General features: G+C 45.1%; 1 protein-coding gene and 3 long non-coding RNA genes across 6 annotated transcripts in view; 1 reads left to right on the top strand and 3 right to left on the bottom strand.

The window, feature by feature from the left end:
- The window catches only part of LOC131378529 (uncharacterized), a 14,966-nt gene extending 13,957 nt beyond the window's left edge, over positions 1 to 1,009 (bottom strand). The window contains exon 1 of the long non-coding RNA XR_009207732.1: positions 780 to 1,009. This is a non-coding gene — a long non-coding RNA (uncharacterized LOC131378529). The remainder of the gene's footprint in view (positions 1 to 779) is intronic.
- Positions 1,010 to 21,431: 20,422 nt separating this feature from the next.
- Positions 21,432 to 34,765, bottom strand: LOC120750958 (uncharacterized). Its single transcript, XR_005700217.2, has 2 exons — positions 34,509 to 34,765; positions 21,432 to 21,648 (listed from the first exon to the last, which is right to left on the bottom strand). It is a non-coding gene; the product is annotated as an uncharacterized LOC120750958 (long non-coding RNA).
- A 36,455-nt stretch (positions 34,766 to 71,220) lies between these two features.
- LOC120750627 (uncharacterized) lies at positions 71,221 to 74,029 on the bottom strand. The gene is made up of 2 exons (XR_005700076.1): positions 73,720 to 74,029; positions 71,221 to 72,691 (listed from the first exon to the last, which is right to left on the bottom strand). It is a non-coding gene; the product is annotated as an uncharacterized LOC120750627 (long non-coding RNA).
- A 781-nt stretch (positions 74,030 to 74,810) lies between these two features.
- SPRED2 (sprouty related EVH1 domain containing 2) lies at positions 74,811 to 132,955 on the top strand. 3 transcript variants are annotated; one of them, XM_058419894.1, is made up of 8 exons: positions 74,811 to 74,941; positions 106,945 to 107,122; positions 108,495 to 108,663; positions 111,407 to 111,471; positions 128,408 to 128,557; positions 128,952 to 129,516; positions 132,619 to 132,693; positions 132,933 to 132,955. In XM_058419894.1, the coding sequence occupies exons 1-8, from the start codon at positions 74,895 to 74,897 to the stop codon at positions 132,938 to 132,940; spliced, it is 1,257 nt and encodes a 418-aa protein (XP_058275877.1). In that variant the 5' UTR covers positions 74,811 to 74,894; the 3' UTR covers positions 132,941 to 132,955. The 3 variants fall into 3 exon arrangements, with proteins under 3 accessions (XP_058275877.1, XP_039915462.1, XP_039915463.1); XM_040059529.1 differs by lacking the exons at positions 132,619 to 132,693; positions 132,933 to 132,955 and adding an exon at positions 76,414 to 76,563 and having other exon boundaries at positions 74,869 to 74,941; positions 128,952 to 132,490; XM_040059528.1 differs by lacking the exons at positions 132,619 to 132,693; positions 132,933 to 132,955 and having other exon boundaries at positions 128,952 to 132,490.
- The last annotated feature ends 10,187 nt before the right edge of the window (positions 132,956 to 143,142 follow it).

Below are 143,142 nucleotides of genomic sequence, written 5' to 3'. Positions count from 1 at the left end.
AAGGGAACTCAGCAACAAAGTGATTTAGTGATAATGACTCTTGCCATTTCTTTAGCTGTGTGGTCACTGTTAGCCACTATTTGAATTTACCAGCATAAATAAAGCCCTTCAGTGACTAAACAAAGTTAAAGGAGCAATAAATTAAGCTTGCCATGTACACTCGGTTAAACCTTCAGCCAACATAAATACAAGCAGCCTTTCGCTGTGATTTGCTCGGTACAATGACATCATGCATTTCCAAACAGAACGTGAAGAACACAGCCAAAAAAGCTAACACAATTCCCTTACGTGAATCAAATTACAACAATCTAGAGCTTGTTGCACGGCCTGCTCAGTTTCTGGCTTCTACGCCATGTGCTCTCATGTGACCACATTATAAAATAATCTACACGGTGATCTCAATTTTGCATTTTCTGCATGATTACATTTTGGCAAGGGGACTCCCCGTGTCAGCGCTCTCGGCAGGAATGCTTTGAAAGTTACTGAAAAGTCAGAATTTGCCAGCACAGGGTCAAATCAAGTCTTCTCCTCCTCAGCTAGATCCTAAAAAGAATAAAAGCTACAAAGGGCTGCATCCAGGAAGAGACAGAAAGGCAAAAGTCAGGAGTGGAGCTAACCTGAGCCAAACCTAGCTAGGCCTGGTAAAAAGGGGCTCTGCCCCTTCAGATGACAAAGTTTGTAGGTGGTGAAGTGATCAATAAGTGGATACAAGAGAGCAAAATTGTCACCTTATCTTAGACTGTCTCAGAGCAGGCCATCGACCATAGAATTCTGCTCACCTTCTGATCCATTAGAGTCTCTCCCAGGGAATGCGTCTGCAGGACAACCCGGAGCTCTGAGGCAGCTGAACTACACTTTCTTTAAAATAAAAACTAAAAAAAAAGCAGCTGCACTGTTGAGTACAGGCCCAGAACAGCGCAGCAATCCCAGCGAGGGCTCCCCCAGCCCATCAGCACCACAGCGAGCCCGGCTCGGAGGCACAAACCTCCACAAACCACGGGGTAGGACCCAAAACCTTCCTCCCAAAATCAAGGTGCTCCTCCTGAGGGTTTTTATGGCCAGCAGGGTGGGAACAGCCAGCTGGGACCGGCCAGGTGCAGCCAATGAGGAGCAAAACTCCTGTTTGCATGAGGAAAGGGAGATCCTCGGCTCCCACGGGCGGCGCTGATCATCCTGCGCGCCGCAGAGCGAGCGGCGCTTTTGGTGAACGCCAAAAAGCACCTGCAAACAGCCCTTCCAAAAGCACAGCAGGCGGCTTAGCTGGACTGCAGCAAAGGTAATTTCGTATTTCTGCTGCTTAAAAAATAAAATAAATTAAAATAAAAGCCAGAAGTGTTGGTGGACGCTGACTGGGTTCGACCCGGAATTACGGTTTACTTGTGAAGGATCGTGCTCTTGTGTTTGTTCTTTGTTACAACTTCTTCACTAAAACAATTAAACTTCTTAGTGCATGAAAGAATCAAGTAAAATACAGCACCGCAGATGTATTATTGCGCCACAAATTAACAAAGTGTGAGAGGGAAAACCTCTCTGAGCAAGTGTGCATGGCAAAGGATTAAAAATGGAGAAAACTTAATAACTAATTGGTTATAACTTTACGGTGTAAAACACCACGTGAAAATGGCAATAAGAAGATTTTGCCTCAACCAGTCTTGTGCTGAGCTGTATGATTTTATGTCACTTTTTATTTATGTTTTCATCATGAAAATCTTGTCGAAAGACTGGGTGAGCCCAGTCTTCACAACAGAGAATACTTTTACAGTGCTTTAAAAATTAAGAGATAGGGCAAAGTCACCCATATATCAACTTTTCTCTACTCCTTCTTTATTCTCCCAAGCCTAGGTTGAGCAATAATTCTTGCCTACTAAATCATGACATATTAAGGATGAAAAAGATTTCACATTGGTTTTCTCCCCTCCCTTTCTTTTTATTATTCCTTTTGAAAGATCTGCAAAGGGTTGAAATATCATCCAGGCCTCTATGAAGCCAATCAGCACAATGCTTATTAGGCACAAAAGAGAAGATGTGATCTATTTTTAATTAAGCCATCTTTGAACAATGCAACATAAAGAACCTGGCTTTTGAATCGAAAGGCAATCAGTGAATGGATGGTGGGTGAAGTAAAAGTAAAAAGGAGGAAGAATTCCTGATACAGGGAAGGCTCACAGAAGATTTAAAGAAAAAAAAAAAAAAAAAAAAAAAGAAACACAACTTTTCTCAAGGAAAGAAAGAAATGAAGATTTCCTTATTATAATTTTGAGGGTATATTTCATTCCCTATTTTGACCCACTTTTCAAAGCCACATCACGTTGTTTGTGGAAACAATTTGTTAGCAAATACACGGTTTGCCTCTGCCCGGAACATTAGAAACAGCAACATATATACAACACTTACTGATGTTTAAGTATCAATCAGATTGTGTATTATTTGAGCAGAGTACACGTTCAAGTCCACTTTACACCATTATGGAATAGACTAAACAAACCTGACCTCAGGGGTGACCTCCACAGGATCCCTAAAGATTGCAAATGTATGGTAGGCAGTCACCACGAGACTTTTACAGCCTGGTAATGGCATGCAAATGACACTCTGTCTCTGTAAGGCAGCCAAATTCTGGGCTTGTATATGAGACCAATTTCCTGAAGAATTTGGGGAAAATGTGATACTTTTCCTTTTATGTATGAAATTCACATCTCTTCCTTTTACTAGAGGGCTTCAGGGAAAGCGCTCACAAAGTTATCGCTGAGCCGTGCCGCTCCCTGTAGCAGCACCTCTCTGCAGGCAAGGTGGCCATGTGGACAAAGAGACCCTGGTGTTCCAAGCCCCATTCCCATACCCAAGGACACCTGCTGAGCACCTCACCGAGCTCTCTGTGCGAAGCATTCTCCTCCAGAGCCCAGCTTCAGGCAGGAGAACAAGGAGAGATGCTCCGAATCGCCGAGCGGATTCTCCCTCTCCTTTATACAGGATGCATGGAAACCAGATATGGTTGGCTCCTTAAAAATCAGTAAATAGGAATCCTACTCACAGCCTTCAGAGCTGACTTTTTTTTTTTATTATTTTTTTTTTTTTCCTAATTGAATGTACAGAATGGAATATCTTGAGTTGGAAGGTGGCTTTAGAGGTCACCTAGTCCAAACTCCCTGCCACCTTTTCACTGAATCAGGTTGCAGGTGGCCCAGCTGAAATGAAGTTGTCTAGTGGGTCTCATGCCAGTGCAATGGGTGAAGGCTTCGCTGGGGTTGCAGCACCACTGGGGGTTAAGCCAGTTTTCACAACAGCAGCCACACCTGCACGTCACAGATGTAAGCTCCTTGTCCACACAGCCCAAACCTTTCTTGGCACTTCCAGCACTGTGGCACAGTTTTGCTCCAAGGCTTCCACTGCAGCTGTGCGTACGCTTGCCATAAAGCAGCTTATCTGTTCCCACTGAAGCTCTTAGCAGAGGAAAAAAGACAAGAGGGGAAAGGTAAATGTGTCTTCCATGAGCCTTTGTATTTCTGTGTACACTGGCTAGTAAAGAACCGGGATCATCCTAGCAAAACACAGAGGAAGGCAATTGTGGTTCCAGCCTGGGCTTTGAAGGAACAATCCACTCTTGTCATGCTCAGGAGCAGCTCCCAAAGGACAGCCTGCCATGGCCACACTCCCCCATCCTGTTTTTATGAGAGCTCACAGATGGACATCTGTTTTAAGACATTCTTGTGACCACAGGGACTCAGGAGGGCTTTTTTTCCTCCCTGCCTGGCCATAAGACGTCTGCTGTCCTCAGGGGGTCGTCCCCCTAATATTACCTCTGCTTTCACCAGCTTTCTGGTGTGTTGCCACCGTGCACTCCACGCACAGACACACCACGGATTGCTAAAAGCAAAATCTGGACCACCGAAGCACAGAATAAGCCGAGTTGCAAGGGACCCAAACAGGAGTGCAGCAGCCCCACTTTTTCACACACATTTTCGAGGAGTGTATTTGTACTCATATAATTGCCTTCTCCCCTGTCATGAGAGCCAGGTTACCACCTGGAGACAGGGCTGTACGAAGGACTCACACCAATTCCTTATTTGGCCCAACAGGTGAGGATTCCTCCGTTTGCAGTGACGGCATTAAACGGGGACGCTCGGGAACACAGCCGAACGTAGCAAAGCAGAGCTGATTTAACATATCTGCTCTGTGGGGCACTTAGGCAGACACAGAGCTTCATTTGGAATGTGCAACAATCTCCTTCAACGTGCTGCTGCTTGAAGTCAGCCTCACATGAGGGCTACACAAGGGCTGCAGGGAGGAAATGTGTTGGGCTCCGATGCTTTTTAACAAAATAGATCGAGGGAGATTTCATCACTTTCAAGACCCACTCTAGCCATTTCTTCCTTTTCCCGGTGCCCCTCTTTCTTTGCTCTCCCCAGAATCACGCCCTTAGTAAACGCTTTTCTTCCAATATATAACATTACAAATCCATGTGTATTTTCCTTTCCTCCGCAGTTCCGGCCTCTTCTTGGGGAATTAAGTTATGCATACTGCATGAAAATAGGACCACAGGCTGGGCCCCTACAAGCTGCTAATTGAAAACCTTGTCAGAAGTAGGAGGAAGTGGCAAGAAACTTGGCAGGCCCTCCTGCTTTTCATGCTGCACTTAGCTCTTGGTACTTATGAATGGCAGCTCTGCAGCACTTTGCAGAGGTTTACAAGTTGTGCCAGTGCTGTCTCTGCAATTACAGAACAACACGTTCCCCTCTACGAGCTGAGAAAGAGAAGAGAGCATTTATACTCAGAAAGCCACATCCTGTGGTTTTTTTTTCATCCAGGTAATACTGCTGGTGAAATGGAAGTGAAGGAGGCAGCAGACAAGACTTCACATCAAACTTATTAAACATGCGTGGCTACCAGCTACAGGAAAAGCTGATGAGGCAATATTATGTTTTGAATTAAAAAAAAAAAAAAAAAAAAAAAAAAAAAAAAAAAAAAAATAGGTGTGTTAGATTCCTGGCAAAGATGATCTTATTGTGGAGAAGGGTAAGAAAGTGCAAGAAGGCACAGGAAAGATGTGTGGAACTGATCTTCCAGTTCTCAGCTGAATCTCGACTCAGAACACCAACTCACTTGGGAGCTGAAGAGTTCAGCCCCATTAAAAAAAAAAATTACTACAAATTACCTGATATGAAACGCTTGCATTATGAAAACAGGGATGATTTTGCATCCTGTTAATGAGGATAATGACTAATATATTCAGGCACTAGACGTGACAGCTGTCTGTATGTCTTAGGGGCATGTATTTTTAGATGCCATTATCCCCAAACATATTAACTACTACATTCTTCCCAAGTGCTCCAAATCTCCAAAGCTTAAGAATGCAGGTTCAATTTCTTTCTGCTTCTGTATCACTTGGTTACATCACTGTCTCATTATTTAAAAGCTCTCACAAATCTGCTACTCAAGATCCTCAGCTAAGTGCCATGGTAAAGGGAAATGGCTAATGCCAATGTGAAACAAAACAAATTTTAAATCACAGTCCACTGAAACGCTGCTTAAATGCAACTGCACTGCCTGCTGCTCCATTTTAACTAGTTTAATCGCCTGCTGACCAAGCAGGGCTTATAAATGCTAAGAAATATATGCTCCTACTTTTCTCCTGTTTTTCAACACCAAAGATTTGCAACACAAACTCCGATTTTAAGACAAAAGTCACCCCATTAAATCTTAACAGATGTTTCTCAAGTTTAGAAGATTAAGAAAGATTTCAGCATCAAAAATCAAAGAAAATATTCTATGACCTTAAAAAAGGATAAATCTCAAAGCTCTAAACAAACCAAAAGTCCACTTTGACAGCTGCATCTGACTGAATTGATGAGATGCTATTGATGTTTGGATTAAACTATGCCTCTGTGATCAAGTACTCAAACATGGGATAAAAGAGGAATATATTCTTTAATCCCACCAACTCATTTTGTGTAGGCAGCAATCGCAGAAAGCAATGGTTACAGAACAAACGTTGGAAGTGGCTTCACTTTTGCTTATTGACAAAGCTATTTTTATTTCATTAATTCACCAAGTATACTACCAGCATTTAAACTAACACGGGGAAATCTATACCAAGCACAGTATTCTCCACAAACAAATCACTGAAAATTTCAAAGTCATTAAAGGTAGAATCAATAGGATATGATTCTGAAGGGCTAGGAAGATGCAGTGCCGAAGGATAATAGAAAAATTAGATATTGATTTTTTAATATAATCTTGATAAACAAAGTAAACAACACAGGAGACCCCAGTTCTGTTTTTATAGCATGTCTTCTCCAAAAAGAGGAAGGGTTAGAGTACACTGAAGTAATTTGTTAATTACTGCCTTTATCTGTCACTCTGTAACCCTAGATCTCTAGAGGAAGACTACCTGGTGTGCGCTTTCCAAAACTCCTAGCAAGAGGAAGTGAAGCAGAGCTATGCTCCAGATGCTACATTGCTAGGAATCCAGATGGGAGAAACTCCAGCCACCTGGATCCCTGGATCCTCATCCGACTACAACTGGGAAAGAGCTTTGGGGTAAACAAGAATCTGACCTGTATTGTATAAACAGTGGCATTCAATCCACTGCTGTGCTCTGGGATGCTTCCAGGGGTGCCCCCTCATTGTGAGAAGGATCATATGTGAAGGAATAGGAATGATTTTGGCTACTTGCAGAAAGCCCAGTCCCACTGTGACACCAGATTGCACCGTGAGCCATCAACATACTGAGCCCTGCTAACTGAGGAAACAGCTGGGTACGTCATTTTCTGGAGTGGAAAGGCCAGTGTCGGCCAGAATAGACTCCCAGGACACAGGGATCCCAGATCTGCAGAAGGCAGCCACAGAAGGAGGGGAAATTCAGGGGCAGTAAATCTGTGCTCCAAATAAAGCTTCCCTGCTTGTGCCCACAAAACGGTATCTGAACGAGTTTTTTCGCTCGAGGCACTCAAGAATGTGATTCAGAAGTAATTTACCAGAGAATTATGTCATTTTAGGGGAATTCTCATCAGCACATCCTTACTGCGAGAACACTTTCACTGAAGTAAAGGGCAGAAACACACCCTGACCAAAGGGATACAGCAGAGGTAGACAGCTATTCCCACACTCTGCGGTGGGTGCTACTGAAGTGAGCGACAAACTTCCCATTGGTTTCAAAAAGGATCAGACATCACCTCTAATTCTTTACTCTTCTGCCTCCTTTTTGCCACTCCTGTTTCTCTTAGCAGCTTCTCCTTCCATACATGCAAGGAACACCCACTTTCAGATCCAGATTTGCATGCACTGTTATTTTATTGGGCATGCATGAGAGGAAGTAATGCTATCGTTCTGAGAACTGTTTCTGAGAAGAGCCAAGCACCCTCAAGCTGTACCAAGCTAAACCATACCTTCGGCAGGAATTGGCCCAGATTAACCAACAGCAGCTGCCTTGCACTCAAGAGATGTGGCAAAAGTGACAAATGATAACATGAACCACAAAAGCGAAGAATGAAAATAACAGATGGTCTCTTTGCCTGACTTAGAAACCTAAAAAAACGTGCATTCTCAGCTTTGGGGTAGTCTAGAGTCTCTACCATTTCTTCAAGCACAGTTAGATGCACATTTGCAGGAAGAGGTTGGATGTAAACAAAACTTTCTATTGCTGTCAGTTTAGCCTGCCTTTCCAGTCACGTGATCCTAAAGGATGCAAAACCACACAATAATACGACTGGAAAACACCAGATGAAAAAAAAAAAAAAAATTAACGCGGCAATACGCTATTTATATAAAAGTATTATGTTTCTATGTTGTAGAAAAATGCATAGGGTATTGGCAAAAAGTTTGAGCCCATTTCTGGTTTGGGATTTTTTTTTAAATTATTTTCATTTGGGTAAAAAAATATTTGCAATTTTTCTTCAAAGCCTTTTTAACTCACAGATAGATCTGCTTATGCTTATGCTTCCAGAATCATAAATATGAAACCAAGCAACACCACTGGTTATGATTTATATAGCTGGCCTGTGACTATTATGCAAAGACAGGTTTTGCCACGACAATTATGCTTAGGTAATTCTGACAGTTTTCTTTGTGTTGCTAAGGAATTCCGTAAACAAACCCAACAAAACCACAGAGTACTTCAATAGCAGTGACAAAATTTTGTAGCCACAATACTGCGAATATGGTCTAATTATTCTATAAACACACTTTGATTTGTTTACTTCAGTGTCAAATTAACTTCAAATATGTACCAACAGTCACTGATTTGATACGGTATACAATGCTGCCAGTGACTGCTTTCATTGTGGCGTGTGTAAATCTATCTCTTTTTAAAATGAGTTCATTTCTGAAAGCCTCTCCGCTGTACATTGTGAATACTAAACAGGGAAACACATATGCAACTTATTTAAAAGAAAATTATTTCCAATTAATTTTTGCTCTGATCCAGCACATTTTGGCTCCGTTTTATTTTTCCTTTTGAACGGTAGAAGGAATATATATATTTTTTTAGAAAGATTAATAAGTCATGGCGTGGAGAAACAAATTATAATCTTACTGGGGAAAAATGAGCTGAACTAACATCATCTCTATCCATGCAGTTGTCCCGAACAAGTAGATTGTGCTGCTTTAAAAGAAAGACAGAACTTTCACTGTTATAACCAACCTATAAAACTGGGACAAGATCAAGTTTTTTGAGCAGTTGCACAGAACACAGATCCTGAAGAGATGCACTAAAAAGCCAATTATTGCACTGTGGTTTTCTTTCTTTTTTTTTTTTTTTTTTTTTTTTTTTTTTTTTTTTTTTTTTTTTAACGGTACTTACCTAAACTATGCTCCAAAGAAAACATCAATGGCTTCCAAAATTACTCTGATGTGGGATTTTTTTTTTTTTTTTTTTTTTGTCCTTTTTAGGAAGCTCTTTCCAGGGTTTGCTGCATGCCATGACTGTCAGTGGGGGCAAGTAAAAAATTCAGTAATGGCAGCTGCTGCTCTGCACAAATAAATGACTTTGTGCACACCACATCTTAGAAAACCCTGGTTTGTATCATAAAGTTCCTTCCACAGGGAAGGATCTCCAAATGGTTTATAAGCTCTGCACCACACAGAGAGGTCAGAAGCCCTCCCACTGAAACGAGGCCAGCCCAGGAGAGAATGAGGCTGCCAAATGGGCATCTGCAAAAGTAAATAAGATAATTGAGCAGGGAAAAGAAAGCTTGTTAGTGCCACATTCTGCCCACGTCAGAATGTAAGTGGGCAGCTGTTCCTGTCCATTCACCCAGGCAGTGTGGGAGGTGGGACATTATCCAGTGGACCAACACTGCCGAGGTTGCTTCAGCCCTCTCTACCAACACCTGCTGAGTTGTCTTGCTCCTGTTGTGCCACGAAACACTTAAGGACCTCACAAAGATCCCAGTGGCTGGATACTGTGGGAAGGATTTGGTCCCAGGGTGCCGATGCGCGTGCAGAATAATCACCAAGACTCCCCAGCGGGCTCCGGTGCTCCCAGCAGCGCACCTCAAATGGCACTGAGCAGGGACACAAGGACTCACACTTTTGAAAGGACTAAAGCCATCAGGAAGAAAGTACCGGATTTCCTGTCATTAAGCTGCAGCAGTCAAAGGGCTTGTGGAGAACTTGGAGTTTTAATACTTGCGAAGTAGCAAATGTGGAAATTAACAATGAAGTTGTGGAAATTAGAGGTTATTATTACAAAGCCTCTATTTAAGGGATAATGTTCTTGGCAGTGAAATATACAAGGCAATAAATTGCATTAGTAGGTGATTATATTCCCAAAGCAAAAACTTCAGTAGTGGCTGAATAAGTAACCACAAACACCATTATACAACAAGGGAAAGGATAAAAGCCACAGCACTGTGCCTTCTAAAAATATTTTATACACACACATTATTTCCATCCATTACCAGTGCATTTAAGAGTATTGCGTTTCACTGCTCTCAGGCTTTCCATATTTACCTGAGTAGAACAGACAATGTCTAAAGGAATTCGGTTCATAGGTGAGCCTTGGACACCTGACCCATCGGATGTGCATTGGTAAGGAAAGATATCATTGGTATAGATCAAGTTCATGGCCAGGGAAACATTTTCAGCTTCTCCACAAGCACAAGTGTACAATAAGAAATCAAGGGGAAAGAAGCATCTTCTAGAAATCTGCGCGACCCTCTGTGGGTTCCTCTTCCTACTACTCTAATCCCTACTCTAGGACTGAGCCCTAGAGAGAGCAAACCCTTCCTCCTCACCCTTAGCTCTCATTTCTCAAAAAAAACCCTCTCCTTCCTCCCACTTATTCAGGGTGCATTTCATCCAAGAGAAAGAACTCTCCCAGCACGCAGCCCACGTGGTTAGCTGAAGCTAACTAAGAAAATACAGCAAGAGCTGTAGCTTCATCTTTCCTGTACTTCACACACTGCAGCTTGAGGCTCTGATGGCTCCTCAGCTATTCCAAGACTGCTAAGACAGATTCTCTTTTCTCCCTCGCTACGTTTGGCTGGAAATTTGCTAAGAGCTTCACCAGCCATTATTCCTGCCAGGTCACTACAAGCCTGCTTTGCGTGTATTGAGCACACACAAACCCCGGGCTACGCTTCAGCTCGCTCGGAAATCGGGAGAGGGATGCAACACGCCATGGCTCTGTGTCAGTTCAGGAGAAAATTCCTCCTCTCCTGCAATTTGCACTGCCTGCCAGGAGGTTTCCACGGGGGGCAGGTGTAACAGGGCTGGGTTTGCCCTATAAATCTCTGCTCAGCTTGTAGCTTGTCTACCTGGCAGTCCATCTACCTACGCTGTTTCCCGAAAAAGGGGAGGCAGGAGTGTGCTGGAGCCTCTGCAAAGATCAGCTTCACGTTCAGGAAGACCAAAGTCTCTGGCCAGCTTCTCTAGCCAGTACAGGGACACTGATTCCTCCAAGGAACTGAAGGCTGTTTCGTTCTGGTGTGCCTGGAACGAGGATCTGTCCCTGTTTCCAGAGTTTGAACTCCCTACAGCACGGTTATCCTCTGTGAACAGGCATCTGAAAACAGTGACAAAGTTGTGTGCATAAAAAATTCCCAGGCTCCACCTCCACCATTAACTTCTCTCAGGCTGATTTCACAACTACGGGACAATGCTCCAAAGTGTCTTCTGGCAGGGTTTTATGGATGCAAAAAAGTGAAGGGCAGAGGTGCAGGGGGTCTGGCACATTTTACCTCAGCTGGCTTGGCTGAGGGGAGACATGAAAGATCTACTAGAACGAAACCTTCAGACTGAGCCTATCAAAGCAGAGCTGGTCCCCAGCTTCAGTCAGTGGCAGCTGCAAGACTTCCTGCAGGAACAGCAGAAATACACTGCACCGGGTGATGTGGTCACCTGTACCGAGTAAGGACAGGATTTGAGAGCTCAGACTTTCCTCTTCATACTCTTGAGGGGGGATTCTCAGATTTGTCAGGTTTGTAGGCGATCTGAAATGTGTGTTGGAGGGCAATTTAGTTAGAGTGCAACGGATTTTAAAGAGCCTAATTCTTCAGATTTCTATTGACTCCGCTGTAAACATTCTGGTACTTGTTTGAGTGTTTCCAGGGTTGGGGCATCTATGACCTCCCTTGACAAGCTGCTTCAGTGATTCACTGCCCTCACCGTAAAAAATTTCCTCCTTATATCTAGTCCAAATCCACCCTCTTTAAAACCATTACCACTGTCCTACCGTAACGGGCCCTGCTGAGAAGTTTGTCTCCATCCTTCTCACAAGCCCCACTCTAAATATTGAAAGGCCACAATAAGGTGTCCCCAGAGAATCCTTCTCTTCCCAGCCCCAAATCTCTCATCCTGTCCTCAAGGGAGAGGTGTCCAACCCTTTAATTAATGCTGATACACACCCCTTACTTCTGCAAACAAGCCCATCCAAAGCCCAATTTTTCATCTTTTTTTTTTACGTGGCTGATTTCTTATTTCTCAAGGTGAAACAGAAACAACTCTCTTCTTCCCTTAGCAGACCAAAAGGTTTCTTTGTAGCCAGGCTCCTCACAGTAACTGCTGCACAAGAACAACAGGCTCTGCTAGTTTGGGCTTTACAACTTCTAGCAGTACCTTCAAAACCTCTGCACCAAAACAACAAAGCTATTGCTGCCAGAGTAAATCGAAACTTTATGATCTGTTCCTCTAGGAGCCTTTCTGAGATGTCTGGTTGATTTTCAACGACTATTTGCTAACCCAATAAACTGGTCATTGGTTGATGAACTCATCTGGCTTTACCTTTAGCGGTTTAGGGACAATGTACATGATCCTTCTGCAGGCAGGGTTCTAACACGGAAAGAAAAACAGCATCTGGATTGTTTTCAGCTCTCCCAGCTGCTTGCAAAGCCTTGGATGCAGCAGCAGCAGCAGTATTAAGCGTGCAACAGCCACTGCAAGGGCTGGAGTTGGTCCCTTGTCAATAAGGATGCATTTTTACCTACGAATGGGTTTCCAGGCTTTAAAATCCGAATCAGATGTGCCTCCGTTACCTGAGAACTGGAGAGAAGCAAAGCCAAATCCAGAGAAAACCTGTTTGGAGGAAGATCAACAGAAGGACCTGAAAGTAATGTGTTTAGGATGGTTTTAACATAATTTTATTTCTCTTTTTTACTTAGCATAAAAGCCTACAAAAAGGAATATGCCCTTCTGAGTGAGTCTAACTCAAGACATTTCTGCCTTTTTTAATATCTATCTCAAGGATAATTGTAACTTTTTTTCCCAAAGCTAAGGGCCTACAAGCGTAAGACAAATACCAGCAGCACCGACAGCTGTCCTGCCAGGATTGTGTGCACGAACAAAAGGCTGGGAATTTCTAGCACACGCATTTGGTGTGTCAGACACTGCACGGAGTGCTGTAAACCCCCAGTGCAAGCTTTGAATTTGTGTGTATGGGCCATAAGCAAACACTTGGTGGGCTCCTCTGCTCACAGGGGCCTTGTGGCACTCGTGTCCCCATGCAGGCTGACCAAAATGGCTTTATGCATATGCTGCATCAGGTCATATCTCTGCTGAAAGTCACGCCAGGGAAAAAGAAATAAGTTGCTATCATTGTTCTTTTATCCTTAGACCAGATACAGTCGGGACAGAGAATATGCACCAAAAAAAAACAAAGAAAAAAAATTGAGTGAAAACCCGTTTTAAATAAGAACCCCTTTACAACAATAATGAAGCTTCTGTGCCTTTCTCCTCACTTCACTCTGATGTCTTCCGCTTTAAAGAGCACATTCCATTGCTATCTATGCACTAGGCAGTAGCACACCTTCCAAATAAGCTGATGGCAGCTGATGGTGCAGATAAAAGACCTAAAAAACACCCAGTATGTCAAATTGCACTGGGAGTTGTTGGGAGAATTGCCGCAGATTATTGTCCTGAGATTCAGAAAGGGGAAAGAAAGAAAAAAAAAAAAAAGCCACCACCACAAGTAACAGGTAAGGATTTCTATTTCTGCACCTTCAGTAGAGCAATTTGTAGCTGACAGGATCTGACAAGCATCCCACTAGAAAAAATTACTTCCACAGATGAGCTTCAGACCCATGGGATCATCAAGGCAGGGGATGAGGAGAAGCGTGTGGGGGCAGGGGGACAGCAGGAAGTTCTCTGCTCATTGAAGTGCAGTCAGATGCAATAAATATCAGCAACTGTGCATTGACAAACCATCCTACCAAGGTCTGCAGCTAAGATGAAACCAGGAATAATGCTCATAATTCAGCATATTCTTAATTCCTGAAAGAGTACTGTGGACTGTCCTGTTCCTGTTCTCTCCTGCTGATGTACTCTGGGCACACATCAGTGCCACCAGATCCTTCCATCTGTGCAAACTGAGATCTGGTGTAAAACTGATTCCTGGTCTCCCTCTAACAGAAGGGGAAAAGTCTTCCTGAAATCAAGAATATCCTGACTCAGTTCTGGACAGATGACTTCCTAGGATTTCCCCAAGATCTTTTTCTTCTCTGCTTGCTCCTGTGTGTGAAACAAAGCTTGGGAGGGTGAGGTGTGAATAGCCAAGGGCTAGGAAAACAGCCATTCAATGGGAAGGAAGGCAAAACATAAAGGATAATTGAGAAAATACAGTGGGTATATAGTAATGAAAAACCCCCAAGATGGTTACTGACGTCTGATACAAGGCTCACACTACTTTCCTTAAAAATACAAAACTATCCCAAATCCATCTTGGATCACAGCATGAGACAGACTTCCACGTTCAGTTCAGGAGCAATTCTTTAGAGGTAGACCATTTGTGGGATGAGCTCTCCCTGAGAAGATGCTGAGATACAAAGCCAAGCACAAAGAACAGGAGAAGCAGAACCTGGTCTTCCCAGAAAATCCTGTTACGTGATGTTGTTAGCAGAGGCTGCAGACAACAAGCTGACATTCTGGGTAACCTAGGTCAGCGCTCAGGCTCAGTGGATCACTCAGTCACTACTAAATCTCACTACACCCAGTTCAACAGCTGACCACCAAAACAATGCACAGCACATCCCAATCAAATACCCTCAAACTACCACAGAGAGGGGCAACAGCAAAGAAAAAAAAAAAAATGTTCTTTAATTCCAGTGTCCTGAGTTCATGGGGAACCCTTCTTTCTCCTATTCCCTCCAACTGGCTGCATGTGATGCATGAACTCAGTCTTTCAGACCAGAGGCTGAAGGAAAGGTCTTATGGAATCATCTCTGCAAGAGGCTTGGTGGGAAACAAAAATCACCAAGTATAACAGCAGAGAAGAGGGAGAGAAACAGGCATAAGCAAAATAGGGGGTAAGGACTGGGGAGAAAATGCACAGAAGAACCTTTTTGCTCTTCAGATCCAAGGAAGAAGAAGCTCAATTTCAGTGCTCCTATGTCAATGCTCCTCTACAGTAATGTGTACATAGACACCCTCAAGGGAGATATGGAAATATCAACAAAAATGTAGCTCAGAGGTGTGGTGCCTCTTTTCAAACTGTGCCTTAATAGACAGTGGATGTGTAAGATAGGAGCTGGCTCCGCTGCCTGCGCTAGAGACACTGATGGTTTGGGAACACAGTAAAACACGAACGGAGATTAAAGTGAATTGAAAGACAGAAATGAAATTCGGGGTCAGAAAACCAAAGGGCCTCTGTACCTGGGAGGAAGAAGGGTGCATTGAACCTGGAGCACTGAACCTTGACTCCAAGAGCCCGGAGTCACCACGAGATCCCACGCTGGGAAGAGGCCGCTTGGCCGGTGAAATCCTCTCAGTTGTGAGTCTACCTGCCCACTCCACAAACGCATTAATAAAAGCAGACCGAGACAATTTAATAAGCTCACTCCTGCTGCCAGTTCCTTTTCCTCCATTAAAAGAAATAACCCATCCCTCTGGTTCCAGTCTGCTAACCAGCTGGCAGAAAGCCCAAGCGGGGCTCGGCTCTCCAGCCCTGAAAGGCGAGAGGTGAAATCCAGTCCTTGCTTAATACCAACAGTGTAAAGCCAATTTAAAAGCCTTTAAAAAACCTATCTTTGATCGAAAAGAAGATGTTGTTTAATTGAAAAGTCTCCTTTTCTGGAACAGATGGATTTTCCTCAAGCTGCAGGCACTTCAAACGGATTCCCAGTAATGTCAGAGCTTCTTAGGTTTAAACTGTCAGCATCGGAAGGGCTGCTACAGGCTTTCGTCTCCTGCAGGTTCCTAAAGACCTCTGGTGTATAAAGATCCATTTTAAGTAATATAAATGCTTTAAAAATACAGCAGGGAGGGAAAACACTAAGAAAAAAATTCCATCCAAATAAAAAGTTATCACGCTTTCTGCTGGGGACTAATTTCCACAGCAGTTAGGTATTTTTGTAATATCAATACTTTTTGCTCCTTGTTCTTTCATTTGCATATTGTAAACAGTAATGAGGTACCCATTGCTGTAGACACACAAACCCATGCTTTGGAATTGCTGCTTTACTTCAAATGCACTGCATTTAAATGAAGACGGAAAATGCACTTAGGCAGGCATTATTATTCAATAAAGTGTGCCCTGTCATGTCTCATCATGCTTGACTAAAACTTTGTAACTCTGGCATAGCTGGCATAAAAAATAGGGATATGCCAGTATCTGGATGGAGACGTAACATTCTCCTCCAGAGAGTGCAGACAGCAGTTCTACTGAATTGATGCCAAACCCAAACTCCGCTGAGCCCTCAAAATAAGATAGACTGGGGTTTTTTTAAATTTCGGAACTGCCCTCTGCACCTTAACTTTCATGACCCATGTGAGGATTTACCTTTTCTGCATGTATAGCTTTGAATTCCTGGCACACACTTTCCTTAGAGATCAGCAAAAAACACACACACAATTTGCTTTAACAACAATTCCTCCACACAGACAATGGCAAGGTCTGTTCAGAATTAAAGCAGATGAACAGACACACCTGATTCTCAAATCCACAGGCTGAGCAGGTTTAAAGACAACAGATCTGAGAACATTTTAGTGTTGGACTGGAGAGAGATGTGCTTTAGAGTCTGACAAGCACCAGGCAAGCTCAGTCCCCCTGCTCCCTCAGCTCTCTGCCAGGACACACACAAACCACATTCAGCTGACATGGATTCTACCACATCTCCATATGGATTCTACCACATCTCCATATGGATCCTACCACATCTCCGTGCCCTGCTTTTCCTGCACATGGGCTCTCAGAGACTTTCTGTTCAGCAGCTCATGTAAGCTTTGGGACTTTCACTCCCTGGACTTAGTATCCTTAGGGACCTCATCTTCATGTTTTACCATGCTTAAATTTCCTCGCTTGCTCGATAAGAGCCACAGGACTTTAAGGGGTTATTTGTGAGGGAAAACAGGGCTGTGCAGGGGCTGGAGGAATGGAAGTGGGACACCACAAAACATATGATGGCAAAAGCTTCTGAAACAAGTGCACATATACAACTGATTTTTGGGCTCCCTGTGCATCAAGATCCATAAGGAATCCTCTGTCATGTCACATCATATTAGACATAATATGTGTTTCCCCTCCACAGCAACAGGGCTGGCTGGTTTTCTGAACACTCCTGTTTGCTATCAGTAAATTTCGGGGTGAGGGGCAAGGGTTTAGGGTTAGATTAGAGAAATTAAAAGCTTATTTTGTTACAGATTACTTCTATTGCTGTTGTTCTCCTGTGCTATCCCTGGTGTAATTCTATTAAGCTTTTGGAGTGGCAACAGGGACAAATTTGGCTCAGTGTACTTAATTTTTTTTTTTTTTTTTTTTTTTTTTGTATTTGATACTCGTGGCTGTATTTATATCCAAAGCAATATGTCTCTTATTACAAACATAAGTCTTTGTAATGGCATAAGCACCGAATGCATAGGACATTTAGCCCATAAAAATAACGAAGGTCTGATTCAGTTTTCGTTGAAATCATCTACAAAACTCTCATAATTTCTAACGGAAGCAGAATCAGGCCCCAGCTTTTCTGCCCTTTAGAGGGGAAGAGTTGCATTAAGAGTTAGTGGTAATATCCCCATATTGATGAGTCACTCATTTTGCAGTACATAACGTTTTATGAAGTGGAGAATCATTTTCCCTAAGCAATTACAATTTTGAGACAGGATCTCGGGCACTGGCAAGTTCCTTTGTTTCACAGCCCACTCCTGTGTGATGCTACAGTCATTCTTAACATGCCTGCCTGGCTGTTTGCTAAGGTAAATAACTTGTAAAATGTGGTTTCTGTGATAAGAAGAGATCCCAGCTGGGTATTAAAGTGTGGGTTAAGATCTCAGTGAGTGATGGTTTCCCTTAAACTTCTCACCCCATTTCTTCAGCTTCTCAGTCGGGGGCCTGTCAGTAAGAACAAGAACATCCACCTCTGAAAGGAGTCCCCTTTAACCCTTGTCCAGCGTTGAGTGTGAACAAAAAATAGCTTATCACATATGTAATAACACGAGCAAATGCGAGTACTACAGAAATCTTAAAATAAAACTTCTGCATGTTACCTCACACTGGCAGAAATAGAGACATTCCTTCCACCACATTTTGGGGAAAATTGCAGACCGCTAGCAAAATCCTCACATCTCTGCAGCAAGACCGCTAAGGGCTGCTGTGATCTCTGCCCACAGGAACAATGGACTGCCCTAAGAGCATTGCAACAACCGAAATTTATGGCTCCAACAGCGGGGGAAAAGTATGTATTGATACCAATAGCTTAACTTTAGTCAGTGAAATGGGAAGATTTAGTTACTCGGGATGAAGGCTCCAAGCCACACCTCTGTATTTGGGAAAAGATGTAAAAATGGACAGGCCATCTAAGGGTGCTCGACAGGCAACGCAGAAATATTTAGCAGTACCTCAGCAGAGCATTGCCTTGGCCACTCGCTCTCTCTAGTGGCCACGGTGGAGAACAGCCTGAGCCGCCTGCACAAGGCTTCAAATTGTAAAAAAAAAAATGAGAATCACTTCCCGAAAAGAAAGGCGAACTACTTGGCTTTAAACGGAGAGCGTGAAACACTTGATCTGCCACTCAAACCTCTGTCATCTCACCATCACGCTGGAAACAGGGCTGATTTTCTTCTAACAAAGCTCCTTGAGCTGCTCGCTGAACCACCTGCTGCAGGTTTCTGACACGGTCAAGGTGTCCTTGAGACGCACCGTTGATGCACAGGCAGGGAATGACTTCCCATGGGAGAGAGGTGTGATGCACACAGGGGAGATCCCAGCTCCGCTGAGCTTCTACGTGGTTTCTGAGACTACGGAATGGAATCTGCTCCAAGTCCAAGAGCAGCAAAAAAAAAAAATGCTCCTATTAATTAAATTAAATTTATTTTTTTTAAGGTGAAGGCAATAATTATTATAACCCAACACAGTCTTTTAAGCCAGGCTCCTGCTCTTACAAGTTTCAGATTGCCCGGCAGCATCGTAAATCCGCTTCTAACCTTTCCCAAGGAAGGGCTGTGTTGGCCTTTCCATTATATTCCTCCAAAACTGGAGAAGAAGTCTTTTTAAATGTAAAGAAAAAAATAGAATTTATAGATTAGTAGTTAAAACAAGTGGGAAATAGATGCAAATTAAATTGCTTACTGCATAACAGTTACGGAAAAGACGGTGCCAAGGCTTTGGTTTTAAATAGAATACTTTTATTCCATGTAATTTTTCTTAATCCAGAGATTGAAATTACAAGGCGCTACCTCAGTCTATTGTTTAACGACATTTATAACTCTATAATAGTATTTTTGCGAAAATAACTGCTCAGGCTTAACATTTCTGACTATGGAATAGACAATACAGTGATGTCATGAATGCAAAGTTAGTAAATTATAATCTGTCACTTGGCTTTAAATAAGTGTATTTCTTCAGACAATAGGTATGATGAATATAAGTGCAAATGAACCATGAATCTCTTCAATTATTCTTATTTAGATTCACTTTCCTATGAGTTTTCATTTAATTCCTATCACAATCTCTTTTCCATAAATCAAAGGCAGCCCGGTCTTGTGGCAACATGCCTACTTAATATAACGAAGAAACACCTACAGTCATTAAAAATAGCATTTCCATGATCCAAGGTTCTTTTATAGCAGTAGAGTCTTGTGTTTGAGGCCATATTCTGGAGTTTGCAATATTGTCCCTTCTTCCCTACCATCAGATTGCTGCTATCAACCACAGAAACTACATTTAAAGCCTTTTACCCTTACATTTTAAGCCTTAAACCCAGGTGACCTGGAGCAATAAGGATCTGATTCTCCCAGTGCTAGAGCCTCAGCTGATCTAGCTATCAGCACCTGCCTCTTGCCCTGACAGCATGGAAATGAGCTGGTGTTATCAAAAGAGCCTGTTCTGACTCTTGGGATCAATCCTAAGGCCTGTGAGATTCCAGATCCAGGTTTTCAGTTCAGGCACATCCTCAGGGGACAACTTGAGCCCTTTACTGCATCTGTACTAATAAAGATACTTAGTTTTTAGCTGTCCCACTCGAGTCCACAGTCCCCTTGAACCCAACAAGCAGCTGGTCCAAAGTTTCCCAACCAGAATCCCTGTGCTCCATCTGACCCATCCTGTCCTTTGAGTCATGAACTGCACGTCTGCAGCAGGATTCCCATGCTGCCCACGACACCCTAAAACCCTGCTTCAGGATGTCATGGTCTCAGCTGAGTTCGTGACCCCTTGAGAAAGCAAGTAAATGCACCCAAAAAACTCCTGTCATGCCTTCCCTTGGGAACCACTGATTTAAATGCCCACACAAAGCCCCAGGGTCACGGGGTGCAAAAACTGTGCCACACTTCCTTTACGTTGCTTCTCCCTCACCTGTTTGCCTCCCAACACTGCATCAGGTTGTAATCTTCTGTCTTCCTAACCTTTGTGACACACTGTTGATCAACTCCAACCCACTTCCCAAGGTGATCCTGTCGATCCGTGGAGCCTCCTGTGTCCCTCTGCTGACACCCTCCTCCTGGAAACCAGCAGAATGGGCAGAGGCAAGGAGATAATCAGGCAGCCGATGTGGTCTGAATATGAGCCTCGTTATCTCTTTATGCATTCCCTCCTCAGACTGTATGACCTGCATTTCAGGCACCCTTGGGCTTGGGATTTACATTTTTAATATCAGGGGCTTGTGACGCTGTCCTCTTGTTGGTTAATTGGTATCAGAGAGCAAGTGTTTTCCCTTCCGCTGAAATAAATCTCCCCTAAAGCTGCAATTGCTCATTCTTTTGTTCCATCCTCATTTGAAATGGGTTCTGCAAAGCCTCCACACCATGCTAAATAATCTTCAACTCTCACTTTTTAAAATCTGTTGGTTTATGCCTTAATGGCTTTGATGGGCTTTGCTATTCAATCTTGTTACTTAAACCACTTTCCTCATATTCCTAAACTCTGTGTTTTCATTCATCCTTACCACAGTGGACTCTTTGAAGCTGAAAGGATTTATTTATCAACCAGAATACTTTTCTCCCCTGATTTTGGAAACATACCTTTTTAAAAGACAATGTGACACAGTTCAGAGTATTTCCTTGGTCTAGAATATCGAGTCTAAAACAAATGCATTTTGTGTTCTGATTTGCTGAAAAATCCATCTGTACCTCTCAGGGAATAACTTCTCCACTGGATCTGTGTCAGCTCCAAACAATAGAAATGTTGCACTCATCATCAGTTTAATGTGATCTGAAATAACATTCTGTCTGAATCCAGTAGTTAGTGGTGTTAATAAAAGCTAATCAGCAGCAATGGTGAATTTCTGGAAGATTACTGCACATGAGCTGTAATTCTCTGTCTTCAATATGCATTGCAATTTTAAATTAAACTAATTTGGACACACATAGGAGATGTCAGTCTGGGTAACACTGTGTAAACAGACTGAAGTATCGCAGACGAGGATCAGGAAAAAATAAAATCGTCTGTGTGACTTTGTTCTTAAATCAATGTTGACACTTTTGCTGCTCCTACAATGATAATGTAACTTTCAGCTCTTTCTTCATGTGCCGTCCTTATTGTGCAACCATGGAAGTACTGAAAAGAGTAATCATCATTTTGTCAGCCATTTATTTTGATATTGCTCTCCAAATATTTGAAAATATCTAAAAACAAGGGCAGAATTTCCGAAGCTCATCCATCAGGCGGAGGCAGTCTGCTCTCCTTCCAACCCACACACAGCTTCTTCGAAAACTGGAAAGACGTCCGTGTGTTTGAAAACCCGCCAGCTGCTTCCAGGCCAGACAGCTGATGTGCCCAGATTCCTCCATTCTCTGAGGGGGAAAAAAAATTAATCAGGAGCCAAAGTTGCTTTGTTTTCTCTTATATTTTACACGGATTACAGAAAGAAATGGTGTCACCGAAAAAAATTCCGTCAAAAAGGGTTTTTCTAATGACCGAAATCGTGATTCAGCCCCAAAAGACATAGACATTGAGCCAACCCGAAACCAGAGATGCCACTTCTTCTGGCTTCTATGGGAAAAGAACTGAATCCACCCTGAGCCCAAATTTCTGGGCTGATATGTAATAGCATTTGCCTAATTAGAGTCCAGCTGGAGGCTTATTGTATAGCAGGATACAGTAGGCTTTTGCTTCTTCAAATCAGTCATGGATACCTCAGGCTTGGCTGAAGAACTTGGCTTCCTGTGATCTAAGCAGGACGTGATGGCATTTAATGGGACTGTGACTGCTTTTTTTATTACAAACTGGCCCCTGCAGAACTTTGCCTTTCCCTGCAGCCACGGTCTCTCACCTGCAGCCCTGACACGCTTCAAGCTGCAGGCTGAAATACCAGTTTTAAGGGCGTGGTTAAACACAGAAGCAAGAACCAAGATTTGTCATCTGCGTTGTGTGGCCTGGAGTTAACCCACTTAACTACATGAAGGTCATCTTCCTACTTTTACGTGTGGAATTATACCACCTGCTTTAGCATCTCACAGCAGGAGGGAACGCTTCCAGGTTTAGTCGACGCTTGCAAAGTGCCCTTGAGGCTGTGAAGAATTTTAAGTGCTGTTTTGTAAAGCTGTGGGCAAAACATGACAGCACGGGCCACTCCTTACTTGGTCAAGGTGGATTTCTCCAGCATCATGCTTCCAAGTGATAAAGTTCCCTACTCATACTGTGGCTGAGGTTTCATCAGTGAAGAATTTGGAGGGATTCTGCTCTTGGTCAAAGAGGAAATTTGAAATCCCACGAGAGGAACTCTTCCACCAGTCCTTCCAGATTAGAAACAGGTTTCTGCACTATTGGATGGGCTGGGGGAGAGCTGTCACCAGGACTTGTCTCCTTGCATGGTGAAGTGTTCCACAAGGATCAGAAATATATCATTCTGCAAACTGCACCAGGGACTAGATGGTTTTGATGGCCATGGTTCTCCATGCTTTCAGGAGAACAGTAACCGGAATTCCTAAGTGCTGTCTCCATGCTCCAATGATATCCATCAGAATCCATCAGGACTGAGGATTTAATATTTGCTATTAAGTACAGCAAAAAGGCAGCTTGCCTGCCACAGATTTTTCCCAATTTTTGTTTGATGAGGGAGTCTCAGACATCAGACACACTTTCCAGACCTTGAGCATCAGCTTGGCTGTGGTAATTACCCAGGAACAGATATGGAGTCTGAGGCAGGAATCCAACATCTTCAATTATATTCACCAATCACAACAGAAATTAGCTATGTTCCAAGTACAATGCAGGGACTAGGTGCTTGTACATGCATATTTACCACAGATCAGACAATAGGATTTAATGTATTATTCCCAAACCTGGTTGACACCCCTTGTCTTAGTTTCTTAAAATGTGGGCTTTATTTCATAGTAAAATCAGCAGACACACACCCTTAATGCCAACACTTTCACAGAGGAGAAATGGTTATAACTGCTACTCCTTTCCTATACCCTCTTCTGATTACAGGAGACCAACCTCAGTTACTGCTCACCCTTCTACCTCTCAGAGAAGTCAGTAAGAGTGAGCAGGTGGTGCCACAATTAAGTTCTATTCTAAACAAGTCAGGCTAAATAATCCAACAGCAAACCCTAGTAAAAAATGACCCAAGTTAGAGGGATGAGCCTCGTTAACAGTGAAGACTAAATCTAAGTGGGCTTGCTTGGACTTCACACCAGTTCAGGCAGTGACCACACACACTTCAGGCAGCAGATGAAAGGAAAAGGAAAAGGAAAAGGAAAAGGAGCCCTATCACTGTATCAAACTGATAAATTTGATATCAAACAGATACCACACAGGTATGAAACAGATGGGAAACTGAGAGGGGAGACTCCTTCAGGCAGCACAGTACCTTGCAAAGAGACACCTGGGATAACACATTTCTTAACCAGGAACCGCAGCAGCTCTACCTGGAATTGGCACAGGTCACACACTCCTGCAGCCACGTCCTCCTGCTGTTTAGAAGGCAGGTACAGGGAGCTGACTCCTGACTATGATACTTCCACTGCTGATTCTATTTCCTTGCACACCTCTTTTGTCTCAGCACTATAAGCCCAGAATTCAATTCAGGAAGTCTGAATTCAGAAAGAAAGCAAGCCTATATCACCTAAGAGAGACAACATCTCTCTCCCTTTGCTCACTGATTAGTACTTTTTAGCTCATTCTATTCCCCCTAAAACTTGTGATTCAAGGAGCGGAGAAAATAAGTCTTCTCATTAGCAACAACAGTCATGTGAAAAGAAAAAAACAACTTGTCTCCCTAATTATGGGCATTGTGTTCGCAGACCATTTGCTCTTGATCATTTCTTTTCAGTTACTCCTTGTGCTCTGCTTCATCTTGCTTGATAAGGCAGCAGCACAAGGGGAATATAGTACCTCTTACTGCTCAACTTCTTCATTTTTGCAAACCTCAGGGAGGCCTTTTCATCTCTCTCTCTCAGAGGATAATTCATTAATTAATGCCAGAAGTCCAGCAGCAGCAAGTCCTGTATAATATTATTCTTTACAGACATAGCATCATAAACAGGTGAGACTTTTACTAGCACTGCAGTCCACTCCACTTCCCATGGAGTTTTCTCTGTCCCAAACTAAAAAGAAAGGAATAAGCTAAGTCTAAGAAGCACCTTAAACAGATATTACTCCTCTGGTCATCCAGTGAAGTGAGTGAAGACAAGATACCTCTATGCTTAAGAAATTAAGTTAGAATAAGAGACAAGCTCAGCATGCCAAACTGGAAAGACAACTTAAAAAAAATAAAAAAAATTAAAAAAAAAAAAATTAAAAAAAAAAAAAAAAAAAGACAATTCCAAATTGCTTTGTGTTCTTGTTGGTGCAGCCAGACAAACCTCATTAGAGCTGAATTTCTGCAGAGCATCATAGTGACATTCAATGGACCACTTGCAAAGTATACATTTCCTTCAAGTGTCCAGAACAAACTATCTGGGCCTGGAGCTGGGGCCAGATGTTCGTTAAAAAGCCAAGCTCTGGGCAAAACAACCATCCAAGCTTCCACGCTTACTCCAATTTGCCAATTTAACATACAAAACAATGCAAAAGGGGAGGAAGGAGGAGCAGCACCCTTCTGTGCTTTGCCAGAAGACGTCAAAATAAGCCAGAGGTAGGAGCCAGTAGAGCTACTTACACCACATTATAACACGCAGAGGGTTGCCTGCCTCCCGATCCCGACAGTAATTTGTCATTGTACTGAAGCCTCATTGTGTTTGTTTCCTTTAATGGAGACAGAAGTCTCCTATGCCATCTTTGAGGGAGTGTGGTCGGGCTGCCCAGCAGGACATTTCAAGGGAAGGCCATTATCCCCACCTTGGAAAGCCCATGGTTCCTCTGTGTGTGCAAAAACCTAACCCACACCCCATAACGTGGAGCAGACTGCCCCAGCAAAGGGCTCAGCTACCAATCCTCTCTGGTACTCACTCCAAGCAGCAAATGCTCCTGCTCTGGAAGCACAGCAACGAGCGGCTCTCAGCCAGCTCCCACAGGCAGTAAAGAATGTAAAGGATGACTTGGGATGCCTCTCCTAGTTTCAATACCTGCCTTCCTCCTGCACCCACAGGCAGGCAGCTTCACACCAGGCAGAACTTCTATATTACACTCCTCTTGAGCTCCAGTGTCACTTGTGCACCAAGAACAAGTGAATGATGCAACTGGACACCACCTACAAAAGAGCAACGCTGAAATCTTCTCATTTTGTCCGTCTTTCTGGAACTCTTTTAGATGTTTTTGGTTGGGAACTGTCTCCTGTACAGAGTCACTGCACACAAAGAGAAAAGGAGATAATTGTCATTGGGTCTGTGGAACCTGACGAGATATGCTCCAGAATTCCTGAAGGAATTGACTGGTATAGTTGCCAAGCCACTCTCCATGATACTTGAAAAGCCATGGCAGACAGGTGAAATCCCTGGTGACTGGAAAAGGGGAAAATTGTACCTATCTCGAAAAAGGGTAGACTCTAAATCAGAGGGAGGTGGATTTGGTGAGCGGCCTGTTGGATGGATAAGAAAGGGGTTGGATGTTTGCATACAGAGGTCAATGTCTCGGAGTCCTGATGAACATCAGTGACAAGTGGTGTCTCTCAGGGGTCCACACTGGGACCAAGGTCTTCATTAATGATGATGTGTGTAGCTCTGAGCTCTGCAGTACACTGTAACTCTGCAGTACAGACATACATATTCACTCATCAACAAGAGATGACAAGAAAAACTATCAGTGACTGTGATTCATCCGTAATTTCTCCCTCTAGCTCCAAATGCACCCTAAGAAACAGTTTTTCTTGGAGTTTTTCTTGGCATGAATTAAGAATTGCACATACTTTGCTTCATTCATATATTTCTTTAATTATCAGGTGCCCACCTTGTTCTTAGAAAGCTTCTGACTGTCCTCAAAATATAGCTCATATCCATCCTTTATTATAAGAAAAGCTGCAATCCTTACAAAAGACAAATTATTCCAACCCACCATCCTGTCATTGAAAAAATGTCATTGGTAAATTTGGACTGCTGCTGAATTTGCCAATTGGTTCATTTTGTACTCCAAAAGGGAAAACAGATAATTGCTTTGGCAAGACTGCACGTTGCTTATTGCACATGGTTACTGCACAACCTTCAGCAAAAATGTATTTTAAAAAATGAGTTTTCAGAGACTCTTACGATTATCCTTTTGCCACCAGCACCCTCCTTTTCCCACTCCAAAATCTCACAGCTGTACTTTATCCTTGAATGCAAAATCAGCACGAAAAGTGAAACTTGACAAGAATTAGGGGAGCAGATTTTAAGTAAAGATGAAACAAATCTTAAAAGTATTTTGGTCGGTTTTAAATATTTAAAGACCGCAACCACAAAATCAAAGTTTTGTGTTTCAGATGCTTTTATGTACTGGTCTAACCAAAGCCAGCTTCATGTAAAAATACAGTTTTGCAAGTCAGCTCACTTCCATAATGAGAACTATCCCCTTAAACCACTTCTGTGAGGTCATTTGGCCTGCAGAGTCTTGCCCCCTTTCCACTCCTGTGTGCAGAATGGGAATGACCCAGCATCCCATAAAGCATCCCTCTAAGCCCCTGAAATACCAGAGGCACCCAAGTCAAAGCATAAGAAAAGCCATTAATTTGGAATTATTCCTATCCCTTTTTAGGTGCTTGGTGTAAGTGGCTCCTGGACCTGGATCCTGAAGAGGCTCAAACACAGGTTTAAACTTAGGCACAGCGTGGGGTTCCATTTACTACAAAAATTGCAGACACTGGGAGGCTTAGGGACTCACAAACTGAAAACTGGGCTCTTCAAAAAGGATCTCATTTGTGGGTGGAGGGGGGCATGGGGAGAGGGGTGAGTGTTGGGGTTGTTAACTTTTTACAGTTACATTACACTGTGATTAGTCCACTGAAAGAAAACAGCAGGAATAATTCAAAAAAAAATAATAATAATAACAGCTCCTACTTCCTCTCCACTCCCAAGTTAGTTTGTTATGAGTATTTGATGGCCCTTCATGAAGAAGCAGCAAAACCCTGAACCTGCAGTGACCCCTGTTTCCACACAAAACATATGGACTTCAGTACAGGGGTTTGCCTGGACAGGGCTCATTGTCAACTGAGACTCAAACATCCCTGAGCGAGCAGAAAAGCTAAAGCATATTTTAATATTCCCCTTAAAAAAAAAAAAAAAAGGGGAAAAAAAAAAAAAGTCCAGCCAGTTTTTACTCTTCTGCATCGATGAGACACTTCCCATCGTGTTGTTTTACACGCGAACACATCCCTGTAGGTGTCGGATGCTCAGCAGGGACTGCACTATTTATATGTAAGGCACCATTCTGCAGCACCTTGAGCTGCGTTATTCAGCACCTTCAACTCTTTCTGAACTCTGCTTGAGCCGGGGGCACTCAGCCCCTCTCTGGATGGCACACAAAACTAGTTCACTTTGATCTTAAGTGCTGGAATTGTTTGTGTTTAAATCTAATTTGATTAAATCCTCGAATTTACCCATTCCCCTAATATTTGCAGCTTCACTGAAAACAATACATGTACAAATCACTCGCATCACACTTCCTAGTGAAGATGAAGTTAATTTACAGGATCCAGCCTTTAAAACACAAGGATTTCACAACAAATCTGTTGCTATAGCAACAGAGTAAGCTTATGTGAACTTCAGGCATTCATATTCATAGAAACTCCTGAAGCAAGACTGACTGTTGGCCATAACATCCCTACTCTTGCCAAGTTTCAAATAGTGCATGAATTATGCCAAAAATAAATGGGTGTGACTAATACAAGCGCACAGAACACCAAGGGAAAAAGAAACACCCAAGCTTTTGCCTCTAAGGCAACATTTGTTGCTAGAAAAGATGGGCATTTGGAGAGTGTGCCTTTTCCTTCCCTCTATCTTTTTGCTTTACTTGCACATCATAAAAGCCCCACACGCACATTTGCCTGCCATAAATTGTAGGACTGCTAGTAATCACGCATCTTTGCAGTCTATAGAACAAATCTTTTTTTAAAGACTTGCTCCCTTTGTACTCCCCTGGTATTTAAGGAGCACGTGCGTGCTGGAGGAGGAAAGTCAATCTGTTTTAACTCATTCTAACCCTTTCTCTTCGTCACATAGCTGCCAGCAATTCCTTTTGCAGCCTCGGAAAAAAAGCATGTCCAGCCCCAGCCCGTGACAAGCTCTGCGACATTAAATTCATCTCTCTCACATCGTCTCCTGCCCATCTCATCTCCGCACCCCAACCCAGCCTGCCCACTCTCATTTAGCAAGGTCAGATTCTTCCAAGGGCCAGACTGCATTTAATGTGCTGCATCCAGATCCAGAGGCTTCCTGCTAATTACTGTGGTCACACTTCCTAATCCAACAAGCATCAAACTGCACAGCAGCCTCTCAAGTGGAATAGGTCACCTGGCAATGTGCTGCAGGTCGTTCAGCTGGCAGATTTCTCTTGATGAAAGACAGTTGTGTAAGGTAGCTGTCCCAACACGAACAGCAATGCAGACTAATTACGTGTGATACACCCACCCTGACTCACAAGATAGCACAGAAGCAAGGGATGGAGGAAGGGGAAGAAGATTAGGAGAAAAAGGAAGGGTAAGCACAGTAAGCCCCTAACTCACCTAAGGAACAAATGGAAGTTTCACGCTTTCCACTCCTCCCTATGGAACAGAAAAGTTCCGTAAATTTTGGATTCCAAGAATTTGTTCTAATCAAGAACCATCTTCTCTTTTTCTGTCCCAGATCCTCTGCTGTACAGCAGCTCCATTTCCCAATGCAATTCAGCCCAAATCAACACTTCCCTCTCAGAGCTCAGTAGCTTCTTCTATAAAGGCTGAGCACATTAAAAACGAACAAGAAAGAAGCAGAAACATCTCTCTGGCTGTCATTTCCATGTTCCAAAGATGACTTTACAGTCTCTCACTTTGCCCAAATCCTGTTTTTTGCTTAATGATGGAATTAGCCCAAACACATGTTGAGAGAAGAACGTGAAGACTTTGGAAGGCTCAGGAGACCAAGGCAGACCACCACGGACCAGGGGTTTTGCAGTAGGAAAACATAAATCCCTCTAAAAGCTGATCTTGAAATTCAGTGTGGGGGGATACAGAATTAGGGTTTCTTCCTTGCATGTGTCACCTTAACAGTGTCTACCTTTTCAGATCAAGTGTTAGGCCCTGAACCCACGATCTTTCCCTTTGTGAATTTGACAGAATGGTGGCCTCCAATCCATTTTGACAGTCCACCTGTGCATGATCAAGAAGGCTGCTTTCAGTTTCCAGGATTTAGGCCTGGAAGCTGGGAGATCTTGTACGAACACGACAGAAAAACAGGGGGAGGGGAAGAAGGTGAGAAATCACAAAAGCTACTCATGGTCTGTGGATTGTTTAGGAACACCTGTGTTACCTGAACACTTGACCTTGCTTTGCCCTGGATTATTCATAATGCTGGCATCGAGTCTCCACTTGCCAGGAAAATCATAGTGGGTTACTCACCATCACATGAGACAGGACTGCCTCCAAACAGAGCAGATTAAACCAATGTTAAAAATTGCACGTATTCATAGCCCTCTGCCAGTTGACAGCCTAATTCCCAGCCATAAGGGTTTTGGTAGTTTGGCCTCCAGCCCTGTTGCTAACAGCACTCAAATGAACAAAACAACATCTCTTTTGCATGCTGGGGCACTAGCAGACACCACAAAGCCAAGTATGCCCCTGAGGACTTGCTCAGAGCTCTCAAAAAGTCTTACCTTGGCTAAAATACGCCTTGGGACAAACTCGTATCAGGATGCAACAGCCAGGTGAGGAACCAAGAAGTGGAATCCACCCACTAGATTTTACACCACCAGCCCCCACTGACTTATCCTAAATTTGTGTTGGAGGTCACTCAGATCTATCTCAGCCCTCCCTGTCATCTCTTTCTGAAATGCTGGCTGTGGACTTGGTCTTCTTGTTTCATAAGTACATTCTGGACTCATTTGATGGCTTCTTGAACTCTCATGCAGCACTTTGACTCTGCCTTGGTCACAGCATAGTACTGTATCACATGAACATATTTTCCTCTTGGGAGTTTTTAGTAAAAGACTTCTGGAGGATGAAAGCCTGCTCTCCCTCAAGCTTTAAACCATCCATTCTTTCAGGACTATAATGCCAGCACCCTGGGGCAGTAAGGACAGTCCCTGGAAAAGACTAGCAAGAAGATCTGAAACTTGCTTTCAGTTCTACCCATTACACACTTTTGGACCCCAATTCCCTTTGGGAGAAACACTAACCACTGGAAAGCAGAAGCAAATTCCTATAGCTTCATTCTAACAGCAGCCTAGGCTGTGTTGGCAGGCCAAGTAGTGGCCACTGCCTCTAAATGTATTAATTCTGCTTTTTAGAGAAACATGTGAGTCCTGGCAGAGCAGGTGGTAAGATTTCAGAGTGGTTGTGTTGCAATTCTATAAGCTAAGCTTATAGAATTACAGCTGCTCCAGATGTGGGTCATCATGTTCTAACTGGTATTTTTACTACCAGTTCCCAGAACCGCTCAGGACTTGGAGCTTAATTTTCTTTAAGAGTTGTGGTCGGTTGACTCCAGTGGAAACCTTCGTTTCTGTCCCAGTCAAGCTCTCATTTCCATTTTGGTCCTCTAGAACAGCTAAGTTTATCTCAACCTGCTTGAACCTATTTCACTTCTTACTTCTTACTTTTTCCTTCCTGAAAAATGTTTGTTTATAGCCTTCAGTTTTTTGGAGGAAAAGAGGTTTCAGGCCCCAAAAAAAAAAAAAGAGCATATGAGTGAGACGGTGGCAGTTATAGCCAGGAAGACATTGTTCTGTGAACAATGAAAGGGCAGCTTCTGCAAAAGTTCAGGATGTTCTGGGCATCCCTACCAAACTGCCCACAGCCATGTCAGAGACTGCCTATCTAAACCAGCCAGGAGCACCAGCAGGCCTAACTACCCCTAAAAGAGACAGGTTTGCTCTTAAGTGTTTCAAAGCTGTCCTTTCCTTGCCATAAAGGCCATATTCAAAGGTCCTTTGATACTGTGCTCCCAGGTAAATGCCCAAATTCTTCTGGGAACCGAGACGTCCTCTGCAAACACGCAGTGTCAGAAGTTTGAGTGACACAGGTCATGCTATGTTCTTAGGGCTTCTAATCTTCCTGCTCAGAGGATTGAAAAGGCCATGTACTAAAATTTAGTAAAGATTTCAAGATGAGCTATTAAAGTGTCAATGGAAAAGACTGCTACAAACAGTCCTGGATGTGAAACGGAGCCATTGATAAGGTTTTGTTGATGAGTGCTATTACTTGCCATAAAGGACCTTAACTACATCTAGAAGATGGGAAAGCAACTGCATTCCTAAGAGCTATTTTTAAAAACTCCAATGCTTTAAGTGAGAACACTAAATATCTACTTGAAGTTTCAAATTCAGAATGACTCTGCTCTTGGTAAATGAAGGCTTCAGTTTTCCTGGTAACAAGATGGAGATCTGGTGCATAGAGATGAGAAACATTTCCCTCATTAATCTCTACAGGTCTGCCTGGAGACCCAAATCTTAAGCACATGCTTATGTACTTGATTGAACACAGAAAAAACTTAAGCACACGTTTAAGTGTTTTGATGAGTGTTGCCATATGAATTTCAACATGGATTTACAGATCTATGGCTTGACTGACAGACTCAGCCCTTTCAAACATATATTATCTAATTAGTGCCTGAAGGGAAAGGCCTAGATATAGAACATTTGTCTTTTAGCACACAACTCACACAGCATTTCATGATGTCTTGACACTTATTAATTGCATTCAGTTTGAATATAAACACTGTCACATGATCCTTAATCGAGAATTGGCTGAAATACCATAAACAAAGGATTACAAGCACAGAGCAGGGAGGATATGTCTCGGGGGATGCCACGGGGAATTCTGGTTGAGTCCAGTCTTGTTCTCAAACAATAAGGAAAATAGAATTATAAACAAGCCAGGCTTTATAGAGACGGTAAAAAACAGACATGAGAACAGCCAGAAAAACAGATCCAGAAATGTTTGAAATTTGGTAGAAAGAAAGAAAGACAGAAAGAGAATTGTAATAGAAAGGAAGTAAGAGATTTCTATCTTGTTCTTCTTGGCTGGAACAGAGACAATATTCTCAACACCTTCTGTCCAAAGAGTTAAAAAAACCCTCCAAAGATTATCCAAAGTATGCACAGAACTGTAGCAGAGACAGTATCCCAATACCATACAGATCAGTAAGACTGGGTTATTCTCTCCAGGCAGAAAGGCAGAAGTAGAAAGGTTCTGTAAAACTACCACATTTTCTAAAACAACTCCAGCAGCAGAAATAGTATGAAGCCCCTTCCTGCCTCCCTTCTGTCTGCCAACATTCTTCCCTGAGGCTGTTCCAGATTCCCTGAGCCACCTCCAACTCTATGGACTACAGACTTCAGTCGTCCCAGCTCCTGTTACAGGTTGGGACTTGTTACAAAGGCAAGATTAACTTATTTTCTTGGCTTGGTCATGACATCTGGGAAATTCCCTCCTTGCTCAAGCAATCAGAGCCTGGGACCCCAGGACGTGACTGCCACCAACAGGCAGTGGAAGAAGTGGATTCCAGGAATTTAGAGTCTCCTGCAACTACCTGTGACTTGGAAGGGGTTCACAAGAACATGGGAGATCCTATGGGATTGAAGGACAAGACCCTAAACTTGGAATGAAAACTGAAAGGACCTCAAACTGGCAACGTCCTTCTGCATATAATACACTCTACCCTGCAGCTAAGAGGAAGCTAAGTGCTGGAGCCTGCATTGTGTGTTTCTAGAGCAGCAAGAAGTTAGTCCAAACACATTTTTTCACACTAGTCTGGCATTTGCTAAAAACCACTACAGCTGCATTTGTAGCTGATCATTTTTTTAGATGACCAGAAGACTTATTTTCATCTGCCTGTCAATAAATTCATTTATCATTTCAACCTCTCCTTTAAGTAGAAGGGTTCTCTCATAACTTTCATACCATTGCAAATTTTTACCATGTGGGGGAATCAAATAAAATTCACCAGAGCTTTCAATCAGTATGAGGAGAGAAAGAGACGAAGAAAAGTACAGCAACAGTATATTTGAGAGCAAAATAATTTATTTTCCCTAACAATGAAGCTGCTATCTAGAAACAAGACTGATTATTCGTAAAGCTACCCTCTGCTATTACCAGAACTCTCTACAGCCCCGATCAGTTTTTATCCAGCGTGTTTAACATGTCAAAGTCAATTTGCCTTTTCCACACGTATATTTCATAGCATTACTTCAGTATACAACCAGCCACCCAAGTATCAAATTGAGTGCATGTTTGTTTGTATGTGTTTAATATTACCCTAAGTCTTGACTGCTTTAAAAGAACACACATCTTAGAAATACCTGAGCTTTCTTCAGGAAAACATCTGCCATGCAAAGTTCTTTTTCTGTAAGCAGCTTCATGGTGGAGGGTTACTATTTTAAAGCAGGAAGGCAGACTGTGTAATAGTATATCTTTATAGTTACATATTGCAATAAACGGTATAACTTAGAGCAAGAGTAACAAAGGACAGGGATATCTCCCCAAAGAAAAACCTTGCAATGGCAAACTCCAGATGGCATGAAAAATAAGGGATATGCCAAGGAGGACACAGCAAGCAAACTGACTACTCAGACTCGGCTCAGATCCATCAGGCCTCCTAACCCTTGCAACAACACCCATCCCAAGCCACCTACTGGAATCATTGATAGCTCAAGTAAAGCAACAGTACGTAGACATAGATCAGGTCCAGCACAGTCAGAATCAGGCTTTTCAGCCCCAGTGACACAGGACCAGGCTGTCTCTGCCTGTGGTCCCACTTCTAGAAGCACCAGCTCTTCCAGCTAACTGCTCAAGAGCTGTTTAACAGCAGTGCCACCACTTCTGGCATCGACCTACTCTTGAAAGATACACAACTATTCTCACTCCTACACCTGGGCCAACACACTCCATTTCTCTGCTCGGTTTGCCCCATGTCCATGCAGCCACTCGCACAACTCTGACTACGTCCTGCAAATAGTTTCACCTGCCCAAGAAGCACCACAGCTTCACCTGGAGTACCTGTGAGGGCATGAAATCCACCATGTCCTCCTCAGCCCCACCACTGCCCACCACCAAGCACCTCCCCATCAGCTCCCACACAAGCAGAGGAATTAACAACAGTTCGCTCACCCTTCAGAGAACAGCTTCTGCTGCCTGGTAGTCTCAGGGCTGCCTCTCAAACATGGGAGCCCAATCTCCAGAGCCCTCACTGCTCTCCCACTCCACTCCAACTGAACATCTTTTTATAGCCCAGCCTCCTCACACTGAGAGCCTCTTCATGCTCCTCTGCCTGGCAGAGGGTGGGAATGTCCCTCCCCACACGGCTTTGCAAACACTGAACAACTTCACACAGCCTCTGCAGAGACAGAGGAACCGTCGTGTCCCCAGTCAGGGAAACCGAGGCAGCAGCTTCAGCATCATCCCCTGCTGCCTGCCAGCACCACACCTTTCTCACATTAGCACAGGGAGTGGGGAGCAGCTGTGCAGGCCATAAGCAGATCAGCTCCTCACACACGAAGAGCTTGTCTGAAGTGCCCGGCGCCGCTGAGCTCTGAAGCCGATTTCCACACAGTACTAGCAGGGCTCCCTTTTGGATGAAATCACCTTCACAGCCAAAAAAAAAAAAAAAAAAATGAAAGCCTGAGGAAAGCTTATTATCCATGAAATGCAGACTTGCCGAAAAATACAAAGCTTCCAGCATTTTGAAATTAGCTTACCTTGGAGCATCCTTGCTATTTTAATGGAAAGACACCTAAGCATGCAAACACTGAAGTACAGGTTAAGAAAAGCCAGCTGAAACCTCTGGCCCAATTTTCTTCCTGCTCACAGTTCCAAAACAAGCCCATTTGGGGCCAGGAAGTTCTTCTGCTTTCATATCACCAAAATCAGCACAATCTAAACTATCCCTGGACATTCAGCTTTAAAATACGCTTATCCCTCCTTCACACTGTACACTGCACGTGCCCGATACCAAAAGAGAATAACAGAAATCAATGGGGTTTTGTGCTTAATTGTGTTCTTCTGAATAAATACACAAAATACTGAAGATTTCCCCCTAAGACACTTTGGAAGAGCTCCTGCAGTAATTTTTGTGTCAAAGTGAGCATTTCCTCTAATAAATGCAACACCCAGAAATACTGAGTTTGTGTCACAGAGACACTTCCTTACAGCTGAGAATCATCAGGCTTTGAATCCAGCTAAAAAGAGATGAATTAGCAAATACAGATGACATGTTACCATTTCCTTTAAGACGAGGCCTCACCAGCACACATGATGAATTCTGAGACCCATACATTATATTAATAAATAGCCATTTTTATTATTATTATTTGGGGCATCAGGCAAGCTTTCTCAGTTTGAGATTTGTACAAAAGGTATCACACTTTTTTTCCATTTACAGCATATACCTTGGACAGCGCTGACAACATTTTAAATGAGGTAAAAAAAAAAGCTTCCCAAATACTTTGGCATTGTCTGGATGACCACTGAATTTTAATAACAATTTCAATTAATTAAGACAGGAAAACACCAGAATCATAACAACAGTGCTATTTTATTGGCAGGCTGTTGTGGGAAAGAGCACTCATCTGCTGGCCAGCAATAAAAATCAAAATAACTGCAAGCAGCCTTGGGGCTAGAATCCGCTCTTACTTACACCATCCAGGTAATTCCATTTATTGCAGTGGGACTTCTCCAGGCAGATATTGTGGTTGTGCAGCTGTTTAACACCTCATGCAGAATAGAGCCCTCCAAGGAAAATCTGGCTCTGCGGATTTACGCTTTCTATCAGGCATACACACATAGGGGGCTACAATGAAATGTTAAAAAATAAAGTAAAATAAAATTGGGGACTTCTGAATCAGGTTTTAACTCTGCCCTCCTGCACAAGATTCCAACTGAATTACCAAGTTCGTCCTGTGCCTGGGAGGCACAAGAAAGTACAAGGGGTAAAGAGCTCATTTCTCCATTACTAATTCCTATTATTGTTAACTGGAGTGAAAAATAAGGTGGATAAGAGTGAAGCTGTCAGAAGTAAAAAAAGATCAAATAACTTGAACAGGCAATAACAGTATATGGACTAGCTATAGCAGCTGGATTACAGGTGGTAGTTTTTCCTCCTAAAGAATGGCTGGCATAGGAAACAATTTCTAAGGTGAAACAGAGGACGCTGCTCAGGACAGCAAGAGAATTGCAGTCCTTGAATGAATCCACCACTGCAGCAACACTGAAGTAAGAAATCCTTCTGGAAGGATGAAGGTAGGCTTGGCATTTCACATGCCCTTATCTTTCCTCCTGCTCCCTTGTGTTTCTCAGTAGCTGTGTCAGAAGTCTCAGTTGAGGATGAATGCATCGCTGGAAGAGAGCGAGTGAGATGGCTGGGGCGTCTCTGGGGGTCTGTCCCCAGCAAAGAGCCTTTCTGTAAGGCTGCTCATGAAGATGATGCCTTTGGCTGAGCCCAGTGCACCAGGAAATGATGGCTTGCAAGCTTTCTCACATAGCTGGAATAACACACCTGCTTAAGTTTGAAAGCAGTAACTGTTTTGTACCTGCAGTACCCACTGAAGGCCAGGCAGACAAGTTTGCCTTTTGTGGACACGGAGGGTGCAGAAAAGCCTCAGGTAAACAGCTCAGCAGAGAGAAGACACTGTGTTCATTGCACAATAAAGATGGCATTTTTCTTTAGAAAATACTTCAGATTGATGGCAGCATATTGGCACGGAGAAGTTATCTGTACTTGGTGACTAATTCACCTTCGCAAGATACTGCTTCTACAGCTGATAACAGATCAGACAGGAGTCCTGCCCCCGAAATCATTTCCCATTAATTTCAATCACTCTGAAAGGTTTGGCCACCAGAAGTTTCCAAGTCAGCTGGCACACAAATGTCTAGGCCCTGCCAATATTTTGTGATCCACTTACTGTAAACACATAGCTAATGAATGTTCATTCCCTTGATGATTATTTTGGAAAGTGGAGACATGTCTAAGAGTATTTACAAGGTATGTGATCCTCCAAAAAATTGATAAATATTCTGACACAGAGGCACCAATGCCTTCAGCCAAAGAAATAATGCTAATCATGTACAAAGACATGAGTCATCTCAGTAGCCTCAATGTATTAATTTCATTACCTCTGAACATTGCAGTTGTCAAATATGCTGACCCCATAGCTCGGAAAAGGACAGGAACAAGAATAATGCAGATGAAAATTATCAGCTGCTGTGGAAACCTTTGCATAATTGTGATGTTTTGTATCAGTCTGTGCATTTCCTACTTCAACCACCAGCAATGGCCACTGCTCACTCATAAAGTCCCCTTGGCAGGACTTGAGACTGCAGCTCTTCCAACAAACAGGGTGCTCCAACTCTGGGAGAAAAGCAGACCTGCAAGTGAAAATGAGATGTGCCAGGGTTGGTGTGCCCCTTTCCACCGAGCTGAGCTACAATTTGGCAATGCACTATCAACAGCCGACAAGAAAACTTGAGTCCTTGATGCCCAGAGGGGCTGATCTTCTAAATACCCAGGCACAAGGTAAAAATTGTTTTATAAATGCACTCCTGTGCAAACAGACATCCATAGGCTTAAACAGAAAGTTGAAAATCATGTTTTAACGATATTGTGTTAAGAATCACCAAGAAAAAAAAAAAAAAAAAAAAAAATCACTACCACTCTCTAAAGGCAGATGGACAAGACCCTTCGGAGGCCCTGAGAATTCATCAATATGAAACCACTTGCAGATGCTGCGCCTGGCACAGCACATCTCCTGCGAGGCGGCACTCCCTGCCTGCCATCTTAAAAACCTTTGAGGCGTCGAGGAAGTTGAAGGCGGTCTCCTGGTCCTGTCTTCCAAGGAAGGGAACGCGAAACGTGCCTCTGTGTGTGATCATGTTGCCATCTAGTGACCGCAGCCCAGAGCCCGCTCAAGCCCTGGCGCCGCTCCACAAGCGCAGACGACGCTGCGTGTGGAGCAACAGGGTCTTGTATAACCGAGACCTCGGGGGAAGTCGGAGCCGCTGCCAAGATATACAGGATTAATTCCTCCCAAAGCTGCAAGTCTCCGGGAGAAACGGCGAGTTCCTTGAGTGGCGTGATAAGGAGCTAGAAAAGCTGGTAGAGGTTGTTGGATGGTTTTCGTGCCGCCCTTGAGCTCCAGAGCGAGCCAACGGGGCAGTTCCCTTTCCCGAATTCACACCGGGAGGTTGAATCAAACAATGAATGACAAACAATCAGTCGTGGCCGGCGACTGTGAGAATGGCAGCGACTCTGCCATTCCTGTGAGAGTCACTCAACTTTCCCTGTTAAGGGCAGAGGAGAACTAAACATCCTGGCCTGGGTATTAAGACTGCAAGGCCTCCTCTGCTGCTCTTGCACCTGGATTCAATGGGGGATTTTCCGGGACAGGGGAAAATACAGTTATTTCCTACAGCCCGAAGGATGTAGGTACCCAGCATTCTTTTAAATTATCAAAACGCTCAGGCAAATTAAATCTTGGTATTGCACTCACAGGCACTTCTGAAATCCAACTCTCACATGCTCTTTAGGCACTTTTTACCAATCCTGGCCCAAGGCACTCAATCTCCATCAACTGTGGTGGCAAACTTCTTTCTTGGCAGTTTGAGAACACCAACTTTCTTTCATAAATGTGTCCATTCACATCAGTAAGTGTACAGATGTGTGTGTGCATTTGTGTGTTTTTATATACACATATATATGTATGTATGTATATCTATCTGTGTGTATATATGTATATATATATACACAAACAGAGCACCTTCCCCAGGGCCCAATGCCCAATATTTTTATACTTTTCCCTATACACACATTGCTACAAAATCAGTCGTAAACAAGTGAACAAAGATGTTGAGATTACCTCATATTGGACTTCCTGTAGTATCTTCTGAGAGTTTTTCATCCTGTCTAATCGCTGCACATTACCAGCCCAAAGTCTCTGGATCCTGAAAATTTCTTCTCCCCACAATATCAGGGTTTGTGGAATTTATCCTTGTTTTTCCCCCTGTTGAAAGAAGACCTTCTGTTTCCACCTTAACAGAGTCATGCATCAATATGGATCAGTATCATCTAGATGGTTCTCTCTATAAACACACACAGCCACAAAAATAGCTCAAGTGTCTTCTTCCTATTATTCTCTTTATTATCTCTTTCTTTTTCTTTAGGAGCTGAAAAGCCACCGATTTGTTTTTGCTAAAATATAAATAAATTTTAGGTCTTATTTCCTGGTCAAATACAGACAATGAAAGGCTCATTTCAGCATACTTTTCTCCTTAAATTGTTATAGAAGTTTGAGTGTGGTTTCCCGAGAGATGTGATACACACAAGAATTGCTAGCGGATATTATTTACTGGCTCAAATTTATTAGAGATCAAAGAACAGGGAAAATAAGCCTCATCTTTCTTGTTCTTCTTGGCAGTGGAAATTCTGTATCACTTAGAAAACCAAAAGGCAAGAGGAAAAGAAAAAACATGAGGATATACAATTGCACTGCGGAGAAAAACATGATCACACTGAAATACCTAAGGGATCTAAGGACAGCTTCCAAAAGCTATCATAATAATTAAATGAATAAACCAAGTCAGACTCTGATTACCAAGCACAGTGGCCCTTATCGTCAACAGCCATAAAAGAATCTTGGTGTAGCAACACCAGTGTGAAATAGCTGAAGATCTTCCTGCACTTATGACAGTGCCCTAGGATTTCGCATGGGGTATTTTCTGCAGAAAATGGAGGACAGAATGCAGCCCCATACATCATCCCTCTCTGGGAATTAAGGGAATCACATTTCTTAAAATGCACTTCAGTGATGAAGCTCAGCTCTGCCACTCCTTTTAGATTTGCTCAAGATTTCCTGTTAAGCACTATATATATAAAGTGTGTGTGTGTGTATACATATATATAAAACCCACTATAAGATAGAATGAAGTATAGCCATGTGCAGGATTCCTATTTTTGCTCTATTAGATATAACTAGATATAACTATTCATGTAGTCAATTAATTTTCCCTAAAATAACTCAGTAGCTGAGATTAGAGACCGAAATTTTGCTCTGTTCTATTCTTTCCTGTGGGAACTTGTATTCCTCAGGCAAGTCCTTAAAATCAGGTTTTCTTTTAGTCCTTGGCAGAGTGCTTTCTTTCCAGAGAGACCACCCAGAAGAGAACAGGAAGTCCCATAGCTTCATACTCTTTAAGGAGCAGAATGTTGAGTTCCAGCCCCACACTTACTCAGTCACCAAGGAGTTAATGTGTTGAGCAGCTACTTCGTGTTCTGCTGATATGTATGCACTGATTAGCAGTGGTTGGAATAAAACACTACAGCCCAAGGAAGGCGGAGCATTCTCAGAAACAGCAGTCTGGCAAGAAGCTGTCAAGGGAATAGATCCAGAACCCCCAAGAAGAATGAGACAGACTGACTGGGAGCAATTAAGGAAAATCATTTTATACTCTATAAAGAAGAGAACAGAGCAACTTTCTGAAGCTGTGGAGTCCTTGGAAATTCCCACTAACACAGGATGCAGAAAGGAGTAAAAGCCCAACATACCGCACCACTCATAACCTCTTGGAGGATCCCAGTAACACCTCTCACGAGGAGAGTGGAAAGTCTTGCTTGGCAATTTTCTCCCTATCAAGCATGCTAATGATGGCAGCACTGCTTTTAGAGCAGTTTTCATCCCATGCAGCTGCTGGCTGCTTGTTTTGGGGGTCAGTCACACATTTATTACCTGGCAACATTTCACAGAGCAAAGCAGAATGCTCCAATGCTCACTTGCTCCACTCAAACCTTTATCTGACCAGAAGCTGCACCGTGCTGCTAGAGAAAACCATTCCAAAGGCTAAAGATTCCATCCCCAAGCCCATTAGTCCTTTGATTACTGACAGTGTTAATGATTAGCAGGAACTCTTCAGATGTTTAGGATTGAACTGGCAGAGTGACTGACAATACCAGCTCCTTTTATGCAGACACTAGAACAACCAAACCCCAGTCCTACCTAAGAACTTTATTCCCAAATATTACCTAATTCCAGCTCCTTCTCCAGGAAGAAGACAATAGTGGTCATCTTGGAGAAAGATACAGGATGCTAGAAATAAACAATACTCTGTTCCCCATCCCTGTATTTGGACTTGACCTTCATTCTGTCGTGTTTTGTATCTTATTCAAAGAAACATGTTGTGCACAATCTATTATGAAACTGGTTATCCTAAATAAGCAGAAAATGAGGGCTTCTTCTCTCTGTCTCTTACAAAGTTTTGGTCCCAATGTAGTCTAGCAGCAATGAGTTTCATAGACCAGTTCCACAGTACATGGAAATGCATTCCCATGGGGCAGCTGTGTTCCTTCCTACGAATCAGCAGATTTGATTTTATTTTTTCTTACAGTCAGCATCACCTCTGTGGTCCTCTCTGCTTCTTTCTTTCCTCTGTATAACCTCGGAGGGAATGGGCATGTTCCTGGCTGGACCATGTTCCTGGATTGTTACAGGGCGACAGTCCTGGTACAGAAATAGCCCCCTTGCAAATCTATGGATTAAAACTAATAAATTACCTAGAAGGAACTAGTCTCCTTAAAGATCAGAGACCCAACAGTGTGATGGTTCTGGCTTCTTTTTCTCTCTGCCGAGGCCGGGATTAATACACAGGAAACATAGGTGTTGTGTTTAGACTTGGATGTTTATTATTTCTTATCTATTTACAGACTCACGAGCCGTGAGCTCTAACTAGCAAGTTAGAAAACAAAGGTAAAATGGAGTCTTTCTAATTCTTCCCAAGGTTATTTAAGTGATAATTCCCCAATAACAAGATGACACCTATATTATTTATACTTTTGACCCAATAATGACCACCCAAGGCCTGCAATATGGATTTTTTTTGACCCAGTTACAGAAAACCATCTAAGCCACGAAGAAGAAGGGAGAAGGTGAGGAAGAAGGACCCAGACAATGCCCAAAGTCCTCCATCTTGATTCATGTGTATTACTATATATTAAAATCTTAAATCTAAGTATTTCACCCTGTGAGATCACACAATACTATTCAAACTACACACCCACAACCCCCGTGTTATTACTCAATCTTGGGAGCCGATTCCAAGGCCTCAAGCCAAATGTGGTGCATGCTTGAGGGTCAGCACCTTTTAACACAGAAAGCCTGAAATCTTCAGCCTCCAGGGTTCCAACACAACTTGACCCACATTTCCAGGTGGAATGATGGCAGGTTTACAGATCCATCTGATCAGCACTCTTACAAAACAAGGGTGAACAGGGGGCTGAGTCAAGGGAGAGGCAGAGATGTGAAAGGAGAGTGCAATATGCACAGACTCAAAAGGTATGAGTCCCACTGCTGCTGCAAGGGATGTGCCAGCAGGTTGTATTCCACAGATGATGGAACAAGGAGAAAATTCCTTTGACCGTTCCTACACTATTGCTTCTTTAGGGAACTTTGTCACATGCCTTCTCGTTGACCCTCGTAAGGCAAATTAATCTGTTCTATGGCAGCGACTCCCTTGTGGTCCACGGGGCCTGGACAAGATGAACACCTTACATGACCTCAGCACTTTTATCAAGTCCTTGTCTGCCTCTTTGAGGATGAGACAGGAGCAAAGCTTGCGACTCGCACCCTGTCAGTCACAGGTATTCCCAAATCCCCCTGAGGGTCGCACGCCTGGGGAGAGCACAAAGCCACCTTCTCCCAGAGTAACACTCTCAGTCCCAGAGTGGAACAGGCAAGCAAATCTATGGCCTGTCAGAGGTGTCACGGAATCACACAACGCTTGAGGTGGCAAGGGACCTATGGTGGTTTATGCTGGTGCTGCGCTCATGGTTGGAATTGATCAGAAAACCCCCGCTCAGAGGCGGCGGGCAGCCTCGATGGCGGCCGAGCCCTCAGCCCGACCCGGGGCCGCCCCGACGGCCGCAAGGTGTCGCCCTCCCCTCAGGCAGGGCCGGCCCGGGGCCGCCGGAGACCCCCGCGGGGCCGGGGCTGCCACGGCCCCCGAGGCGAGAACCGAGAGGTCCGAGAGCAGAGACAGGGCGGGGAGCGGCTCTCCGAGGTGGCCCGGGAGCTGCTGGGTCCCGCCTGCCGGCGGCTGATGCGGGAAGGCGCCGCAGGGCCGCGACCGCCATGTCGCGGAGCGGCCCGAGGGCCGCGGCCGGCCGTGGCTGAGGCGAGCTGGCGGCCGCTCCTCCGCCGACCTCCTGGAATCGTAGCGGCGTTTAGGCTGGAAAAGACCTCTAAGGTCATCAAGTCGAACCATTAACAGTGTAAAGTCCACCACTGAAGCATGTCCCCAAGTGTCACATCTATCATACTCCCAGCGATGGTGATTCTGCCACTTCCTTTGGGCAGCCTGTACAAGTGTTTGACAACCTTTTTGGTGAAGAAATTTTTCCTAGTGTCCAGTCTAAACCTCCACTGGCACAACTTGAGTCCCTCTCCTCACCTGTTACTTGTTACCTGGGAGAAGAGACCCACCTCCACCTTGCCTCCTTTCAGGTTGTCAATAAAGATACCAACTCAACAGGACTGGCCCCAGAACGTCACCTCCTCCACAGCCAGATCATTCTGCTCTGTTCCTGTGACACCAGTGTCCCTTTAGCCCAACTTATTTTGCACTGTGTCTTCTGTGCAGTGAAAAACTCCCAAAGCCAGCAGCCTAAGAGGATTCCTGATATTTCCTGTTGCTAGGGGAGTGCAGCAGCCTCTCATGGTGACTCTAGGTAAAATTATTATATCTGCTGAATTCCCCATACGGGCCAAGCAACCCTCCAAAAGTGACTAAATCACAGAAATCACAAAACATTTTGGGTTGGAAAGGACCCAGAAGGATCACCAAGTCCAACTCCTAAGTGAATGGTCCATGTGGACATCAAACCCGTGACCTTGGCATTGTTGGCACCATGCTGTAGCCAACTGAGAATGCGAACATGTCATCCAAAAACAGGTCTCTTGCAAGGCTCAGCAGCCCCTGCTCCTTTTCAGTTGACCCTTGGAGGACAGTTGCAAGCCAGGACTAAAAGACCTGGCTGGGAAGGCAACAGCTGCTCTGCTGGGAGATGTGTCCACCTCCCACTTGGCTCGTCAGCTCCCAGCTGCTAGAAGGTTAGCAGCTTCCCGACTCTGTAGGTGGGATCACCTTTTCTAAGTGCTGTCTACTCCGCTTCAGGCATGATCAGACTGCCTGGCCCAAGAAGTCTGAATTAGTGGGCTGAGCTCAGTCAGTGGATGTTCCTCAAAGCCCTTTGATGGACAATTCCATTAAAGTAACAGCAGTATTTTCTTTCCATAGATCCAACTATGGGTAGGGAAAAGAATGAGTGTCCTTCTAGGCTGTCACTCTCCAGTGGCCTCCCAAACTGAATGACCCTTTCCAAATGTACCATCATTCTCTAGAGATGTTTTGGTGATCCCGGAGGACTTCTCCTGTCCCAGGCACACATAACATCTAGATCCCACCCAGCCCACACACGCTGGTATTCAGTTCTGAGACTGAGAGTTTACACACACATGACCATAAGTGTGCGGGAGATGGGGAGAAAGAGGTCACCCACAGCAGCCTCTGAGCAATCCTGAAATGATGGCATGTATGTAAATGACATAGGAGGGTTCAGAGCAGGAGTCTGCTCTCATGAAAATATTTGCCCTCTGTGACATGAGGAGTCCTGCTGATGTCAATGAAACAGGAGTGGCAGGCCCTGGTCCTCAGTAAGGAGTCAGATTTCCCGATTTTTTTATACTCACAGGGTTATTATGAACATCTGGTAAACAAATTCCTTCTTAATGGTTGACAAAACTTTGACCATTTCCTTTTAGACAGCTGGCTCAGAATAAGAAGACACAGACTCCAGGGTTTAGATTTGCTCTTTTTTTCATAAGTAGCTTCTTCCACACGAGATTCAAGCAAAGATTCTGTTTACACATGACTGTATTCACCAGCAAATCGTAACTGCTGAGGGGGAAAGTTTTCTCTAAGGATCTGTTTAACCGTCATTAGCTTTGTATATTCCAATATTTGTTTGATACCCCTGTAAAATAAGGTTTAACAGTCCTAAATTCTGTGCAGGAAGTTAAAGAGTAGGGTTACATAGTGATTCAATGCACAACAATGAGATAATTAAACCTGGCACACAGGAGAATTCTTTCTAATTGACTTCCTGGATCAGATTTTGCTGGCAAACATTGGAAGTGAAGATTAAAAGAGTTTAACAACTTCCATCTTCAAAAGGTGACTTTTAAGGGGAAAATATCGTACTTCATTAAGAATTTCATTGGAGCTGCCATGAATTATGTTCTAAACAGGACATACTTCAATGCTATCTTTGCTTACATCGGTTCTGTAGGTCCAAGTGCATCCTTAGGCGAGCTTATTTTTTGTTACCATGGTGAAAATTATTTTCACTGTATGTGATCACCGTTGCCCCCTCTGTTTGCTCATAATCTCTTCTACTCCTCGACTTTCCCCTTCCAAATATATAAGTATCAGGGGGTTTTTTCCTTCTTCCTTTCACTCACAGGTAACCAGAAAAAAAAAAAAAAAAAAAAAAAAAAAAAAAAAAAAAAAAAAAAGTAGTGATGACACTTGTTTATTTACTGGTTTGGTTAAAACCATCTCTCTTTGTATTCAAGTATTGAAGACAAATCAAAGACATGTAATAACTAGAAGCTAAACTCTCTCTTTTTTTTTTTCTTTTTTTTTTTAAGCCTGCTGAAATGAGGCTTATGTGATCCTTCTGTCTGTTTTCTTCTCCTTTCCCACCCTCCTCCTCCATTCAAACGCTTTCAAACCTGTTGGCCAATTCCAGCTAAATTTGGCAGAGAGGGAGGAAAATAATATCTTTGCAACCTCCCCAAGCCTAATGAGAATCAGAACTGAGCTGAGACGAGAGACCCAAATGATTGCCCTCGTTTCAGGAAAGACTCTGTGTCTCCAGAGTCACCCATCTGGCTGGTGGGGTGACCCAGCAGCAAGCACACACCAGCCAGCCCCCACACTGGTTACTGGAGCTTTCCCACTGCCAGTGTCTGCTGCCTGGCCAGCTGGCACTGTGGCACAGGAAAGCAGGTGGGACTCATATGATGAGGGAACAGAAGGTGCTGTGGGTCTGTGCAAGTCACCGCGTGAGGCTGTATTTAAAGGGCTGTGTGTACAGAGGCATGGGATAAGGATGCACGGGAAGCAGCTTTCACTGCATCATCTGCTCCCAGAACAGCTACTCACAGTGACTGATACTACCCACTTGATAATAGCCATCTTCAAATAGCACAGCAATCCAAACAGGCACGATTCTTTCCCCGTGATACATCTAGCCGTTCTACATAAGCAATTTGGGTAGGAGACATACCAGAAGCCTTCCCGTATAAAACAGTGATCAGAGTATTCCTTATCATTCATAGCCACTGCCTCCAGACAACCTATATTATGCCCTTTGCATCCTGGGTGGGAGCCAGGACTGCTAGAGTGATGAATCAGTAACATCCATAAGGAAAATGAAATGGAGGAAGCTCTTATTCAGTAGATTTTGCTTTTGTTAATTGTTGCTATATTTCATTCCAGCCCCACATCCTTTCAAATGGCTGGGACTGTGACTCAGCTCCAGCGACTTACATCCTCAGAAGAGAGAGGAGTCACCCTCCTGGGGCTGATTTCACTACTGCTTCATGGCTCCATAGCTCGGCAGGTTTGTCCATCACACAGATCCTTTTGCAGATCTCACACATCCCACATCCCTGCCTTGTCCCAGTCAGGTGACCGCAATGAGCAAGGACAGCTACAGCTGCAGGATCAGACAGCTGCCTAGGGAAATTCTGGCTTTGCTCACTTGGTATCACTGTCCTACCCTCAGCAGATACATCATCTCAATGACAGAGCTTGAACTTGGCCTAAAGACAGAGAGGAGCAAGACCAACTCTCCGAGCCTGCCAGCACCTGATGGACAGGCAATCCAAATTAACAAGGGCAAATCATTTCTTTGGCTGCGGCACTTAAATCCAGTAGATTTGGTTTGTCAGTCATGAGTCAGCTCTGAAGTAAGCTTGTGCCTTCAAGGTATGGTATAGATGCTTCAGAGGTGACACCTCGGAAGTCTGTCTGTATGTATGGAGAGCTTTACATTGCTGTTCCAAGGTAGCAATTACACGAGACAGCAGGTTGGGAGGAGGGGTTCACATAACTGGCAACCAGAAAGAAGGAGTCAAAATAAAGTTAATGAGATTTCTTTTTAAGATAACTGCTGTGTCCTCTTTAAAATAGATCAAGGCCCCTTAGGTGGAAGCTGAGGGAAAAGCAAAATGGAGGCAAACCGAAAAAGCGATGAATAGCAACAGGAAAATAAACTAGAAGCATATGTAAAACAAGGACATGGGCAAAACCAAGAGGCTTTTCCAAGCCTCACCCTTTAAGGCCCAGGTCCTAGAACCAGGAGATTGCATGCGGTCCCCAGTGTCATTAAAGAAAGTTATTTTCTCCTCTTTGCTATCCTCTCCAAAGAAGACTTCAAAAGCCTGACACGGATAATGCTTTAAAGAAAAATCCAGACAAGGCACCCAGATTTGGCCAGCAAGCATGAGGTCTTCAAAACCAGATGAATCTTGTAATTCTTTGAGATTCGCCCCACAAGTTTTAAACAGCAAGAAAGTGTTCAAAATGCTGCTAATACTGCACAGACTGGATTAATTAATAGCTGGGGCCTTGGAAACACTAAACAATTATGCTGCTTTCTAGACATAATTAGACTATTTTAGTTTTGTTTTTGTGTTTTTTGAGTGTTTATAAAAGGTGTTTATGTGCAAACATGTACCTTTCAGGTCAAATTGAAATCCAGTACCGGAAGGTAAACCACAAGGACTGAGATGTGGACAGAGACACCAAAACCTGCAAGCTCTGTATTGCAAGCCCAATGTTTCCCAGTACTTCTGGAGACAGTACATTTCTGTTGCTACAAGACCCAGCTCACATCACAATGACAATGGGACACTATAATGAGATTGGCGGGGCACAATAATGGTATTGGCAGCTGCCTGCAAGTCTTCTACTGTTAATGTTTTAGAATAGGTCAGACACCACAACCCATATTTAGAGCAGGCTTTTCAGAGACATTGGCCACCCACAATTCCTACAGGGCCGGGCACAGACACCAAGCCAGCAGCTGTAAAGTTCTTATTTCAAATGTTGTGTTTCCAGTCAAGACACAAAGCTTAGGTAGGGGAACATATTGTCAGGGATGCTTTCTGGGTTTGTGGGTTTTTGGGGTTTTTTTTCCTTTCTTTCTTTCTTTCTTTCTTTCTTTCTTTCTTTCTTTCTTTCTTTCTTTCTTTCTTTCTTTCTTACTTTCTTTCTTTCTTTCTTTCTTTCTTTCTTTCTTTCTTTATTTCTTTCTTTCTTTCTTTCTTTTTTCAGCCTGTTTCCCACATAGTTTTACTGAGGAACAAGAAAATCAAATGACTTGCATGGAGGTCACAGAGTGAGTCATCAGCTCAGCCCAGTGACGGTCAAATAATGCTTATTTGTAAAACTATAATTTTATAGTGCTCTACTGCATAACTTTAAAAATGAATGTATGGGAAAAATACACCCACGTATGACAAACGTACTTATACTCTCTCTGCTTTGGGTGGACGTTCTGTTAGTCACAGGGAAGCATCTGTGTAAAGCTTTTTTTGTTGCTGCTTTTTTGCTTCTCTAGACATTTCATCAAATGGTCCCTGAGTCAGAAGAAGTGGGTTTTGCTATTAAAGTCTGTGTGGAGGCTGCATTCCAAAGCTGTTGGAGGATTCAAAGATAAATATTCCTACTTTGGGGAAAAAACCCTAAAAAATAAAAAACCTAGCATCTTTGATTTAAAAACAACAACAACAACAACAATCTAAACTGAATGTAATGTTTACAAAGACAGCAAAAAAGCAATGATCCTTCCTGATAGTCTCCGGAACCGAAACCCAAGCGGAGTTTCATTAAAGCACAAGTTCTTTTAAAATTGCTTTCAATTGTATAGCAAATGTGCCTACTGTTCCAAAAAAAAAAAAAAAAAAATTGATTCATATTGAAACTAATTCCAACAGAAACAAAGTATTAGCCAGCAACCTCACACAGCCACTGTGCGATGAACAAGGCTCTTTGGGGCAGGAGCCATCTCTGTTCTGTGATTTGTATTTTGTGTGGTGAGGGTGGAAATGCAAGCCTGTAATAATCTGTCTCAGGAAAATACTTGGGGGTGAGCATATATGCTATGGCTCCTTTGGGTGGCCACTTTGGAACCCTCGTGTATCCTTGCAGATAGACAGATACACATCAAGAAAGCGAGGGAGAGCTGTGCAGTGGTAGACAGCGGAATCACCCCATCCTGTTGAAAGTGTTTCCCACATACATACAAAACCAGCAGCTGCACAACACCCCGGAGGTGTAACAAAAGGAAATCAGACTTCAACTTAAATCTGGGTACGCTGCTGACAGTAGCACCCCTGCCTAAGTGCAGGGCATCTGCTGAGCAGCACCTTCAAACCCACAGACCTCCCTGCTCTGGTCTGCCAGGAAGGGCAGAAACAACAAGGAAAGTCTGTGCTCTCTATACATAGTATCTGTTACCATCCTTTCCAGGTGGCACCTAAGCCTAGACGGGCTTGGAAAGATTTTTCCCTCCCACCTGAACATGTAGAAAGTGTTTCCTCTTTTGCCGGGCGTGGGCTGATGTGCAGGATGGAGAAACGGACTTGTTCAAGGACAGAGAAGCCCACAGCAAAGCCAGGCACAAAGTGCAGGTTTGTCTTCTTACCCCATTCCACTTTGGCCATGTCCAGCAATGCTCCAATATCCACTTCATAGAAAATGAATGTTCTGGATGACAGGAGGGAGTTTAAGGAATTCATCCAGCCTCCTTCACTCTTGTAGCTTTAACTCTTTCTTGCCAGGCTCAGCAGTGACTGACTGCAGAGCTTTGCCTCACTAGCTGCTCGGGGTGGAGATGGACACAAGGGGAAGAGACAAGCCTTTAAAAGTGGAGCTCTGCATAAGGAAAGATATTGAGCGAGACTGCACAGAAAAAGAGGACAATTTTGTTTGAGTGGGCCTGGTTCCAGGTTCACGTTGTCACTGTGATCACAGCCTAGGAAAAACTGTCCTAAAGTCACATTGATCACAAAATCACAGATTCACAGAATATCCTGAGCTGAAAGGGACCCACAAGGATCATCAAATTTCAACTCCTTGCCATACACAGGACAGTCCCAAGAATCACACCACATGCCTGAGAGAATCATCCAAATGCTTCTTGAACTGAGACAGGGTCAGTGCTGTGACCACTTCCCCAGAGAGCCTGTTCCAATGCTCAACCCTTTGGGTGAAGAACCTTTTTCTAATACCCAAACTAAACTTTGCCCAACTCAGTTTCATGCTGTTCCCTGGGGCCCTATCACTGGCACTGTCCCTCTGCTGCCCCTTACAAAGAATTTGTAGATTGCAATTAAATCTTTCAGTCTCTCCTCCAGGCTGAACAGACCAAGTGACCTCCGCCACTCCTCATATGGCTTCCCCTCCAGACCCTTCACTCTTTTTGTAGCTCTCCTTTGCACTCTCTTTCTTATATTGTGGTGCCCAAAACTGCCCCCAGCACCCAGTGAGGCCACCCCAGTGCAGAGCAGAGCAGGACAATCCCCTCCCTTGCCCAGCTGTCCCTGATGCCCCCCAGGACAGGAATGTCCCTCCTGGCTGCCAGGGCACTGCTGGCTCATGTCCAGCTTGCCATCAACCAGGATCCCCAGGTCCCTTTCCATGGCGCTGCTCTCCAGCCTCTCATTCCCCAGTCTGTACATCCAGGGTTGCACCATCCCAGGTGCAGAATCTGGCACCTGCCCTTATTAAAATCCATATGGTTGGTGATTGTCCAGTCCTCTCCTTTGCTGAGGTCTCTCTGCAGTCCCCAGCTCCTCCCAGTTGTGCATTGCGTGTGAAGTTGCTCAGAGTCCCTCCCAGCCCTGCATCCAAGTCCTTTATGGAGATGTTGAAGAGCACAGGGCTGAGGATGGAGCCCTACAGAGCCCCAGCAGTGACAGGACCCCGGTCTGATGTCACCCCGTTCATGTAACCCTTTGTGCCCCAGCCCTGAGCTCACCCATCACAGGATGGGTTTATCCAGCTGGGGGTTGGACATTTTGTCCATGAGAGACAGTATCAAAAGCTTTACTGAAATCCAAAAGCGTAACATCAACTGGCTTCCCTTGGTCAGCAGGGTGGAAATCAGGATTGATAAGCAGGGCTTGAAGCTGTGACCAGTGGCTGTCTTGTCCTTCAGGTGCTTCTCAGTACCTCCCTCAATAATCTTCTCCATAATTTACCAGTCACTGAAGTGAGTCTGACAGGCCTGCAGTTTCCAGGGTCATTTTAATTGTACTTTTTGGAAACTGGGACAACATTAGCCGGCTTCTAGTCAACCAGGACCTCTCTAGCCTGGTGCATCTCTTCTCCAATAGCCAGACCACCAAGGCAATTATAGCTCACATCCAAGAAAAACTAAGAAGATGAATGAACAAAAATGCTGAAATATTAGATCATCAGCAGAACAATGAAAACCCCAAACAGAAACAAACAATGTTATTGCATTTTTTTTTTTTTTTTCCCCAACTTCAAGCTGAAAACCTGTTTGGGCCAGAATTCTTTGGAATCGTGCTTCTGAATGTGCCTATAGTTAGGAGATTTTAAAAAAAGAGGCGTTAAAGCTGTTAGGAGATGTGATCATCACAATGAGGGACTGGTTGCAGCCTGCAGGAACCTGAAAAGAAGCTGGTGAGTGCAGGAGTTAGAAGGCATTGCTATGACAACAAAGCAAACCACCCCTGAAGAGAATAGAAAATATGTACATCCATGCCAAGATCATAAGCAAAGAAAAGTATATTCTAAGAGGAGGCAAATGAAACATTTACTTGGAAAACAAAATTATGCCTTGAGCATGCTATCTTCTTTATGCATGGCACCTCTTCAGGAAAAGCATGCTTTTAGCAGAGGGAAAGAAACTTTCGCTAAAGCACCTTTTTTCTCAGTCCTAATTCGTTGAGGAGGTAGCAGAAAGATCTGTGCTTTATCTTTGCACTCTCACGTTTTGGTCATCTGTGATTGTTTACATTATCCATGAGGAGTCTCTATGCTTTTTTCCAATCAACACTTATTGTACTTTTGAATAAATTTAATTCTAACTTTTCTACCTTCTCCCTCCTAATAAAATTCATCACATTTACCAAAAGACGCTTTTTTTAATTCACATTCAAAGCTCAGGATATTCCATGGAGGGTTAAACCTAGAAATTCCTCTAGCATTCTGGCAGAGAAGGTTTCCATGTTCTTCTACAGCTGCACATAAGTCATTAGCAAGATCGGTCCAAGCAGTTTTCTGGACCATACCTAGCAGAAAGCTCCCCGGTGACACTGATGCTTGATGACAGTCAACTCTTGAAATCAGAGCCAGCCTGGATGTTGACAAAATGGCCCACACTTCGTGTGTTCAGCCAGGAGGGGGAAAATCCTCTGTTTCCCAAAGTGAAGGAGCAAATGAGCAAGCCAGAGGAATTCACTATAGCAAGAGCCTGCTGAAGAGGTGATGAGCAGCATCCAGGGCTTGTGGCAGAGAGCAGAGCTGGGCAGCTTTGTGCACAGGATTCTTCTGCAGAGGGGATGTCCTGCACTGGGGAATTGTACAGATACTGCTTGAAACAGAGCAGTATCAGGCCCCACCTGGACAGTCTTATGGTGACTTTTGAGACTTATCTTCTAATTTGGCTCTGGAGTGATAGGACAGAGGGTGTCTTATACACAGGCTCAAGTGTCTCTACAAGAGCCTCATGATGCAGCCCCCTGCCCCCCTCCTGAGCAGTTCTGCACCACTTTCTGGCATAAACGCTTTCCTGCTTCAGCTTCAGAGACTTCATCCCCTAGCCAGAGCCTGAAACACAGAGCTCTACTGTTAAAAACATGTGCTGTACCCCATAATACATCTAGAACATCAGCGAACCAACGCATGAAAAATGTTGTCTTGGGCTAGGAGGTATCTTGCACCACCACCAACAACTACAAAATAAGTGAAACTGTCCTTGCCTGTACTACTGCTGTGGAGGGGTGTGGGCTGAATCCCCTAACAGAGACACGGCCTGTGCCACCAAAGGGAATTTCAGCCTACAGCAATGCCACCAACGTACCCAGACATGCTAAACTGTCAGAAACACTCATCTGTCAGCACAGCTCTGTCTACACCAGCACCTTGCCAGCAGTGGGGGAGTTCATTTCTTTCCACACCCTAGAATTACATTGGCAAACTCTGTAGGTTACACTAAGCCACAGAGTGCAGGCCACGTGTACATGTACTTTATTGGCCTTCATTTGATCCTCTGCATTAAGGGCAGCTGGACTTCCTCCCTTTCCCACTAAATAGTAATTACACCCATTGTTCCCAGTGGGCAAAGAGACCCTGTTCACACACATCCAGAAAGACAAGACATATAATTAACACCTTGCTGGGATAGAGAGCTTTTGTTCAGATTAGTCATTACATGTCTTGCAGTCTGAAAACAGTGCTTCTTACATTCAACCCATTTCCTCCCTGCCTCAGAGCTTACTCCTTGCTCCTTCCCAGGTCATTGTACATGCATTTGTCATCCCAGCTTCATCCCAGAATCCAGAGCAGGGGGTCCTGAATTGTCACATGCATCCCATGTTCTGGGCATTGGTGGGTGCTGTGGCTGTTGCTGCTGCTAACCAAACCCATTTGCCAAAAAAAAAGGCAAAGGTTTCTGCCAAAGGTACAAGGCAAAGGACAGATCTCCTGCCTTGAGGCTTGGGCTACAGGAAGAAAGTGAGGTTACATGCAATGGATGGGCTTAAATAACAGCTCATTGCTTTCCTCTTCCTCCTTCCTCTGTTCTTTTTTTTTCCCTTATGCCATTTCCACCCTCACTGAACATCCCATTTTCACTCTGCATTCTGTCCCATTCCTTGTACTAGGCTCCACTCTCTTCTGACCAGTGTGGTCCAAAAATCTCCTTTTTGTGTCAGAATTTAGTTTTTTCTTTTCCGCTTTAGGTTTCATTTTTATCAAGGCCTTGGTCCGGTGCTTTCAGCTGAAGGATCGCAAACTGGCTGAAGACTGGCACAAAGGGGGAGCAGAATAGGCACAGTTTAGGGCAGAAAGGGGGTGCACAACAAGAGGGGATATGCTCCCCTCTTGTAGCAGCAATCTGCCATTAGATCAGCTCAAGCTCTGTTCCATAACTTTGCCATTTGTTTTACTAGCACAGTGATTTGGGCGGCAGTGCTATGAGGAGGCAGGGAAGGCTGAACTACAACATTTGGTCAGTAATAATATTGCAGAGGTACAATTACAGCAGCAAAGAATCACTCTGTTTTGGGGCCAAAATTGCACAGCTAAAAAGCCAGAGCAGGGTCTGTCTTTATGACATGAGCTTCTCAGGAAGAGAGCAGGAGCTGAAGCACTGAGGTACAAATTTGTCACAATCAATACAAATTTGGACCACTGAGTGTTGAAGGAGAAGCTGTAGCTGCTGCCTCCCAGCAGCAGAGCTACCAACACCCAGCCCACAGGTATTTGCATGCAACCAGCATTTCATCATTTCACTTCAAGCTTGGTCCAGCTGGTACTACCTGATTTGGCAAGGTCTTTGCAAGCCCAGGGTGATGTTTTGCCCAATGACAGCTTTAACCATAAATACCCAAAGCACCATACCAGTACAACCTGAGTGAGGAAGGAGCACTTATCAGCTTAAAGACACCTAAGCACCACGTTCCTTTCAGGGTGCCAGTGCCTGTTGCCTGTCATCAGCATGAAGCTCGAGGTCAGCTCTGTATCAGAGCACTCTGAAATCAGTTGGATTTTAACCTAAAACCCCTTTGTCAGCTCCATAAACTAACATGGTGCACAGCTGGCTTGGTAGTATATGACATTTTCACTGCCTCAGCATAGATAAAGCAGCGCTGCTTCTTTGAGGAGAAAAAGTCTAAAAGAGATCACTTCACATCTGTACTAACTTAATAAAACCAAAAATAGCCGTGTTTTGTAAATGGAAAGCGTAGCCACACTCATGCAAGCCTGGCAAACTAAAAATTCCCTGTACCACACAGTTCCATCTTCTTTTGCAGCCTCTAAATCCAATGGCATCTGGTTGCCTTGGGGTTTCACCTCTTCCAATTAACTAACGAGTTTTATCTCCCACTGGTGCAACTGAAAGGTGATTCTGTGATCACATGAAACATTAATTGCTCTTTCCCCTCCCGCCCCTTGCCATAATTTAAATAACATCCAGTCCCGCCCTACCAAAGAGTCAGTACAAGGAGCTTTACAGATGTCTGTACTTAGCACAAGGAGATTGCAGCACACAGGTAAGCAATCAGGCAAAATAAGCAGCAAGTTCTTTCTAATACAGCAGCCATGCAAAGGTACTGCTCACTTTATGTGAGCAACTGCTGTATCTAGATGCTGCAGGATGTTTAAATGGATTTGACATTTTGTTAAGGATCCCTGGTTGCAGACCTCAGGCGCTGTGGAGTAGCATGAAGGCCTTTTGTGTACGTACCCCACCAAAACTGGTAGGACCTAGACAAGCATCTAAAACCACCATGACCTCAATATCCCTAAACCACAGAGTGGTATTATTGAAGTATGATTTGAAATGTTATTGTTAGAACTAACAGCTTAAAGCCTGATGTAGCAAAAAACCCAAACCATAACAAACCAGAACAAGCAAACAAACAAAACCCACCCAGCTTCAGTTCTCCTTATTTTCCAGTGCTATGCTCAACAATATTTCAGCAGCTGCCTCTGGAGAGGCTAAAATATCACTGCAGGAGTCAGGCAGTGCCAGGAGAAGGACACAGAGTACTGAAGATGCACACTACTTCCCCCACTTCATGAAGAGATCCAGGGCAGCAGCCAAAGGAGTGTTATTTTGGACCCTTTGGTAGCGCAAGTAAAGAAAGCTCAGCAGTGCCCAATGGGACAAGCAAAGGCAGAAAAGCTTTGTCCCAGCTGCTCTGGACACTCCTTTCCTACTTTCTGAGGAAAGCATGGGAGGTCCCTAATCTCCTCTTTCTGCTAATGGCTGGAGATAACAGTGGCTGTACTGCCTCAGGCATTTTTCTCCAGGATCTCATCTGCTGCCTTGAGTGGGGAGAGTAGAAGCACTTCCCTAGGTTCTCGGTCCCTTCCCTGGTTGAAAAGTTACCACTGTCCTAGTTAACTCAAAAGGCCAGCTTCTGGGAAGTGTGGCTTGACACTGGAAAAAGCCCTGCTGTGAGGAGACAGGGAGAGTAAGATTAAAGACAAAAGCAGCAGCAAAGCTGGACCGCAACATCTGATTTTGAAATCTCAGGTTTTACTCACAGTTTACTGAAACTTTCCCCCACTTCCAAATTTTCTCATGACAGAATGAATTGCTCTATCAACAAGTGTAAAAGGAAATGATTAATTTACCCCTCCCATCCAAACTGATTAGCAAGGCTTCCATATCTTCAGGACATGCGTAATGAATGAGCTTCCTGTGATTATGGCCAGGCACACCGAGAGGACTCTGGTGTTGGCATTCACGCCACTGGATCGAAAGCTGTGAGGGCCACACAGAATATCTGTGCCCATCAGAGACAGCAGCAACTTCTTAGCATGGCGAATGGCAACCCCTGCAGTCCTTGACCTTGTAGACATTGGTAATCTGGACTGAAAAACAATTTTAAAAGTCCCCATTTCACACCACACGATGCACTAGACTAATGGGAAAATGCTGGAGTCCTGGGTTGCCTCATGCACACCAGAGCAAGGAGAGCAATGGTCTTCCTGTACAAAATGTGAGGCACAGCTTGCTGGGAGAAACACAAGAGGAATCAGAAGCTTCTATCTCTCCAGAAGACAAAATGCTGCCAGCAATTAATGGATGGTATCTTGCTCTCTTACACAACAAGCCTCACTCCCAGTGAGACGGGAATTCAGCGCGAGCTGGAAGCTGCAATTTCTGACAGCTTCTTCTCTTGTTGTGGCATGACTCCCAGCTGCTGATCTTACCATGTGCCAGGCAAAAATCCGTCCTCCTGCTATCTTTGGCCTCCATGCTATCAAATGCTGACCTTGATTCAGTGCTGCTCTGGTCTGAGTTAAGCTCCATCCCAGCCAGACAGCGGGGCTTCTCTGCATTCGTGTACTCCCTGTTGCTAACAAGGATGGGAAAACCAGGCTGGAGATCCAAGCAGAGACATGACGGTCACTCTTCCCTGTTCTGTCCTTCAGATCAGATGTTGAGCCAAAGCCTCTTCTCCAGATGTTTTCCAAGGTAGAAAATACAAGCTGTCACTGTCACTTTCAAAAGAATAAAAAACGAAGCTCAGCCTTAGCACACAGGCCAGCATCCCCCTTCCCCTGGAGGAGAATGGTTTCTGTGTTAAACTTTCACAACTAAACCCGAAACCCAGAGATGTTTGTTTTAGGTTTTGTTACAAAGCTAGAACACAGGCCAAGTTTGGGAAAAAGAAAAAGAAAAAAAAAATCTGGGCAAAGTTTCAAGCATATCAAGACCGATTTATGGTTTTGAGTGGAAACTCTACTCAATTCACTACTTTCACAGAGGTTTGATCTGAAACCAGGCACAATCTGGCAGCCTAAAGCAGACTTTTGCTTCAGGTTACACTGAAAATCAAACCCAACACATCTTCCCCAGTATCCAAGCCCATAGGGTCCTTATAAGAAGGAACAACTCACAGTCACCAGTGCTCTAGAGATCCCAGAATTGCACAGCAGTATCTACAGGCTGGTGTCACTCCAGTCACACATGAGCAATGGATTTGCCATCAAAACAATACTGGAATATGTGGTGAGGGTTTTTAGTATAAAGTGTGTCCTACAATTCAAATTCTAGTCTGCAATTTTTTAATTTGTTGGCGTTCCCCTCCTCCCCTCCATTTCCTTTAATTGTTTGTTTTGCTTTTAATCTCTTTGCTGCTTTGGTACAGTTGGCTTTTTATCAGATTGCAGACCAAAATTCTGGTGGTCTTGTATCAGAGATGGCAAGTTGTTGCAGCAATTGAGAACACTGTTGTGGCACTGATAGTAATTCACCAATTTTACTGAGCGATAAGTGCATGCCTTACTACGTGCACATACTGCATTATCTCTGAGCTTTCTCTTCTTCTGCCTAACACTGATACTTGTGGATTTGTCAGACCTGCTGTCAAAATATTAAACAAAAATTTGTCCATTTGGAAAAAGCGATGGCAATTGTGCCATTTTTAGACGGACGGCACAGGAGTCAGTGTTTCACAGAGGCAGAAGGAAGGCTGAAGTAAATAATGAACAACCAAATCCAACCAAATTAAACAAATCCATTATTTAATGATCCTGTGCCTGGCTTCTACCATCATTTCACATCGTTAAATATAACTTCTTGCCTATCCGTTCCAGCCCTCCATTTTCCAAGCCCTACTTAACACCTTGTAGATCCAGACAGCGAGGGTTCAGGCATCCCTGAGTCTGAGGATACTCCCCAGACATGGGAACATTCACAACCAACAGCTCTAAGTCAGCACATCGGTGTTAGGGCCGTGTGGTCCGTGCCTTGTACAGATGGACGTGTGTGCTTGAATACACACTGGGAGTAGGTTTCCGTGGGATTAGCCACTGGGAACACACACTAAGTGCATGCTTAAGTTTCTGTGGGACTGGCAGGCCTATCTATTAACAAAAGAAACAGATACATAAATACTGCTTCGCACATATCCAGTCCCCTGTCCGAATTCTTTGTATTTTAGTCAAGATTAGACTTTGCAGAAACATATTATTTCAGGACAAAAAACACAATCCTTTGTACAGGGTATCAAAGAACCATCTTGAGACGTGGCTCCAGTTGAGTTGGCACGGAAGAGGTAAAGCATCCCAGCCACGAATCCTCCCCAAGCCGGCAGGAAGCCGCGGGGAAGTTTGCTTGCTGCAGCCAGGCTCCTGGAAATGCGCTGCTCTCTGTAGTGGTTTCAACAACAAAAAATATGACAGCAAGTATGATGGGCTTAGCATATGAGTAGTTCTCCATGCTGCCTGCTTGCTCTGCTTCAAAAGGCGCAGGCAAATTGCTTCGTGGCCCCCTTTTTCCCAGGTCCCCGCTGAGCTGGGCTTTGCCTCCCAAGCAGCCCTTTCCCAGCAGGATCGGGGTGGAGTTGCACATCCTCCTCCAGCTGCAGCTGTGCTGCTCGAGTCGCTCCCACCACCAGTCCCCGCAGGTCTCCTTGACCTGCTCTCTTCAGCATCTGCTCTTTAAGCCATTTGTCCGTGTCCATTTTCACCTCACTGTGACAAGGAGCCGGAGGGAGGCTGCGAGCAGCAAACATCCGCCCGCTCCGTCACAGGCTCGTCTCCCACGGGCAGGAGGAGCCGGATGCTTTGGCTTCCTTCTCCGGGACACCTTGAGCCATGACAGCCACCTCTAAGCAGTCTTCAGAGCTTGGGGGACCAGCCAGTGGATTTTGCCTGCAATTCTTCACCTCTGCGTGGGCTTCGAAGGGGGTTAAACTGAATTAGTGAATAGCCCAGCACTGCCAAGAAATCTGAGTAACCCCGGCCTTGGCCAGCCAGAAGGCAGTCTGTGTTGCTAGTCCTTTATGTATCCTTCCCAAACTTGCCAGCCTGTGTGATCTTTTCAAGTGCAAATCACCTGAGGTGACTAAGGTTAGGAATGAGTTTCTAGATTTTAATAACAACGGCCAGCTTTGTGCACGGAGCTGCCAAGAAGCAGACCAAATTCCTCCCTAATATAATCTCAGTGAAAGGAAGGTTATTCCAGCAGGGGTAAATCTTACTTCTTCATGCCAGGCACATGCCATTTCTTAAAACAAGTTTTCTATTTACATTTAAAGTATCGTCCTCCAAAGACAAGTGAGTCAGGCTGTCTACTAAGACCGACTGAAAAATGAAAAGAGAAAAGTAGTCCAGCTGAAGCACAGCTGGACAACTTTTCTTGTTCTTATTATTTGATGCCCTTCAGGATATAAAGAAAGTCTGTGCTCCATTGTTCCAGTGACAGAATAAGGCCTGCTGAGACCCCACCACTTCATTACAAAGCATTTCATGATGGAGCAAACACAGAAGGCCACAGCTGGCCAGCTCTGGGAAAATTAGAAAAGGAGGTTTCTAACTTTAAATGGCTTGAATTCAGAATGTCTGTCCCCTGCTAGTCAAAGCACACTGCATTATTTCTCAGCTGGGAAGGAAACGCCTGTCACCTAAGCTGCCAGTTACCCTATCTGGCTTTAAAGGGCTACTGCCTCCACAGTGGATGTTACAGCTGGAAAGAGAAGCTCTAGGATTTGCCTGTGCACTGGACACCACAGTGCTGTGCAGTGCCCCTGGACCAGCTCCCACCTGCCCCTGCCTCACGGTGCCAAGGAGCCAGGCAAACACCGGCGCTGCAAACCACGTTCTGCTTCAGTCGGTTGCTCGGGTCGTTTCCCTCACGCCTATCGGCATCACCTCTCTTATCTGGAGTGAGCACAAGGCATTTTGCTCCTCCATACACCCCAAGCCCGCCTGGAGGGCAAGCAAGCCCACATCTAGAGTGGAGGGGTAGCAGCTCTGAGAACACCTCCCTGTCTCCGTAACCCTAACAGGGAAAACCCACCAAAGGAGAGAGCCCTGCAGATCCCCTGCAGGAGATGGGGTGCACAAGAATAAAACCAGCCCCCCACAACTTCCCTGGCGTGAGCTGACGCATCTGCCTCCCTAGAGCTTGCCAGCAAACTGAGACAACCCGGGGTGCAAGGCTTGTGAGTGATCTGGCTGATGGAAAATCCGTCTTCCAGTGGCACAGCCACTTAAAACTGAGCACCTCAAAGCTGCACACATCCATCCCCTGTTGCCTCAACTCTTTCCTCACTGCTGTTTCTTCAGTAGCTTTGCTGGGAGATAAGAGAGCGCTGCTCATGCTTTTGCCTTCAGCCATACACTGGCCTCTGCCCCAGGTGCTTTTGTGAGCCCTGTCCTGTTCCCTGAAATCCCCCATTCCTCAGGTTACACAACTCCCTTTTGTTGTTTCTGCAGAGGCAATTACTTCAGCAGGAATCAAGTAAGGCCAGAAAACAAACAAACAAACAAACAAACAAACAAACAAACAAAAAAACACCAACAAAAACCCTAAAATATCTAGGGAAGAAAAGGACAAACCCAAACCATGCAATTTTGGAGTTTCCAAAATGAATGAAACACGGCAAGCATTTTCAACCGTACCCAAAAATGTATGGGGGAAACACATACATATCTACATTTCTTGAAAGAAATTGTTTTGGAAATGCCACAACATTCTATTTCGCTGCCTCTTAAACACAACCCTCTGATTTGCTATTTTGAAGTGGCAATTTCCACTCAAAAGAGGCATGAAATAAAAGAAAGTGTAAGAAACAAGTGGGGTAACTTAACCTCAAAACAAAATGTTACATTCAAAATGCAACTTGGGCTGACCCAAAATAACACATTGGGGGTTTTTCCCATTTCCCCCAAGTGAAAACAAGAAAAAAAATTTAAACAAAACAAAACAAACCAAAAAAAAATTACCATTTCTTTTGCTTTGACGCAATCTATAGTTCTTTTACTCTCTATTTTCCAGCTCAGCCCCTGAACTGAGGCAGCTATTATTTCCCCAAGTCTTTCAGAGGTTATATTCTCTGCTTTGTCCTTTCCTGACACACAGTGCATGGGCAGACGTGGAGCAAGCAACAAACCTTTGCTCCTTTGGGCCAAACTGAGCCCTTGAGTAGCCCATTTTACTCCATCCTTAACTTCTACATAAGCATTATCCTGACTTCAGAATTTCAAGAGCTTCTCAAATGCTCGATGCAGGTTCTGTATTCACACGAGTGTCTGAAGCAGGCAGGGTAAGGGCAATCTGTTCATATTTAATCTTTCTACCTCTGTCACATTTACAGTGTGGCTTTGGCAAGTTGATTTGCTCACATGGCTCAGTTTACCTAACTCCAGAGCAGAAATGAGCTTTATCAGCACAGCAAGCTGCTGTGTCTACTCGTGGGCGAACTCTCCTGAAAACATCACGTTAACCACTGCACTGGCGTGCAGTGAAGTTTCTTTCCCTCTACTTCACCATCTACAGAACTCCAAAAGGATTTAATGGTCTAATCCTGCCTAACCATGCGTCTCCTTTGTGATGTTACTCTGCTTGCAAGAGCAGCCAAGCTTTGAGAAAAACAGCTTCTTCCCTCCCCGCCTTTCCCCTTTTCTTTTTTTTTTTTTTTTTTTTTTTTTTTTTTTTGCATCTTCCTCTGTGGGTTTCCGGCAGTTCCTTACAGCCCCACAACAGACAGCTGTGCTCACTGTACCTGTGTGTGTGTGTCTGACTTTTCACCCCCCAGGAGATTTGTCTACAAGATAAAGCACCAGCTTGCGGAAATCCTGTGTCACTGACCTTACAGCTTTTCGTAGCGGGGATCCCAGTGACATTTCGTCCTTCTGGAAGTCCTGCTGACAGACACATCCATGTATTTTGCACCCCTTGAAAACCTGAAGTCAAGATTTGGGTGCTTTATACCATTTCCACAGAGGCTTCCCCACTCCTCTGTGGTTTTGCTGTGGCCAAGCTTGCTTTCATTTTCACATGGCGGAGGGGAATGCGGTGTCTGGGTTCTGGCAAGGGAATCCTGGACTGAAGTTCTGCGTGATGTACCCTCAAGTCACTGCACACACAAGAATGATCCCTCTGGGTGGGATTGACAGGGAACTTATCCCTTGAGATCTGGGAGAGCAAGGGTATGAATGCACTGAAGTTACAAAGCTCTTAGTTAGGCGATGATTCTGAAGAGAAAGGAGCAGTGAAGGGAGGACGAGTTGGGGAGGGTGGTGAGGTGGGTGAGGCACAAGTCTCCTGCATGGGAGACTCCTGTCTTCTTGTTGTGGAAGAAGATCAGATCACTGCAGATGAAGAAGGGCTTGCTGAGAGAAAAACTATATCCAGAAAGAAAAATTGGGACCAAAAAAATATCCCAAAGACTCTTGTTAGGACTTCAGAATGGACCCAGGCCATGGACATGTGGTTGTTCTGAGTTAGAAAGAAGTGGGGTGCAGAGTCCCTGTGATTTTAGAGGAGTTCATGGGCACCTAAGAGCAGGCAGCCACATTTCAGCCTTTCCAAAGGAGCCACCTTAGTGCCTGGAATTGCAGCCTTCTCCTCCACATCACAGTAAAAGTTCCCAAGACTGACTCCTAAATGTCGCTGACAAAGACACACAAATACACATAAGAAGACAAAGCCAGACTCTCCTTTTCCTGAAGCTGGCACTGCATATGAAACAAAGATTTTCCAACTCCCCTCCAACTGAATGGATATACACATGCATTTCTTTCCCTAGTTTAGAAAAGCAGAAATTATTTCTTTGGCTTTTGTTTCAAAAGTCACTATGCTGTGACATTTTTCAGCAAAATGTTTCAATTAGGGTTTTATTGTTCTTTCTTTCTTTTTTTTTTCCCCAAGTAAGATGGATTTAGTATCCTGTTCCACAGACTCAGCAAGAGGGTAAATCAGAATTTCTAGGAAACTGGGAAGTCTCAAGTGAAAATACCTGAGTACAAAGCAAAGATGTAAGATTGGGGACATGGAAGGAAAAACAACATTTCCTTTGGGAGGAGAAGCTCTTGTATTCATGGCTTCCAGTTTGAACAGAAATGTCTTCCCTTGCCAATTTTGCATTGCTGGCAACCTGGGAGATGTAGCACAACTAAAAGACCGAAATCCCTAGGACTCGATGACAACATTAAGGAATTCCAGGGACCCTCCTACAGGAAACAAAAGTCAAAAAAATTGAAAAGGAAAGAGGCCAACAACACCTTTCAGTTAAAAACTCTCTGTAAAGGGAGACGGTGTCTTCTGGTGGCACATATTCCCATATTTCCTCTTCCTTGTGAGCTTGGCTAGGACATTTGTGTTGAGCCCAGTAACCCCAGAGGAGGCTGAGTAACATTTACTGCGATGTCTAGACATGGGAGAGCCTTGTTCCTTCCCAAGTTAGCCCAGGATACTCTCCAACCATGACTCTCCAGGAGAGGGATTGCCAATATCTGATACTTGAAAGAGATTGCAAAAAAAATTTAAAAAAAAAAAAAAATCTTTCCCCTGAACGTTTACAAGTGAAACTGATATAGAATAGAGGCAGGAAGGGAAGTCTCACTCAGGCTGAATTTTGGGGGTTCCCTCTCTTTGGTTCCTGGGAGCCATGGATGTGGAGAAAAAAATTTGGCACTAAACCCATGAAGCCCTAAAGGAGGTCTCTGGTTCTGCAGGGGTTCTGCACAGCAAAGTTTCCATAGCTGCAGGGAAGAAGTTAAAGACCAGCTGCTGCTCTCATCATGTCATATACATCCAAAATAAATGTGCAGTGGTCTCACTCTTGGTGTATACCACCACACCAGAGAGGAAAAAAAAAAAAAAATTCTCCAATAATCTTAATTAGGAGAAAGATATCTAGAGCTAAACAAGTAATTCTTTACGCAAGGCCATGACCAGCCCTTCTCAGCCTGCAAACCACCGAGCAAAATTCATGCCATGTGAAGCCATCAGATCCTGATCTCTGAGCCTGAATAACATGTGGAGGAGGAGCTGGGAGGCAGAAAGTGAGAGCTGCCCATCCCTGAGTTCTGCATCTCCCTGGGTCACGCTGTGCGTAGACCACGGAGGTTCCTGCACAGGCTCACAGCCACCAGGCAGTCGCCCGCCCCCGATCCAGCACCGGGCTTAATTTTCACAGTCACACACATCATCAAACATCTCTAATTCAGTGGGAATTAGAGGCTTTAAGATCCGACTTCCATGATTCAGAAGCTTAAAATTTTGCGGGACGTGGGTGCGCTTCCCTCACGTGGGACATCTGAAAGGCCAAGGCTTGCTCATCTTCAAAATTATATGTAGTGTTTGGATATCTTTCATGTCGCAGCGCAATTTCCAGGATGAATGCATGTGCTGCACCCCTTTATGGTAAGTGTGTTTTAATTTAGGCCTCTGTGATGTAAGACCCTGAAAAGTGCATTTAAAATGGAAAAGGCAGCTGGTCCTCAACACTAAAGGCACAAAGACGATACCACAAAACACCTTCTGAAGGGTGTGCCTTCTTCAAACACGCCTTCATTAGAAAGATTCAAATTCAGAAGAGAGGCAGCACACGTCTTACAGTCATTATTAAAAAAACAAAACCAAAAAAAGTGAGTGGAAGCATTATAACTACGAATCTAAGTTTAGTTCTTTATCCAAGTTGCATGTTGGCACAAGTGCAAAGGAAAGGGCTCTTGTTTAGGCAGCAAGTATTTGTAGGTGAAAACACTACTTTAAAGGGTGAAAAACGTGTTTCATCTGTAGAGGGTTATTTCTGAACTTGGAAATCAAGGCATAAAGGATTTTCCTGGGGCGGAAATGCACTTTTACTCAGGCCACACAAGGCAAACGGCTCCAACCATGTCCTGTTTGATGGGGCACCCTCACAGCAGCATTTCATTTTAATCCATGTTGATATAAAACTATAAGAAGAGAATTTTCAGTGTGCTATTTAGGCTTGAAGCATTCAACCTTGCTCCAAAATTCTTCTAAGCTCAAAGTGATCCTGGTTTGTCTCACAAACATGTCAGAATTTATTTCTGTCCTTTCCCATAGTAAGTTACAGAGGAACAGAGGGTCTCAGGTGATTCATGCACCACTCACACCCAAGCAACTAGACACACACAAAGAAGCACAGGGAATTAAGCTCGAGTGGATGCTGTCTTCCTGTCTTAAATGACTCCCAAAAGCTCCTGAGTTTGAGTCCTATTCCTGATGCCCAGGTACCTCCTTGGGCTGTAGTTCCTTCTGCTGTAATGGAAGACCAACACTCTCCTCCATCCCTGCTGTGAAGGATACAAGTGAAAATTTGCATGTAAGATCAGACGTGATTACACAGATACTCTAACTGAATCAAAAGTCACAACATGTAATATATAGTATTTTTAAATTTTTTTTTTTCAAGGTCTCTTGTTTCTCAGGGATTATCTCCACCCCAATTCTTGAAAAATCAAATAAGAAAATTCAATGAAGTGCCATTGTTAAAAGGTCAAAGCCCCTTTTGGGGTAGTTGTGTGCAGCAAAGTTACTTCAGAGCTTCCACAGCTTCCTGCAGTAGGAGAGGTTATGATCACAGAAAGCTCTGGCTGTGATTTTGGTGACAGCTAAATGGCAGTGGCACAAAGTCCTTACCACTGCTTGCATTCTTCAGAAAGAACAAGGCAACAGTCTCTGGTGACCTTTCTCAAAAGGTGCCTTGCTCATCCTGTTACTAGGGCAGGTCCATCTGCAGGGGGGGATATAGTTGACCTTGCCACAGGAAGGTGGAAATCATCTCTGCTTTCTGCCTCCCAGGATTTTAAAGAAGACAGCCAATCCCTGTTTCTTTCAAGAAAACAAAGACTTATCTCGCTTTGCCTGCAAGCCAGAGAAAGCCCAAAATTTAGACTGCCATCTCACAAGTCTTTGATCAAGTCTTGTGGGAGAGCTTCCACATTTGTTACTTTCTTAGACTGAAAAACATCAAAAAGAAGACCCAGATCTCTTTAGAGCTAAGCAGGAACCAATTTATAAGGAAGTGTTTCAGTGTCACAGCTATCCAGAGCATTTTGTGCGGCAAAAAATTAAATACTGGTAGCGTGGCAATGTTTTTGGCACAAGGAGAAGCAGTCATGTGCAAGGTATTGCATCCAGACCATGTGGTTATAGAGCAGTCCTTTAACCCCTCAATAAGTTTTGGACTACAACTCCTGTTGTACAGAAGGAACAGATCAGGTGGGAGAGAAGAAGCAGAATGCAAAAAAATAAAGGAAGAGCCCAAACTCTGTGATATGTTTGATGAAGACAAAACCAATGTTATTAAAAAAATACCATCATTCACCAAAGTGTCATCTTCATAAGCTCTCTAGCTCTGTGTTAGTTGTTTGGTTTTGGGTTGTGGGGTTTTTTTGTTTTTTTTTTAATGGTGACAAAATGCAGATATTCATGCCCACACGTGACCCTGAAGACATGCATGGTTCCAGCATACATGTGTGCTCTCCAGTATGTGAAATCAGGAGGCAGGAATTTACCATAAGTCACTGAAGGTTCATAATGGCTATTTAAAATAAAATATCTCTTCTGGGTCCCATGATCCTGCCATCACTGCCTTCAGTGGGGCTGAATCAGGCAGTTATCATCAGTGCCATGTAACTCCTCCCTTTCAAACCATCCCTCCAGCCATACTTTGTAAAGCTGCAGTCAAATAATTAGCATGTGTAAAAGTACGTGCAGGAGGGGATGAAATTCTCTTCCTAAACATAGCTTACAGCACATCCATTTAAGTGTAAATGCTGGGGTTTCCAGACTTGAAGAGAAAAACAGAATCAAAGGCAAATGTTTACCTGCCATGGATATGGAGGTTTCCTTCATAGTCTCTTCAACTTAAGTCAAGTACCCCTGGTTAGAGAAGTGAAGCTTATTTTTCAGAATGTTGTCCATTTGCTATTTTCTAAGTAATTCTTCTTGGTCATACCAAACCTTAAATTAACCCCCCACTCCTACCCGCTTGCCATTTTAGCACGACGGCATTAACTGCAGAAGGAACAAAAAAAGCCCTTCAGCTGCCACTTCAGCACGCCCCATATCTTGGATTGTTTTTACTTTCAGCTTTTAAGGCCAGAACAGGCATCCAGCAATAACCAGCCCTTTTTTTTTTTTTTTTTTTTTTCCCCCTCTAAGAGACTGGAGAGTCTACTGTCTTAAACAAAGGAGTCCTGTGAGCAGGACCAAGCTCATGCTTTTGGTCTTGTAGGTGTGAAGCTGGGCTTGCAGTTCGGGGCTTTGTTAAGCCTGGCAGGAAACACTGCTGGGGATGCAGTGGGCACCTGGAAGGCCTTGCATCCAGTACCTGCAGGTAGCAGCTTCTGTTAACAACCACACACAGAGCAGAGCTGGGAGCCTTCACTCCCTTCTAGGTGGAGCTGGTATCCATACTGGAGTACATGTACAGTCCCCAGAGGTTTTTGTGTGGAGTGACTAATTACTTCTCCCCTTAGAACTGGGCAGGGAAGCACAATAGGTGTGTGATTACCAGAACATAAAAGGATTATTTTCCATGGGAATCCTTGGGAACATCTTGGAAGGTGGCTGTCTAAGGAGGTGTTCTCTGCAGGACCATTAAACTCTCCTCTCAGCTTTTCATCATGTGCTGCGACTTATCCCGAAGCTATTCAGTGGTGCATGGGGTTAACCATGAGCCTTCTTTAACTCTCCACCTCTGAGCCCTTCCAGGACACTCATAAGCCATGTGCTATATTTGCCTAGCTGGAGTTGTTATGAGGATGTTGACACAAGGGGAAATATCTGCCTGGAGAAGAGGGTGGACTGGCACCCTTTGAAATTAAATATGGCCAAGCATCTGCAAAGGACTGAGTGGGTCAGTGTCACCGAGCAGCCCTGAAGCCAAAGGCTGAGTAAATGAGGCTGCAGGCAGGGTACAGACAACTCATTTCCCCTGTGTACCCTACGCCATCAAACATCTGACCCAGCCACGTCAGCATTTCCATATTTCAAACGCTTAATTTAACTCTGGAAGCCCTTCCTGATTGATACCTGTGCGGGGGTTTCTCCCACAGCCAGGTCTAGACTGGGTAAACCTGCAATTAAAACCACTCAGACACTGAATAGGACCCTGTACTCACAGCGAGGCACCGGGTGCCAAAAGGAGGTCAAGCCACAAAAACTGGTTTTGCCAAAGTAGTCAGTCAACTGTTCAACGTGTCACCTGCTGAGGCTGATCAAAGAGCTTTGCCATAAAGGGGACGAGGGTGTTCAGAGGGGATGGTCTCACAGCAGCTGTGAGAGAAAGGGAGGAACGCCCCAGTGAAGTTTGGCTATCAGAAGGCAGCTTTCTGAAATACACTGAAAGGTTCAAACCCAATTGAAATAACCCCCAAGGAGGGGAGGAAAAGGTGTGCACGACTCCAGTGTTTTTTTCTGAGATCCATCCACTCTTGTGCTCCCTGAAGTAAAACCAGATTATTTGGCATCTGTTTGTTCAGTTCCCATGAGGCCCTGGAAACAGCTGTATCAAAAATGCAGAAACCTCTCAAGGGTGGAAAGGCATCTCGAGAGAAGAGCAGCCCTTCCCTCGTGCCAAAAGTAGCCTGGCTTTAGGACTAATCCTGAGGTTGCAGTGACACTTGCAAAGTCCCTGCACACCTACTTTTCAATTTGATGGGCCAGGGGATGCTGAGTAGGGAATGCACAGGAGCAAAGCGCCGCTGCAGAACAGGCAGCAGTAAGTGAAGGCTTTGTAGCATTGTAGCAGTTTTTCCTTCCAAGCGTTCAGCACAAAAAGATATGCAAAAAAAAAGTTCAAGAAGCAGCTGTGCGCCCATCTCTGGTTGAGTCCATGGCAGGGACTTGACTCTAGTGGCAGCACGAACCATCGTCCTGCACCACTACACGTGAAGGAATCACTCCCACCAACGCTGCTGTCTCACCAAACCTGCTAATGCCACCCTCTGACCAGGGTGGAACTTGGGGGTGGGAAGGCTGAAGAGTTGAACTCAAGATTAGAGCATTTTCCTGCTATCTGCACCACAAAGACAATGTGTCATGTGCTTGTGAGACTACGATTTAGGTTTGTTATCATCCCTTTATATCAAAAGGAAGTTATGCACACAAAGGAAACACCAAACCATCGTGTCAGGGGGGCTATAAATCACTTACTGCTGAATATTAACAGGGCAACAGAGTGCCCAGTAGGAAAGCAAGGGTTTCGCCATCTCCCCATTTCAATAAACTTCGCTTTTATTTTGGGAGAGGATGAAGGAGAGCACGAGGTTTGAGGGACGCAGCTACAAGTGACAGCAGATTTGTCCCACAGGCATGACTCAGGCCTGACTGCGTGCACTGGTCAATGCCTTCCCAGCCCATTTGTTGCTGTTGCCCAAGCTGATCCCATGGTGTCCAGAAAAGACGCACAGGCAACAGCACAGAGATCACCTCAGCGTTGCTACTTGCTGTCCTAGTAAAATGCCGATTTACAAAAACAAAAAAAAAATGGGGAAGTGGGATAGTCAGCTCATCTGGCAGCATAGGTCCTTTCTGCTTGCCTGCTCTGGTCTTACCAGCCTCCAAAAGGACATCCTGGAAAGATTTAAAGCTCTCCACATCCTCTTCCCCTGGAAGGTGCCCAAAAGCATCCCGACAATTCTCCAAACCACATGCTAAAATCCCACTCCTGAAAAAAACCTCTGTATTTCCAAACTCTCTGACCTCTCAAAAAGTGTCAGCCCTGAGAGATTTCACTCTTGACTGCAAATGTTGCAGGTTGTTTCTGTAGCTCTTAAATTCTGAGCAATTATGACGGGGAAAAACACAGATGTAATCGTTGCTTTTAAAATATGATTGCTGCTCGAAAGAATTATTGGGGAGGGGGGTAATTGTCTGGAGGATGGCATGATTCAGGACTGCTGACTTCCACTCCTCACTCATTCAAAGTCACCAAGTGAGTCAGTGGAAAAATTACTGAATTCAGCACAGTCAACAGGGTACCAACATACATATTTAGGTTCTTAAATCAACAGTGTGGAAGATTTCAGCTCGAAGGCTGAAAGGTTTTACAAGTGAGAGTAAGTGAAGGTAGGAGGCTACGTTGCAAGCCTGCAGTAAATGCCATCCTAAACTTTGACACTTCAGATTCCAGTGGTTCTCACCCTAAATAAGTGCTAGCTGAAAGTGTAACAGCACTCAGGGAAGTTTATTCCAACGCAAGCAGAAACAAGGTTTTCTGCAGCAACTATAGTATTACTCTGCAAAATAAATGTTTATTTGGAACATAAAACAGGGGACAGTCATAGCAGGCAAATATCGTTAGTATGCAGGAGCTGCTGCCTTGAAGCTCTGCCACCAAAGGCTAATTAATTCTAGGTACCTTAACGATCACATCACAGGGAAGCGCTATTCTGTGTCTGAGCAGAAGCTCTGTATACAAACAACACAAAGCACAAACAGAAATCACACCTCGGAGAGGGAGCCTTTTCATTCAGAAAAGTCAGCCAGCTCAAGCACGCTGCTTGCAAGAACCGGCACAGTAACCTAAATATTAGAAAAATAAAATTCAATACTTCGGTGAAAGCAACAGTAAAAGGGTTGTGCAGCGAGTGAGAGAAGTCATTAAGAGAATAAATCGCTTAGCAGCTTGCAAATTGGCAGGACAGTGAAAGCGGAGATCAAATAAGAGATCTTGCAAATCCACAGGAAATGACTCAAGAAGCTAGATCAAGTAAAACTTCAGCTTCCGAGCCTCAGCCACATTTGCTTCTCACCATCGGGGTAAATATGCGCGCACACAACATAAGCACATAAAAATACATCCAGATCACACAGACAAGCTCTCAAGTATTAATCAGACAGTGATTAATACCCAGTCCTCCTCAGAGGTATAACCATTATAATGGCCTTTTAATTACATGATTGTGCCCTGGGTTTTTCACATGGCTATAACTCTCCTCATATCCTGCTTCTGCAGTAACCAACTGCTAAATGCCACGCTCCCCACTTCAGGCACATCAATGATCCTGATCATCACAGAAATTTTTGGCATGAAAGATCTTGAGGACGTTAGAGGTCCGTGCAATCTCAGCATCCTTTGGGGGAAAGAAAAGACATAGGATGGATGGAAATGTGTCAAATCATTACATCTGGTCTCTTATCGTAGAGCAGCTGAAGACGTTCCTGCCATTTCCTTGCCCCAACCGCTCACTCCTGCCCTGACACTTCCTTTTGCTGCCAGCTCAGCTTTGCCAAGATGTTTATCATGCCATTCTGCAAGCTGGATCCTTGAATAACTTCCCAAAAGAAAGAGGTATTGGGGGGTATTATTAGCTGGGACCATTTAGCAGATCCAGCAGCATCGCTCCTCGGCGGGGGATGCGTTAGCACAGCCGAGGGGGTGACAAACTGTGCTTTGCAAAGGAATGGGTGGGAAGGGGGTGGGGGGACAGGCAGCATTGCCACCCAAAAGAACACCCACGGTCTGCCAAAGGGAGGGGCAGCAGGCTTGCACTCTCATTCATTATCTGGCGCTACGGCCAAACCTCTGGCAGTGACAGGAGCATTACTCTAATATTGTGCCACAAAGCTGCAGATTCTGGTACCACCTCCAAAGGACATGCTGCTCCTCCCTGAGGAGGAGACTTCAAAGCTTTCATCAGCTCTTGCTTCCATCTCATTACTAGCAGGCCACAGATTTCTCTCCAAGTTTCCACTTCTGCTCCTGAAAAGAAAATTTACAGCACTTAGAAACTGAAACCCAGAGAAACACAGCTTCCACACCAAAATCTGAAGGCCTCTCCAAGACTAAATCCCATGGACTAGACTTGAAGGTTAAATCAGTGTATGGCTCCCTTAGGAACGGCAGTCATACCGAGACTGAATATCCCAGTGCAGTGAGAGCAGAGAGGGCACATCTCCCCACCTGCAGTGGGAAAGGGATGCTGCAGTGCAGGAGCCTGCAAAAGCTGGAGGGCAAGGCCATGTGCTTAGGTGGTGCAGACACCTTTCTTCTCGAGGACTGCTCGATCACAGAGGACATGATGGAGGAAGCAAAACCAAAACTCACGGCTAGTTACTCAACCTCAGGGGCCAAACTATCTTTTCAATAGTCAGCTCCCGTTACCCCTCCTCTATGAACCAAGCAAGACCTGAGGGCAGATGTCAGGGTGTAGCTATGGACACAACATGTGCTGGTAGCATTTACAGTTATGGCGCCGTTCATTGCAGCAAAAAACATTTGAAGTGACCTGTGAGAAAAGCTGTGCGATGTCACCAGCACGCCAGCACGTACCTCACAGCAATTCTGAATGCGGCTCTAAGGGGCAATTTGAGCTCTTGTAGAGAGGGCAATGTGGGGTGGGAAGAACACAAGGGCGGTGAGAAAACAGCACCTGAATCTTGGGACGTGCTGCTGCGGGAGCAACATTGGCTCACTGGGCTCCTTCTACTGACCAGCTGCCAGACTGGGCGTACGGCATCACGCTACGGAAACGCTTCCTGTGGGTCTCAGCAGCCACCATGCGGAGCTGCACGGAGCCAGGCTGCCCTGGGCCAAACCAAACCAAGCTGAGCTGAACTCAGCCGGGCCAGGAGAAGTCAGCGGGAGGTGAGCCAAGATGTCCAGAGAAGGGCAACAAAGTTGATGAAGGCACTGGAGCACAAGTCTTGTGAGGAGTGGCTGAGGGAGCTGGGGTTGTTTAGCCTGAGAAAAGGAGGCTCAGGGGTGACCTTATCGCTCTCTACAGATACCTGAAAGGAGCGTGTGGCCAGGTTTGGGGTTGGCCTCTCCTCCAAGTCAACCGGCGACAGCACAAGAGGACACACTCTTATGCTGCGCCACGGGAAGTTAAGGTTGGACATCAGGTGAAATTTCTTCACAGAAGGGGTCATTACGCATTGGAATGGGCCGCCCGGGGAGGTGCAGGAGTCCCCGTCCCTGGAGGTGTTTAAGGGAAGCCCGGACGCGGCACCGAACGCCACGGTCTGACCGTCACGGTGTTCGGTCATAGGTTGGACCCGACGATCCCAGAGATCTTTTCCAACCTCATCGATCCTGTGATTTTTGAGCGCGGCCTGGCAGGGCTGAGCCGGCTCTTGCTGCGCCCGGCTGCGCAGGGCTGAGCGGGGCCGAGTACGGCCGAACCCGGCGAACCGGGCCGGGCCGTTCCGTTCGGCACCAGCCGCAGCCGGGCGGGCCCCGGCGCCCCGGCCGGGCCGAGAGCAGCGGCGGGCGGGGCGCGGGGGCTGCGGCGCGGGGGGCGGCGCCAGCGGGCGGAGGCGAACGCGGCGGGACCGCACCCCGGGCGCTGAGCCGCGCCGCGGGGGCTCGGGGGGCCGGGCCGGGGCGGCGCCACTGCCGGCCGCGTCTCCTCCTTCCCCGCCGCCGCCGCTGCGGCTCCCTCCCTCCTCCCTTCCCTCCTCCCGCCCGGGTCCGGCGCTGCCCTGCCCGCTCCCGGCGGCCGCGGCAGCGCCGCCGCTTCCTGCCGGGGCTCCCCGCTCCCTCCCTCTCTCCCTCCCTCCCTCCCTCCCTGCCCGCTCCGCCGCCCCCCGCGGCGCCCCGCCATGGCGTGATCGCGGCCATGGGGCTGGCCCGGCGCCGCCGCCTGCCCCCGGGCGCTGCGCCGCTCCCCCGGGCCCGGACCCCGCGCCGCCGCCGCCGCCGCCGCGCCCCGCCGCGCCCCCGCGGCGCGCTGACCGCTGCCTCTCCTCCTCCGCCCCCGGCCGCCGCCGCCCGGCGACGAGCGCGGCCGTAGTCCCCCCCCCCCCCCCCCCCCCCCCCCCTTCTCCCCTCCCCGCCGCCGCCCGCGCTCCCGCGCCGTCGGGCCCGGCGCGGCCGCCAGCCCCGGCCCGCCGCGGCGCGGCCTCCCTCGCCATGTGAAGCTCGGGAAGATGCGGAGGCGCAGCCCGGCCGCCCGCGGCGAGGGATGAGCCTAGACGGGGAGAAGATGACCGAGGAAGCCTACCCTGACGAGTGAGCGGGGGCCGGGGGCGGCGGGCGGCTGAGGGGCACGGAACGGGGCGGGCGGGGGGGGGAGTCTTTTGTTGCCCCGGCGGGAAGCGGCCGCGGGTCGCTCGTCCCCCGCACCCCCGTGCGCGGAGGGACGGACGGACGGACGGAGCGGCCGCGGAGCGGACGGGGGGACGCGGACGCGCGCGTTCGTGTGCGCGCCGCCCGCCCGCGCATCCGCCATTTCGCGCTCCCCCCGGGCCGCGCTCATTTGCATACGGCCCTTTCATTCATAAAAACCCCCGGGAGGGCGGCGCGGCCCCGCCGGGGTGCGGGGCCCCGGGGCACGGCAGGGAGGGGGCGCAGCCCCGTTCCCCGCCCCGGCCGAGGGGCTCGGGGCGCCCGGCGGGGGCGCCCGGGGGCGGAAGCGGCGGGGAAGGGAAGGGAAGAGGGGAGCGATGCGCGCCCCCGCCCCGCAGCCCCGGGCCTGGGGAGGGTCGGGAAGCGGAGCCGGCAGGGGAAGGAGCGGGGGGGGGGGGGGGAAACACACGACGTCGCGGATCCCCGCCCCGGCCGCCGCCGTTTTGTGAATAGGAGGGCGGCCGCCGCCGCCGTCACATGACGCCGCATTCATAAACCCGGTCACCGGCGGCCTCCCCATTCACCGGCACCCCCCGCCGCCCACCCCTGCCCCGCGGCCCTCCCGCCGCTGGTAAACCCCTTCCCGAGGTGCCGCTCCGAGGCTTTTAAAATGCCCGACGGTGCGCTTCCCCCCCCCCCCCTTTTTTTTTTAACGTTTTCTTCCCCAAAATAAAAAGCTCAAAGCCGCTGCAGCGGAATGGCAGGAAAGGGCTCTTTCACGCCGTGCTGGCCCAAGGGCTGTTCCTGGCGATCTCCTTCGGGGTTTTGACAGTCAAGAGGAATGAGTCACTGGCGTGCAGGACTGGGCTGGTGCCAAGCGCCATAGGATGTACCGCGCTTTAAAACGACTCCTTGCGGGGCTCGTCAAGCGCCCGTCAGAATTGTGCAACTTTTTGGCTCGGTTCGGAGGTCCGAAAAAGGTCGTGATTGGTGGCATGTGCCACGCTTGCCACCTTCATCGCGGTGATTTTACTTTGGGGCGATTTACTGGGGAAATACGAGTGGCGAAGGAAATGGCTTCTGCCCCCCGACGTGTGTGTGTTGAGAGGAATTGTTATTTTGGCAGCTCCTAATGAAGAGACTATAAATACGTGTTTATATGTAGCTTCTAAAATCGTGGTTATTTTGATGTTGGTAAGGTTCTTGCAACAACAACAAAAAAAAAAACAAAAACAAACAAGCAGGAAAAAAAAAGACCATACCAAAAAAGAAGTAGTTACATGCAGATTGGCGTGACCTAACAGGCTGGAAAAACGTGGCCAGCTCATTTCCACTAAAAATGTGGTTCTTCATTTGGTTGGTTTGATTTTTTTTTGATTTTCTTTTTTTTTTTTTAACTTTGCAAATTGGACAAGAGGAAGAGAAGTGGGTCCCAGTCTCTGGGTCTGAGAACACGGGGCCAAACCTAACCCAATTCAGTGGACAAAAACCTGGCGCTCAACAGCCTTCATCTTGAGGCGAGATACTGCTCCAAACGTGTTTTTCCTGCAGGGCTCAGTGCAGAGGTGAGTGTTGGTGTAAAACACCAAGCACTTGGCTCTGATGGGTAGCTGGTGGATTTTTTTTTTTTTTTTCCCCTTGACTGTAGGCTGCCGTTTGTTTTGGAGCGAATTCTTCCTCCACGTGCTGCTGCGCTGCCATGCTGACAGAGGCTTCAGCTAATGGTTTTGATGCGTGTGGGAGCTCTTGGGTCATGCCGCTCTCCTGGGGTCACCTTTCAAGCCAGCTGCACTGTGCCTTGGTCCCTTGGAGGTGTGGAGTGCTGGTGACCACGGGGAGCTGGCACCCAACCGATTCCCTGGCCGCCGAAAGCTTTTTTGTTGGCGTCTGGATGTGTTGGCTTTCAGGGTCGGCGATGCCTCGTGGTCCTTACCTCAGTGCACATCCCAGGTGGCTCTCCTGGTTTGGCTTGTCGGGGTTTGGTGCAGAGCTTGGCTTTGTAGGGCACGGCGAGGTGTTTTAGGTAAGCCGTGGCTTCCTCTGTAAGCTCCTCGCTTCCAGCCTCGCATTGATTGATAGCGTTGCTGAAGTCGGTGACTCATGGGTTGTTTTTTCATTTCAGTGGTGGGTGAAGTGATTTGATTTTTTTTTTTTTTTTTCCTCCAATATATATGGTGTTAAAAGAAACAAGGACAGGCTCTTCTGATAAGTTTTCTCAAGCTGTCAGAACAATGGTGGTATAGCACGCTATTTGCCCTAGATATCTGGCTTTAATTTGCATAGCTATTCTTGTTTCACTGAGTGCACTGTGAGCAAATGTTAACAGCCAGATTACAAAAAAAGGACCACTGTCAGGATGCCTTTTAAAATAACCCTCTTCAAATAAATAATAAGGGTTTCCCCCCTCCCTTTTTTCCCTTTTTTTTTAGTAGTTTCTTGAAAACAGCTCGATTAGACTTTTGAGTTTTGAGGTAATTTACAAAACCGAGGAAGGAAACAAACAGGGTTTAGGATGCTGGAAACCCATCAGAACTGCACCATTTCGGATCGATGCTTAGAGGTCAGTTTGTCATTGCCTAGCAAGCCAGGCATATATATATATATATATACACACACACACACATATGTAAAGGCATCTCAGCCTTTATATTTCTGCTTCCCTCCTTGCCCCTCGCACGTTGCAGGCTGGGGGCAGGATGGGGATGCCAGCTAATAAATCAGAGGCTCGAAGCTGCGCCGGGAGGATTTCGTGCAGCGCTGCACCCAGAAGATGGGCGACCCTTTCCAAAACCATCCTGGATGGGCTGCCCGTGGCTTTTCCTCCCGTGATGAGGAGGAGGAGGAGGATGGAGCTGAACCCTGAAAGCGATTCAGTTACGCCCGGAGGCTGCCGCCTGCTCGTTCCGATGCACGGTTCCAAGAAAGTCACAGGAAGTAATTAAATGGAAAAGGTCAGAGAACGAGGAAGTGTTGGTCCGCAGCCTTTCGCTGCTTGGGATGGAGCCGCGATGCCCTGGCCCGGCCGCGTCCCGGGAGCGTCCCCGCTGCTCCGACGCACGCCTGATTTATTCCAGGGAGCTGGGAGCGCTCCTGCCAAGCGTTTGCAAGTGGGACTGGTCCCCCTGGAGGTTTTTAACGAGCTGGGTTAAGTGGCATATGTGTAGGGTTGCTGTGGTGGTGTCCGGGACAGCGAAATGTGGCGTGAGATCACACTGATGTGTTTTTCCAGTCTGAGGAAAGAAAATCAGACTTAACTTGCTCTTGCTTGGTTCTTTTTATCAGTCCCAAAATCTCGCTTCCCTCCGCTTCTGAGCAGACACCAGTGATGTTTGCTCTGAACGCTGAGTCCGTCAGTATTGCAATTTGCCCTTTGTGCTAAAAAGAAAAATATTCTCCCCCCTCCCCTTCGTTTTCACTGCATTTTCACCCCATTCTGATCGTTTTTCTGTAGGTATCAAAGGCAGCTCATTCGGCTGAATTATTTTGCTGCAAATTTCAGCCAGGGAGGAAGGCATGGGACACACTGTGTGTTATGACATTATCACTCGCAAATAGGACAGGAAATGAAGGATTGCCAAAATATAACTGTTTATTTCTTGGCCTGAAAACATGCCTGTTTAAAATATGACATGTAAGTAGCTGCTTTGTTCGGTCTCTGGGAGAAGTTGTTGTTTATAAGGGAATAATAGATCTGTCAGATGAAGAAGAGGGGGGAAAGAAAGAAGGGATTTACCCTTTCTACTCTCTTTACTTCTCCTTTGGAAATGCCTTGAAAAGAACTTGTAGGTGGAAAATGTATGGAGAGGGTGTTTGGTCAGACAGCTGGAAGCGGGGAAAAGTATGGGAAGAGGGTTGCCACAAGCGGAAGGGAGCTGGATTTTTAATTTCTCAGCACATTAGACCATGCTATGGCCCCGTGCAGCCCATGGATAATAACCCAGATGCAGCACTGAAAAGGAGAAGCCAAACCAACCTGCCTCTGGGCCAGAAAGTGAGGTTTTTTTGGTGCAGCTCCCCTCCTGGAGGAGTGCGGTGGGACGGTGTTGGAGTGCGGCGCAGATGCTGCACCAGCAGTGGAATCATCTTTGACCTGTTTTTGCAGCCTGTTTTTTTATCTCACTGAGGCACACCCCGGAGCGTGGGTTAAAAGGTAGGTTTTATCTACCTGTTTAATTAAATCCTGAGGCTGCAAACAAAAGTGCGCTGTGTGGCAAGGCTGGCTCCTAACGTGGGCTTGGTTCGCTCTTAGCCGGATTTAAACCACTAAATTGTTTCCTGTCGGCCACCAAATTGCAGGGAGATGATGGCAGTTGTCCTCCTTCTTCTGGACCAGGCTGGAAAATAGGAGCTCAGGAATGAGACACAACTTGACTATTGGTTTCAGTCCCTCCTTTTTCTTCCTTACATGCTCTGGTGTGCTTGAGGAATTGATAAATTCAATTTCCTTCCCTCCAGCGGAATGGCCATAGGAACTGCTCCCTACAACAAATTCATTGAAAAATGTGGCTTTTTTGTTTTCCCCTTTTTCCCCCCCACCCTTTTTAACAGCACGAGGTGGATCTTTCTTGCAAGAGCTGTGCAGGGGCGGAGAGGGCACGGAGATCAGTGAAGCTAAAAGTACAGCTCTGGAGACTCTGCTTTTGATATATGCCCTGTTTGCTAAGTGGAGCGTTTGATTTTTTTGGAGGACTTAGGCTTCTAAAGCAGTGTAGATTTTAAAAAAGAAGTAAAATGGAAAAGGTCAGTCGACTAAAAAAAGGCACAGATAGACTGTGGAGTTGACTGACAGGAGATAGGAACTGCAGCAGGTCCCCATTTCTGTAGACTACCAAAAGCAAGCAGGAAGCTGTTGTCACGTAAATCCCAGCGCTGGAAAGAGAGGTCTGCTCCAAGCCTGGCAGCAAGCAGAGCAGGGCAGCATCTCCCAGCATCTTGCTTGCACTGGCCATTTCTTTCCACTTTGGCCGTGGGTAAACTCAGCTGATGGTTTCTAATGATTTATTTTCTCTTTTCTTTTTTTAATTTTGCTTCTTTTCTTACCTATTGGTTCTCTGCCAAGATCTTCTGAGTTTTCCTTCCTTCCCGTTTCTCTACCCACATCCACCCCCTTTCTTTGTCAGATTTCCTTTAATCATTTATTTTTCTGGTGCTTGCTCAATCCTGTAAACCTGACCCTCTCAAGCTGCAGAGAAACGCAGCTGGGCTGTGTTGGCCGCCTTCTCTCCGTGTCTGACCCACACCTTGGGGTTTGCATCAGCTCTTGGGAGCAGAGGCCAAGTTTGCCCATGTGGTTTCTCAGGATTTGGTTCCTTGCAAGGCAAGGAGAACCATCTGCTGGCCCCCACTGCTGCATGAGTGGAGGCTGTGGGGCTGCAGGATGGGGCTGGGATGAGGGGCAAGCCCTGCTGATGCAGCAAGAATAGCAAAGCATTGCTCCTGCACTTCTGCCCACCGGCACAGCGCTTCTGGGAGGTTTATCACCATCAGTCTGGGTACCCACAAATGCTCCCAACCTCTTTTTTTCTGCTCCAGCTTGGTGTCAGGCAAGTGTTGTGTGGGCAGGTGGGCATCGTCTCAAAGTCCAGGAGGATGTCTTCGCTCCATCTCGTTTTCTGTCTCCATTTCCTTTTCTCTGCACTCTTGAGGGTATCCTTTTGCTTTTTGCCTCTTTTATTTCGATCCCTTCATGTGTCACACTTGTCTGGGAGCAGGACTTCTATGACTCATGCTGCAGCCAAACCTTCATGGCAGTATTCTCTCCTCACATCGGGGGAAGGTGATCCCTATAACGTGCACCCAAAGTAGCCACTGGGGTAAAACGCCGTCTACCCCATGCAGTAGAAGTAGATGCTTCACCTTAAAGTAAGGTGTTTTATCAAAAGCACTTTTACAAAGCCTGCTTTCAAGGCTGTTGGAGACCTTTCTGCCGACAGCCAGCAGGTTCTACCTGTTGCAGTAGGTCTAAAGTAAGTTTTTAACCCAAATTACTGTTTTTGTCTCTAGCCTGCTTGTTCTTACAGTCTTTGAATAATTTTATCCTTTGGCTTTCTTCGCTTGCAACGTGCATTTCAAGGACTATGTTTTGGGGATTTGTTGTGTTCCTTCCACCCCCCCGCCCTCGTTCTCGACTCCTACATGTAATCAGAGGAGAGATCTTGAGTCTATCAGCTGAGTACTGCTGATGGCTATTCCAGCTCGGAAGGAAACTTCTTACTGGCAGGCGTGGGGAGGAGGGTTTGCGGGACTTTCTAACAACGGGAGTTGATTTCCCCATCTGTGGTGTTTTCTAAAGCGGGATTGCAGAGTTGCCCAAAGTGCTTGGATTTTGACAGTGTCTGGCAAGGAGAAAAGCATTCTATGACTTGAAGACTGCGATGGTGATGAAGCTTGTTGCTTGCTAGCTAGAGCTTTTTGTCTGAGGTGCTGCAGAAACGAGGAAAAATGCGAGCCAGAATTAGTGTCTTCAGTGAACTACTCGAAGGATAAATGGCCTTTCAGAAGCGGCATTAGGACTCGTTACCTGTGTACATCTCTCCCTAGGAACAAAAGTGTCTGTCTCCTGTTGAGAGTAACCACCTCCCCCTCTTTTTGAATAGGGAGGTTTGAGTTGGTCACTGTTCCACCTCTGCCGCTGCTCTTTGCCAGGCTGGCGCTGCTGTGTTGTAAAACCTGATAGCGTCTTTTGATCCTGCATATGGGAAACACGTCTCCCGGCTTGTAGGGACCTGCGCTGCCGTGCAAGGACAGGAGCGTGTTCTGCACATGCACTCAAGTCCCGAGGAGCTCTGGAAGCACTTAGGTTGTTGTTTTTTTTAACTGCATTATACATACATCCTGTTTGGATAGTCCCATTACTCCTTTCTCCTGCGAGCTAGAAGTGGCCGCTTCCCTCCCGTACATTAAAATGTAGAACGTCGCTTGCCCGTTTGAGGAGCTGAGGGCAAGATGAGTTTCCATTGCAATACTTAAAGTACACTGAAGACATTCGTACAGCAGAGTTTCAAAACACAAAGTTTCTTCCCTAAACACTGGAGCCTGTTAGAGCCTACCACAATTTGCCTGCCAGCTCCTTGCTGGTCCTCCCCTCACCTGCAGAAAGTTTCTTAAATGATGTGGTTTTACAGGAATTAAGTCCATGCTTAGGATCAGCTGAAGACACTAGCAGCAATTAGTATTGAGTTAAAGCACACCTGTGTAATTTACCTTTTTTGTTTGAGTCTTTATGCTTTCTATTTTTTTATTAATTCCCATACTGGTGGTGGAAAGCACCAGGTGGTTTTCTCCCTTTAAATTTCAGCAGCACCTCTTTTTCTGCAGCTGTAATGTCTCCTAATGCATAGCACCTTGAGCAGGTCCCTGTTTCGAGGGGGATGCTGCCCAAAAAGATCATGCCACTAGAAGCAGAGAGCTCAGCTTCCCTCCACTCGCCGCCTTCCTTCGCTGACATGTCCAAGCACTCCCACCTGGGCTTCCAAGTGCTGGTGAGGCATGCTGGCAGTTGACCTGGTTTTACAAGTGGAAAGGTATGCCCTGGAGCTGAGAGAAGGTTACTAACTAATGCTTCAAGTTGCAGCACAGAGGGAAGCCTGTGCTTTGCCTCAAGTTGGGACAGAAGGAGGCGAGGGGCAGGCGGATAGCTGGGATCGCGCCTTGGTGGCAATCAGTGGCTCGTCACTGCATCCATCTTTGTAAAACCTTGGGGGCTGTGTAGGGGAAAAGTGTCCAGGTTCTGAAACTGGAGAGTTACTTCTGTTGTCTTCCAGTGATCCGAGGGATGCTGTAAAAGAGCCGCTGGAAGGCACCAGCAGAACTGGCGAGTGCGGTCGGCTGCTGCTGTGGGGATCTGGCTCTGGGGTTGCAATTATTTACAAACCGTCTCGTTCTTAAAAATTATGTAGAGATCTGAGAGTATTCCCTGGGTTAATTTAAAGCATGCTTGGGGGTTTATAGATGTGTAGCTTAGTTTTTGCTCAATTGCTTGCTTTTGTTTCATTTATTTGCGTGGTTACTGTGACGCTTGGACCTTTGCGCCTCTCCGTCATTTGTCTGTACTGGCTGGGTGAGGATTTGAGGTCAGGGGTTCAGTGGGGTGATGAATGCCTAGTTTTCCCTTAGATGCCTCATGCAGTGGGTCTCGATGATGTTGACAAGCTGAGAGATTCACCCTCCTTTGCTGGCTGTGAAAGAGCTGCATGGGAGAGGATGTCTAAAGGTGATGGTCAGACCTAGACCTGCTTTCTCCAGTTTTCTCCTCAATTTTTAATGCAGCCACCTTACATGATCACATTTCCTAAAAACCAAGGTGTCTGATTCCTTAGCGCAGATTTCTTTTTGAAGTTCTTCTTTTCATCTTTGAAGTTGTATTAAAAGCCCTGCTTGCCTCATTGGCAGCGGAGGGCCGGGGTACAGACACCTCTGTCAGACCTCAGTGTAAATCTCTGTATTTCAGGAGCTTGCTATGCTCCGTGTATTTAAAGTGTGTGTGTTTATAAATCACGGAAAATCCACTGATACTTCAGTGGTGGGCTTTTTTTTTTTTTATTTTAAACACTGGTGGAAATTACGGCAAAAACTTTATCGCTAGAGATTTATAATGCTGCCAACGTAATTCATCCTTGACTGAAACTTGGCATGGGAGGTGTTAAGCTGGTTGCAGCCCGTCGTTGCTTTATGTGTTGTTACTCTATGCATGCAGTTTGGTGGCTGTAAAGATAAAGAGGGTTAGGAAACGGTATAGAGTTTTATAAAACAGTCATTCTCATACTTGCATTGCTTGAATGACCTTGTGTTTTTAAAAAGGCACTTTAGTTGAACTGGAGGAAAAAGAGTGCAGAGCTTGTTTTCTCTGTTTAAAAGCAAGAATAAAAGGCTGCAGTACAATTAAGCCATTAGAGCTGCTTAAGGGGAAAATTTCCTTCTTTCTTTTCTGTGCAAGTATTTGGCATTTTGTTATAGCAATACTTCATGAGTGTATTGAGTGGCTGGAAAATTACTAAACAGTGCTGGAGATGAGCTTCTGCTTGTTATTTGAAGGAAGTGAAATGCAGAGTTAACCAGATTGGTTAAGAGCAATAAATAAGATGAAAAAATTAAAGGGGTATTGATAGGAGAGGGGCAGGCTGGCGTGGAGAGGGAGCCGGAGGTGCACAGAGAGCACGATCTCACAAATGCAGTCAGGAAGTTCTAGAAATACCCTTTATAAACACTGCATCCTACAGGAAGAACCTTAAAGTCCAAATAAACCTTTTCCCCTTGTGCCTATGTATACATAAACTCCACTGATTTGAGAGATCTTATCAGGTCAGTGATGTACCTTTTTACAGTAGTTCCTAAAACAAGTTCTGTGATAAATATCAACTTTGTTTGTTTGTTTATCAGGTTTGTTTGTGCTTTGGTCAGTTACTGAAGTCTGTTTCCCTCACCCATAAGTCCTAAACCTTCCCAGGTCAGTCTGACTGGATAAATGACCAATTTTGGTTAGCATCCTTACGAACACAGAGCTGTGAGGATGGGCAGAGTCAGGAGGAGAGTGAGGGATTTGATGTGTAGATGGGGGGTGATGGCCTTCCCCCACCTCAAAGTTATGGTTATAGGAATGTGGTATGCATAGAAATGCTAAGGAGACAGAACCAGGCTTATTTTGATGCCTTGGATTGAACTCCAAAAGATTTTGTTGATCCTGGGATTGCTCTGGCTGTCTTGCATGATGCTGGGGAGGATGACGTTAAAATACGTGTGCTTGCCTTACTGTGATGTTTTTACCCAGCTTCTCCCCTGTGCTTGCACATTGAAAATCTTGCTTCTCTCTCAGGCTTTTTACTGTGTCCTAGGAATAACCCAGAGGCCAGGATCTAGCCAGGGTCTTCCAGTTTTTGGGTGTGGAGGTAGCAGCTGGTGTGCCAGTGACCTCAGCTGTGCTGATCCTTCCCCAGGGTGCAGTTGAGGAGCCCTTTAAAATCACAGCCTATGAATGAAAAAAATTACAGCTTAACAGAGTCTGCCACCAACCATTCATTTGGTTTGGTTCTGTGTGTGTGTGCCTCTAGACAAGAGTCCTGAAATAAATTTCCAGCGCATGCAAAAAAGCCCCCCTTCATTCCAAATCCCCATCATCAGCAAAAAACTGTTGTTCCCTAGATTTAGTAGCCACATGGACTATTTTAGAAACAGGGGTCCTGAAGATCTGGAAACTGAAACACAAAAAGCCCCCATCTGAGCCGGTTTTATCTTGGATTGGCTTTGGAGCACTGAAATTCTGCAGTGCTTAATGCTTCTGCATCCATTTACTCTGTATTTTCTAGCTGAGGAAAGCTGTGGGTGATCCGTAGACTGGCTTAATTAGTTGATAAAATTTGCTGTTGTATCCAAAAGCCATTAAATAATATATCTAGCAGCTTTGTTGCTGGTGGGAGTGTTTTGGTGTGTTTTTTTTGTGTGGTTTTTTTTTTTTTTTTTTTTTTTTTCCCCACCATCCCTTTGCTATATCTCTTAAGGAAGCGTGGGCTACCTTTATCAGAGTATTGGTGGAATAGCTTCCCCAACCTTTCATAAGGTCAAATAAAAAAATAAACAGTCATTCTTATGGGGAAAGAAGGGTGTTTGTGTACACTTTCCCCATTCATGTTTTAGAGAGAAAAATATATAAACTTCTGGAGTCAGTGCTGCGTATCTCGTGCCACTATGAGAGTTGGAAGCTTAATTTGCTTTCTCAATGCTGACTTAAACAAAAGCAAAGGGGAATAGCAGTGAGCAGGAGAGCACTTGGCTGCTTTGGGTTTGCCTCTGTTGGGCCAAATGTGCTCTACGTTGTGCAGTGATTGAACCAATAAAATCAGATTTATTTTGCTAATCTATTCTCTTTGGATTGTGACTATAACTAAGGTTTCTATGTTGACTTGGGGTAAGGTGATACAGAGGAGAAAACATTCCCGTTCTCCAGCCCTTAAGTGTTGAGATCTTCAAATGCATACCTTTTGTGCAAATTTAGTATACAGGAAAAAAAGGCAATTAGATATTATTGGACCGCCTCCCTCTTTTGCTTGTTCTCTGCTGCAGGAATGGGAAGAATAATTTCTCACAAGACCATTTAGCAGGTTTTGTAGTTCACACTCAACTTCAAGCAGTGCTTGCTTCCACGTATTTTAAGAAGGAAAAAATGGCTGTGATTTCTGTGCTTGGGCTACGAATGGTAGAGGTGGGACTGAAAATGGGCATCCCTGGTTGGACATTCTTGAGATCATCATTCACCTTGGGTCACAAGCAGTGAGCCCTGGCTGCACCTGCTCACCGGTTGTCCTTGGAACAGTTAGACACAATATATAACATAAGCTATTTGTTGTGAACAGTGCTGTAAAGAACTCAGCAATGGGCTCCAGGGAGCTAAGCTGAAAGCTGCTGCTGCTGGTTGCACAGAACGTGCCTGCATTTGGAAGGGGTTGTCTCTTGAAATGGTCAACATTAACTCTCCTTCGGTTGAGAACCGAGCATCAAAGGCAGATCCTTCACATCCTCTCTCATCTTTACGTGAGAGTGACTCTCCAACTCTTAGCATGCGTTCAAAAGTACTTGGTAGGTAGCTACCGACGTTCCTTCTGAGTGTGGTTAGCACTAGATTTATTTTACAGTGGATATTGGAGTAAACATCCCTGTGTGTAATGAGAGCAGTGGGGAGAGGAGGCGAGAAGAGAGTGGCAGAGGAATTTATCTTCATTGGTGACGGGTCAGCGGAAAAAATACGGATTTTTTTTTTTGTACCGATTAATTTCAGCTCGTGGTTTTATTGACTGCCACGATGTGAATTTGGGCCTTTTGCTAGAGAGGGCACAAGGAGGTGTGGTGACTTTAGACCAGTAGAAGTGAATCTTTGTGTCTCCTGACGGTGTGTTCCAGTGTTTTAGACAAGTGAGAGTGTTGCTTGGCTTACCATTGAGGGCTGCATTCCTTACCAGATACAGAGCACTTGGCTATTTCCTTACCTGTTAAGCCTTATCCTATCTTATGTGCTGGATTCTGCACTCTTTTTAGCTCTCATTTCCTTAGGTGGGTGGAATAAATGTTGAGTCCTTTTCCTTTACTTCCACGTGGGACTTTTGTCAGCAAGAAACTTCTGCTGCTCCCCGAACATCTTGAGTGGAGCCAGCTCCTCGGGCCAGAAGAGGAGAAACTCCTTGAGAGCGCTCTCCGGCATGGAAATGCCCCACATAAAAGCACGTTTGTGCGTTTTGTTGCACAGAGGAATTCCTGGCTGTACCCAGCCCTGAGTAAATAGCCAGGGAGAGGCAGCTGAAGCATGACGGATGGCGGTGGCTGGAGAGCTGGGACGTGGGGCGTGGAAGTCCACGGCGCAAAGCAAACAGTGAAGGGAAAATGCAGGAAAAGCTTGTTGGATTTATTCTTTTTTTTTTTTTTTTTTTTTTTTAATCCATCGCTAAGTTTTCCTGTTATGTCGTGCGTTTCAAGACGCTTGCAGGTGATAAGTGTTGATCGATGAGAGGAGTAACCCCTTTGGGGTGTTTTACTTCAAATTCTGGCTAGCAGAAAACTTAGAAAGTTCATAATCTTTTTTTTCCTCAATGATTGTAGTATACACAAGGTTCAGGGCAGTCCAACCTGTAAATTGTCCTTTAGAGCTCCCTAGCTTAGTGAGATGGCAGAAAACCAGGACGAGTTTTCCTTGGATGGCTTCAATGGGATTGTTTGAGCACCTGTTTCAGGCATCTCTTGCTGTATAATTCATAAAGGGGATTTAGAAGCTCCCTTGGTGCCAAAGGGAAATCTTTGAATCCCAGGAAGAAACATATGACTGGAGAGAGGGCAAAGTGTGGCTTGTTGGAAGGTGCTGAATTACAGGGAATGTGAATGAGTTTCTTCAGTTAATTGAAGAAAGAAAAGTTGAAAGGTTTGTGCTTGTTTACAGCTTGAATATGTTTGTGCTATTTTAAATGCAACTTATTCTGAAAACTAGACCTTAAACATGGGGAAAAGAAATACCTGAAAGGCTAAAATCCAGTCCCTGCGTATTAATTTTATTTTGGAACATTTTAAATACAGGAACTTCTTCTGCAGCACTGTGACTCTGTCGTCCAGGAGCTAATTAAGATGTTAAATATACTAACCTCCTCTGTGCTTAAAAAAGATCCTTGCTTCTGTACGTGATCACTTCCCCTCTGCAGGATAAGCCTTGGTTTCGTCCAGAGTGCCCTGTTGGCATCTCCAAGGCTTGTGCAGGCTGTCCCCCTACACTGCATAGCACATCACCCTTGCTTGTGCTGTCTGTGGTGGTATCTCTAGTTTTGTGAATGCTTTTTGACATTCAGCCCTCCTCTGCCTTGTGGGTGATGTGCAAATCCCAGGCAGTTCATGTCGTGGAGCAGGGTTGTGGCAGAGTGGGTTTTTATTATTTTTTGTTTGTTTCTTTAGCAAGGCAGTGTGTGCTGACTGTTCTTCCTTTTGGCTAAAATTAAACATTCACTCCCACCCTTGGACTTCTCTTACACGAGGCACGAGAGACATGCAGAGCAGACCATAGGTTGGCATGAAGTTTCAATTAACTATTAAGTTTTTTTAGCTAGGGATATGATCTAATTAAGCTTGAAGAGCATGCTTGCCTCAGGTGAATAGAAAGCTTGCCCAAACAAGCATTGTGGCACCGTGCAGAAATTACTCCCTATCAAAGGAAAAGCTTCATTTTATCCCTACAAATCTAAATGGGACGTAGCACCTTCAGCAGCCCGTGGGTGCAGGTTAAAGTTGATAAAACCAGCTGCTTGGAGACAGTATGAGCACCTCTGTGCCCATTCCACAGCAGCATTTAAGGACAGCAAATGTGGAGCCTCTTGGAGCTTGCAGTGCCACACGCTTGGCAGAGGAAGTCCCAGGCACTATCCAGGAGTGGGATTTTTGAAATAGTGCCTGTGCCATCCTCCCCGCTGGAAACAGCTGGACATTATAGGCATGAGGGGCATCTGGGGTCCCTGGCACCAGAGCTCAGCCTTCCCCATCGCTACCTGGGTTGGCAGGAGAGTCCAGAGCCTGTCAGTGCCGTGAAGATTTTTGAAGCTGCTTGAGTTTTATTATTGTTGCTGTGATTTTATTTCTCACGTCGTTGGCGTGCCAAGTAGCGGTGAACCTCAAACGCTGGGATTAATGGATAAGGCAAAAATGCCCCGTGCAGCCAGGACTGTGCCAAGTGAGGAAGCCATGAGATGTCCCAGAGCAAAAGTCCAATGCTTTCAGCATTATCTGGCTTACAGCTGTCCTGGGCACTGTGTCCTGTCACCAGAGCTGCTGGAGCTCAGGAGCTGGATGAGGCTCCCACCATTTTCTTGTGCTTTGCTGTCACTCCGTACTATTTTCAGATGGCTTTGAAGAAAAGGGCTTTGAAGAGCCAGTCCATGACTTTCAGAAAGTATCTCTTGGGTTTTGGCAGACAATGGAGCAAAACACTGTTGTATTTTGCTAGTTGGCTCTCTGCTGATGATCTGCCTCAATGGCAGGAGTCAAAGTTTGCTGCTTTTGTGGAGGCATTGCACAGGGAGTTTTGGTGTCTCATTCCTTCATCTGGAGCGAAGAAGGGGTGAAGTCAGGATATCTGGGTGTCATTTCAGAGTTGAAATTACCTTTCTGGGTGATATGTCAGGGTGGAAAGCACAGGAAGCTTTGGTGAGCACTGTTTATGGGTGCAGCTCCTTATCACCACCTCAAGTACTTAATTACCCAGAGAGCAGGAACTTCAGGAGTGTTTCTGATAGTGATTTCCTAGAAACTGGTGCTCATGAGCTGTATCTGTTATTGTTATTATTATTTTTCCAATTTCTGCTTGTAACTGATGTGAGTTGTTTAATTACCAATACCAGGAGGGGCTACGAGGTGGTGAGGAGAGTTTGGTCCCATAAAACCCTGGCACACGAGCACACATGGGGCAGACAAACCCAGAAGGTAGCAAAGGTGAAAACTGATCTGTTGAATTTGCAGCAGCTCAACAGGATTGGGGTGTGAGTAATCATGTGGAGAGGAAATTTGAATTGGCAAAAGGCGGGTACCCACTGATGACCGTGCTGTTACAGGCAGTCACTGTTGTTCTTAAGGCAGAAGCAGAAGGTGTGTGGCTGGGTGTAGTGTGTGTCAGACAAATAGCAACTGCTTAGTGTTTGATCCAGTGCAGAGATATTTCTGTATTTGTGTGCAATAACCATGCAAATAGCATCTGCATCATTACTGTAGTCGTGGTAGAGGTCAGAGCCAGGTGGGAAGCGGGGCTGGTGGAGTTGCACTTGCATTTTCTGAACGTGGATCGTTTCCCACCTGATGGTTAACTAACATCCACTAAACTGACGTGGAAATGTAATTGTATTTCCTAAGCAGTGAATGCCCTGGTTCAAAGGGATGGCTTTCAGTGGGCAAAAATAATTCAGCTATAAATGGTACTGAAGAGTGAAGTGATGAGGACATATGAGGAGCATAAATATTTAAACCTTTTTTTTCAGGTTAAGTTAAACTTATTTTCTGCATCGATGGCTTTCTGTGCTCTGGGAGTTCTGCAGACAGATTTGAGTTCTGCTCTTAGGCTGGTGGCATTGAGTACAACGTGCATGGCTTTGCTTGCAGTGGGAATTACCTGGATTTCTTGCAGGATTTTGCAAGAAAAAGGTGGAGAAGTTGATTCAGAAAGATCCTGAGTGAAGACAGATCAATGTGAGGGCCCCTGTTTCTTACTTTCCCCACCTCCTTTAACAGCAGAAGACCTCTGGACAGTGCTGACTCACTTAAGGAAGATAAGTTATATATGATAGAAAGGAGCCTGAGAGCTCCTTGTGATGCCGCCATGAGCAAACCCACTTTGTGTCTGAGACAAAAGCAAAGTTTGGTGCCTCCAGACAAAGTGATGGGGTCTGTTCAGCTTTGGTGGCTTGTGATGGTCTGGAAACAGTTGTGCCACCAGGTTGCTGCAGAAGTGGTTGGCCCCAGCACATCCCAGCTGCATCCTTGTCTTCCACAGCAGTGATGGTTTTATTTTCATTTGAACAAAAACCGAAAGCGGCAAAGTCCAGAACTTTTCTGGTTGTGGCAAAGCCCTTCGTTTCCAACAAGTTCCACCTTAATATTGTTACAGTAAATGGACCAAAATACATATCTGGAGGGAACGCCCAGTCCTCTGGCTGTGGGGGAAATGCAACATCAAAATAACTTGATTTATTGGTGTCAGCTACAGAGCATTGTCCGTGCACCGATTCATAACGGCTTTAGATGAGGTGAAAGCTGAACATCTGAATTGCTTAGGGAAACAGCAGATCTGGAATGTGCAGGATGGCCTTCCCATCTGCCAGCTCTGGGGACCTGGGTGAGGAAACTCGCTGCAGCTGCTTTTGTGCAGAGAATAGCATGACCTGCAGATGGAGGCTTTTGCTGGGATCTTAAGCTTCAGAAAAACAAATATTCCCCTCAAAATAACATTAAAAAAAAAAAAAAATAAACTTCCACTCCTTCCTGTTTTTATAGCTCGCTTGTTTCCTCAGTGTCATGGTTTTTGTCTCCAGTACTGTAGATTGTTAATCTTCAGAGGATCGGGACCTTCATGGAAGTATTTCCTGTACATGTTTATCTGTCTTTACAACAAATTAGTATCTACTTGTTCTCCTCTGAATTTTCCTTTAAACAGTAGGAAACTCTCCCCTCAGTAATAAGGCTTTTTGCTAGAAAAAATATCTAGATGAATCACTGCCAAAGGTTAAAGTACCTTTTTTACAGCTTGGTTGATGGCATCCTTTAGGACATCTGCAAGTAGCACCAAAATCCAGAGGTCACTGTCCTTGTGTTAGTTTTGGCAGAGCTCTGTTTCAGCTAAACTTCATTTGCTTGGTTGTGAATGCATCTGGAGGGCTCCTGTGTGAGTGTTAGCTGGAATTCCAGAGGAGGGATGCTGCTACATCCGAGGCTTTCTCTTGAGACAGCCACAGATTTCCACCTAATCCTTTAGGCAAGGTGAGCACTTTAGGCAACAGGGAAGTAAGTGCCTGTTCTCCACATCCAGATGTTGCATTGCCTTGTTGTGATGGGATGGAAACCATCTTTTCAGCTGCTCCACTGGTAACTTTTGTTACTTTGAGCCAATCCCAGCACAGTTTGTAAGTTAATATGCATTAAATGTGTGAGTGCATTCCTCCTATGTGTGTTATGTGAGCGTTAGATGGGGATTTCACTTACCGAGTCCTCGCTGGATTCATTGCAGCCCAAGCACATCTGGACAGGGTGAAGACCGGAGAAAGGTGACTTCTCCCCTCTCAGAACTGATGGTATGCTTCATCCATGCATTTCCAAGGGAAAGCACAGGATTTGGATGAGTAACTGGCTTTCCCCCTCAGCTTTCTATTCCAAAAGGAGCTGTCGTCATCTCCCTCCGTCACCGAATCCTCTGGAGCTGGGGCTGTAAGTCAGAGCTCGTTCTGGCACTGCCTCAGGTTTCCAAGGTGGGGTGCCCTGGGTTGTGTTGATACCCACAGCATCTTCTCAGCACTGCCTGGTGGCTCCCAGGGCTGTCCCCATGCTGGAGGAAGCACAGGTTGAGCATCAGGCTCCTCATGGTGCTAACATTAATAAAAAGGCATCCCTGGATGCAGGTCTTTTGCCCCACCTTGCAGATGAATGCTGGAAATATCCCTTTGTCACACTCAGAGAGGCATGGGAGAGTTTTCTTTGGGGTTTTTTTCCAGATGTCCTGTCACCTCATGATTTCCCATCACGGCGCAAACTTTGCTGTTGAACAAAGTTTGTACTCTTCTTGCTTTTGGGCAATGAGTCTCCTCCCTTAAGAGGCTAGAAAGCCGTTGCTGTTTCTTCTGAATGTTAATTTTTGTGGAAAAGAAGGTCTTGCAGGGCAGTCTTGACACAGAACCCTTCTGCTGCTGTCTTGTCCAGGAGGTAGAACATCACACTGGGGTTCTGGGCATAGAGCTGCCCTCCTTTTGCACAAATACTGCAGAGACCCATCTTCAGACCAAGGCTCTTCCTTGCTGTAACTTCCCGTGCTCCAAGATCCTAGTGGACATAGTGGCAGAGACAGATAAATCCTAAAGTCAGGCTTGTGGCTGGATGAAACTGCTTTAAGGAAGGAACCCCAAGTTTGTAGGCGGAGCATAAAAGGGTAAGCATGCACCTTTTGTCCTTGGCATTAAAATCCTAGTTAAATCTGAGTTTAAGGGGAAGGGGGGGAAAAAATGAAGACATTTTGGATTGAGATAAACACTTGTGGTTTCATTATCATCCTCTGAACATGCGTGGAGTGGTTGTTACACAGCTTGAGACAGAGAAAAAGCAGTGTGAAGTTAGGAGAAAAAAATCAGGGTGTATCTTCTGCCTCCCTTGTAGATAGATACGTCAATAATTTATTGGAAATGGACAGTGTATGCTGTAGATGGGGTTTTGCCCAAGCATAAAAGGTAGATGCTTCCTTCCTACGGATTTTCTGCAAGGAGATAATGTTGCTTCTCTTCAGGCTTCATTTTCTGATGCTTTTAAACAGTGCTGTGTCCATTTAAATTAATAGACTTGCATAAGGTATTAGCAGGTTTCTTTGGTCTGATGTTGTGGTATTCCCCAGTGAATCCAGAAGATTTGAGATGGCAGCTCCCAGCTAACAGTGAGTGTACCAAAAACCCTGATGGGTACAGGAAGAGAAGCTGCTCCACCATCTTTGCTGCTAAAAGGAAAGACCATGGGAGTCTTTGATCCCCTTTATGTGTATCAGGGGACTCCAGCTGTCCCTATACTGAACCTTTTTGGAAGGAGCTGGTGTGAGAGCGTTGAACACGCAGAATTAGAAAATAGGATGGCCCCAAGATGATTCCCCTGATTGATTTCTCTGCTGTGTGCAAGCAAAATCCCTCTTGCCAGGGACACATCCAGCGGACACTTGGCCCCCGCTGTATCTTTCAGCATTTAAAGGATTCCGCCCGTTAAAGCAGAGCACAGGAAATGCAAGCCATGAAATGCATGTGACAGCTTTGTGACCAGGGGAAGGACAGTGGTAGGGAGAGAGGCACAGGCACGCAACTGCCAGCATCTTGAGGAAATGCTTGTTTGTTTGTCTTTTTTTTTTTTTTTCTCCAAAGCCCTTCGGCTGTGCAAGGGAAGCGACGGCAGAGATGTAAACAGGAAAGCTGGCTGCAAGGGCGGGGAGCAAAGTAGGGCTCAGGAGATGCACACAGTTGGCCAGAGGAAACCAAAGGTACTGCTGAGAAATCTCTGCCTGCCAAAGGAGTTAAATAATAAAATCAGTTAGCTAAGAAATAGAATCATAGAAGCACAGAGCGATCTGGGTTGGAAGGGACCTTAAAAACTCATCTTGCTCCAAAGCTCCTGCCTTGGGCTGGGGACATCTCCCACTAGACCAGGTTGCTGAAAACCCCATCCAACCTGACCTTGAGCACCTCAGGAGTGGGGCATCCACAGCTTCTCTGGGCAACCTGTGGCAGTGCCTCACCACCCTCTTTTTAATATTTAACCTAAAAGTGCCCTCTTTCATCTTAAAGCCATTCCCCCTTGTCCATGCCCTTATGCAAACAGTTAATGCTGGATGTGCTGATCCAAGGCAGGCCTGGTGACACTTGCAGTACCCTTTACAGGAGGGGAAACCCGCCTTGTGTGTTTTTCCTGTGCTCTGAAGGATGCAGAACGTGAGGATCCCTGTCATAAATGAGCAATAAAATAATTCCCACGTTACTAAAAATGAAAGCGGAATCATAAGCGTTAATCATCTTCCTTTAAGTCTATTTTAATAGCAGCTCCGTTCCCAAGAGCGCTGAAAAGAAGAGCTGGGCAAGGTACACTTTAAGGGCAAGGTAATGTTTTACTGACACTTGACAGAGAAGCGGAGTGATCCTGAGAACTGGAGCTGGCTGACAGGAAGTGCAGTCAACATCAGATGGGAGAGCGTGAAGCTGGATGCGGTCAGCAGGGTTTTACGGGAGTTTTCAGTGATTTTAGGAATGTAGGCGGATAAAGGTTATCGTATCGCGGTGTGTGCCTCTTGGTCTGCTGGTGGTTTTACCGTGGAATATTGACTTGTGGCGTGGGGCTTTCCAGAAGATAGTGCCAGCCCTCAGAGAGCAGTAAAGATGATTTGAAATCTGGAGGGAAGAAATTGGAGAAGACACAAAATGATATCTCTGGTTTAGGGTGTGCATAATTAGTCCAAGAGTACTCACACGGTAAAAAAAAATTTAATCCTAAAGAAAGGGAAAGCAAAGATGCGGTGGTTAAAAGACTCACACTTAAGTACCTCTACTTTGAGCTAAGTATTAAAGTGCAAAATAAAGAGGGAGGAGCAAGGCCTTGGTTTTTCAGTAGCTTGGTTTTTAAACCAGTTTCCTCTCAAGAAAATGAAAGTTTGCAGCGTGCCCCTGTGATGACGGAGGCCATGTCACACAAGTAAGGCAAAAGTACAGGGTTAGATTTCCTGGAGTGTATTACAGCTGTTTGCCCAGGTATCAATTAGGAGCCATGGAGGAAGGGTTTAATTAGAAGAAAAGCACACGAGGCTCTTCCGGTGTGGAGGAGCTCGGTGCGTGTCATTTGTGTAACCTCTTTTCTGGTCATGGATGTTTATTTGGAGTCGAGTAAGACGCTCTTGGCGCTTTCCTTTGATCTGTCTGCAGGAAAATGAAATCCATATGGCCTCCACCCAGATCCTGGCTGGAAATACCCATCCATGCTGGGGTCATTTTTTTGTTGTCATACATATGCACAAAGGTCCATTCATCTACGAGAGTGACATTCAAAATAGGGAAAGCGTGGTAATGATATGTAGGGAGGAGCATTTCGGTGATCCTGGAATGTTCAGCAGAGTAAAGCGGATCATAAAATGTCTGAAGTCCTTCCTAAGGATCTACTTTTGTGCCCTTTTTCCTATTTTTGCCTCACTTCCTGCTCTTCCCTACAACACAGCTTAATGAACCCGGATTTCATGAAATCTTTGTGGACAACAGGGACAGCGTAAGTGCAGTGAGTGAATCTCAAGTGCTGGGCATAAAACTACACTGACCGTGTCTGTGAAGTCTTTTGTTAGGGCTTGTTGTTTGTTTGGAGGTTTTTTTGGTTTGTTCTATTTTGGGTTTTGTTATTTTTTTTTTTAAGATTTAAACAAAAAGGATGGAAAGTGACCTTTTTCCCTCTTGCAAGGCACAGCAAGCAGTGTTCAGGCAATGTTGCTGTGGTTGATTTTCACTGCTACACTTAAGGTGTTCCCAGAAGGTGAGGCACAACGAGGTTCAGTATTCCCAAAATGGACCTGGGCCTGCAGACACCTCACACTGCCCTGGAATTGGCGTGCTGAGACATCTTTGTGCCCTGTTCACAATTGCCAGGGCTCTGTTAATGTTTTGCTGCAGGAGTTCAGCCCATTGACGTGACTGCTGTTAACAAGGTGACTGAATTTCGTTCTCCTCACCACAAGTACTCCAGCAGCTGCAGTGAAGATGGGCTCCTCTTGCTGCAGCCACTGTCTCAGCTCTTTGAGTTTGCAGTTCCACCACCTTGCTGGCTCTTCAGGTGCAGTGTTTTACCTTAGATTTCTAACAGCAGAATCGTACAGCAGCGGGAATTTTGCTGGGAAGTGAGGAAAATGTTGGTGTGTTGGCACAGCCACTCATCAGCCCATGCTAGGAATTGCAAGAAAACTTTGGAGGATATTTCAGTGTAGCACCGAGCTAGTAGTTGAGTTGGGCGTGCAATCTACTGCACTGGGCGGTATTTAAAGGGAAAAATAGTAGTTACTTTAATAATAGGGGGGTTTTTTTAGAGGGCAGCAGCATTGCCAATCTTGGAGCTGAGGTTTGTTAGCTTAACCTTAAGGTTAAAGAACATGTGCAAAGGTGAGAACCCAACCAGTGAATGATTCAGCTGATGCTGATCCAGTGACTTGATATCTACTTCCCTTTGGAGAAAACCCTTGGGAGCAGGGCTTGAAGCCAGCTGAATGACTTTTGGTGGTTCTCCTTGACTGATGCAACAGCTTCATGATGTAGACAAAAGGCAAGGGCATTTTTTCCATCCCTATGGATTAAACATACTGTAACATTTGTAACAGAGAGCTTTTTTCCCCTCTTTCATTTTCACACTCAGTGTTTGCCCCCAGCTGCTCCTGACCCTGGGAAGAGCAGCAGCTTTGCAGAGGTGGTGGTACCTGTACAGTGTGATGGCTTTTCCATGTAATTTGTTTGTTAATGTTGCTCATCTGAAAGAGTCTTCTGGTGGTCCCAATTCTCTCTGTCTGCTGAGCCTTGAGTTTTTAGGAGGACCAGTGGCAGGATGGTCTGCAGGCCAGTAGGAGGGCAAGAAAACAGGAAAGCTTTGGGGAGATGTAACTGCTCAAGATGTTGTTTCATAAACATGATTACAACACAGCTTATTCAAGGATAGTTTTGTCTTACACAGGGAGGCTAATTTCATCTTCCCCCATCCCTTGGGAGAAAAGCTTTAGAAACTGGACTTGCAGCAAAAACTGCCAGGCAGCTTTCTTGAATTTTTCTGGCTGATGTTGCTTTGGACTTGTGTACCGAGTTCTTGCTGGAGACAGATGAGGATTGAGCTGATGGATGCTGCATTAAGGATTGGAAGGTAAAAGCAGTGTTGCTGCAGAGCTTGAAGAGGAAAGTGAAGTGTAAGCAGATTCTGGCACATCTGGATAGGATGAGATGTGGACTGGGGATGTGAAATTAAAATCTTTTAAAAAACCCAAAAAAGCTATTATTTTTAATTACTTGCATAGCATGATACTCTGACTGATGAGTTAACCCACTGGTTTCACTTCTGCCAACACAGACTATCCTTTGGCCATTAAACTAAAGACTTTTTTATGCTGTATATTGAAATTCAGTAAATGCAGCTGTCCATTGATACCGCTGTAACAAAACTCACGTGCTGCCCGTTGTCTTCATTCATGGCTTTGGGCTTTAGCTTGATTCCACTGTCATGATAAAATCCAGCCAAGCTGCAAATAGGTGCCTGCAGCTGCACCTGCAGTTGTGCTCGCTGTGGGCTGAAGAAAAGCAGCAAACAAATGTCAGGATGTCATAGAATCAGGATGGTTTGGATGGGAAGGGACCTTTAAAGGCCATCTAGTCCAGCCCCCTCTGATGCCCCAGCATCCTCCATGCAGCCTGGTGCCCTGCTCACTGAAGCTGGGTTCAGGCCTCCTTGCTCCTTAGCTCAACATTTCCACGGTCCAAGCGTGAAGTTTTCAGGAGCACCTTTGTTTTTAGGTTGTCAGCATCTGTAAAGTGGGGATGCAGCTTTCCTCTGCAGGATGCTTGCAGGCAGCACCGCCTCGGTCACCATTCTCCACCTTGGGGGAAAAAGGGATTTTTGTCCCAAATCGGGGTCAAAACTGTTTGGATTTAAAGCAGACAGAAGCAGCTGAGCCTGGAAACACTTAGTTAGCTTTCTTCTCCTTTTCCTGCTTAATCATCAGCATAGATTAGTTCAGAAACTGAGCAGGTATTTTTAGAAGCTGCTTTCAGAAGCCCTAGTGTCACAGTTTTCGTTCTCGTTATCAGTGCTGAGGCATTTCTTGAGCAACATTTCTGCTTTATTGAGAGGGCCTTAGGGATCATTGTAGAACTTGTAGGGACACACCTGGCTGAACGAGGGCTTCCAGCAGTTGGGAAGGTTTGAGATGCAGTGTCCAAAACAAAGCCCGTGTGCAGGGATGTCACTGTTGACTTTTCAGCACTGTGGGCTGCCAGCAAGGATGGGCTGTATGAGGATTTATAGCTGATACTTGGAGGTACCAACTCTAAAAGAAAACCCCATTAAAGGTCCTGATGGAGGCAGACACACTGGAAAGGCTGAGTGCTTCCTCCAAGCCTTCTGAGTTGTTTGGACCCTTTGTCCCAGCGCTGCGTTGGCAGCTTTTGGGGATAAAGTGCTGACGGGCTACCTGAGGAAATAACACCTGCTTTCAACTTTGGACCTGTTTGGAGCCCTGGGTGACGGGCTGGGCAGCACGTTTGCCCCGTCAGCTGCTGCTGAACACCCCCATCGTGACTTTGTGGCAGTCTTATCGTCCTTTTTTTTTTTTTTTTTTTCCCCCCCCCCCTCCCCAGCCTATAACCGGGGTGGGGAAAGGAGGATCTTTGGTCGATGTTCTCTTTGGAGCAGGGAGGATATTGGGAGTGAGTAATGGTCCGGCTGGGGCTGTAATGTGCAGAATACCTCTGGGATGAATCACCCGGCACAATGCAGCACATCCTTCAAGGAGACTGAATCACGCATGGGGGGAAGAAGCCGGCTGGGACTCGGGGTAACCAGCGCACACGGGGAGGCTGGCGGTGGCAATGGTGCTCAAAGGGAGCAGGAAAGGTTTAAAATGCAGAGGAAATGGCATCCCCCAGCAGGTGAGCGTGCTCTGGCTGCGTGTAATTCTGTATTTTTTTTTTTTTTTTTACTCTCGGGGTTCTTTTTCCTCCGCCTGCCCCCACAGCCCTTGTGGATATTGTTTAAATCAGCATATAATTTATCAGTGAATATGTATGAATTCTTCTGTGAAACACGGCGTTTCATTTATGGTTACATACCGAATTTTTGTTTTTCAGAGTTAATGGTTTAATGTTCACCCTTTCTTTAAATACCAGTAGGAAAAATAGGTGCTGCCTGGGAAGCTTGCTTCCCTTGATATCCCTCTCCATGGACATTGGATGGAGTAGGGCGTTTATGGAAAAGGTTGAAGGCAAGAACAATGTGCGCGCTGGTTTCGATGTAGCCAAGAATGCCTTCTTTTCTTTTTTATGTTCGTTTATCTGGCAAAAGATGAAAACCCTTTAGATTTAGACTGCAGTTATCCTGCTTACTCCCTTGCTCCTCCTCTGATACAGACCCAGCTGGAAGCGAGTCACAGAATTTTTTTTTTTTTTTTTTTTTAATATTTGCAAAATATTATCTACTCTTCATGGTTATAACATACGTGTCATTGAGGATGTTTACAGAGGGATAAATATGGTTGTAGTCTCCACTGATCAAAATGGAGGAGAGGGGGGAAAAATTCAACTTCCTTTGGGTGAGCGATTTTTTTCCTTCTCTTTGCAAACTTTGAGTTTACAGGAATACTCTGTATATGTTTGTCTGCAGACATGATCGTTTTTATGGAATGCAGTTGCTGTGGTTGTCACTTGGGTTTGGTTTTTTGGGTTTTTCTTGCCAAGTATTGCTGTCCTTTAGCTAACATAGGATAGCAGTAACAGAGTGCTTACGGTCAGTTTAGGTTAGGAAAAAAAATTAGGGTAGGACTTGGTTGTGATTTTTTTATTGAGGTGAGGGGAATCAATTCAGGATGCAGATCTTATGAATCTACCTGTTTGGCTAGCTAAACTTTAATGTGATTTTTGCTTATCTTACATGCGGTATAAAACAAATACTATCTGTCATGCGACAACAATTTATTACTCATTACTGTAAATGGTGGTGCTAATTAGCTTCCTTGTAATCTGTTAATATTTTGTACTCTTGCACGAAAATAGGAGGACTTGAGGCTGCAGCTCTTGCCTGTACTGCATGAGGTGCAGGGCAAAATATTCAAATGTATTGTGCTGCCCCTTTTAACTTTTCAAGACACACCACCGTGTGCACCTATAACCATTTATTGCAAAATGGATCCATTCAACAAATTTGAAAGGAAGTCTTTCTTAAGAGATTTCATTGAATGGTTGCTCATTAAAAGTTTTGTTATTAGTATGCGTGTCCCAGTGATGTCATGGCTGCCTTTTGGGGTGGGGGGGCAGGGAATCAAACATTGTTTTGGGTATTTTTGTAACAAGCTTTGCTGTGACTTTTGATAGCTCTAACACAGTTTCAACAACGTTACATAAATGCTTCAATACAGACAAAAGTCATAAGTTAATCTGCCCCAGTGCCATTAAAATGTCATTTTAATTCAATATTGTTTGTGTAATAAGCTAATTTCTGGGGAGAGACCTTAAATTCCATGTGCTTGAGCTGTGTCAGTGGATCTTTGCTTGCCTATTGTAAGCCAGCTTTTTTCTCTAAAAAGCTGCTTCCAGTTCATTTGAGGTTTTGCCCACGTGTACAGCCCTTTGTGGGGATCACTGGGCAAGTCTGGCACAGGAAAGGATGTCATGCTGGCCAAAAAAAAGGGATTTAGTCCATGCAGCACTACATAATACGTATATTTTTGAATATATATATATATATGTATGTATGTATTTCAGGAATGAATTTTCATGTACTTCCTGGAAGGATCTGAACTAATTACGGGATTATGAAATCCCATTTGAGCTAGTTAGGATGGAGCTGTTTCTCGCAAACTCAATAAAATCAGCCTCAAATGTTGAACAAACGTTTTGGTGAAAGGGTTCCTTTGTTCCTCACTGCCTCGGCATTCAAGGGAGATGTGGAGGCGGGCGGCTGGGTTGTTGCAGGTGTCTTGGTTTTTTGAGAAGTCCTTTTTTCTTCTGGAAGGGGAAAAAAAAAAAAAAAAACACCAAACCAAACAAAACTGCTGTTAGTTTTTCCTATGGAGGATTTTTGGATGAGCTGCAGCGCTGGAAGCAAACCCAGGCTTGCCGAGCACTGCCTGTGGAGTCCTGACCTCCCTTCATTTTGCCTTTGGGGCTGCTCTAGGCTTTACCAGCATCTCTGGAGCAAGGAATGTGGAGGCTGAATTGTTTGTATTTACTCTGACCGCGTGGAAACGAAAATTTCCCAGGTGCCTTTTTATTCTGGCGGTATTTGATTTGAAAACCAGAAAAATACGGGTTGCAAATTGGTTATACAAGAGTTGGGTTACAGGTATAATGGTTCTTTGTTCCTGGTATGATGCAGAGGTGAGGGCAAGGAAAACTTTTGGGAGGTTTTCCATGGTTTTCTTCAGATTCCATCTTAACATTTGATCTGGCCAGAGAGACACAGATGTCTTTTTTTCCTTGGTGATACTTAATGAAAAAGTTTCAAACCTGCTGGAAAGCTAAATGGTATGGAAATATCGACTTAATTTGCTATGGCTGCACACACTCAGAGGTTTTCTTTCAAACAGATGGGTAAATTGGGATTTGAAGAAGAAAATGCTGGTTATAATCTGCAGATGTGTCACCCGTGCTAGAAGGTTCACGAACCGACCAACAGATCGAGGAAGTGGGACTCCAGAATTAGCAGCTTTTAGTGTCTTCACCAAAAAGTGCCTGCCTTCTGGCTGTGGGATGAACTGCAGAGAGGAGCCTCACAATATGACATGCAGCAATCACCTGGGCAGAATGTGATGGCTTTAACTCCAGCTGTTGGAGCTGCTGAGGCAGGGAGAGCACCTGGCACTGTGAAATACATCCAGGTCAGCCAGAGACAGGTTATGCTCCACTAACTGTAAAGTTAGGTTTGTTTGGATCCAAATAGTTTAAATTGTGTTTATGTGCCTGGTTCAGGTGAACTGCCTGACCTCTGCTGCTGTTCCAGCCTCCTGCTGTCCTTTTGGCTCTTCCCTGAAACCTGGGATCTGGGAATGTCGATGCGTGGATTAAAAGATGGAAGTCCATAATGTTGAAACCCGGTGTACGCAAATAGTTTTTCTGAGACCTGGATCTTTCCTGGCCTTGTAAGCTGTAGAGTTGGGAAGGGAGGAAAATATCAAAGTGCCTTATGACAGCAACAGTGTGGAAGTTTAGAAGTTTGTATTTTGGTCAAGTAGCTTGGCTAGAGGGAAGAACATTACTGAGTTATGGAAGGTGTCTGGGAAATGTTTTAGATGCTAAATGTGACTTTTTAAAAAAGTAGTAAATGTGGTGGGTTGGACTACTGGGTTTTTTTTTTGCCCTCGGATTTTTAGACATCTTGGATGGTATTTGCAGTTGCTGCTTTGGAAGCAAAGTGGAAAAGGAGAGCAGCTGGTGAAAGGGAGTTGTCTACTTTGACCCTCCTTTTCTGAAGACAGTGGTGAAATTAAAGCCTTAACTGAGGGGTGGATTGTTTGGTGTTTAGTCCTGGAGGCAGGATTGCAGCAGTAAGCCGTCACCAGCCATCCAAGGGGCTCACGGCTTTGCCCCCCGTTGGTGTTGCTGGAGGTGATGTGGTTCATGTCCGGGAGCACGGGATGATGGCAGCCCCACGTGCACGTGGTGGGGGACAGCACTTCTGTCAGCCTCCAATGTCACCTGTCTCTCAGACACACGAATGCTTTGTGAGTTGGGCTAGAGGTACCAAAACCAGGGCTCAGTATGACAGAGGTAAAATTCAGTCACTTCTTGTTAGGAAAGTTCTGTGTCCTCCAGAAGAGCAGTTGCACACGCTCTGTTTTACTTTTATAGATACATATGCATGCCCACGAGCTATAGTTTTTAAAGAGTTCTCTTTTTTCCTTCCAGTAAAAACAACACGTGCTTTTCGGCGCTACCTTTACTTCCCAAGTTCGTTCTGTTTCTTTTTCTTTTCTTTTTTTTTTAATTTTTTTTGTCTCAGGGTGGGGCAGGCAGACAACCTGGAGCAGCCCTGGAACATGCTGGCTGGCTGCCATGCAGCTGGGTAATCCCCTCGGATACTTTCTTCCCAAGCTTTTAAGGGTGTTGAAGACAACTCTGTAGGGTTAAGATAGCATTTAAAAACATAATTAAGAACAGTTTGCATGAAATGCATAGCGCGTAGGCCATAAACCCAACAATTGGAGCAGTCTTAAAAGTTTCAAGGATCCAATAAAACGAGGGGAACTGAGGCTACCGTGGGGTTTTCTCGACTTGTTTCATTTTTAGCTATCGGTACCTCATTAATTGTAATGGACCAGGTATTTTTGTGTGCCTCATTAACCGTTTCCATGATAAAAATGCAGATGGGTGGCTTGAATGTGGTTGTTCTGCCACTCCAGTGCTCCAAGGTTTCATCCGTGGCACGCACATGGGATTTGCAGATCACTCCTTTGCTCTCCTCAGGATTTGGAACACTTGGAACCCGCCAGAGCCTCGATGCAGTCGCGTAAAATTAAATAGCAAAGAAAATAAACAGCTTTTACACTAAGGAAGCGAGATCCTTATATGGACCTGAAATATTTGAGTACCTCCCAAGTATTTATCAACACTGGCATGAGGGAAAGAAGCATTGCCTATTCTAGGCTTGTGGATGGAAACAGCGGGCAGGATTTAGACGTAGAAGACTGGAGGAAGCCGTGTGTAGCCTTGAAAATTCAACGTGCGGCTTCTGAGTCCTAATCCAGCGATTAAACAGAGATGTCAAGCCCTCAGAACCCTTAACCACCTCCTTTCCTTTTATCTTCCCTTTCTTTTTTTTTTTCCCCCCCGAGTCCCTTGGCACAGGCCGGGCTTTGGGAAGCGTGCCTGTGGCTGGAGCAGAGCTGGGCCAGGGCTCTGCAGGGAGCCCGGCGTCACTGGTGACTTTTGATCGCGCAGGAAAGCGTGCCAAGGGATTACGTTAATTGAGCCAGAGCTCTGCCCGCCCTGCCAAAGGTGAACCCTTCAGCTGGACCAGGCTCTTGTCTAATAGGGGAGCAGAGGTCATCTTGCAGGCCTAGGGGGATGGAAGCTAGGTTTTGTGGCTTAATATTTTTAAGGGGGTCGGTCTTGAGGATGGGAAGAGCACGGTTTAAATGGCGTTCTCTCGGCATGCGGTGGCAGAGCTTGAAAGGGCCATAGGGCCGTGGATGGATGTGGATATGAAGAGGAAAACCACGTGGCTCTGTGCCCCACCAGGCTGTCATTGTAATGGGCAGGGGTAGTCGTGGCACCTGAATTTAGTGTATAGGTATCCAGTAATACTCAAATGTAATTACAAGCCTAGAGAATTCACTGAGAGGTGATGGAAATGTGTAAATAACTGTCAGGAATTGCAAAGTACTGGGTAGCTGCTTCTTGCTTAATTTTCCTTTAAGTGGGCAATTTCTGCAGCAAAGTAACTGAAGGCAGCATTACTTTTGGGACAGCCAAAGGCTCCAGCTGCTGCCATAAAAGTGAATGGTAAATCCTGCAGGAAGCTGTAATGCCAGTGGCAGTTTTCAAGTGTGGAAGGAGAAGCAGCAGTTTCTCTGGATGACTTTTGTGGGAGGATAGGAGGGAAGGTCGTATTGAGCGGCTCTGACTTCAGAAGAGAGCTAAAAATAAGTCCAGAAAGGATCCTTGGGGAATAGTAGAAAGATACAGAAACGTATAGTTGGCTTTCTTTTTACTTCAGCTGCTAATTGCTAATCCTTATAGACCACATGGGAAAGGTAGAGAGAAGAAAACAAAAACTGCCTTGGATGGGAGCACCTCAATTTTTGCACAGTAGGAAATTAGTTCAAGTATTTTGCTTATTTCTGAGTATCAGGAAGTCGGGAGATTAAAGTTGCCACTGTAAAATCTAGAAACGGGTTTTCATTAAAAAATAAAAAGGTAACTGGATCCGTTTATAGACACACTTGCCCTGTTTACTGTACTAGGAAGCTGCTTTAAGGACTCAAGCAAAAATATTCTTAAAAACATAGTTTCTCAGTTCCAGGAATACCTTGTGTGTGTCAGCTGTGGCCGTGTTATCAGATTGGAAAGCTTTTTATCAGCCACTGCAAGGTACTCAGGGCAGCAGGGGATGAACTTCTAGCATCTGTGCACTGCCATCGTTGTGTAGGTCCAGTCAGGAAGTTGGCATATCCATAAAATAAAGGCTGTGGAGAGAAAACTTCAGCATGTGTTTTGTGAGACCTGTGCAGACCTCGCTGCAGAAGAGATAAGCTGATCCTAGAAGATGCTCACTGCTTCCCTTGGTTTGTCCTCAAACTGCCTTCAGGTAGGATCCATGAGGTTGCTTGCTTAGATGTTAAATCTGGTCGTGTTAGAGAAAGGGAAGCTTGGAATTGAAGCGCTAGCACCTGAACCACTGCAAAAATAGTCTGAAGATGAGGCACTTTTACCTGGTGCAGCATGAAGAAAGCTACTACTGCCTGTCACGCTGCACAGGATGCTGGGGAAATATCTGGATACAGGGAGGGATTTCTTTCCATGAAGGATGATACCTGCCATTTTGACGGGCTGCCTCTTGGAGCCCTCTGTGTGTTGATCTTCCTTCTCCTGGTGGAGTCACCTGGTGGCCTGGAGATGGACGGTCCCTCGTGCACTTTTCCTTGCATGTCCCTTTTTCTCGCCTTTGTTGGGGCTTTTCTGCTTCCAAATGATCCTGGTGGTGTCCCCAGTAGATGATGGAGCAACTGCTTTGTGGAAAGGGTTCAGGAGGTGGCCTGGAGTCTCTGTGGGGGCTCTTCTGAACCTTTGTGGTGGGCATCTGGATTATCCCCAGATCTTAGCTGCTTCCGAAAGAGTTTCATGTGAAATTAGGATGCCCAGCCTTTCAAAGCCCTGTGAAATGCTGGTGAATCTGTTTTAGGGGCGCGGTATGGTCCTGATGACCTCAACCGAGCTGATTTCCATCTCCTTTCATCTGGGGTACAGATGAAAGGAGACACATTTGCGAGGTTTGTAGCTGGAGCTACATTTGTGGGATTTTCCCTGTAAAACTGTCCCAAATGCGGAGGAATTGTCATCTTCCAGAGCCCACTTCACGAATTTGATCACAGGAACCTTGAAACACTTTGTTTGTGGGTTATTTGAGCTCCGTGTGTTCTTCCAGCACTTTGGAACCCTGATGCCCCAGTGTGGGAGTTGGCCTTGGGGTGGTGCTCGGGTCACCCCATTCCCTTGGGCCCTGTCCCTAGCTGCAGGAGGCAGAGAGTGTCAGGGACCACGGGTGGTTCGATGTGTGCGTCGACACCTGGAAACCTGGCAGGGTCATTCCTCGAGGTTTGGTGGCTCTCCTTCCTATTGGCTGGAGCGTTCCAGGCCGTCCATGACGGAGGTGGACTTCCATCCCGGGCAGGAGCTCTCCGTCGGGGTCCAAACGCCGCCCTGGAGAAGAACCGCTGCGATGCGCCCGTGATGCTGCTCACAAAAGGTTCTGTTTTTGTTTTGTTGCCGTTGCAGTGACAGCTATATTGTGCGAGTCAAAGCTGTGGTTATGACCCGAGATGACTCCAGTGGGGGATGGTTGCCGCAAGAAGGAGGCGGTCTCAGTAGAGTTGGCGTCTGCAAGGTCACGTACCCGGAGGGCAATGGAAGAAGTGGATTTCTAATCCATGGTGAAAGGCAGAAAGACAAACTGGTAATAGACCCTAATTCAACTTTTGTCTGTTCTTATAATGAGAATTATCCCGAATCTATTGCTATTGTATTCTTGTGCAAGTTCGTTGTTGGGGTTTTTTTGGTGTGTGGTTGTTTTTTTTTTTTAATATATAAAAAACAGGCACGTGCAAATAATACCAGATTGGACAAAACAAAACCAATCCTCATCTAGAATTGCTGTCTTTTGCTACCTAGGCTGGTGTGATGCCACCTGGAAGGAGCAGGTAAATTTTTGACATCCACGTGCAAAGATCCCCTTTGAATGAAAGAGGGCCTGTGGTTTTTTTCTTTTTTTTTTTTTTTTCTTAGTCCTAGTGCGGGGGTAAGTGAGAAGTGAATTGAAGTGTAAAGAGCCCATGAAGCCAGTCACATTGCACTGAGTAATGCAGTGCAAGCCTTTTAAAAGGGCCATGAATTATTTATGCTGCGTGCTGTTCAAGGTTTGAACAAGCTGAGTGAGAATATGAAGACAAGTTGTCTCTTATGAATTGACACACTTGGTTTCTCCTGGTAGCTGTTTATCTAAAAAGGAGCTCTCTCCTATCCCGGCACAAATCAAATTAATAAAGCCTTTTCCTGATTTCCAGGGGCCACTTGAAATGTTATCGTTTGTTATCTTGTTTTTATGTATTTGATTCTTCTGAAATGCTCTCCTGTGAAGATATGAGCGAGCTTAAAAGCAGCACTTCCTCCACAGGCTCAAAAAATGCATTATTTGAGTCAGAAATGATCTTGCTTTCAGAAAGACTGGTGTTTTAAAGCTGTTTCAATTACGGTTTGTCTTTCACCACGCTGTTCTGCTCAGGATGCTTTTTTTGACATTATTTGGGAGCCACACTTACGGTTTTGAGGGGTGGAGTAAGACACGACAAGCCATCCCTGTTGTCCCTGAGCATCGCTCTAGAGATGGATTTTTTGGCACAGCAGAACTTGAGATGAGTGTCTGGCTGGGGGTGAACAATTTAAAAACTGAGAGGGGAGTGTTGCAGCACCTCCTAAATCTGCTGCTGGTGGATAAAATTTCTGTGTTGAGCAAAATTACCAAGGAGAGAGATTCTCCTTCCTCCCGAGCCCCCCGCTAGCTTAACCTGTGCCACACTGGGTCCAAAACAGGCTCCTGGTGTAGGGAACGAGCGCCTACTCAAAGCACAAGCAAAAGATGAATGTGCCATGGTTTTGAGAACAATTAGAGTGTCTGGTGTTTATTAGTCATAATTTGGTAGGGAAGGATGTTTCCCCGTGCGAGGCATGACTTGGCTTGCTTTTTGCGTCCAGCCCGAGACGGTGCTGGCTGTGTCCTTGGGGAGGGAAAAGTGACTTTGCTCCTCTTTCGGGGCTCACGCCCCTCCCAGGTGGTGCTGGAGTGCTTTGTGAAGAAGGACCTGGTGTACACGAAGGCCAACCCCACCTTCCACCACTGGAAAGTTGACAACAGGAAGTTTGGGCTCACTTTCCAAAGCCCCGCTGACGCTCGAGCCTTCGACAGAGGAGTGAGGAAAGCCATCGAGGACCTCATTGAAGGTAGCGTGGGGGTGGATGGACGCTTCCACCCTTGGAAGAGTGGGCAGGGGTCTGAATCAGGGAGATGGGAAGAGGGATGTGTTTAACATTCTGGGGCTTGAAAGGTCTCTTGTGCGTTGTGTCCAAGTGAGCAAGCCCCAGCTTTTAAGAATTGAGTTTCCTCATCCCTCAGAGGAGATAAGGTGTTTCAGTCAAGTATTCTTCAATCCTCTCTGTCCAGACTTCTCCCCGTTATTTATCATTGAGTTTGTTGTTACTGCTGTTTTTTTTTTTTTTTTTTTGGATAGGCTTGGGTTCCACACTAGTGATGGCAACTCAAACAGCCCGGGCTCTTTATTTGAAATCAAATCTCATCTTAGCGAGTCTTTGTTAAATCATAGGATTTAATTCCTGCCTGGAGTTGAATAAAACTTTGGTTGGTTTTTGGTTTTATTTTGCAGTCATTGGTTTTGCCTGCATCCTCTTGGTTGAATGGTACTTCTTGAAGACTTTGTTGTGTTTTGGGGTGTTGTGTTTTTAGTTCTGTAAAAAACGCGTTTGAATTGTCTGTGCTTTGAAGTTGCCATAAATTTTTCCTTTTCGCATTTCCTTGCAATCAGGCAATCACAATACAGCTATAATTCAATTGTACTTTATTTTAATGAAATTTGATTCTTCATGCATTTTTTTCCTGATTTTTTTTAACCATGGTACTTTATAGTAGTCCGAAGCCTTTTGCCTTCTCTTCCAGTGTGACCAGGATATTTTTCTATACAGATGGTACATTTTCTGAGGATACTAACTCAGATATATGTATAGATGTGTATTCTTTTTGAGGACATTAGACAGCTTAATGTTCTGGATGGCCTGTCCTTGCCTTAACATGAACATGGTAGGTACTGGGAGAGAATTAATCCCCCAGGGCCCCTTACTGATAAATACCTCATCAGTTAGAGGAAGGATGTTCTCAGTTCATTTGCTTTTTTTCTGTGCTATTAACATTGGGAAGTTACAGGTTACAGATTTTCTTCTTGTTGTTAAAACTGTGAAGCATTTTGAGTCATAAAAGTGATGTTTTATGTAAGTGGCATGGGATTGTGTAAACCTTCAATGAGATAATAACTCAGCTGTATTGAGTAGTATTTTGGAGACGCTGATACTTGGCAACTCCTGTTTTGCTCTTCTTGATCCATTTTACAGTGGAGGTATTTAAAATCAAGTTCTGCTGTATCTCAGATGCTTCAAAATCAGCAAATCTATATTTATCCCATTAACAGTACAGGCTGATCCTCATGAATGTGTTCCTCGTTAACTTCCAAATAAGGCTTTCTGAATGAAGAACAATAACTTGCTCATGCACACACAGCGCCGGGCAGTGGATTTCATTTATCATTCATTTTTTGTTCACATACTTGATCAAAGTCAGCAGGTAATATTAAGCACAACTAAGTGTGCATTCAGAACTTCACGAAATCTGTGCATTGAGAACTTCACTTCACGAAATCACTGCTTTATTGTGGATATTTAACCAACACTTCATTCCCTGCGGCATCAGAAGTTTGGAGCACAGGTACAAGAGCCCTGTGCAGCTCCACGGAGCTTCAGCTTTTTTTAATTTTCCAGCTAATGTAGCGAACGGCACAAATGTTTCCACATTATTCAGCGTTTCAAGTGGGCTTTCACACTTAGCTCTGCACATCTTCGTGATGATGCAACTGAGAGCAGCCGAGGCTGGTGCCAGTAGCATTATATAAAACATGTTATTTTAACAAATTTCCAGAATGAAGGCGGTACAAGCCGTTCTACTCTCTTGGTCAGGGATGTGATGTGGCCATAACTCAGCCTAGCAGTGGGCTTCCACCAAAAATACACCTTTGACTTGAGGGTTCTCCCCCCAGCACATCCTCTTTGCTGCACCCACCCTCCTTAGGCAGCCTTAGGGTGGATGTAGCAGGTCAGGAAGGAGGGTCTGGGGTCTTGATTGGGTATGGGGAGGGGAGTCACTCCTTTTTAGGTGCAGCATAAACTTGGTGCCAAGCAATGGTGAGTGCCCCCTTCCCTGAGGCCATTCTTTGATGTGAGCAGCCCTGCAGGGTGAGGAGAGTTTTTTTGATAGGCTTCCCTGCTTTTCCAGAAGATTGCTTAATGTGCCTAATGAAAATTGCACCCCAGGATTTTGCTCTTGTCTGTGGTTTTACTCATATCACCTCCTTTCAAATACTTAGTTTACGTGGGGCAGGGTGATTCTCTGAGAAGTAGGTGATAACAAAGAAGACCTTTAGGGTATATAAAAGCTTCCAAAATTAAAAGGAAAAAAACCCAATCTAACTCTTCATTGTCAAAGTGAGGTTCATCTTATTTTAAATTAAAGGCTAGTTCACCCCCTCAGATTTAGGGAGTAAGGGAAAAACTCATACATGGTTTCTTGACAGCTGAGAATCAGCCTGGGGCACTGATTAGTGCATAGTTTACCATTCTGCAGAAATTAGTCTTTTGTAATTAGAAATGGTAACTGCTGCTTTTATCGTTGTTAATTAGCGCTGGCAGCCACACAGTTGCATTTCAAGAACCACTTTTTTCAGATTTTTACCTCTCCAGCCCAGCTACCAGCAGATGGCTTGTCCTTCGTTAATCTGAACCGCTCTTTCACACATCTACAACATGCAAACCTGTGAGATTCCAAGTGTTTATCATTCTCAAAAAAAAAAAAAGTTTTCACGGAGATATAATGTTTAAAAAGCTGTTGGTTTGGTTTTTTTCCTAGGATCTACAACTTCCTCGTCCACCCTTCACAACGAGGCCGAGGTCGGCGATGATGATGTCTTCACTGTAAGTACACGTCACCCCAAGTCCTTCTCTTTTATGGTCAGGTTAGAAAGGGTTTTTCTGTTTTTCTTTCAACCTCAGGGTTGGCGTTCAGCCACCGTCATGTTTGGACACCGGGTGTGTTTTATTTGATGGAAGTATATCCTCTACAGAATGTGAGGCCTCCTGTCGCCACGTGAAAAGCTTGTCAGAGCAGGTGATGTCAGGGGCTAGAGGTGAAGAAATGATCACCCTTGGATTTCTTTTGGCTTAGTCTGAGGTGGTGCACACACCTGCTAATGCTTCTCTCTGTCCTTGAGAAGCTTCCTGCAAGCTCAGGTAGTTAGCAAGGGGGTTGCTACATACTCAAGGAAATAAGGTTTTGAATCACACTTGTAAGCAAGCAAACTTTAAAGGTGTTTCACCTGTACCTGGAATGTAGAAAGTTCAGACAGGTGTTCTTCAGGTGGAGGAAGGCATCTGTCTAAGCAGCAGTGACTTAAACAGGAGCGAGCTGTTGGAGGTTGATGTGGAGTTTTCCTAAAACTAAAGTACTAACTGCAAAAGGAAAGTTAAAAAGTAAAGCAAAAAAACTTGTCAGGTGCTCACACTGTATACTTTTTTTTTTAAAACAAAGTTATTTGCTCACTTTAATTCAACCCCCATGTGCACAGATCAGTTATTTTACACGTGCCCTCCTGGCCCCGTGGAGCCCGGATGGCAGGAGGGGGGGAGGTTGGGATATCCTCAGTGCAGCAACAGCAAACTCAAAATTCTCTTTGGGATACTTCCTTGCATTTTTAGTGTGAAGGAGGGGAAAAAACAGCACAAGCATCAAGCTGCTTGAAGATGACTCCCAGGAAGGCATCCAAAGCCAAAAGGTGTTTTTTGAGGGTGACGCTGTGCTGGCATTGGGACCGGGTCAGATCTCCTGCTGAGTTTTGACCGGATCTTCCCGAGGGCTGCTGGCATGTTGTCCTTTTGTCACGCTCAGGGAGACAAACAACAGCAGGCAGGGTTAAAAGGTGACTTCCTGCACTCTGCAGCAAAACTATCATTAGCAGCTGCTTCCCAACTACCTGCCAGAAGTGATTTATAGGCGCTGGGGACGGACAGAGATGGGGGAGGCACCAGTGCAGCCGGAGCCTTTTACCAATATGTGCTGCTTTGTTGCCGAATCCGCTGGATGAGCCGTGCTCTGCTGGGGGTGGACAGTCACTCTTGATGTGTGTGTGGCTCCTCTGTGCTCATCAGAAAGCGGATGACTGTCAAAATGTGCCTTGGGATGGGTGTGTGCCAGCTCTCACTGGGTTACACACCGGAATACTCAATGTTTGAGCAGTGACGAGTGGCCTGTGGAAACAGGAGAGTGTATTTTTGCTAAAATCCTACTGGTTGATGTTTAGGCACCTGGGAGTGCTCCTGAATTTCTCCACAAGCTGTGTTGTGGCCGAGTGTCGATGTTTAAACTCAAAAGAATGGTTTTTACAAGGAGGAAGAACTTCTTGCCTTTAAGTAGGTGTTGTTGAACATTGGAAAAGCTGGATGAATCCTGCTCCAGCCGCAGCAAAATCACTCAAACTCCTGCGTTCAAAATGAAGTGCCAGAACTGCAGGAGATTTTTCCCACCTACTGAGGAGGTGACAGGTGACTGTCACCTGCAGACAACCTGCAGACATTTATGGGTAGGATGCCTGACGGAGAAGGAGGAACAAGGCTGCTCAGTAGCAAGGAGGGAAACCTCAGCAGTGTAGGCATCTTGTTGGGACCTGGGGGAACGAGCTGTGTCCTGCCTGGCAGTGCTCTCTGCGGGGTTTTGCGATCTCCAGAGGGCAGGAGGGACCTCCCTGGGTGGTGGGACCCGGCAGGGTGCTGTTTGTCGAGATGGCACACCAGGGCGGATGGGTTGTCACACTCCAAAAATAAGGATTTGGGGACATCTCCTTCCTCAGTGTGTCTTGGTTTTTCTGGGATGAAGTCTTTCCTTTTCCTGCAGTCCTTAAGCTCTTCAAAGCTCTCAACTTCCTATTTATCTGGTAGGTTATGGTGAAGTATGAAGATACTGCATAAGCCAGAAATAACATACTGAAGCACAGAGCAGTTTAAAGCTGGAAGAAATTGATAGGGCTGTGAAATGTCTTATTTTTACCCTTCTGTTCCATTCTTTCTTTGCACATATTTTTGACTCGTGTATCGTAGTCCGTTTGGTCATCCTTCCACACAAAACTTCTCTACAACTTTCTGTAAACTCTTATCCAGCCACAGCAGTGGATTTTTTGGGGGGCTTTGGTTGGGTTTTTTTCTCCGTTTTAAAGAGAAAGCACATTTGTTCTTTTTTATTTCCTAAGGTAGTTATTAAAATCTTCACAGTCCTCCCCCTCTCCCACACATGCATGAATAAACTTAACTGCGTGCGGCAGAATTTTCAAAAAGCATCTGCATGATTGAGTCATTTAATCAGTCATTTTCCCGTCTCTGAGGATCTCAGCCATTGCTGCTGCGCTGCTGCCTCAAATATTTGGCCCGAGGTCCTGCTCTTCTTGAAGGTGCTTCAATCTGTTCAAGCACGGCCGTCCAAAACTTGACGTTTCTGGGGCTGCTTTGCGATTTCGTCGCGCCCAGATGTGCGCACCGACGCAGTGCTCCCAGCTTTAGAACAACCCCCCTCGTTACATGCGAGCCCTGACCCCCATACAGCTGTTGGCTCTTGATTGGCACGGGGCTTCTCTAAACGCGGCTGTTAGCTGCGGTGCGGCCCCGTGGGACGCGCGTCGTTTCGCCTGTGCGACCGGCGCGTCGTCCGTTCTGTTTATTCCGCGGCCAGCCTGCAGCCCTCCCAGGCATCCGGCAGGTTGCTTCCGTGGGGAAGAGAAGGTTTGCCCCAGAGGCAGAGCTCTCCTGCAGGCTCTGACCTTGCATGGCTTAGTGGAGGATCGTTTTGTATCAGAAGGTGGACTTTTTTTTGGGGGAGGGATTTTGAATTATCTGCGGCTGTGGGAGCATTCGCTTGGTGTCAGTAGGCTCCTCCCGTGAGTGGAACTTGCAGAGCTGAGGCGATAACTTGGGCAGCAATATCCTGCCCCATCCCTATGGCAGGCGCTCCCCATCCATCTTTCTGAAGCATGGGTTATCTCTTTCAAAAACAGGACTTTTGCCAGCTAATGCTTTCCCTGTGGCTTAGACCTACAGCAAACAGCCTGTTCTGAAATTCATACCTGACAGGGCAGGAAACAACAGTATATGGAGCTCAGTGTCGCAGCCTGGAGCTGAAAAATGCTTGTTTCTAAAATGAAATCTCCATTTAGGGGTTTTAACAATATGTAGTTGTGTTTCTTGAGTTTCAGATCCTCTGAAGAGGCCATTAAATGTTTTCCATATGTTAGCAAATAAATTTCTTCTGTCTTGTACGTTATAAATCGTCCTCTCAAGAGATGCAATCTGAGTAGGACTGGCCCATCCGTTCTGTCTCCGCTGGGGGAAACCCTGTCATGGCAGCAGGCTGAGATTGTTCTGTTTGTCTTCATCCATCCAGCCTGCATCTTCAGCCTTCTTTAATTAACATTCATTGCAGAAGTAGGGTTTAATGCAGACTGAATTCTGGATTCTGTAGTTCCTCAGCCACGGAATTTGCCATATAATTGAGTTCTTGTGTAATTTTTTTTTCCCCTAATCTGCACTTCTACTTCCAATTACAGATAATAATCCCACATGACCACGAAGTGAAAATTGTGAATTGACTCCAAGGAAAAAAAGGGTCAATGTCTTCCAGAGTCTGCAGAGCGCCTGAAATGGCCTCTTTTAGCATCCCATCTGAAAAAGCAGAGGTGTTTGTTCTGAAGCCTTATGACCAGTTCAGCTAAAACACCACTCGTGTTTTTCAGAAAAATCTGCAGCCTTGTGCCTGCTTTAGTGCTGAAGAAAAGACACCCACTGGCAGGAGGAGCAGCGCTCCCATGTTTGTTCTGGTTTGTGACTCTAGAAATGACTGCAGTCCCCTTTTGCTTTCAGTGAAATGCAAGGGAGAACCCAGCAAAACTCCTCCTTACTAGGTTTGATAGGCATGTTAAAATCACAGGGATTTTATATATATATATATCAATATTAAAAAAAATAAATCCTAGTTTTTGGTTCAATTCAAGACCTGCAGAGTTGGGCAGATCGAGCAGGTGTGGTTGAGCAGCAGAAGTTGTGTTTCAAGGTGCACACACTCGTTCCATTGCTTCTCTTGTTGACTCCTGGCTAAAAGCTTACTTATCTTGCTTCCCCAGCTGCAGGATGGGGGAAATAACTCTCCTGCTTCACTGAGGTGATATGGAGAGATCTTGCTGCCACTGCTTTTTCTTTCTGGACTTCCAGCAGAAGTCTTTTCAGGCTCATGTTTTCACTACCAAGTCTTGTGTTTGGAGCAATCCTGTGCCCCTTGTACCTTTTTCTTGTCAGGTCATGGACTCCTGTGCTTGGAGATGTTTGAGTTAGGAAGTTTGTTACGTGGCTTGGACACTGCTGGCAGTCATTTCAGAGGCAGACACAACCAGTGCATATTGGGGCAGATGTTTGCATTACATTTTCTCTCTTCTGCTTTCCTAATTTAAAAAAAAAAAACAGACTTTTCCCTGCTGCCTTTCCTTGAAACCTTCTGTCTACTTTCATCTTCCATCCGGGCCTCAAGCATGTTCCAGCCTCACTATTCAAATTTATAAGATTTATATTTGTTAGATAAACACTTAATCTAATTTTTCTTGTTGGCGTCTTTGTTTCACGTTCAGATGGTTCTTTTAAAGAACAACTGTGGCTTTTTTTTTTTCTTTAAAGTAGACAGCAGAAACTTAGTCCAAATACTTTGGAATATATTTGTAAGTTCTGCGGGATGCTGGAGCATCTCTCGTCCCAGCCCTCTGTGGAAAATGATGTTCAAATGATGTTGCTGAGAGCAGAACAACACTGAGTTGCAAGATGTGTTTCAGTCAGAAGTTGTGCCCAGAGACTGAGGAGCCACAAGAGCTTGCAGTTTCCTTTTTCTTTATGCTGTCCTGGAGTAGCAGAAGGGGAGAATGCATTTTGGAGGCGCAGAGCTCTCTGTGGGAATGACGGGGTTGTCACCTCGAGCGAATCCACCTTGTTTGCTCTGTGAGCCTGAGCAAAACCGACAAGGGGATTGTTTCAGTGACAGGACACGATGGCCTTACTTCTGTTCTTCTTCCTGCCCAGCAGCCAGCTGTGCTCTGTGTGAAGAGCCAAAGGGTTCATTGCTGCTAGCCACATCCTCTGATGTCTGGATTTTGGGCTTGCGTTGTAAACCACAGCTATTCTAATTCAGATTTTAAAGAGGCGGGGGGGGGGAAAAAGTACTTGCCAAGAGGAGAGAAATTCATACACAGAAAAACCAGCAGGCTCAAATCCTTCCCTCAAAAATCTGAAAAGGTCCTGACTATCCACCAGTTTTAAGGCTAGCTGCTTTTTATCTGGTTGGGGTTTTTTTTCCCCTGCCTTCGGGTTAACTTTGCCCACACAAACTCACATCACTCAATGGGAATGGATACCAGTGCTGAAAGGGATTTTTCAGTAGGGAAGGTCAAGTGGAAAGTTTTTTACTCTGGCTGTCATGTTTATTTTCTAGTGTTGTATTTCTCCCTTTCTTTCAGGATCTCTTGCTTCTTTCAAGTGGCGCTGGAAATTAACCCATTTATTTTCTTGCTCTTTCTGCCAATACAAGCAGGCTGTACTCACCGATAATTTAATACTATCACCACTGAAACGGTGGGATCATCTGGAAAGGCAGCTGCTCTTTTCCTTAAGTCCTTCAAAAATGTAGGAGCAATTACTATGTACTTCAGCCTATGGATTGCCTTTGTTTACTCTTACTCATAACCTGGCATTTGGACAGAAGGATATATAAAAATTACTGTGGTATGGAGGTACACGGAACATAAAATCTCCTTGTTCTTGTGTACATAACAGATTCATAAGATGTAAGTGAAGAGCTATGGGGAGCAGATAGGAGAAAGTTTCAAGGTTTGCTTCCTTTAAAAGAGAGGAAGGGGAGTAAGGGTCTTGCACGATTTCTGTATTGCTTTATTGTATTTATCATGAGGGTTTTTTTGCTTTTGTGTCACTCTCTGACAGGTAAAGCATTCTCTTCTTACTGCAGATCAGGAACTAGCATTTTCACCCAATTCCCAAATGGGCTGAATTTCAGTGGTTTTGGTGCTGTTTCACTCCTAAGTGAATTACAAATAAGAAGAACAAACTATTAAACAGAAAGTATCTGCGCTGCTATCAGTTATTCTAAGGCTGACTGCTGCATGTTTGTCTTCTGAAAAAATAATTTGGCTGTGTAGTAATGTACTTAAACTATATGATGAGTTAAAGTGTGAAGCTGTTTATAAGCATGTTCCCTTTTAATTCACCTGGAACTGAATGCTGTAGTGTATTTATGTATTTAAGGCACAAATGTGTCAGAAACAAAATACAACCAAGAGTAAATTGCCCTTTCTTAATATACAGTAAAACAGGGGGGGAAAGGTTGGTGGTGTTTTTTTTTTTTTTACTTTTGCTTTTGTTCAGCCATGGTTCCCAGGGCATTTCTTTGGTATTATGTAAGGGGGACCTGATTTGAGTCAAGATGCCTGTGAAAAGCAAGTCATTTTCCAGCCAGCTCAGTTCCCCCACCTTGCTTTTGCAGCACAGTCATGCCAGGAGCGAAGCTGATGTGGAGAGGAGCAGGATTTGGGGTTGCAGGAGTTATTTTAGCACCTATATGAAACCACAGCCGAGGGATGCAACTTGACTGATGCATTTTTAGCCTCAGCAGAGCAGAGACAGGCTCCTCCATCCCCCTTTTCCTAGCACAGCTGACTCTGTGCTGAGCCAACCCAGGGAAGTGAACCAAAAACTAGCCCTATAAAAGAAAGCGGATACTTTTCCGGTGGTTTTGCTCCTGGAGCCAGCTTGCTGGGAAAGCAGGAGTGCTGGCTCAAGGGAAACTGTGGCTGGGAGGCTGAGGGGAGGCAAAAAAAGAAACCTCTGACACCCCACCAATGTTCACGGCGTCACCTGAAATTCATTGCATGCTCCTAGCCCTGGATACATCACTTTCTGCTGGTGATAGAAGTAAGGTGGCTCTTGCACTTGTGGCGTTTTCCTCCTTCCTGGTTCTGCTGTGAAGTTCATCCTTCTGTTGAGACAAGAAGGAGATGCCAGGATTGCTGAGGCGGTGTCACGGCCAAGTGTACGTTTTTACCTTGAACATACATGGTTGATAGGACTGCAGCTTCCCATTAGATTCCCTCTTTAATCTGGGCTCTGCAGTCAGCCTTTGAAGTGTGTAGGCCTCTCTTTCTGCTTCAGGCTGCTTGAAAATTCGACAAAGGCAGAAACTGGCCTTTTCCATTGCTCGCATACCCAACCTGAGGAAGTGGCTTTCGGCAGACAGCTGTATTTGTAAGCTGCAGTTGGAACAAAATGCCTTGTCCCGGGGCACCGGCAGGAGGAGGACACCAGGGACAGCTGGATTTGGGGTGTCTTGGCTGTCCCCAGGCACTGCCTTTGAAGGTGACAGGCAGAGCAGATCCAGCGCAGCGTGTAAACACTGCTGGAAGGAGGCAGCCTTGGCTGGGGGCAGAGCGATGATTGACCGCTTCCTGTGCTGCAGCAGAAGGGATTAGGGAAGGGCAGCCTGGCACATAACCCGGTGGGACAGCAGGGATGCAGGGCTGGAGTGGAGCTCTCTGCACAGTTGAGAGAGGGGAAATGCATTTGGCTCCTGGTGCTGAGCTGGAGCATCCATCTGGGCAGCGCTAGCAAGGGAGCTGAGTGGGAAATGAGTGCCCTGCTCTCCTCTTGGTGAAGGAGCCTGTAATTCCCACCTGCTGTGTAAACACTGGCAGATCTCATTTGAATCTGTCATCTTCTGTAACAGGTAGGAAAGACAAACCCAAAGCAGACAGAGAGCTGAGGCTGCCTGGAGTGTGTCCTTGAATTTTGGATCCTCTCAAATGTTTGGAGTTTGTTTACTTGGGCTTTCTCTTTTTTTTTGAGAATTTGGAAAAGAAAAGGAGTGGTTTGGTGAAGCTTAGCAATGAAACGTGCTTTTATATGAGGTTTCAAGATTTTTCTTTAAGTTGACAGATCCCTCTCCCACCCCTAGAAAGAAAAAAAGAAAGCAAGAAAGAAGAAAAGCCATAAAGAAACCCCACGACTTTCAGACTGAGAAAATATTGTAAGGTGGTGTCCCCTCTGCCCCCCAGTACGTGTTTGGTAGTAACTGAGGATGAACAACAGTTCAGGGGCTCAGAGTGGACCTCTGCCCAGTACAGAAATGCATTATAAAGAACCCCATCTAAATAGTCCTGCTTCCTTCCCTCACCTGTCTAACGTGTCTTGTTAAGGGTCTGCTTGCCCTGTATCTTGTGAGTACTTCATGAAAATTAAACCAGCAGTGATTATAGGAAGCAGTTCATATGTCTCTGGCTCCTTCTGCAAAAGGAGAAGGAAAGACAGAAGTAAATAAGTGCCATTGCATTTTTAAGCAGAGCCTCACATATTTGCAGTGCATATGAAGAGGGTATTTTAAAAGTTTGCATCAGCTGTTGGGTTCTATTTTGGTGATAAATTCCAGCTAAAATATCATCGATGTTCATAACTGTGTGAATAAATGACCCCTAACTGACTTCCTAAAATATCGTATCAGTCTGCTGTGGGAAGTTTGCACTTAACTTAGTTTTTTCTCCGTTTATAACCCGTTGTATTACATAGGAGGAGCACTGCTGAATTTAGAGGCTGCAGCACACATAGCAAAGACATTAATGATGGATTAGGTGCATCAGAGACATCAGTGATGGTTTAGGTGCATCCATTCTTTTAGCTTGGCTAATGTAATTTTCTTCAGGGTTTTTCTTCCCCCCTTAATATGATTTCCTTCCCCCCTCCTTGAAAGTTTCTATATAGAGGAGCTGAGATGGTGAGTTTTGTGGAGCCATCTGTTCCCAGCTGCTCTCAGCTGTCCAGTGTTTAACACCCCCTTATGAACTTCCCTCCTTTTATTTCCTAGCATCCTTACCCATCTTGCAGCAGGAATGCTTTTTGGCAGCGTTGGATGTGCTAAGCTCCCTGTCAGCACCTGAGAATGAGGAGCTCTCCTTCCGGCCTCACCCACCTCTGCTCTCTCTACCTCCATGGATGGTCAGCTGAGGGCAGGGAGCTGATGCAAAAGTGACTTTGGGCTGCATTCCTGTGGTTCTGCACCCACGCATGCCCACAGAGCAGGTGATGGCACTGCTGGTGGGGAGGAGAAGCAGTGGCCGTCACCTCCCCTCAGCAGTTCAGACCACGGTGGCCGTTCTCTTGGCCTTAGCAGAGGGCAGCTGTGGTGATCTGGATAATATTGGTAGAGAAGGAGGCTCTGCTAATCTTTGCAGAGCTGTACAAGCACAAATGTTGGAGGCTGGAGCATCCAGCGGTGCTGTAGCCCACGCCAGGATGTCATTGACTTACCAGAGCCTCTGCAAAAGGGAAAGGCCAGCCTCTGACCCTAGATGGTCTTAAGCAGTTGGTTAGTTTAAACAGTTCCCAGCTTTAAGTAAAAGGATCCTGTTGAAGCAGCGTAGCTTGTCTCAGCATGGAGCAATCCAATCAGGCCACAGCACGGAGGAGTTGCAGGAATGAAGAAGGAAGCGTGGGAGTCCCGGTAAGGAGAGGATCTCCACATGGGTGAGGACCCAAGCGCCTTGTGGGGAGACAGAGCCACCCTGCTCTCACCACTCTGCTGTGGGATTGCTGTGCTGCCTGGGGGAGCAGCCCTGGAAGCCTGAGCTCATGGCTTGGGTTTTTTCCCCCCTTAAAACATTCTGGTTTTCCCTTATAAGTACCTGATGCAAAGATTTTTTCCACGGAAGCGGTGCTCTAGCCCAGTGGTGCAGTAAGGGGGAGGGGTATCCTGGGAAGGAAATGCTGAATAGACCTGCTCAGAGCCTCTGGTCCAGGTCTGAGTCCGAGCAAAATGGGGTATTGACTTATTTCAGTCCTCCTCTGACTTTTGCAGACAACGTTTCTCTTTGTATCTCTGCAAATGCCTGCTTTTGCAGACATGTCTGATGCCCTGTATGAGGCAAGCAGCGAAACAGGAAAATCTCCCTGAGGTTTCCCCCCTTACCACATCTGAGTGTTTGTCATGTCATTTAATCACGTCTGAGTCTCGTATATTCTTTTCACTTCTTGAAGTGAGCTGTTAAGCCACATCTGTGGCCCATGCAGAGCTGCCTGATGATGCCAGAGTTGGGTTTAGCAGGAGTTTAATGGAGATGATCTTGTGCCCTGAATTCTTGTGAATGTTCCTAAAGTTTTGCTGACTTGAGCCAGCGCAGCCACCAGCATCTTTCTGGCACTAAAAGCTATAACCAAAAAAACTTAAAATAAGAAAAGGTCGCTGTAATAAAAAAGTAGCTAGCCTTCTGCACTTTTTATTGGTATTTGTTTCTAGGTGGGGATGACTAGAAGACAGTCCAAACATTTGAGAAATTCTGCTGCTGTTCTGGTATTGGACGAGTCTGAATCAACGCTTGTCGTGATGGTTGTGTACAGCCAATTTGTCTTTGAACTGAACTGGAATATGCTGTAACATGAAGCTTTTCCTTCAGACTTTCAACAGAGTAGAACTACATTCAGCTCCAGCCATCCCCAGTATATGTGAGTGGCAGAACGTTTAAAAAAATGTGTGGAAGCAATTTTCTGCAGTGATGGGAAACAAACAGAAATTTGACAAAAGCATTTTCTTCCACGGCTTTGTTTTGCCATGGCAAATTAAAAGCTTGTGCTTAGGAGACAGGAGTCTCGAATCTTAAAAGATTTTTCACACTGCATCTTTTTCTTAATACTTGGATGATCTAGCTCTCTTTGAATTTGGCTGTTTTACAGGGCACACTTGATGGAAAATGCTCCCTTTTCTAAATTTCTTGAAGGGAGAGAGAAAGGTGTTTTGAGACAAAATTTAGGACTTGTGCTGTTCCACTATCTGCCAAACTCAGAAGTGCTGTATCTCTTTAGGCTTTAAAAACAAAAAAAAATGCTGGAGGAGAACGGAAGGACTTGTTGTGGTCTGGCGAGATTAAGCTGAGGGAGTTCTGGGAGACTATATTTTATCTTAATTTCTTTGGAAAGGTGGAAGTTTCTCTGCCACGCATCCGAAATAACTCTCAGACTTCCTCTTTGTCAAGTTCCTAAACAGCGGCTCCGTAGATAAGGCCCGGGCCGGCGCAGAGCTCGCTATCACTCGCTTGCTGCGCTGTTTTGCTGGCTTTATCGTTCTTCCTTTCCGTCCTGATAGCGCAGCTGTGCCTCCCTGTATTCCAATGAGAGGCTCAAGGGAAAATGTGCCAGGGCTCCCGAGGGATTGCACCCGGGCAGAGCGCACCGAGGGCTCCGGCTGCCTGGCGCAGAGGTGTTTGGGCTGTGCCGTGGGAGGATGCAGCTCTCTGTGGCTGTCACTTTTCCAGGCTCATCCTCAACCCAAGCAGAGCTGGGTTCCTTGTCCTGGGAATGGTGGGGATGCCTTGTCAAAAGATGAGGTGGAGCTTCCCACAGGTGGACCCAGGAGTTGCTGCGAGGAGCTTTGGCTGTTGCAGAAGGATAACTTTGGTAGAGGTGAGCCCCACCGAGTTGTGCTTTTCCCTGCTGCATGTCAAGAGGCCCCCTTGGAGCCGGATGTTGTGGTTGTGAAAGATGGGAAAAGTGAGGCAGGGCAGTAGAGAGCAGGTTGGCTCGTGCTTTGGCCAGGCTGGCATGGGGTTTGATTCCTTCAGGACCATTGCTTGCAAAGCTCATTGTTCAACATCACGATAAATCTGTTCCCTCCTGCTTCGTGCAACCATTAAAATTCTAGAGAGGGAAAAAAAAAAAGTCATGCTTGACCCACAATTATTTCTGACAGCAAACTCACAAATCCTTTTGCTGGCAGAGAGCACTTCTGGAAGTTTTAAGTGACAGAACTCTGTAATTTCCCTCTGGCAACCGATTTCTGACAAGCTGCCACAGATTGCATTGCTTCGTAATTCTGAGAGGAATCTTTCTTCTTTTTTGTAGTCAGCCTTGTATGTTGCATCACACAGAGTGAACCTATTCTGTGAAGCCTTCAGAGGCAAGGTGATTCAGAAGCAGGAGAAGGCTTCTTTTCCTCGTGTGTTTTTCATAGATGCTCATCTGTGCTTACTGCTTAGGTATCTGATTAGCCTTCTTGTGTAACAAATCCATTTCAATGAGAAATAAACTGCAGAAAATGATTAACATAATCTTCTTTACTAATGACTGGGGGTTTTTAATTTAATGAGTCACTTCTGAAAGTCTGAGGGGGGAAACAAGGACATGCTTTTCTTTTCTTTCTTTCTTTTTTTTTTTTTTTTTAATTAGCACAGTGCCACCATTTGCCTGTAGAAGCCTGGTGTTTTTTTTCTTTAAGCAGCCATACTGCACATGCAGTACATGTGCCTGCTCAGATACATCCAGCTCGCTTGCAACAGGAAATGTGTTGCACAGGTTTTATAAAATGACTCTTAGGGTCATGATTAATGATTTTGTTATCCAAGCAGCGAAACCACAAGAGTTTGTGACTGCTACAGCAGCCAGAAGGTTCTGGTACGAGCAGCACAAATGTCTTGTAATTGAGCATTGGAGGGCATGTTGAAACAGAGCTTGTTATCGGACTCCCTGTTCCAACAGCTTCAGTTTGGGGTTCTTTTCTCTTTTGTGACTACCGGGCATGTTTTCAGTAGTTTCCCCTCAAAGCCAAATGATGGAGCTGGGTTGGTTTTAACAGGTTTGAGGAGAAGAAACCAGTGGTTTGTGACCTGATTTTCCATCAGAGCAATAGCCTGGCTCTGGAGGCCATGTCCTTTCTAGATGTATTTCTGTAGGTGAGTGTATTAGGAAGACTTAGAGCAGATATCTCACGTCTCCACCCTTCAGCACCCTCCCCAAAATTTTCTCTGCTATGCTGATGGTAGATAATCCCAGCCAAGTCCCAGTCTTCTTGTGGGAGACAGGAGTTGTTCCCTGCTTCCCTCAGTGACAAAGTCTTGCCATCATTTCTTCTTAGCGGCGCTTGGCTGAAGATGCCTGATTTTCACAGGTCACCAAGTCCGGGTTCAGTGCAAGGGAATTGAGAGAACAGTGCACTTTCAGAGGCCTGAGGCATCATCATGCTTCTAATCCTTGGTCACTTACCTCCTTCTGAGGGCTCCTTGAACTACATTTTAGCCATGGCCACCATCAGAAGCACCTCCTTCTGCCTTATTTGAGCCTGTTCCAGTGAATACCTCATGATTTTCCTTTCTGAAGGATACCAGAAGAATAATCCCTTCCTGCTCACGTTCCTATGGGAGTCACAATTCAGCGGACTTCTCATCTTCTTGGTCCCTCCCATGATCTCTTTCCCAGGCTGGAGGGACACAGGCTATTTAGTTGGCTGTTGTTGAGAAGCCATCCCATGTCCCCTGTGGTCCTGGCCATGGCTCTGTGAGCTTGCCACGGTGGAAATACCCTTACTGGGCCAGCACCACAGACAACGGGGAGCAGCACAGCAGATACATGCAGTGCCTTGGTGGTTGTGTTTGTTGCTGCTGGCTTTTTTTCACTTTTGAGGTTTTTTTACTTTTTTCCTTGCTGATCCACCAAGTGGACACTGTCACAGAGCTGCCTGTTTTAATCCCAAGACCTCCTTCCTGGACAGCAATAACTGGCTCAGAGGGCATCATTCTGTGTGTCAGATCAAGGTGTTTATATCACATTGTTCTTTAGGTTTAATTATGTTTGGTTTTTTTTTTTTTAACATCCAGCGTGTTAAAAGTCAGCATTATGAGATTCTTAAGCAAGTTTCAGGGTCAGCTTTCATTTTGACTCTCGTGAATAACAAGTTTCATCTGGAAACGGTGTCGTGATCTTGTTCATCTCTCTCCTCATGTAATTGATGAGTGTGTCCACCAGCACGGGCGAGGAGCCTGAGGGAGGTTCATTGGTGACCTTCTGCTTGGGAAGCAGGAATTTTCTACCTCTTCTGTTTCCTTCAATCCTCAGACCACACATTCACGTGTGTGTAGAGCACTGTTCCCCTGTGTCAGTTTGTAACCCTGAGGGACCTTGGTGGAAAGCACCAGTGCTTATCCCAGCGAGGCAACTCTGCAGACACTGCATTTGTCACCCAGGCAGTGCCTTTAGTGTCACCAACCAGGAGTCATCATGAACTTCTTTATGGACGAGTGAGCAGTCTTGGATAGCTTGCTTTCCCCTTCCTGGGTGCTTAGAAGTATTTGTGTTGGCAAACTGCCCATCTAATCTGAGGACATTGAATGTGGAAATGCAGCAATTTTGGATAAGGTGAAAGCGGAGAGCAGCCTCTGGTATGCTGCAAACAGGTTTTGTAGCCCTGTCAACACGTGTGGAGGAGAGGCTCCATTGCCCTGACGGGTCTAAAGGGAGAAGAAGGTGTGGAGGAAAAGCAAAGGTAGATATGAATCTGGCAAGATAAAAATCACTACAAGCTCTTTTCCAGTTGCCTGTTGCAGAAATCCTGCCTTCCCAGAGAGGCAGCAAAATAGCACAGTGCTTGGAGGGCTGGTTGTAGCTCCCAGCTGCCCTGCTGAGATTATCGAGGAGTTATATCCAGTTTGGGTGGGATTTTGATTTTAATTTTCATCCAGGACAGGGAGGCAGTTGCAGGACAGTATGTGCAATGACCTCCCACTGGGTTGTTTCCCCAGGCTGCATTGTTTGGACCATGAGCACCCAAGATGTTTTTGGAGCGTATCCACAAAAAGCTTGTCCCAGCAGGGCTCAGCTGTGGATCCTCTGAAGGTGAAGGGTCCTGCTGGCTGCCATGGTACCATTTTAAGGCCCTGCCTCTTTTTTGCTTCATGTCAGAGTTTAGCTTTGAGAGCAGCTTCGGGGCTGCCTGGGCCATGGGGTGTGTTGTGTGGCTTTCTGAGAAGCTTAAATCACAGCTCAGCATCTTGGTGTGCGCCACATACAGCTGTGCAGGAAGGGTACTTGTGTGAGTACCAATATGGCTGTTGTAAATAAATCCTGACTCTTCTCAGGGTTTTCGAACAGGTTTTAAGCTTAATGTTATTAGAAGACATTTGTAGAAACTGCTCTTCTTTTTTTTTTTTTTTTTTTTTTTTTTTTTTTTTAACCATCCCCAAAATGTGCTAGATATTGTAGGAGCTTAAGTGAAGTGCACAAGACTTAGCTTTAAAGGGTTTAATCCAGATTTGAAATGCCTTTGTCTAATAAGTTATGGAGACTGGGCTGATGAAACCTCTTTTTTAAAAGAGCCTGAATATTGGTGCAGTTCCACTTTAGAGGTGTTGTTAACTATGTTAAGAGTTGATCTGCTTCTATGTACTTGTTTTAACAACAACAACAAATCCCTAAAACAAACACACATATTAAAAAGTCTGTTCCTAATGGGAGTCAGCCATTCAAAACTCATTCTTCTTGTTGTACCTCTCAGATAACCCAGCCTGGCTTTACATCACACTGCAAACAACACACTGTGTATTTGCTTTCAACAAAATAAGTTGGGAGTTTGGTGCTTTTAAAGTGCCGCGAGAGTTAAAGAGAACCAACATCTATTTTTGTGTTGTAATGCTTCAAGGTGTTCTCTCACCTTTGGACAGAGTCTTTCAGAGCGTTGTTTTCAGAATAAACAAATACTCACAATGAGGGCTCTTGTATTCTTGGAGCAAGAAATGAGTCTGGTGCGATTAATTGGAAAATAGTATTTAGAGAATGCATTCTTGACAAGGAGAGAAGGTTTTTCAGGTAAAACCAGTCTTCTGCTACTACTGATAGGATTCTTCTCTGCTCTTGAGGTTGTGTCTCAGCTGGCTGCAGTGGCAGTCAGGAACCTTTTCCCTGCACTTGTGGCTGCAGCACATCTTGTCAGTTGAGAGGGGTTGGGGTGGAGATTTCTTTTATTTCAGGCACCAATGTTTCAGGCACGTGCAGTGCTACAGCTGTTCTGTTTGTTGTTTATGGAGGCCCCTTTTTTCCCTGCTCTTGGTTTGCTGGTACATTTACCAACTGTCTCTTGATATCCATGGTAATATGAAAAAGCCCAAAACCTATAAATAGAATGAATGGGCAAAATCCTGGATATCGTATGGCAACTGTTTTAACCAAGGAAGGGCTGTGGAGAGGTGATGGCTGACATTATTACCTCACAGTGTGTTTCTGCAGGAAGACAAGCATGATTGTTAAGAAGCAGCATGTTACTGTGTGATATTTCACCCTTTCATGATCATTGTTGCATAATGATGTAACTAATTAACCTAAATAAAGTGCTCACAGGGAACCAGGAATGTATAAAAACACAAATAACGTTCCGTTGCACGTTAATTGTGAGTGGCAAAAAAGTGACAAAACAAGAAAAAAAAATCCTGACGTTCTTAAAGGAAAGCTGATTACTCAAGTAGCCGGTGATGAACTGGAGTCCAGTGAGTGTTTGTGTAAAGGTTAACAAAATTGCCAGTATTTTTGTAGCCTGGGTAACTGGTGGGGTACAGCCTGGGCACACAGATGCTCTGTCTGAGCCCTCAGGACCTACAGGATTGCATCACTTGCAGGGGTTGGCTTTGCTCTGCAGAGGTAGGTCCTGGTGAACACTCATCGTCCCACCGTGCCCAGGATAACAAATAACATGCCCAGCGAATACAGGCGGTGTTGGTGAATATGTCACGGGCAGGCTATGGCATATTATTTTTCCATGTGTGTGGTGACAGCTTTTACAGCCTGGCAACAGATCTGCCTCTTTCAAGTATTTTATGTGCAACTTCATGAAGCCTCCAGCGGTCAGGTGTTGCCAGTATTGCAGGTGTGCGCAAAGTCAGTGAGTGGCAAAACATCTCTTAATGCCCTGTGTGGTAACAGCTGAATGTGTGACTTTTTTTCTTCCCCCCCTTTCCATTTAAAACAGAATGCTACAGATAGCTCCTCCAACTCCTCTCAGAAAAGGGAACAGCCTGTGCGAACTCTGGCTTCTCCTGCATCCTGCGAACATCGAAGAATTTGCACTCGTGGACACCTTCACGACCATTACAGCTCTGACCACTACCACCTAGAACAAGTAAGGTTTCTTCCCAGTGTTGCTGCCTCTGCCAGAGTTTGCTGCTGTTTGGTTTTCCTCCACGTGCCCGAGAGACAGCTCTCCCCTTCTGCTCTCCCTGTTTCCTTCTCAATTAGCTTTAAATGGCTTCCTGTTATTAAAAAAAAAGGGGGGGGGGGGGTAACAGCATGATTTAGCATGTTATGTTGTACCACGTGCACACAGGCCAGGGTAGGACTGTGACAGTTGTACTCCCTCCTGAGCCAAAGGCTGTGATGGATCACGGTGAATATAGAGAAGGAAAGACACAGTTGTTCAATATTGTCTCTTCGGGAAGCAAGGGGACGGGCGTTACCAGTAGCAAAATGGGCTTATTTATCTTTTCTCTCTCTTCATCTCCTTCCTGCTTCCACAGTCAGTAGGACCACGATCCTACCGGCACGTCAACTTTCCGGACGACGACGAGGAGATAGTGCGCATCAATCCTCGGGAAAAGATTTGGATGACTGGATACGAGGATTATCGCCATGCCCCAGCACGAGGAAAGAGCTTCGATCCCGACGACATGGACTCCTACGTACGTTTTGCCAAAAGCGAGGCCTCGAAACACGAATACACTTATCCTTACGTAGACAACTCGGACTTTGACCTGGGTGAAGATACCAAGGGTGCTGTGATAAAGACTCAACCTGTCAAATTCAAGCCCAGGCGGAAGGAAGACGGTGAGAGGTCGCGGTGCGTGTACTGCAGGGACATGTTCAACCACGAGGAGAACAAGCGGGGTCAATGCCAGGACGCTCCAGACCGCGTCAAAACTTGCATCCATCGAGTGAGCTGTATGTGGTGCGCGGACACTATGCTCTATCACTGTATGTCCGACCCAGAAGGAGACTATACGGATCCTTGCTCGTGCGACACCAGTGATGAAATGTTTTGCCTCCGGTGGATGGCCCTTATCGCCTTGTCTTTCATTGCTCCATGTATGTGCTGTTACTTGCCGCTTCGGGCTTGTTACCACTGTGGGGTCATGTGCAGGTGCTGTGGTGGGAAACACAAAGCTGCTGGATGACTACAGATGCGTTCGAAGTGTTAGGTTTGTCCCGTAGTTCAAAGGAACACGTTGGTTTTGGAGCACTGAGGTCACTCACTTTAATGCAGCCGCTGTGCCCGACGGCATCCGGAAACCACCAGTATGGATCACTTTACATTGGGTCATCTGGGGCTCACACTGCATTGATTTGCTCATCAACTGTTCTAACTAACTAACCTACAGCATAGACTTTTGTATTATTAATCTGTAATCAAAACAGACTGTCTTGTACATGGGGTTTTTTTGTTGGTTTTTTTTGGTTTTTTTCATTTAAAATGAGTTTGAGAGAAGAACTGCTTTAAATGGTGGTGGATTGTAGAACATCTCCAGGTTGTGTCTGTCTTGCCTCTGCTTGTGTGGTACCATCAGCGTGTTTAGCAAGCTTTGGCATTTCGAGAAATGGGGCGGTGTAGTGAACGAGATCTCACTTGGAAGATATTTTAACTTACCGTCAAGCTATCGTGTGTGTATAGAAGGTGTGCTAGTAACAAACTTGTACCACAACACAGTGTTTCTGTCAGTGGTTTTCTTTGGGTTTTTTGTTCTGTTTTCCAAAGCTAAAATAGCCATCTAAGCTGCAGTTTCTCTTCTAGGGTCCATCATCATTTCCTTCTGCAAACATCTTAAATTATTTCTCTGTTCGTTAAAGCTCTGTGAACAGAAAGTAAGGCTCAGTTACCATAGTCACATAACCATTGAGAATCCAGTAGTCCTCTTACCTGTAAACCATTTCAGACCACTACTTGAAAGGGAAACTGAAATTTTAGGCTTTTCTCTTTTCCCTGAATAACATTGGAAAAATGTGTTTTCAGAGCTCTGCCCAAAAAAGAAAGGGAACTTCTTCATTAGCCAGCAACGTAGAGATCTGTGAATAAAACACTAAGGTTCCAGATGAGGAAAACTGTTGATATGCAAAGAATTACTAACAATGCAATGTCAAAAGCACTATTATGGCAATTCTGGGGAAATGCTGCATTAAGTGGTGGATTATATAGAAAATCGTGTGTGTTTGTTTTCTGTATACATGAGCATGAGAACATTCGCGTCCACTGTAGTAACAACATTTAGCAATCTAAGCAGGTTATTTAAAAAAAAATCCAAAGCCAGGATGTTAACTGCCACTTCCAGTCTGGTCCCAATCTGCCTGATAACTTCCACAGCACATTGCTGTGAGCCCATGGGATGGAGCATGAGTGTCTTTGCAGGAGCCAGACTGAGGTGTCTGCCTGGCTTTCCCCCTCCCCAGTTCACCACCCAGGTTTATCAAGTGGATGCATAAGGTGCATACAGCAGGATAATATTACTTTTGATTTCTTTTTTTTTGTTGTTTTGTTTTCCTAATTATTTTTTTTTAATGTTGTCATGTTGTCTTGTGTACAAGGCTTGTAATTAGCTTGGAAAAAGAGTATTTTTCTAATATATTACAAGGAATAGCCAAATAATTTTTATTAAAAAATAATAAAAAAAAATGATTTAGCGCAGTGAGCTCTAACTAGCATAGTACAATCCGAATACTTTGAGGCAGCTAGGGATTGGCTTGTCAAAGCTGGCACTGCTGTTCCTGCCATAATTTCTTTCTGCAGTAAATTGCCAGTGGGCGCATGTCCTTTCCCTCCCTCTATTGCACATTGACATCAGTCTTAAAAGAGAGGAATTTTTTTTTTTTTTTTTAAAGAATTAATTTGCCAAATAAATGTAAAAGGAATGCTTGCCATTCTTTCTTGGTGGAATGTCCCAACGGTTCCTCTGAGAGTTAATCACAGCTTTTTAGTCAACCATTAAGTATGCAATGAGCTTGTTGTACACTATAGAGTTGGGTAAGTTTAATTCATAGCAGTTACTGGGGATTTTTTTCAGTTGGAGAAAAAAAAATTGAATGATAGTGGAAAAGGGATGGAGTGTTACACTCTGGGTGATGTGTCTGGGTTTGCTGAATGAAATACAAATATTTTGTGCCTAATAGCAGTTGACAAATCTCTCAATGGTGTCTAGTAAACATCAAGCCAGCCTCGTAAAAAAAAAAAAAAATAATGAAACAACCTTTTATTTCTGTTCTCAACAGTTGTTTCATGTAAACAAACACCTGTAAGATCTTCTCTCTATAAAGCACAACACTACAAAAAGATCTTACAGTTTTTTGTCCGGTCTTGAAGTGCCCCTATTTATTTAAGTAAAGTAGACATACTCCAAGCCTTTCTGTATGTCTGAAAATAAAAGTTATTAAAAAAAAAAAAAAAGGTCCCTCTTTTTTTTTATTTTGTTTTTCTTTCCCTCCTCCTTCCTCCCTCTTCTCTTGGGTTTTTGTAATACTTGTAGATTTCGCTGCATACGTTATTTGGTTCGTGATGGCAGTGGTGTAAGGGCACAAGGATAGAAATGGGTGGTTTTTTGTAAATATTTCTCCTTAATTTCCACACTGCTGCTGAACAGTGTGTAGCATTCTCCCAGTCAGCTTTGCAATACTGACATCAATCATTTGAGAGAAATTATTCAGATTTTATTTTTGTATCTGTGGTAACAAAAACATTAACCAATTTTTTTTTTTCCTGTTGTGGAAAGGTTTTGGTTTTTTGTTTTGGTTTTTTTGGGTTTTGTTTTTTTTTTTTTTTTCCAAGCTATTGCTCACGTTAACAAATTAAAGTGCCTGAAGCCTCATCATTATGTATCTATATACTAAAAGTTAAAACCCTGTTGTATTGATTTTTATAAGCCTTTTTACCTCTGTGTAAAAAAAAAAATATATATACAAGTGTATGATGTACATTTTAGTTCTTAACTTCTTTTTTTATTGTTTCTAATATGTATGATCAGTGTAGCTATTGCTTTAAAATGTACCATGTAAATACAAATACATCATATCAAAATGATGCCGTTCATTGTCACAATTGTGCCGTTTATTGTTGTTGAGGTGGCTGGGGAGTGAGGGGGAACAGAATGGGGGCTTTTCCATTTCTCGGTGTTTCTAAGGAAAAAAAATTGCTTTATTTTACAGTTTTGGCCGGCAAAGGCTGCTTAGCCTCGTGCACAGGCCATTCTCATCCAGACACGGAAGGGAGGATGAGGACAGGTGGGTTTTTTCAGGTGGTTTTTTAGGTGTTTTTCAGATGTTTTGGCGGGAGGACGCGGCCTGGCGGCACCAGGCCCCGGTAGGCCCTGGCGGCCATGGCAGCGGCCAAGGCTCCTTTTCTTGCTCTCCCTGCTCTTCTCCCCTGAGTCCTCACCCCTCACACAGCCTTGGGCTGAGTGAGAGATAAAATAACAATAGCCGCAGGGCTGTTGTTGTTTCGCTTTGTTTCATCTCCGCAGGGCTGTGAGGAGGAAAGGGGGGAGCAGGGGAAGGCCTCAGAGAGCAAGGGCCGCCATCCCGGTTTGCTGAGGGCACACGGAGCGGGTTTGCAGCCACGGGGAAGGAGAGACGCCTGAGGTGCCTGGCACTGCCATCCCTGCTCAGAGAGGTTTAGAATGGAAAGAGAATGATCCAGTTTAGATGGAAACCAGACTGCCACCAATCAACGGAGAAAACAGTGAGTATATCTGAATTTTTATAATTATTTCCAGCGGCTTGGTTAGGTCAATGCCGACTACATCTGTAAAGCCCAGGTTTATTTTTCCATAGTCAAGTGATAACCAAGCTGTTGCTCCTTTTTTATGTGCTTCTGGTTGTTTGGCTGCTGAACAACAACGCTGCCTCAAGCAGTATGTAAGAGAGGGAGGCACTTTTTATTCATTTATCTTTGTTTACATATTCCTAGAAACATGATACACTCATATAAACAAAGATTTCTGCGTGCATTTATTATGCAGTGATGGTATGTAGATGTTACATGTTTTTTAAAAAGACCTGCAGCCCTCATGAGAAATGCTCCCTGTGGGTCAGGTGCTGCCCTCAGGGCTCGCTGCACACAAAATCATTCCGTTTGTGTTGGTGTTTGGCTCCATCCACAGCAAAGCTGCAAAGGATTGCTCACAGTCCATCACACTCGCTTAACTAATGGAGAAGAACTCCAACTCTATTCCCTGGCCATTTGAATCCCACAAATTGCCTGGCTAAACCATGTTCCTTGCGGCCTGCAATGTCCTTTTGCTTTCATCCATGGATCAAAGGTGTTGCTTATGCCTGGAGATTTCTGAACTGAACCAGAAAATGTTACATTTGGGCACTGAATCTGTGGAAAATGTCATCTGTGGCAAGTGTCATCAAGATAGGAGGCATGAATGTCAGCCAGCTTTCTGCAGCATAATTAACTCATCATTGGTAGGATGCAATCACAGAGACTGAAATTGGAGAGGACACAGGTACTGTAAGCTTGCAACCATATGAAACCATATGTTGAATATTTTACGGCTTTAAAAAAGAAATCTAGTTCACTGGTAAATGTAATACAAAACGCATTTTAGAATAATGTCCTCACCCGGGCTGAGTTTTAGGGTCTGGCAAATGCAGTTTGGCATTTTCTAGCAGGGACTTGACACCAAATGTGCAGCTATCGTTGCCTGGGTCAGAGTGGCTCTCCAGGCATCTTTTTTCCCTGCTTAAGCAGCAGCTGTGCTGACCCAGTTCACACCCAGGCTCTCCCCGTGGGGAGGCATCCTTGGCTTCAAACACAGTTCCACCTGTGTACTGTTCTTCCTGTAGCCTGTGAAACTGAAGAGTCAGAGGGTAAGGAGAGGATTTTCTTGACTGCTCCCTCAGGAAGCCTACAAATGCTCCTAAGAAGCCTCTCATAGAAGCAGCATCAGGTCAGGAATGGCAGAGTGAGTGGAGGGCAACTGCAAGGGATAACCCTGCAGCTCTGTTCTTCTCCAAGGGACCAAGGGAAGCAGCATTTCTCAGGAATGCAGCTGTCTGGGGTTTCCTTCAGGGACAGGATGCACAAGGGGAGTTCACCCGACCTCCTTTAATCACTGGGTAGGAAGTTTTTCTCACTCTGCTTGGGAGAGCTTGTGATTTAAATGGGTAAAACAGATTTACCTGTTGTGAAAACAAGTGCAAGACTTTGAATTGCTTCCATAAAGTCATATGGGGATTTTTTGACACAGTCTGGCCTGAGCACAAGTTCACTACCTTCTTCATGCAAAGGTAATTTCTCCTATCATCCTGGAGATTTATTGGGAATTTTGGGCTTTGTCAGGAGCCTCGCTGCATGGAGCACAAACCAAGCTGCCAGCAAGGGGTGTGTAAATCTCCTTTCTCTGCTAATCCCACTTTAAAATGCAGATTTGAAGTAGCTGTCAGGATGCCTGGAAACAAGCGGTATCGTTGCATGTGTTCTCAGTACTTATCACAGACAAAACTTGTCTTCTTGTAATAAAAGAAATGCAGCCTTTTTTCTGTGAGAGCAGCAAGGAGATGCTTTCCTTTCTTCAGCACACGATGTTAGGTGAGTTAACATCCTCCTAACCCCTTGTCCTTTTCCAGGATGTATTTAGGCAATTAAATTCCTCAGAATCTTGACGACATAAGTGGAAATAAATAGAAAAATGTTTGGCTTCCACCCAGAGACAAGATATTTAAATGGTGGAAAGTATGTGTGTATTTCTGGGGTCACTTAGATCCCCACAAATACTTTTAGTCACTTCCCTGCAGCAGGGCGCAACTATCCCGTGCCATTCGTCTCATTCCCGGCTTGTAAATTCATTTGGGAAGAGTTGACAGAGTTTGTTTTGGCTTCTGTTGGATTCCAAGGCTGCTGCCTAACGTCATGTGAGGCAGGATCTCCCGGCAGCGCTCTGGGTGGTTGCAAGGAGAAAGGTTTGGGAGGGCTGCAACACATCCCATCCCTCTGCATGAGCCGTGACAGCTCCCTGCTCCGAGGTGGCAAGGGAAGCACAAAGTGATTTTCTGACTTAATGTGATTCATGCAATCACCTAAGGAGTCACTGATGTTAAGGAGTGCGTATCGTTGCCTCGGGGAGCGAGAATTAATGCGTGCCTGGGGATGGATGAGATTGCCAAGTCATACACAGCCTTAAATTTAATTCTTATCTAGGTTACTTAATTATTATTAATGATATAGAAAATGTCACGTGGACTGGCGTTCCTTTTTTTGCGTTTTCTGAGCTTTATGTCATGATGAGCTACTGAATTGGCCAACATCAGTTTTAAGGCAACTGACAGGACTGCTATCAGGCTTACTGCTTTGAGCAAGTGCTTTGCTGATTTTCACATTCCTAATTTCCCACTTCAGTGTTGTGCCAATGTTATCTTATTAACTGATAGAGCTCTTGATGTGACATTTCACTTGTAGAAAAGAACAGGGATAGGAACTTGTTAATACAGCGAGACCCTTGGAGTATCAAGTCGGATATGTTTCCAAATGTACCCTGTCTTCAAATCTGAGATTTCCAGTACGCAGATTCCATTTAGCTCCAACCTCATTCAGAAACCAAAAGCTCAGACGCTTCTAAAGTTTGAAGCACTATCGTCCTTGTGCCCCAGAGAGTAATTTCCAGCTTTAAAAGCCCAATTCCAGAACAACTGAACACAAGTGATTTCACTTTAACAGCGCTTACTCTTTACAACTTCCTGAGAACAATGATAAAAGCCAGGTTACAAAGTATAACTTTCAACCACATTTTGCAAAAGTGCTGGCCACGGTTTAACAGCAGAGAGTATTTTGGTGTGGGCGGCCAAAAGAAGCAGTACTCTGCTGGTTTTGTTCAGGAGTCTGAGCAGAAAACTCTGAACAGCTAAAACAAAAAAGGAAATAGAAGTTAGGACTGAATGCAGATGCGGGAAATGTGGTTCATCCTAGATATGAAACACAAAAATAAATACAATCTTCTCTTTTTACTTTCTTTTGAGGGATATCTTAAAGGAAGCTCCCATTGTCACAGCAATGTATGGGTATGGGGCCTGATGTTCAAGCTGGACATCAGTCCAGCTTTTTCCATGGAAGGCCACATGGTCAGTGCCTCCAAGAGGAGCATTCAGACCAAGGGCATGGCTCAGGCTGTCAGACTGGAAATGTGGATATGAATAAGTGTATACATAACCTTTTGGAACAGAAATCTGAAATTACCAGCATGATCTAAAGGCCTAAGTGATAGCTGCCCTTTAAATAACTAAATAAACAGGTAAAACTCCAGCTGTATGGCTGACCCTGGTGGCTTGGCAACAATGAATGGGGTTTTCTGTGCAGTGACCCCAAGTCCCGGGGATGGCTGCAGGATTCCTCTGTTCGCTTAGTGAATAGGTCTCAGTGAACATCCTCATCTAGAGCAAAACCCCAGGACCTTATTAAGTGGTTGAGCCAGCCACAGAAATGAGCAGGCTTCCAAACAGCAAACAAAATAGCAACAGGACGAAGCAGAGAGATTCTGCTCAGAGGAGTTTTCTGCTTTGCTGGGCCTCGAGGGTCCCGTGCTGGGTGATCAGTGACTCTGTTTCTCAGGGGCCATTGACTGGACCCTGGGCAAACCGTGGGCATTTTGGCAAGCAGGAGATCCTGTGCATTCATTCATTCATTCATCCATCTGTCTTAAATGGAGGAGTTTGTGGCAAGCCATTTGGCCAGAGCAAGGCAGCCTTTGCAGCAGTGCCAAGTCCACACTTTAAATACAGCTTCTGTCACAAGGCTGAGACATAGTTTTACTTCCACATGTGGCCAGAAATGCCACAGGCCTGGAGCAGGCTGCAGGGTGAGCAGAGTCCTCACATTTACCCCTGTCTTTGCAGATCTTTATAGAGAGGTTTGAAGGGCTGCAATGTGCCAGAGAGGGAGCAAATATACCACATACATTTAATTTCAAGATTTTAGCAGCCATCACCGGTGCAATGCTATTTGCTGCATCTGTGCTTCTCTAGACTTTGAATAAATGGATTCCTTCCAGCAGCTGTAGGAAACAACTGGAGACTGTTCTCCAGTTCCCTGAGGTAAAATCCTAATTCCACTTAAGTCAGTGGCAAAAGACCCATACACTAAAGTGCAACCAGGATTTCTCTCCCGGGACTTGAAGGGTTTGGATGCCAGTATCTTAAGGTTTGGCATCCAAAGCACCTCCTTGACTGGCAGCTCTCTGAGGTGAACTTCCCATGCTCTTCTTGTTCAGCCTGGAGGAGACTGAGGGGAGACCTCGCTGCAGTTACAACCTCCTCAGCAGGGGAAGAGCAGGGGCAGGCACTGATCTCTTCTCTCAGGTGACCAGTGACAGGACCCAAGGGAACAGCCTGGAGCTGTGTCAGGGAAGGTTTAGGTTGGGTATTAAGAAATGTTTCTTCATCCAGAGGGTGATTTGGCACTAGAACAGGCTCCTCAGGGAAGTGATCACAGCACCAAGACAGAGAGAGAACAGGAAGCAACTGGACAAGACTCAGGCACATGGTGTGATTGTTGGGGTGTCCTGTGCAGGGCCAGGAACTGGAGTTTGGTGATCCTTGTGGGTCCCTTCCAGCTGAGGATATTCCCTCATTCTCCTTCCCCCGTCCTCCTCAGAGATACTGGCTGCGATGACAGTCTACATCCATAAAAGGGGATTTCTTATACTACACAGTGCACCAACTCCCCAGTTCTGTCTTAAAAGAGCTGTTTGAAATGGGAGACACTTTCTGCTCGTGCAAAGTATCCTAGTGAGAGCTGAGGGTTTTGTGGGACCCTAGGATCACTGATTTTAAACTTAGCACATTCGCTTGTCACCTGGGTTTTTTGTTTTTTCGTTTGTTTGTTTGTTTGTTTTTCCTCTGCCAAATTACCAGGACATTTCATTTACCTGGACCTTCAAAAAAGAAATATAGGTAGGAGGAGTAGACAGTTATGACTTAAAAAGTAACAAATTGGCAGGGAGGTTCCCTCATCCACCTCTCACTCATTTTTTGACAGCTTGCAGGGTTTCCAGATGGCAGGAATTATTTCTGATATAAGGTTGAAAATTCCAATCAAAGATTTTTTTTTTGTTTTTTAAAAAGGCTGAAAGGATGCCTGTGTACTAACATTCATGACCAAAAGGTCCTGCAACAAAGAAGCACCTCTGAAAGGACTGTGTTTTCAAACCCACTCACATACATAACATTTTAAGAGCTGTCACCATCAGAGCACTTTTTACAGCCAGTTCCTGAAGGAAGTGGTTGTAAAGATGTGGCATGAAGAGCAGCAAGTCCAGGTGCTGAGCAGAGAGCTTTTGAACTTAGAGCAAATGCATGATACTTTTTTCTAACCAGAACAACTGCTGTTTGTGACCATCTGAACTTTGAGCTACATGAAAATGTCTTTGGGGTTCATCAGGCTGATATCCTGCCTCTAACCACAGCCTGTACCAGATACTTCAAAGGGAAAGAATACAAGAAACTCAGTATTGGAATCATCTGCTAGCAGAGGAAATTTCTTCCCAACATCAGACAATTTGTCATTGATTTATCCCCTCAAACAGGAAAGTTTATGTGCCTCTTAAAAAAAAAAAAAAATCCAGTTGAATGTAACAGTGATGTGAGTTTATCCATTAACCGTAACAAATTTTTATTTGAAATATATTTGATTTCTCTGAAATAACAACTCTTCTACCATTTTCTCTGGTGGTTTTCCTAGCACTGAAATAACAGTTTGAGGGTCTTTTCCAGCCACTTTTTAAATACAGATTGCCCTTGAAATGTGACAATGTTCAGGAGCTGTGGCCCTATGGCAGATATTTTGCAAATGACAGTGTCTCCTCCTCCAAGTCCTTCTCCTGGCAAGAAATTTAATCCTCTTTTTATGGATCCTATTACCATCACTTCCTTATTGTTGGGATGATAGTGTGTTATTGTTGTACAGTTTCTCTGGAGCCTCCTGTCTGTCAAAGACCCAAACCAGATTGAGGGTACGAGGCAGGTAGTGAAAACACAGCAATTTACTGGTTTGTTTGTTTGTCAGATTGCTGACATTGAGCTGGATTTATAATATTTGTTTTCTAGAACTCAGATACTTTCCAAAGCAGCTGTGCTGTAGCTGTGAATGTTAACTAGGATGAATGGTGTGTCTGACAGGAAGGTGTAAATTCTGTATTTAGGCTCAATGGGCTTTGCTCTGTGAGGTGTTGAATGTCTTAATTTTTTTCTGAAACCCATGAGCTTGGGAGGTGTAAAACATTGGCTCCGCTGAGGTCAATGGCAAACTTCCCGCTGACTTTAGTAAAGTATAATCACCTCCAAAATACAGGGTTAGGACACTAACTATTGGCAGCTATTTTTCTAAGAGCTTGGCTAATGCACAGAAGAATACCAGAATGCCTCTCTGGGTTTTATTTCTTTGTGCAAAGGTCTCTGCATTTTCCCCAAAACCTATAATGAAATACAGGAAAATTTTGCAGGCTAAGTTGCCATCCATTTAAGGGTCATTTATTTGGTCTTAGTCACAAACAACACAAAGACCTGCTTTGCTTAACACAAGGCCTGGCCAGTTGAGCAGTTCAGCCAAATAGAAAAAGCTTGGTGGTTCTGCTGCAGAAACTCACTGGTTGATGTTTGGATCCTAATGTGAGACTTCTAATTTGGTCGTTTGGTGAATTTTAATTGCTTCAACATGCGGTACAGACGAGCAGCATCTCCGGAAACCAGGCCACAGATCACTGAAAATAGTAGGTCCAGGGCTCTCTAAGATGTGGGTCTTCAGGCTCTGTGCCTCATTGAATTTAATTACAGCTTGGAGTAAAAGGACACACACAAATTCATCTTCGGCTTGGTTTTGTACAGATTTCTATTTGCACCATTAATCTTCTGCTTGTCATGTCCATTGCTCCAGTAATGTTTCTTGAGCCACATGTCCAGGGAAAACCAAGCTGTGGTCTCCTAGACATTCATTTCCTACAGGCTTCATAAAAATAGGCAGCTGTGTAAAACAGAGGGCTCTTAGTACTCTTGCTGAGCTCATCCCTGATTAGACACTGGGTAAACAGTGTGGGAAAACCCTTGTTACGAGTGCCTCACCTGTGGATAAACTCAGCTGGCAGTCCTGCCCTGCTGGACACTAAACAGCCACCCCACAAGAGCAGTTTTGCTTTCACACCACACCTCTCACTTAAACAGCCAGTTGAGCTCAGACACATCCTTTAGAAACCAAGCCCCGTTTATTTCATCACTTGTGCAATACTTGTTTTAACATACACCAGTGATATCTAGGAGGGAAGTGACATGTTTTCCCAATCAGAGCAAAGAAATCTGTCAAGTAATGCCCTGGGTTTTTTCAGTCTGACTCTAGCTGCTAGAGGGTCTGCTTCAGAATTTGTTAATTCAGCTGCGAGTGTTGGCTGCATCTTTGAAGGACTGTAGGTGGATGATTTGTTGTTGTTGTTGTCAGATTGAAGTCTGCTTTCACCTTTTTTTACTACTTTCTTGTGCATCAAGATGCGTATTTTTCCATCTAAATTACTGTAGCTAGAAAGCCAGTGATTCCAAGAGATTTCTGTGGGCTTCTGCTTGCATGATGAGAGAGATTCCTGTGCTCCAAAAGGCTTAAAATGTCTGGGTCTTGCTAATAATAACAACCCAAAAGAGAATACTCCAGCCGGCTGTATGTAGGCCAGACTTAATCAATTAACACACTGAGATAATGACATACCAGCCTATGGAGCCTTCTAAATATAATCGTGTGTGAAGAAGGCCACTGGCTACAGGACAGCTTCGCAAGTTAAATAGCACAGAACCTCCAATATTTAGATCTGGGATTTCCAGAAGGCCTCACAGAGACAGAGAGCAGCAACATCTTCTGGAGAAATGTGCATCTTTCCATGCTGGTATCTCTACTGAAACCACAGCTCAGGGGATGCTGAGATCAGAAATTTATTCCCACTGCCAACCTTTATGGCTGGTGGTTGCAAACTGATGCTGTTGGAGTTGTCCAGCCCATGGGATTGTTCCCACGTTGCAGAGCACACAGAAACTTTGCTTGCCCTGAAAGTTTCGGTCGTGCTCGCTCCGCCGTATTGTTGGAGCTCACGTGAGCTGAAGTTTGCATAAGAGCTCCTAAAAAAGTGGGCCTCGAAATGTCAAAGGGAGCCCCCTTTCATGTAGAAGATGAAAGCCACGTTGTCTTGGCTGAATTCCAGCATCTATCCTTGTGTGTTCGAGCGGATGATGGAGGATTTCTGGCAGTGGTTCCTGAACCAGGCGCCCTTTTACAGCCAATAAAGCTGAGTCCATTTGCCTTGATTTCGCCGTGGGCTAAGCTGGGCACAAAGGGGTTACAGTAAACCCTCAGCTGGTGGCTGCTTGAATGTGTGTATGAGCCCCTGGTTCACCCATGTGTACAAGAGGGCAAAAGAGGGGTGCCTTCCTTTTTGACCCTTTTGTCTACTCTGGTTTGATTGTGAGGTCTTCCAGGCAGAGATTGTTGCCACATGGTCGCACGTCGTCTGCTGCGCTGCGGACCCTGGTTCCAGTGGTAAATAACAGCCCCCAGCAGTTACTGTCATGTGAATAAAATATGACTGTGTCATCTGTCAAATAACCCACAGCTCCACCTGCATACAGCTCCTCCATATGAATCCTGAGGTTCATTTAAAGAATATAAAGAATGGTAGGGTTAGAGTGATTTTGGTTGAGCACCAAAGATTTATGTAACCTCACAAGCTCCCCGTGCTGTTCCTCCAGGCTTGGGGTTTTGCATCGTTGCTGGCTGGTCCCCAAAGACCAGGACTAGGTTTCTAGCTGCTCTGAGGAGGCTATGCCAAACTACAGGTTTAAATATTCATTGCATTCTTCACATGCCAAATCATCTAAGTCGGAAAGCAGGAGTCTAAGATTCTGCAAAGCTGCTCTTGCACAAAAAGACCATTAAAATTCATCGTGACAGAGAAAAAACAACAACATTGGCAGTAGTGGGGAACTTTCTGTTGACTTGGCTAATGCTGTGTGGAGCTAACCCACATTAATCCACTTAAATGGAAGGGTGAGCCTGATCCAGTAAAAGCAATAAATCCTCTTTAGAGCTGACCAGACTCGAACCAGGCTGAATGGCAAACAGTTGGCAGGAGGTAATTGGATGGGGCCTGAATTTCCAATGCACCAGGTAATTTAACCCACAGCATCCCCTTTCCCTTATATGTGCAAACCAGTTGTGGGTAGGACCACACCCCAAAGTCCTTGGCACCAGAGGTGAAATGATAGATTGCAGGGTGAGGAAACTCCCTGCCAATACAGAACTGGAAAGATTGAAGCAGCTCTCTGTCATCACAGGGACTGGGCACCTGGAATGCCTGTGTTGGAGGAGTTATCGTCCCAGGCAGCCCAGGCAAAAGGGGGGAAATGCAGGGAGCAGAGATGGACAGAGAAACGCCTGACCTGGAGCTGCTGGGGCTCTGCCTCGCCTTGGAGGCAGATGTTGAGAGAGAATGGTCAGCTGCTGCTGCCTTGCTGTGGGTGAAGGGACTAAGTGGGTTGCTGTTAAACTCCACAGAATTACATCTGGAGCTGAACTGCCTTGGGAGCAAGTGGATCTGTGTTCCTGGGAAGTGGCTGTTACTATCAGAGAGCAATTTTCTCAAGGCTGACCCAAGTCATTAAACTAAACCCAGACTGGGTGAATATCTCTGTTTCCTTATTCCTCTG

The sequence above is a fragment of the Hirundo rustica genome, chromosome 3, assembly GCF_015227805.2.
Source record: "Hirundo rustica isolate bHirRus1 chromosome 3, bHirRus1.pri.v3, whole genome shotgun sequence".
Taxonomy (NCBI): domain Eukaryota; kingdom Metazoa; phylum Chordata; class Aves; order Passeriformes; family Hirundinidae; genus Hirundo; species Hirundo rustica.
This window is presented reverse-complemented; position numbering and strand designations above follow the sequence as displayed.

Bases quoted from the DNA above. Each gene is read 5' to 3' on its own strand.
- SPRED2 (XM_040059528.1), top strand. From the start codon at position 74,895: ATGAGCCTAGACGGGGAGAAGATGACCGAGGAAGCCTACCCTGACGA. The intron at 107,123-108,494 runs GTAATAGACCCT...CGCCCCTCCCAG, and splicing joins AAAGGCAGAAAGACAAACTG to GTGGTGCTGGAGTGCTTTGT. The intron at 128,558-128,951 runs GTAAGGTTTCTT...CTGCTTCCACAG, and splicing joins ACCACTACCACCTAGAACAA to TCAGTAGGACCACGATCCTA.